Raw genomic sequence first — 120,422 nt, 5'->3', positions numbered from 1 at the left:
GTGGTCATGATTTCTTGGCATATGTTCATATAGTTTGTTTGAGAGACGTAGTTATGTGTTCCGCTTGTTTCTGTACCTGTGTTTGTTATACTTATGTATATTTTGAACTGTGATATCTGGGGCTGTTGTCACCCAAACCCACCAGAAAAACCTAAAGTGAAACCTTTACGGCACATAGCCCGTATATGTTCCCTGGCATTTAAGTTACTGCTTAAGTTATCTTCCTTTCCAACCTGGTCGAAAGGATTCTGTCATCTAATCATTTTTCCCCAGGTGCCTTGTTGGCTCTGGGTAGCATGTGGCAGCCTGGATGGACCTTGGAAAGCTGCCTGTTTATGTGTAACTGGTATGGTTGCAACATCCCTGGTATTTTACTGGCCTGGCATATTAAAATGGTGCTTGGTGCCAATCTTAATAGTGGTGAAGAAACATAAACAGTAATTTTGGTGTTTTTCTAATTCAGGTTTAAATCGAAGCCTGAGGAGGTTTTAGCCAAGATCTCTGGTTGGAAGTGCCAATTCCTTCCTAAATATGGCATATGTAGCCAAAATCATTAATTTGGCAGGGCCCCCAAAAAGCAGATCTTTTCCTTATTTGGCCAACCATGTTCTGAGCCAGTTGAGGCCAGAGACTGTATCATCATGGAGGCCAATGCAGACATTTTGGAAAAAGGTTGCATCAGCGTGCCATTATATCACTTCCGTAAATTACAACACAGAAATTACTGGGTTCTGAAACGGAAAATGCATTTCCTAAATGTGTTAAAATAACACTTAAATTTGCTCTGATAAACAAAACTGCTTTCCTGTGCATTGTCTGTCCAATCTACCAAGTTACATGTGATATGTGGCAAGGGGTCATGCAAGGTTGAGTTCCAACACTTAGGGGCCTATTTATTAAAGTACGACAGGCACGAATTACAAAAAATTTGTGCACGTTTTCTGCAACTTTTTCATATAGTTGTGCGACTTTTTTGTACTTTGCGACAAAACTTATGCGACAAAATCATATTGTCGCACCGAGTACGAAAGTTTCGGATTCATTTAAGCTTTGCTATTGTGACTTTACTTGGGCCAGGTTGGAGCTGCAGAGTGCCATTGAGTCCTATGGGAGGCTTCCAAAATTATGCACAGAAGGATCAAAGTCGGAAAGGTTTTCCTGACTTTCAGATTGCCAATACGATATTATCGTGACTATTCCAATTTTTTGTACGCATTTTCGTATTTTAGTATTCAAAGCTATAAACTGACAGGCAGGCTGGCAAAACATTCAGGTTTAGGAACTTCAAATAACAATTACTTACAAAAGTAGCACTAGTGATCAGCACAACCTATAGATAACTTTTAATGTACATTAATATTTTAAAGAGTAGCTTTTTGGTGTCAGTATCGCTTTAATACTGGCATTGTTAAAAACCAGTGCAGAAATACTGAAAGGAAACAATACAAATGCCAAAATGTATCTATGATACATTAACATTCATGATAAATTTCTAACTTACCCAATAGATTTGGCTTGAAAGCTTTTATTGCTCTTGTATGGTAAGTTTTTGAAAAAAAATTAGAACTTAGATTTAACACCAGAGTCCCACTTTTGGAGAGAAGGCAATCTGGCATTTAGCATAAAGATGTGGGGGTTCCACTCACAGAGGACGGACGGGAAGTTTCCATCTTCCAAGAGATGTCAGTAGTTTTACCTCAGATCTAACTCATTTATAGGTTACCAGTTCCACAGAAATGTGCCAAAGACTTCATTATATGTTACTTTATAACACTGTTAGAAAATCTACAGTGGTGTGAAAAATTATTTGCCCCCTTCCTGATTTCTTATTCTTTTGCATGTTTGTCACACAAAATGTTTCTGATCATCAAACACATTTAACTATTAGTCAAAGATAACACAAGTAAACACAAAATGCAGTTTTTAAATGAGGGTTTTTATTATTTAGGGAGAAAAAAAATCCAAACCTACATGGCCCTGTGTGAAAAAGTAATTGCCCCCTGAACCTAATAACTGGTTGGGCCACCCTTAGCAGAAATAACTGCAATCAAGCGTTTGCGATAACTTGCAACGAGTCTTTTACAGCGCTCTGGAGGAATTTTGGCCCACTCATCTTTGCAGAATTGTTGTAATTCAGCTTTATTTGAGGGTTTTCTAGCATGAACCGCCTTTTTAAGGTCATGCCACAACATCTCAATAGGATTCAGGTCAGGACTTTGACTAGGCCACTCCAAAGTCTTCATTTTGTTTTTCTTCAGCCATTCAGAGGTGGATTTGCTGGTGTGTTTTGGGTCATTGTCCTGCTGCAGCACCCAAGATCGCTTCAGCTTGAGTTGACGAACAGATGGCCGGACATTCTCCTTCAGGATTTTTTGGTGGACAGTAGAATTCATGGTTCCATCTATCACAGCAAGCCTTCCAGGTCCTGAAGCAGCAAAACAACCCCAGACCATCACACTACCACCACCATATTTTACTGTTGGTATGATGTTCTTTTTCTGAAATGCTGTGTTACTTTTACGCCAGATGTAACGGGACACGCACCTTCCAAAAAGTTCAACTTTTGTCTCGTCGGTCCACAAGGTATTTTCCCAAAAGTCTTGGCAATCATTGAGATGTTTTTTAGCAAAATTGAGACGAGCCTTAATGTTCTTTTTGCTTAAAAGTGGTTTGCGCCTTGGAAATCTGCCATGCAGGCCGTTTTTGCCCAGTCTCTTTCTTATGGTGGAGTCGTGAACACTGACCTTAATTGAGGCAAGTGAGGCCTGCAGTTCTTTAGATGTTGTCCTGGGGTCTTTTGTGGCCTCTCGGATGAGTTGTCTCTGCGCTCTTGGGGTAATTTTGGTCGGCCGGCCACTCCTGGGAAGGTTCACCACTGTTCCATGTTTTTGCCATTTGTGGATAATGGCTCTCACTGTGGTTCGCTGGAGTCCCAAAGCTTTAGAAATGGCTTTATAACCTTTACCAGACTGATAGATCTCAATTACTTTTGTTCTCATTTGTTCCTGAATTTCTTTGGATCTTGGCATGATGTCTAGCTTTTGAGGTGCTTTTGGTCTACTTCTCTGTGTCAGGTAGCTCCTATTTAAGTGATTTCTTGATTGAAACAGGTGTGGCAGTAATCAGGCCTGGGGGTGACTAAAGAAATTGAACTCAGGTGTGATAAACCACAGTTAAGTTATTTTTTAACAAGGGGGGCAATCACTTTTTCACACAGGGCCATGTAGATTTGGAGTTTTTTTTCTCCCTTAATAATGTAAACCTTCATTTAAAAACTGCATTTGTGTTCAATTATGTTATCTTTGACTAATAGTTAATGGTTTTTGATGAGCAGAAACATTTTGTGTGACAAACATGCAAAAGAATAAGAAATCAGGAAGGGGGCAAACAGTTTTTCACACCACTGTATGCTGCACTTCATTTAGCAGAAGTTTCTTCTTGTGTGTCTTTTGGTCAAAAAGCTTTAGTTTAGCTAATATTGGTTCTGAAACTTCTTAGTTACAGATCAGTCTCTATAAGATGGAGAAACTGTAGTCCGTAAAGATGGCATTTGAGCCAGGGGACCAAAGGGGTTTCCTCTAGATTTGCAAGGAATTATGAACATATCTTATATTTTCTTCAGTGTCCCCTTTGGTTGGTAATTTTCAAAAAGATTTGCCTTTCTCTATCAACTTATCCCCATATGTAATTAAAGGCACTAAGTTTGTCTAGGAGCAGTAACCCATAGCAACTTGCTTTTAAACAGGCAACCAATAAATGCTGTCTGCCAATTGATTGCTATGGGCTACTGCTCCTGAGTATATGTAGTACTTTTTATTACATAACAACCCCTTAAAGGAGAATGAAAGTCATTTTGGCATTTTACTGCAAATAGATTTGCCATATTAGTGCCACCTACAACACTATATTTATTCTGCAGGAAGTCTTATCATACCTGAGTAAAGAACCCTAGAAGCTCCATCGGTTTGTTTAAGATTACAGCTGCAATTTTAGCTTGGTCTTCCTAGCTTCCTGCTTAATAGCATAATATCCTGCCCTCATTTGGCACTTTTATGTCAGGACTATGGTCTTTTATTACTTAGGTTGTAAGCTCTACAGGGAAGGGACCTCTCTCCTACTGTCTCTTTCCACATGGTACAATCTCTGTATATTTATACTTTTTTATTATAATGTTTGTCCTGCCTGTGTCTACTTTTGTGCATTTTAAGTTTGTACAATGCTGATCATCCTTGTAGTGCTTAATAAATAAAGTTATACATACATACTTTTACTGGCATGATACCCTTAACTGCATTGTGAACAGTGAGCCTTGATATTATAATGATCCTGGGGTACTGCGATTGATAGATGACTCAATACATGTTTCAAACACCCCAATCTTTCTTTCCACAAATTTAGCAATTGGTTGCTTCTGGTGATGCTAACAAAGCTACCTAATAGTCTTGCTAAGCATCAAGTAGACCATAGAACAAATGTATATTAGGAGCTGCACACACCCCATGACAGTCTGTGGCTAATAATATAGGTAAATCATCCATTTTATTTTAGGGTTTGGTAGATCTGTTTAAATTTGAACCTTGAAATTTGTATAGTTGCCAATCACTGCACAAAGATAGTATTACACTGAGAGAGCACTGCTTGCTCTTCAGTACAGGTATCAGACCCCTTATCCAGAAACCCATTATCCAGAAAGCTCCGAATTACGGAAAGGCCATCTCCCATAGACTCCATTTTAATCAAATAATTCACATTTTTAAAAATGATTTCCTTTTTCTCTGTAATAATAAAACAGTACCTTGTACTTGATCCCAACTAAGATATAATTAATTTTTATTGGAGGCAAAACAATCCTATTGGGTTTAATTACTGTTTAAATAATGTTTTTAGCAGACATTAGGTAGGAGATCTGAATTACGGAAAGACCCCTTATGCGGAAAACCCCAGGTCCCAAGCATTCTGTATAATGAGTCCCATACCTTTACTTAGAAAATAAAGTACAAAAGAAAGAACAGCCTGTAAACTGGTGGTACGAGATTTCTTTTATTTAAAGCAGAAAAATGAAAGGTACAGTAGTTTTGGAGTTCCCCTTTTTTAAAGTGCTGTCTCATGCCACTGGCACACAGAAGTGCATAGTTGTTTTTTCTTTTGAATTAATGTGTTATTGCTTTGAACCTAAACGCTGAAGTACTCCACTAACTGAGTAGAGAATGGGAAAGAGTAATATCAAGGGGGTTAAATTGTGTACATTGTGTACACAATTGTGTACAAGTGTACATTGCACTGTTGGAGGATTTGTACTTTTATTGATTGGACCCATTGAGACTCTGTATTTGTACTTCTGGGACACTACAGAGTCTACATTTGTACTAATAAGACACAGATGACTAAGTATTTGTACCACTAGGAGCACAGAATGCTAACCTGCTGTCTTAAATATTATTGTAAAGCACTGCATAACTTGGATCTTTATAAATAAATGATGATGAATACAATGTTTCCTTCAAACAAAGCTTCCAAAGCTTAGAACCAAGATATCCGAAAATAGCAATAGACCACATACCACACTATGTGAAAATCATAGGGTTCATCTGATACAGAAATGCCACTGAGTGTAACTAGTAGTAACTGGTAGTACTGATAGTACTGATAGTTTTGCACTCAGACGAGGGAGACTGAACACAGGTTGTAACTGCTGGAGGTGGTTTCTCATTCTGTAATTTAAAAGGTACAGTGTCACATCCTTCTAGAATGATAGCAGGAGTCTGTTGGAAGGAAATAGAGCCATGGAAGCTCTCTGTACAGCTCTCTGTACACTGCATACTGACAGAATGGCTTACTGTACCAAGAGGAAAATAACTATCTGCATACTTGAATTTATAGATATGAATAGAAGCTGTAATATGTTTTTAAAACAAATGGCCCAGTAGTGAAATCAGTGGTCAGACTGTAGTTCCTATAGGGTGAATCAAGAATCATCAGCAATGCAAAACTAAAAATGCAACAAAATCACCATAATAAACCATTAATAGTGCAGCTTGGATAGTATTTGGCACACTAGGCAATGAAATAGTTTTTAGGCCCGAAAGAAGGAAGTTGAGTACAACAGATGGGTAATACACGTTTTTTTTAACAAAAGTGCTACAGAATCTATGACCAGAATCCCGAAAGGGAAAAATTCGAATTGGAAATGAAAATTTCTGAAGATCGCAAATATCACGAAAATATCGTATTGCCGATCCGAAAGTCACAAAATGTTCGTACCGAACAATTGTAAAGAGCTGCAAAACCGCTAAAAATAAGAAAAAAGTCGTGCTAGCATCGAAAAAGTCACAAAAGCGCCGAAAAAGTCACACAAGCGTTGAAAACGTCGCGGAAAATAAGATTGGACTGATCGTACGAACGCTCGAAGCGTTCGCGGATAAGTGAATGTGCCCCTTGATGTGACTCATTGGTACTGCACAGGACAGGCCAGCCAGCCCAACAATCACAGCCAGCCTTAGTCCAATTGCTTTTTCAATAACCTGCCAGCTACCAAGTTTGTGTTCAGTAGCTGCACTCTTGCCCCCATATGTAATAAAAGACACAAAGTCTGCCCAGGAGCAGTAACCCTTAGCAACCAATAAGATGGTGTACAGGTGACCAGTAAATGCTACCTGCTGCTGGTTTCTATAGGTGATAAGGAATGTAGCAAACTTTGCTCCTAATATTGCATAACCCCAATAGTGTGCATTCTAAGTTAGCCCAGCTCAGCTCGTCCAGTTCACCTTACTGCATCTGGCTGGCTTGGGAAGGTCGAGGAGCAACTGCAGAAAAAAAGGAAGCTGTAAACATCTGATCTCGGTCTCAGAGGGCCATACGGTTATTTTGGGTTGCTGCATGGTACATGGCCAGCAAGTCTCTCACTCCTCATCTGCACAGTTAGAAATATGGCCAGTACAGTTATCCACATAATTATCATTGCACAGTAAGTCAGTCAGTGTATGTCAGTCATCACAGTGTTTTTAGCTTATGAAGTAATTATTGTCTGTGCCTTATTCTTTGGCCTTGGTTTTAGCATCTCTGTTTCCTACCACTTTCAACATAAAACACAAGAATATTTTAGTTTTCATAAATTCATTCCGATCTTACTGGTATGTCTTATGGAGTGCTCATGAGCCATTTCTGTAGTGAACTTATTGGTATGTGTGTTTGTTTTACATTTTATAATGGTTGTGGTACTTGGGGTGTAGCTAAAAAGTGGGTGTGGTCAGAAATTTTTCATGGCCAGTTGACCATGTTCCCCTTTCTAGTTTTCAGATTTTAGTAGGTATACTTACTGTCAATCTGCCAAAAACAGTCATATTGTAATTGATAGCGATAGTTTTGGGGGACGAGTTCTCTGTACAGGATGAGGGGGCCCACCAATTGGATCTTTGCCCAGGGCCCACCAATACCTTAAAATCGCCCACAGATTACCAGTCCAGGCCTGCCTGTGGCACTTCTATTCCTTACTTTTGTTGTTAATTCAGTAACGGCTCTTTTACGGCATTGCAGCAGCTTTCACAATACATAGAATATATACAAATACATTTAAATTACACATAGAAGAAATTATTAAAAACATGAATTATGATTTCAGACTTGTCTAGGCCATGGCAAGGACAAAGACAAGCTCTGCTAAGAATCACATTAGACAGGCAGGCCCTGGTATTGAGTTTTGGAATGTCAGCTTTGGTATATATATATATATATAGTACACAGGGAGGAGCACACCCTATACAAGTCAAAATGCCTTTGGTGCAGGTCAAAAAATATAATATATACAAAAATATAATAGAAAGAGTGCCGCAAACACAGGGACTTGATACAAAAGAAAAAGTGTTTTTATTGAAAAAATTCCAACGTTTCAAGCACAACCAGTGCTCTTCCAGTTTAGAAAGATTTTTTAACAGGCCACTTAATATGATTTAAACTATTTTAACTGTTGGTTAATTATTCATTCTGGGAGTATAGTTTTCCTTAAAGAGAAAATCTACTTCAAACAGTTGGTACATACTTTTTAAGAAAAAATTTAATTTAACTGAAATGTATTTTCATAACCTTTAGGTGCCCAGACTGCCTGCCTAGCCAGACAATGCCTAGAAGGGAATGTACAATGCCTGATAAGTTCCAGAGGCACACAGCTCTGCCTGCACTGCAAAGGTTAAATTCTGCCTCATTGATGGAAGATTTCTCAAAAGATTTTGAGCACTAGTCAGTGGATCTGTAGAAAAAACTATTTTCTGGGGCACAATGACCTCCACCCAGCTACACCCATGCAGGTCTGTATAATCATTTTCTATACAAATTGTGATAAAAATAAACATACAAAATGTAACTAAGAAAGTCAATTACTCTTGTTATTGTAGACTTATGTAAATATAGAGCAAAAAAAACGATTTTCCTGCCTTTTTCCCTTTTACTGTTCTTTGAATGAGAAAAGTACAGAAAGCTATTGCACTGGCCATTCTTTGCTTTTTACAGTCTTGGTTGTACAGTTTCACTCCTTATGATCCTGTAAAGTTTGGCATGGAGCCCAGGAACTGGCACACTACTGATTGTATTTTCAGTATAGGAACATGATCTATGAGCTTGCATAGGTATAGTTGTCACGCAAACTGGGTTGATCTGATGTTATTGGTCAGATTTGACATTGTTAACTTACAAAAATTACAACTAGCATTATATGAACAGCTCATTATTCCCTTGGTTACAAATCTCTGAAATGTTGTCAGATATTGATTAGAACAATTGAACTTTTTAGTATGGCCATGAATCCAAGGCTGGACTTACATCCCTGAGCAGTGAACCTTGTGTATTAAGGCTACATTGAATTCTGCTGTTTATCTGATTTCCATCTAACCACAAGAATCTGGCCTTTTCTGGGGGCAAACACAATAGCTTTGTGCCTGGAGAGACCTAGGTCCTGGTAGTCTTTGTAGCGTTACTTAATCATTTCTGATGCATATGTAGTGAGGAACCACATTTACTGAGCATTTGGTTTACTTAACTACCAAACTTCACAACACAGACTTATTTTATGCAGTTTATATAATGTACCTTTATATAAATACACTTGACAGTATAAACAAATAATAGGGTCACCAAAGAAAAGGAAATCAGTTCTTAACAAAGCAGTATGCTGTAAATGTTCACATTTTCGATGACTCAGACTGAGTGGCCAATGTAGATTTTTCAAGGCTTTGCTTCCTTTTCCACAAAGAGTAGAGTGTAAGAGTAGATTTTGAACATGGTGCACAAATCAGGGTACTAGACAGTTATTGCAGGCATTTCTCAATGTAAACTCTCTATCAGGCTTATAAAACCTTTCCAAAAAGCTTTATGATGTAATGCATGTCTAAAAATCTCCTTAGAAGTGTGGCTTAGCCAAGGGGTTTGTGGTTTAATCTGGGTTTACATTGAAGGGTTTCAGGAAAGACTTTTAAAAACCACTGGCACTGTAGAGCTCTTGCATAGAAATAACATCCTGGATAACAAACAGTACTGATTTGGTTTTTTTTAAATAACAGCTTATCTGAGCCCAACTCAGTCAGAATCACTCTGAGATTTCTTAACTTTTCCTGCAACATCCTCTTTTTTTCTGTCTCTTGGAGCGTGGGATTTTCCGTGGTACTTTGAGTCCAAGTCCTAGAGAGAGGACAGAAAGTGAAACACAGTCTGCACAAATCATATAATTAGAAATTAGGCATTCTTGCTGAGACCTACCTCTCTAGGATACCTGCTTCTGCTTACAATATTCTCTTCTTGCACAACTTCTGCAACTCTCTGTAATGGAGTAATAGAACAAGTATATAAATATGTTATAAACATGACCGTATCCCTATTGGCGTATTGTTGCTGTGTCTGCATTGTGATGAATGTGTTCTGGTTTTTAGACTATCATATCCTGAACATTTAAAAAAAAAATCAACATTTACAGCAGTGGTTTCCAGAGTAGTGGGGGGCTCTGCCTGAAGGTCAGTAGCGTAAGATTTAGGGAGGATGTCTATTTGCTGTCCTAGACACTCCTGTAATCTATGCTTAAAGGTAATTTAGCGTGAGATTTAGGGGAAACATTTGTTCATATATATATATTTTTTCTTGGAACTATCGCTATAGACAGCGGCATTCAGGCTCCTTGGCCTTTCCAATGCTACCCCCTTGCACCCTGCACTTACTCTTTTGGGAAAGTGTGAGCCACATTGCTAGTGCAGAGAGCACAATAGTGGTAACTTGCGGGCTGCCGCCAACTCAACTCGCCTCATGGCAGCAGCACCCCTAACAGTAGAACATTGATTTAACTTTTTGCGTGTTTTCTTATATCTGTAATATAATCAAATGTTGGACCTCAAAGGGATGGCAGCTATTTGCAGGTATTATTTGCAGTTTTCTTCCCCTAACCAGTTTTTTTTTTTGCATATATATTCACACTGCTGTTGTGGAAAAAAAAAAATTACCAGAGCAGGTCTGGTTTCGCACACAGAAGATTTTTTCACACAGTTTTCCTTTCTGAATCTTACTTGACATCTAGGGGCTGATTTACTAACCCACGAATCCGACCCGAATTGGAAAAGTTCCGACTTGAAAACGAACATTTTGCGACTTTTTCGTATGTTTTGCGATTTTTTCGGATTCTGTACGAATTTTTCGTTACCAATACGATTTTTGCGTAAAAACGCGAGTTTTTCGTATCCATTACGAAAGTTGCGTAAAAAGTTGCGCATTGTTCGTAGCATTAAAACTTACGCGAAAAGTTGCGCATTTTTCGTAGCGTTAAAACTTAACGCTACGAAAAATGCGCAACTTTTCGCGTAAGTTTTAACGCTACGAAAAATGCGCAACTTTTTACGCAACTTTCGTAATGGATACGAAAACTCGCGTTTTTACGCAAAAATCGTATTGGTAACGAAAAATTCGTAAAGAATCCGAAAAAATCGCAAAACATACGAAAAAATCGCAAAATACCGATCATTACGAAAAAAACGCAATCGGACTCCATTCGACCCGTTCGTGGGTAAGTAAATCAGCCCCCTAGTGTCACCTCCCTCCCCCTTTTCTTAATTTTGTGCAAAGGCAGTCTCATAAGAGCACAATCTGTCCATTCCCTTGTCTAGCAAGGTATAGTACATTTTGGCCACATACATAATTGCATTGTTCAGTGAACTAATGGTGGCCATACGCGTTACAATTATGATCTTTCCAGCAACCATTGGTCGCAGGAAAAATCGTTCCTACACTCTACCAATGTTCAGACCTGAATCACCAAATATGCAGGCAGAAACAAAAGAATTCTACTCCATCTGATGATTCTGCACTAAACATTTGCCAGTGCTCGGATGCCTTATCAAAATTTTCCATTACATGATAATACATGTACTGATTATCATAAGAAATGATGTTTCGTACAATAATATCAGTATGGGTATGGCAACCTTTACGGGTCAGAGCAAATGGAATATAGGAAGGGAAGACCTTGCTACTTAAAGGACAATGAAAGGTTAATATAAATTAAAAGTAAGTCTAAAGGCATTCTTTTTAAGTACTTACTGCATATCTAAATTCCCAGATCCCTGCTTGCTTCTCTGAGATATGGTGCTGGCAGCCTACAGCAGTGTGAAGACTATAGTGACATCACTGAAATCTCTCTCCCCTTCCTATTCTCTGAGCATGTGTGTAACTTGATCCTGTCTCCTGTTCTGAGCTACACATGCCCACCAGCCAATCAGAAGCGGATCTGGCAGAGGGGAGGGGTGGGAGGGAATGAAACACATGTGCAGTATGAAGCAAGGAGGGAAAGGAAGGGAGAATACCTTTTTAGAGATGGCTGCCTGTTCTAGAAAATGTGAAGTAAGTGTAACTGAGTAAATATTTGATTAGGTGAGCCAAAAGTGTGGCATTTTTACTAAACAATAGGAGGACTATTGGGCAGTATGCTTTTTAAATTTTGACTTGCATTCTCCTTTAAAGGGCATGTCAACCGCAAGAATATTTTTTTGCCTAATAAAAGAAAACAAAATTCTAAGCAACTTTCCAATATCAATTTATTAAAAATTATTAGTGCCTTAATAGTTATTTGTAAACATAATTGATATAGAGAGCAGCATTTGCTGAACTCCTGGTTGTTACTTTTTAAACAATGTTGCAAGTGCCAGGCTCCTCCAGCAAGGTAGGTTTGTAAAATCTGCTGCCTTGTGTTACATTGTTTCAGCAGCTATATATACAAATAAATAAAAAACCATTACAAATATGTAATGAATGTATATTGCAAAGTTGCTAAGAATTAAGTTTTCTTTTATTAGGTAAAAACATTATTTTTGGGGTTGACGTGTCCTTTAAAGGGGTAGTTCACTTTCAAGTTAACTTTTAGTATGTTATAGAATGGTCAGTTCTTACCAACGTTTTAATTGGTATTCATTTTTAATTTTTTATAGTTACTGAATTATTTGCCGCCTTCTTCTGACTCCTTGAAGCTTCCAAATCAGGGTCACTGACCTTGGCAGACAATAAATTATTGCTCTGTAAGGCTACAATTTTATTTGTTATTACTTATTCTTCTATTCAGGACTTCTCCTACTTATATTCCAGTCTCTCATTCAAATCACTGCCTGATTGCCAAGGTAATTTAGACTCTAGCAACCACATAGCTGCTAAAATTCTGAATTGCGAATTTTTTCAAAATATAACCCTCAATGTCATACAAAAAGTTAATTCAAAGGCGAACAACCCCTTTAATATACGAGTGGAAGATATTTGCAAACAGGTTTTCAGTCAAACATAACCAACTGTGGTCCATTTGAACGCTCCGAGCATATTTTCGTGACTTTCGGATCACCAATACGATATTATCGTGACTAATACGATTTTTTTGTAAGCATTTTCATGATATTTGCGATCTTCAGAAATTTTTGTTTCCAATCCGAATTTTTCCCATTCGGGATTCGAACTCGTAATTTGATAAATCTGCCCCTATGTGTTTTAATAGTATTTAATTTGCAGCACCTCATTTCCTAGGGGTGAGAGGTGAAGCAGCCACTGCACAGGGGAGTGCACAAATGACATCTGAGGGTGTTACTCCTTCCAATTCTCAGAAAAGGAATTCCTGTTTTCACTGGCAGAATGTAGTTTCCAGTAGTCTGGCTATTAGTGCTCATAATTCACATACATTCCCCTACACACATCACTGAATCCTGTGTATGTTATATGTTATCTCTCAATAATTCCTTATTCAGGACCAGATTTAATGTATTTTAACATGAGCAAATAAGGGTAATGAATGGAATGAAAAAATAAAAGAACAAGTAAGTAGTGCAGGTAGTTGGCCATGCTATTGTGTCATTAGTTCACTGCCTGCTTCTCTTTAAGAATGTAACTCCTGACCTGTGTTACAGTACACTGTGGTACAGCATACAGCTCATAAAAGCTCATAAGTTTCTGTGCTTATATTATTGTCCCTGACATATTTTATGCAGCACATTACATATACTGCCCCATGGATTTTATAATCCACTACCACATTTGCACACATCAGGACCAGTTTAATCAGGAGGCAACTAATCTGTCTGTATGTTTTTGAGTTTGGGAGCAAATACAAGTAGATACAAGTAGGACTGGCAAACTCCTTGCAGATAGCACCTAGGTTATCATGACCCAGGGCTGCAAGGCAGCAATGCTCACCCGTTCGTATTCAAACAGAAGATATCCAAATCTGTCTTCCATTCACTATTAGATTACTTGTTTCAGTGGCTTCCTGTCAACCAAATTTGCACACATCCTTATACAGTACTTAAGGCAGTGGTCCCCAACCAGTGGCTCGTGAGCAACATGTTGCTCTCCAACCCTTTGGATGTTGCTCCCAGTAACCTCAAAGCAGGTGCTTATTTTTGAATTCTTGGCTTGGGGGCAAGTTTTGGAGGCATAAAACCAGGTGTACTGCCAAACAGAGTCTCCTATAGGCTGGCAATCCACATAGGGGCTGCCAAATAGCCAATAACAGTCCTTATTTGGCACCTCTAGGCACATGTTTCATGCTTGTGTTGCTCCCCAAGTGTTTTCACACCTAAATGTGGCTCACGGGTAAAAAAGGTTGGGGATCCCTGACTTAAGGTGTCAATACTCGCATCAATATTATTGTACGAAAAACAGTTTTGTACAATAATTGTTGCGTGTATGGTGGCAGAGGAGGCGACCGAACATCCTAAATATTAATGCTGAATTGCCAGATAGGGGTAGAATTCCTTTGTTTTTACCTGTATATCTGATGGTTCAGCTGTTAATGTTAGTGGGGTTAACAAATTATCTTTCCCACAAACATTGGTTGTGGGAAAGATTGTAATTGTAATGTGTATGGCCATTTTTATACTTTTTCTCTAAGCTCTTAATAATTTAACCAAAGCTTTTATGCCTGACACATTGCCATAAATGTTCTTTTAACTGCTTGAATTCTTTTTTTACTATTAGTTGTTTAGTATTACCTAGAAGACTGTGTAATTTATGCAGGCCATACACCTAAACATCCACTCATTTATAAAGGTCACCATACAAGCGGATCACTAGCTAAGTCTAATTTTCACCCAAATGTCTGTAGGGCAGGATTTCGGTAGGGCCCCAATGCAGCTGACTCAATCTTCAGGCAACTTATTAAAGGACATATAAAGTCTCCAGACTGGTGCTTCTGTTAGGAGAAAACTGCACCGGCTCATGAAAAAGTTACATAAGTGGAGCACCGGTATCTAAATACTGTTCTTCTCTCCTTTGCCTCTTGGCGTCCTGCACATGCACAGTAGAGCAGATCCTCCAGGTTTATTCTATTGTACATGTGCGTACAAGGATCTTCACAAGGGATGCCTGGCACGTCAGTAAGTAAAATGCTGGCACAGCGTCTAGGAAGGTTTTTCCACAGGCTAGTGCAGTTTTCTCCAGGCCAGTCACCAGACTGGGGAAAAAACATAGCGATCTATTTCACTGAGTGAAATACACTTTACATGCCCTTATATTTATACAGAGCCTAGGATGACCAGATTGTAGGATAAAAGTTATCTATTTGCTGTTGTTTGCTTGCTGCAAAGGTGTTAGCAATTTCCATCAATGCATGAATCTATTCACTGTCAAAGTTCTGTCAAAGGAAAGTAAAAATACAAACACAAACAGAAAAGGGTAATGAAACCAATATAATAATATAAAGTGCAGTCAACAGTGTACCTGATCCACTGGTAACTCCACACGGGTGTGTGCATCTTCCTTAACTTCCCTGGCTCCTTCCAACTCTTGCCGTGTCTCCTTTACCTTAAACACTCCTTCTTTACCTGCAGACATAAAAAAAAAAGACTTTAATAATGAACAAAATTATCATCTGTTACCGTTTGAGCTTCAGATCACATCACAAACCACTGGGAGAAAGAAGGGTTATGAGTGTGCCTTCATGGCTGTAGGTGCTTGTTGTGATGTGTTTTCACCTGTAGTATCCTCCAGGTTCAGTTTTGCTTTATGTTTTGGATAAACTCTGACTGGTTTGGCATAGAATATTGATTCCTCTCCTTTAGATGGATGTTTAGATAATTTAGGATTTTCTTCTGCACCAGTGGAATAGACCCTGCGGCCATCCTCCTGAAATCAGTAATATTTGATAGTATGTGTTTACATTAAAATGCACTTATCAACATGCAAATACTCAGCCACTTTTTATTCATGCAATTCTTTCTTACCCGCGTAGGAGAGTCACTATAACCATCTTGGGAAACAGAATGAACTTTCACGACCTGTAGATAAAAACTGAATGTAGCACTTTCTAGCAGGATGTTCAATATCAACACCTCAAGATAAAGATACAAATCACTAAACATCTTTTTCAGCTTATGGAGCAGATGTCACGGAGAAGCATTACCTTGGCAACAGTCACATGTAAACAGCTGGTGTAAAATTAGTGGCATAAAGGACTCACAAGGGTTAAAAAAAGAGCCATGCCATAATACTAAATAACCTATGAAATGGACAGACAGATCCAATATTGTTTTGCAGGAGGAAACGTTTCTGACAAAGGTGTTAAGTGAAGTAAGTGTATTTCAGAGGCAATGCAGTATCTGGGTACAGAGTGACCTATACTTGTTACTGACCCCGGCTTTGGCAACCTTGCGTCTGGCACCAAGATGACCCCTAGAACACAAAAAACCAAGAGAAGTGATATAAGCAAAGTGGACATTGTCATGAAAAAAATCCACGTTTGTGCCCAAAAGCTATGTATACTTAGCTTTAGGGAAAAAAAATATACTTGCATTGAAAAAAAAAAAAAATGTTCTAGTGTATAGTCATATATTTTATTCCTTTTACTCAAAAAACTGGTTCTATCATGCATTCTTGTTTAGATTCTAAGATTGTAGAGATCCTATCTGAAATTCATTATTTACAGTATATGACTGCAGGATATAAACCTCTTAGGGGCAATATCAGATGGGGTGTAAAACAAAATGCCTGAAGGGACCTTAGGGCTCTGGCACACGGGGAGATTAGTCGCCCGCGACAAAACTCCCTGTTCGCGGGCGACTAATCTCCCCGAGTTGCCTTCAATGTAAGTCGCCGGTGGGATGGCACATGCGGCGGTGCGATTTCGCGCAAATCGCCGAAAAAGCCTCACGAGGCAACTTCGGCGATTTGCGCGAAATCGCGCCGCCGCGTGTGCCATCCCACTGGCGACTTACATTTTCGCCGGTGGGATGGCAGGTGAAGGCAACTCGGGGAGATTAGTCGCCCGTGAACAGGGAGTTTTGTCGCGGGTGACTAATCTCCCCGTGTGCCAGAGCCCTTAGGATTGTAGACTACAGGATTCACCGTAGATGTATAATCACACAAAACTGTTCCTTCATCGTTTTTCACTGAAGAACAGAGCTCTTAGAGCCGTTTCACAGGGGTCGCCTAAGACCATCGGAAAACACATATTTCCAATGATCCTAGGAACCGAGACACCGCTTCTCTATGGTTGGGGGTCACGCAACATGAGGAACTGTATTAAAGGGTCACAGCATTAGGAAGGTTGAGAACCACTGTCTTAGGATAAAGGCATGCAGGGAGATTTTGAGCATTTTGTGGCTTCAAAGGGGGACAGAAAGTTCAAAGTTTCCCCCACTTAAAGTGAATGGGAATTAGCTGAAAGAACTGGGAGCTGTCAAGTTGTCAGTGCATACTGCTTAAAAACATGCAGTAATGTACTTTCAGGTGATACATAGCTGTCACTGGACAGGACCTGGCACATGCAAGCATCTACCATTCACTTCAAATTTACTTCATTTTGTCCCCCTTCCACAGAGTTACAAAATGCTCAGGTGGCAAAATGCCAGCCCCAGAGTTTTGTTGCATGCACGAAGAGTGAGCATTAAAACCCCTGAAAATTTCTCAGAATTGTAGATGGTTATTGCCATGTTCAAAATAGTTCAATAGTGTAAATGGGTCAAAATTCAGAAGCAATTATGTGCCCTTGCATCTTTGGACTGTTTTGAGCACAGTGATTTCCACAGTCTACAATACTGGGGTATTTTCTGCTCCTTGTTACCCCAACCAAGAGGTGACTTTGTGCTGGCAACAGAATGCTCCATCTAAAATTACCCTAAGAGGTTAACATCTCTGGTCACTGCCATCTGAATGCTTTATTCTAAGGATTTCTACAATCCACTGATGACAAGTTATTTCTATTGCTTAAGATAATCACAGTGATGAAAAAGAAAGTTTTGAACTTTGAGCTCTTTGAAGCTTTGAAAGAAAGCAGCGTGTTTTACTAAATGCGTAATTTGAACAAAAGCCAGGAGAGAGAAACCTCAGCAGCAAAGAGGAGTGTGGTTTTGAGAAGGTGAAATGTTGAGGATAGCCAAGTAAGAGGATCGATGTAGGACCCAGTTATTCACAGATTGCATTATTCTAGGCTACACAGCATAAGGGTCTGGTTATTTTAGCAGTAGAAAAACACATTAGAAAACATTTATTTTTTGCAATCTTTCTAAGAATGAAAGCAGCACATTTTAGTTTTCTCATTAGGTATGAAAACAGAATACCTAGTGGCCATTAATAAAAGGTGCTGTACTGCATATTTGGAGAATGGCTCAGTTACTGCACACTGTATACAAATATGGAGAGAACAGTTGTGTGCGCACAATAGTCTATGCCCTCATAATTTAGTTTCTAAAGGAAAATAAATGAGAGATTACATTTAGTTCTTCTATAAAAATTGAGACAAAAATAAATAACAGAAGGAAAGGTGGTTTAGTTTCGTACTTGTCTTCGTTTAATGTCAAAAGTTCTTGGTAAGGAAGGCACTTGTACTTCTCCGATCCCAGAGCAACATAATATTCTCCAGAGACCAGCTCAGCCCCATTAGAGAGAGACACTCCGTCAAGTGTACAGAGCCTGAGAAAAGAGTTCCGAGTGGTGTGAATAGCAATAATTAAAACAAGAGACAAGGAGAGAAAGCATAAACAGTAAGAGATACAGTGGGTTATTTACAAGTAAGGGGAAAACAGACATCAACACAGCTTCTATACACAAAACTATGTTTCATTAATCTACCTCAACCCTGCAACACCTCCTCTCCCTGCCCTATTTATAAATGAACAAATGATACAAGTTAATGCATGGTAAAGTCAAGAAAGACAAACAACATGTTTTGTTCTTTGCAACTAGGGACATTGTTTCATAAGAGATATTTAATCTTAATTTGGCAAAGTAAGTAGTATGGCAGTATCATACATAATGCAAACATATGACCATTCTTAGAAAAGATTAGTAAATGCATTATAGATGCATTAATACAGGGATCCCCAACCTTTTTTACTTGTAACTCACACTCAGATGTAAAAAGTGTTAGTGGGCCACACAAGCATGAAAACAGTTCTTTGGGGATGCCATGTGGATTTGTAGCCTGCAGGAGCCTCTGCTTGGAGTAAAACTGTCTTGATGCCTTCAAAACTTGCCTTCAAGCCAGAAATGTAAAAATGGGCACCAACTTTGAGGCCACTGTGAGCAATACAAAAGGGGGTGGTGAGCAACATGTAGCTCGCGAGCCACTGGTTGGGGATCACTGCATTAATATATATCCATCATAACAAGTCACTTTAAACTTCATGAAGGAGTAATAAAAACATAGGGAGGGTCTGAAAAGTTAACATATAGAACTGTGAGAATGAACCCCAGCTCAAAAGAAGAGCACTCTTAAGATATACTCTATTGCAAATGCCACTTACTTCCTGACTGCACCACTGTTCAGGTTAAGCTTCTGAGTCAGTAGAGAGAGAACCAGTTCCCATTCCTTCAGGATAGCCGGATACAGAAGTACTCGGAATGGAGGAGTCATAAGATCTCCATTACGAAAGACGCTAATTCATGTGCCAAGGAAGCATATAATAAAGCAAAGTAAAAAGTTATAGCAGATAATTTTCCCCCAGTGCTGTTTCAGTGTTATTATGGTCCTTCCACCGTGATAACACTTTTCACAGCCATCCCAAAAATCTTCCTTTCATTAACCATGTCATGTGCATCATGCTGACATTCACAGATGGAGGGGAAAGGGAGGGAGGTGATATCTCTCCAACTTGCAGCTCAGCAGTAAACGGAGACTGAAGTTTATCAGAGCACAGGTCACATGGCTGTGGCACCCTGGGAAATATGGGTAGAATATGGCTAGCCCCATGTGAAATTTCAAAATTAGATATAAAAAGATCTGTTTGCACTTTAAAAAAATTAGCAGCACACAGGTTGAATGTCTTTTAATAAGGTGTTGGTGTAATGCTCCTGGTGCCAGTCTCAGTTAGTTGGTGGAGAAGTGCTTATACCCGACCAAGGAGCCTGTCATTAGTTTTATACTGCTGTCACAAGTGGTGAAAAACAGATTCTGATGCAGGATTCTACTGGAGAAGTTTTATTTACTGATGCATTTTGAAAAAAAAACATGTTGTCCCATTACAGTATTCCTTTTAAGGTAATTTGGAGAAATTGGCTTTAAAAAAATTTAAGTACGGAAGTGCTGCTCTTGTCACTTGTTAATAGCTGGAGCGGAGTACAACAATGATGTATATATAGAATAGTTGCTGTCAAACCTCTAAAATTAACTTTTAGTATGATGTAAAGAATGCTGTTCTGAGAAGATTTGCAATTGATCTTCATTTCTTATTACTGTATCAGCAGTTTGAATTATTTAGCTTCTTGTATAGCAGCCCTCTGATTTGGAATTTCAGCAGCTATCTGGTTGCTAGGGTCCAGTTTAACCTAGCAACTAGGCAGTGGTTTGAAAGAGAAACAGGAATATGAATAGTGAAGGGTCTAAAAGATAAGTAATAAAAAAGTAACAATAACAATAAAATTTTAAGCTCACAGAGCAATAGTTTTATTTGGTTTCTGGGGTGAGCGATCCCCAGATCCCCATTTGAAAGCTGGAAAGAGTCAGAAGAGGAAGGCAAATAAATTAAAAACTATACAAAATTAAAAAGTTGCCATTGTATAAAACACTAAAATGTAACCTGAACCACCACTTTAACATTTGTCTCTTTGTACATGTATTAAACTTGTTCTGTTCCACTGATAATAAGGGCAAAACTGCAGAGGAAATACTCACTGGATGACACAGGGTAGCTGGGTGTCCTTTCTCCATCGTTCTATGAAGTTCAGCTTGGGGTACACCTTGAAAACAAGACTGATGGTTCATGCAGCAGCATACGTTTCTAACTGTAATTCCATTGCTGTGTAAGTCATACTTAATGCAATATTATGTGTTTAACATTATTAGAAATATGTAATATTTACTATATAAGGTACATCTACAGTATAGTGTAATCAAAGGTAAACTAAAGCCTAAACATTATTATAGCTTATTATAACTTCGTCGCAGAGTGAACACAATTGCAGTGGAGTTCAGTTGACGTTATTTCCAGTTGTCAGTGTGCCCATTAACACAGGGTGGTGAGGGAACACTAAAGCTACCACCTTGTCCAGAGGTGGTGGTAGCTTAAGGGTTCCCCCTGCGTCAATACATTTAACTGTGCTTGATTTGGAATGGTAGGCAGGAAGGATTAAGTAGTGCAGAGAGCAACTACAGGTCCTTTTCAAAAAATTAGCATATTGTGATAAAGTTCATTATTTTCTGTAATGTACTGATAAACATTAGACTTTCATATATTTTAGATTCATTACACACAACTGAAGTAGTTCAAGCCTTTTCTTGTTTTAATATTGATGATTGTGGCATACAGCTCATGAAAACCCAAAATTCCTATCTCAAAAAATTAGCATATTTCATCCGCCCAATAAAAGAAAAGTGTTTTTAATACAAAAAAAGTCAACCTTCAAATAATTATGTTCAGTTATGCACTCAATACTTGGTCGGGAATCCTTTTGCAGAAATGACTGCTTCAATGTGGCATGGCATGGAGGCAATCAGCCTGTGGCACTGCTCAGGTGTTATGGAGGCCCAGGATGCTTCAATAGCGGCCTTAAGCTCATCCAGAGTGTTGGGTCTTGTGTCTCTCAACTTTCTCTTCACAATATCCCACAGATTCTCTATGGGGTTCAGGTCAGGAGAGTTGGCAGGCCAATTGAGCACAGTAATACCATGGTCAGTAAACCATTTACCAGTGGTTTTGGCACTGTGAGCAGGTGCCAGGTCATGCTGAAAAATGAAATCTTCATCTCCATAAAGCTTTTCAGCAGATGGAAGCATGAAGTGCTCCAAAATCTCCTGATAGCTAGCTGCATTGACCCTGCCCTTGATAAAACACAGTGGACCAACACCAGCAGCTGACATGGCACCCCAGACCATCACTGACTGTGGGTACTTGAGACTGGACTTCAGGCATTTTGGCATTTCCCTCTCCCCAGTCTTCCTCCAGACTCTGGCACCTTGATTTCCGAATGACATACTTTGGACCACTGAGCAACAGTCCAGTGCTGCTTCTCTGTAGCCCAGGTCAGGCGCTTCTGCCGCTGTTTCTGGTTCAAAAGTGGCTTGACCTGGGGAATGCAGCACCTGTAGCCCATTTCCTGCACACGCCTGTACACGGTGGCTCTGGATGTTTCTACTCCAGACTCAGTCCACTGCTTCTGCAGGTCCCCCAAGGTCAGGAATCGGTCCTTCTCCACAATCTTCCTCAGGGCCCAGTCACCTCTTCTCGTTGTGCAGCGTTTTCTGCCACACTTTTTCCTTCCCACAGACTTCCCACTGAGGTGCCTTGATACAGCACTCTGGGAACAGCCTAATTGTTCAGAAATTTCTTTTTGTGTCTTACCCTCTTGCTTGAGGGTGTCAATGATGGCCTTCTGGACAGCAGTCAGGTCGGCAGTCTTACCCATGATTGCGGTTTTGAGTAATGAACCAGGCTGGGAGTTTTTAAAAGCCTCAGGAATCTTTTGCAGGTTTTTAGAGTTAATTTGTTGATTCAGATGATTAGGTTAATAGCTCGTTTAGAGAACCTTTTCATGATATGCTAATTTTTTGAGATAGGAATTTTGGGTTTTCATGAGCTGTATGCCACAATCATCAATATTAAAACAAGAAAAGGCTTGAACTACTTCAGTTGTGTGTAATGAATCTAAAATATATGAAAGTCTAATGTTTATCAGTACATTACAGAAAATAATGAACTTTATCACAATATGCTAATTTTTTGAAAAGGACCTGTATATGGACGTTCAAGGAGCACATTCGGATACAGGTATGTAATAGAATTTTTATGCTAAACAGATTGCAGGGAAATTGCAGGGAAATTTGTGGGACAGGAACTGAGTAAATTCCCTCTAATGATTAGCATTGCTAGCCTTCTTGGTTAGTTCTCCTTCAACTGTTTTCTGTTTAGCAGTTATCAAAATATGTGTTTTTAGACTATGGGGTTAATTTACTAACTCAGGCACCCAACTGCCCCACAACTAATCTTAATAATTAATGTATGCAAGTGACAAGTCTGCAATGTGGGAAAAAGTTTTGTTGTCGGATGCGACCAAGTATTGATCACTTTTTCCCTAACATAAAGCAATTATGATACTATCTTCCCAGGGCATTTTCCAGAGCAAGTCTATAGTTTGCAGGATGATAGGGAAAGTTTTAGTAAGAGTAAAGCAAATCAATAAAATATGCCTGCACTTACCTGTTGCACTTCTCTGGGTTTCTGGAAAGCAGGTTGCTTAATCTCAGTATGTAGGTAACTAAAAACACAGGGAAATTGCAATGGCTAATGATCTCTGGGACAGTTACTATCAATGCAATTTATTTTTAAGCATTATAAACGGAAGCTCCTGTTCTAAAGTGTAAATGTAAACAAAAAACTATATATCAAACTGTATATATTAATACTATACAGATACTAAACACTACCTTTTAACAGGTAACAGTCACCTATTGCTGTACTGTGCGTATTGCAGGTACTGCAAATACATTCATGTCAAGAGTGGTAATATATGGCAATGTGATATCTCATTACCATTACCATGATTTCAAATATAAAAGTGACCAGACATAAGTTATACTCACTCGAGCTTTCTGAATTTCTCTGTACCACCTGCGACATAGTGGCCCTTGTTTAGCAGCTCTCCAAGTTGAGTGATACGGTGGCCGTTACGAGGAGTGTAAATGCAGCGTACAGCAACTGGAGCCTGGATGCAGCTGGTAACTTCATTCAAAAAGGCCTCAAATGTCAAAAATTGCTTCTCATTCACTACCATCTTTCGCCCCATATGAAATGGATCCCCATTTCTGTACACTACAACATTTTTGGCTAGTGGAGCCAACTGTACCCCTGAGGGGGAGCTCATATTTAGCAAAGGAATGGGTTTGGTGTGCACTTGCTCTAGCACCGCACACACATAGAGCACTACAATATTTATAAACACATACAACTCATCACATCAGATACAGCTCCTTTTCATAAAAAACACAGCCTTGAACACCACACACACACATGCAGCTTTGCTCCCTCCTCTCTATCACTTAGTTGCTGAGACTCTTTGCTGTTGCCAAGAGACAGTCACCAGTGACTAGAGAGTATTGTCTGGGGGTGGTATGTGTTAATGCTCAGTTACCAAACCACTCCTGCTATGTTTGTAGCTCACATTACACCGACACAGAGTGACACCTTATCAAGAATGTTTAGGACTTTGTTTTTTTTGTTTTGTTTTGTTTTTTTGGGGGGGATTATAGATTACCATAATTTAAATCTACTAAAAAATAATTTAAACATTAAAATAACCCAAATAAGGGTTAATTATATCTTAGTTGAGATTAAGGTACTGTCTTAAGCTGGCCATACACGCGTGTATGGCATGTCGGCGAGTCGACAGATATCGCAGGAAGCTGCTGATATCGGACGACTCGCCGATTGGCCAGGTTATAAAATTTTGATCGGGCGCCATAGAAGGCGCCTGACCAAAATCTGCCGTCAGGGCTGAATCGGCAGAAGGAGGTAGAAATCCTATTGTTTCTACCTCCTTATCTGCTGTTTCAGCCCTGACTGTGTGTGGCGGATCTGACGATGTTTCGTGCGACCATCGTCAGATCGCCACGTGTATGGCCAGCTTTATTTGATTAAAATTGAATCTCTGGAAAATTACTTTCCCATAATTCAGAGCTTTTTGGATAACATGTTTCTGGATAATGGATTCCATAACTGGGCAATACAGAATTTTACTGTAACCAGGGCTGGCCCAGGATTAAAGAAAGAAAATGCAAGAATATTGCCCCACCCACCAAGTGAATTGTATTTTCTCTGTTCTTTAGAGCAAAGGCAGCTTTAATCAATGAGAGTGAAAGCCTGGTACCACTCACTTTATTGTCTTTACCCCTTATTCTGTTGCTAAAATGGTGTACCTTTATACCCCACAAACATGCTGGCCCTGCTGTGTGGGAAAAACATAGGCAAGAACAGGAATGTATAAATGGTCACTCACATTCACTACATAATGGCAGCTGTTATGACAATAAATGTTCAAATTTAAATGGTAGCTAAACCAACACGTTGGGTACGGGTTCTGGTAAAAGTCTTCATGGGGAGGAAGGAGAAACTTTCACTACTCAAGGGCAAGGGGTACATAATGGGACAAGTGCACACAAATTTAGTAGATTTTGTTTCCTGCTTGAGGAGAGCACAACACAGTTTCAATATTGCTGCACAATGATTCTGTAGTTTCTGCAATGAAAGGGTGCCCAACGGCATTAAATATTCATTACATTTTTATGTTATATATACTGAACTAAGGATAATATAGATTGTGTTTCTACATTCTTGGTTTTCACAAGTTTACATTGTGTAGATTTGTTTGCATACCTCTATGTTACACTGTTCTTTATAAACAGAAAGAGGAAAAAGTATCAATAGCTGAAAAAAAGACTCCTTTATTTAACATCTATTACTAGTGGAAAAAAAGTTGTTTATTTATTGTATTTAGTAATTCTTCCTGAGTGGAAAGATGAGAAAAATGCCCCAAGTTAAACACTTTCCCATAGACTTGCATGATGCAAATTTTTCCATAACGTAAAAAAAAAAAATGTTCCTGACTTTGTGCCTCGGTCATTCTTGGAAGGTACTGGCCACAACATAGAAAGGTTTTGACTGCTCGAAGCTGGAGCATATTTTCTGGATTAAAACCAGTTGGGTAAATGTTTTAGCCAGATTGTTACATTTTTCAGTTCCAGTGAAAAGTAGTAAAATGTTTCAGAATGTCTGGACGATTTCGAAATGGTGGGAAAAGCTTTCCTAAACATGCAAATAATTTGAACTGAGAAAAATGAATGTATAATTAACCATGCAAGGGATAAGGGTATAGATGTTTGGATATCCACACTTATTACCTATGATCTTCATTAGTGCAGCTGCAAAGACACATCCATCCTTGCACCAGGGGGGGCACATGGTTAGTGCAGAAAATGGAATTGCATTCTCTATGTGGGCAGAACTGAATTTCCAGTTTAAAAAATGGAAATTCAGCTCTTATAGTTGCCAGAGGCAGTTTTTTGCCACCCTGGGTCTAAATCACCATAGCAACCAGGCAGTGGTTTGAATGTGAGACTGGGATATAAATAGGAGAGGGCCTGACTAGAAAGTTAAGTACTAATAGTAAAAATACAAATATTTTTTCAACTGCTGGGTCAGTGCTGGAAAGAGTCAGAAGAAGGCAAATAATTCAAAAACTATACAAAATAAAAAATGAACACCAATTACAGGGATCATCAAGTTGTAATGATTCAAAAAAGGTTATACTTCTCCCTGCATTATTGTTTTCTTTTTGAACAATAATGGACAGCAATGAAATAAGACCACATGATTTCATGCAAACAATACATAAATATGTATATTACGTTTGCATTAAAAAAACCTTTTATATGAAATGAAAATGAAGAACTAAATGTGGCTGTTAATGTACTTGGTTACTTATACTAAAAAGAAAAACACATAGCTTTAAAATGTTATACTAATTTCAATATAAATCTTAGGGATCATGTGATCCTTTAAAGAGAAATTATACTGGACTATAATTGGTTTAAACAAGTAAAACAAGGTGATCACGTGTGTAAGTTTAATGGGACACAGAGCTAGTTTGGGTGCTTTAACCCTTTACCTGCCAAGCATGCATCCAATACATTTGGTAGTTTGGAGAAGAAAGCACATTCACCCGATTTGGATTTGTCAGAATGGGTTCTTTACAAACATGTATGGTTTCCTGGAGTAACCCTACTGTTAGTAGAATTTTTGGCCAGATTTCTGGAAAGGTACTTTGGAAATTTGGTCAGTTACCAAACCACTCCCACTGTTTTCATCTCACATTACATCAACACAGAGTGACACGCAGATATGCCACAATACAAGCACAGACTTGAAGGAAGGTTAATCCCATTTTTATTAAAGGTTTAAAATATACAAATAAATAAACATCACAATATATTAACAAAACGTATAGCTTTTTTTTTTACTTTTGCAAAAATTTTTAATGCTTAAAATGTAATGAACCATTAGGTGTCCATAATATTCCCAGTAATGTCTGTCAGGCGAATAAATATTCACATATTAAGGCTGTGTCTGGAGCAGGGTTGTAGATCCATCCAGCAGGCAAATCCATCACTTTCAGCTGGGGCCAGAATAATGTTTTTCCTATCTGTCCACGATGCCCAGCCTTTGTCTAACCATTAGATACTGTAAGGAAGATGCACCACACAGTTATATGATGTGCTGCTAATTTGGCCAAATGAATCTATACAATAACAGTAAATTAGTGTATGTTTCTCACATTATCGATTCTTATAGCTGCGAAAAAGCTTAAACATTTATTTTCTAAAAATATATATAATGATATGGTCAGTGTACTGAGCATACTGTCATGGTCAAAAAGCAAACAAACAAAGGCATTGCAGCTCTAGTTAAAGGACAAGAAAAGTGCAATAATGTGTGTGCGTGTGGGGGGGGTTATCTGTTGTATTTTCATGTATTATGTTTTTTTTTAAAGCATGAAATACAATATATAGAGTTCCTAGCCATAGCTTGTGCTTGTCAGGTAATAGTAGCCTGGAGGCATATAAGTCATATTGTATAAGTATATTGTTGGGGAGATACAATTTCACACTGGCAGAACAAGTAAAATGTGTGCATATGGTAACCAAATATGTATTTGATAACGGGGCTGGCAATTATGTAGGGCATGAACTTGGCTAAAACATCTCATTATGTCTGTACTGGCTCTTTTGGGCTCAATTTTGGCTGCTGCAAATAAAGGTACTTATTCCCAACCTAATACCTTAACACTGCTGATCAGGGAAAACAACTTAATCAAGCTGTTGTCTGTGACTAGGTATTACCCTGCAGGTACTGTAGATAACATTAGCGCTGATACATAAAGCAATCATGAATGTGTTTACAACAGCTGCAGGAAATTCCCAAAAGTAGAAACTGGTGTTGAGGGATCTCAGAGGAGGTAAAGTACAGAGAGATACAAAAATAGGAGGACTCACATTCTTACGGCTAGCAATTGCTTGCTGTACCCACAGTATCTCCATGGCCAGGTGGCTCCGATGCCTTTGCAGCTCACTCAGATTTTCAAAGGGGATTCCTGGTGGGAGGTGAACAGGTTAGTAAAGAACTGTATGCAAAAAAAAATAACTGCAGATGTCTCCACAAGCAAAGCAACTCAAGTATTATTTGGATAATGCCAACATAATGGTATTGCAATGAATGCATAATATATAGAAGAAACAGCCAGAAGTCAAAGGGCACCTGTCCTCCTAACAAATAATTCCAAATCCTTTTCTCTTATGTCAGTTATGTAAAATAAACTTTACTTACACCTTATAAATTAATTAAATCCCGTTTCCTTCAATCTGGGAATTTACAGTCACAGAATTTTGTAGACACTCTAAAGGCAAGTTTTGTATCACCCTAAAATCTTGTGTATATGCCAGAATGGGGGCCTAATGCCCATGCACAGGCTGCACAATAATAGACCATGAGGTGGAGTAATGTGAGGGTGCAGTGACATCTAGGAGGTGCTGAATGTAAATTGAAAGTAACTAGTGTCTCACCTCTATGCCTGAGGCAGGCAATACATTATTAACAGCTCAGATATTTAAATATTTTTATAAAACTGATGGATGTTTTAATAAAAAAAAATTGGGGTATTATATTTAATTTGGAAAGGACTTTTATTATACAGCATTTTATAAGTAGGTGGCTGGTCCCCTTTAAAAGTAGTACTTTTTATTTTGCAAATTAGGTTAAGATGCAAATGTTTTGTTGGGAGGCATTTCGGGTCTCATATTTTCCCTGCTCACCTTCATCTAACACTTTGCCCTTCCATATCCAGCTGTCGGTGCTCCATTCTAGGCTCTGTTGGCTCTGACCGTTATGTGCTGCAAATTCACTTCCTCTCTGTTTAACAGTTGGCTCTCTTTCTCTGACAGGATAGATTTTTAAACAACCTTTCTCAGAATCTCCCTGTTCAGCATCTTCCTCTTGTTTTGTGTGTTCTAGGCACTTTTTCTCTGAATCAAAACCAGCCACAGGACTCTTGGGGTTTGTAAATAACAGACTTTTACTCTTTGCTGGGATGATTTCAAGCATACTGTTCGCTTCCATGTCTTTTATTGTTAGGCTCTCCCCCGGATCGGTGTGCTGGAGGTATTCATGATCTTTGCGCCATGCATCAGGAAGTGGGTTAACTTTTTGTTCAGATATCAGTGGAACTTGAACTGGTGATGTATCCTTTGAATCAGGATTCACATGTTGTTGAACCAACTTTTGCTGGACTTTTTTCTGAAAACAAATAGGCACTCAATTTACTAATTTACAGACCTTTTTCAAATATATTTAATTCTTAGTAGACAACTGTGTAGCTCTAAAGTAGATATCCCATACAACACAAAGTGGTTTAAGAATATGTTTCACTTAGATATGCAAGATAGGAATAAATCACCATTCTGTTGTTCTGATATACCATGGCTATCAAGGAGTTAAAGAATGGATGTGTAGATCTAACCATTGTCTATAAAGGTCATGATGAATGAGCTTTTAGCTATACCTTCTGGTTAAAACAAATGTACAATATTTTATATCTGAGAGATGATTTATTGCTTCTTATCGCATTGAGTAAAGTAATACTAACCTCTCTGATAAAACGAGGTATAGAGAATACATTTGTCTCCCAGTGCAAATGTGATTCTTCTCCTTCAATTTCTCGTACCAAGGCCAAATAGTCTTCCCGTACATTTCTTAATCTGCGGCGGGTAAGAAACCCACGCACATGGGCCTACAGAAAGAAAAAAAAACTAGAAGAATTATAAAGAAAATTATAAGGTAAAGACTAATGGCTCATACAATCAGCAGAGGCAAAATATGATGTGAGCCTAGAAAAAAAAGTACTTCCTAGATAATGTTCTTTTCTGCCCTGTTTCTTCCTAGATAATCTTTGCTCTGTCTAATAATACCCACCTCCTGTAGTTCATGTTATTTCCCTTTAATTAGCATTATAAGGTGTCTAGAACTCTAAGGGGCAGAGTTATCAAAATGTGAGTTTAGAGCCACTCACCCACGTTCTATTCATTCCTATGGAATTTTCAGAAGCATATTTATCAATGGGTGAAAGTTCACCCACTAAACTCACATTTTGATAAATCGGCCCCTATGACATTACCTCCGCCCCTATAATTGACTTGTATTGGACAACATCTCTTAAGACATGGCTACTGCGGGAGTGATGAGCTTCAGTCAAAGACCTGATAGACTCAGACCTCATCAGTGCTGCAGTCTAAATGCTGCCATACATGGGCTGATTCTAGCTGCCAATATCGGTCAAAGGGATCGATATCAGCAGCCTACCAGCCCATGTATGGGCACTAATGACGGGCCTGCCTGACCGACATCTGGCTTGAAACCGGGCAGGTTTAAAAATCAGTCGGATCGGGGACCGCATCAGCTCGACACCTATACCCATCCCGTTCAAAACCCGTTCTAATTCGAATTAGCCTGATATCGCCCATGCGTAGGTGGGGATATCGGGAGAAGATCTGCTAGCTTGGTGACATCGCCAAGCGAGTGGATTTTAGCGTGTATGGCCACCTTAAGGTATTTGCATTTCCTCCAGCCTTATTGTCAGCGCTGCATCACGCATTAGCTCACATTTACATTTTCTATTCTAATTTTGGTCTCTTAATTTCACTCTCTATGAACCTGCTCAGGGGGTGTTACAGATATGATGTATAGTTTTTCTTACTAATTATAACAATGGTTATGCGAAATATTCTAAGGTTTAACTGTGTTTAAAAAAAACAATGTCGACAGTTTGCAAGTACAGCAGCACTTCTCATGTCTTTCTTTGTCCATAAAGCTACAACAGAGTATCACATAAATTCTAATCTGTGATGCAGATATGAAATAGAATATTTGAATTATACATCTCTAAAAAAACATTCAGAATGGTTGTTTTTATATGGGCATCATAAGGCCTTAATCCTTATTTGTGTGGCGCATTATAAATTATCATCAAACCATGAGCTAGATGTTCAGTGAGAGGTCAGAATATGCAAAATGTAATATGCCAGGGGTAAGCCATCCAGCCTTATTTAGGAACAAATATTGCAAGGGATATGTCTTGTATCCAGGGGAAACAAAGCAATTTACTTTACACTTCCCTAATGTACCTGCATCAGGGAAGCTTTCCCAGGTGCTCATGGGAAGTGTCTTACTTCCCATGACAAGTGACAAGACAGAAAGCAGCACAGTCACACAGGTTCAAATTATAGGAAGGTTCTTTAGTTGTTGACAGATAAGTTACTGGTACCTGGAAATGTTTAGAGCACACAATGCCAATATATATCTTAGCATTTAAATATTGCATGGCATATCTTTAACCCCCCCAATCTGTAAAGCCCCCTGACGTGTAAACAGACATAAATCAAAGAATCCTTATACGCTATACTCTTTTAATTAAAGTTTCAGTTCTGGTTGCTGCCATTTGGGAAGGCGGCGTCACTAACTTCTCTTCTATTTAGAGTACACACAGTTCCAAATGAGAATTCCTCTAGCATTTCGTTAGTATCAGCTGCCAGTTATCCCAACTAAGCCTGTAGGTACCCACCAGCACCACCTATTCTAGTACTTCTGCATCGTAAGCCTTGTTTTTCCCACTGCGACAGTGTAACAGTCTAACCTGCAACACTCGCACGCTTTCATTCAGCGCTCCTTCCGCCTCCATCAGCCAACCGCCGTCTCTTGGCAACTCACTTTGTCGCTTCCTTGTGACGTCACCTCAAGAACCAATGAAACAATCAAGCCGCTAAACTTTAGTGCCATTGGTCATCCCAAGCGCCGGCAGTGGTAGCTTTATATCGCCCCCTACTGACAACTGCAAGGGGAATTTTTATAATGGAAGTCGGAGAGAAAGATGTTGAGAGAGATTAGATCATATAGACAGGTTATACGGACAGATATATAGATAATAGATTGATTTAGGACTGCTGGTATTTTTTCCAGCAGCTCTATTTAGAACTGCTGTTGACACCACTAACATGGCAGCATGTCAGTGGTAAATGGTGACGGGCAGCAACTGTAACCCACTGTCATAGCATGAGAAGCAGTGACACAGTTCTACATGCAGCTGCATGTCAGCATTGCCATGTGTGCAGGTCTGAGTGTGTACCCATATTAGTATATATAGCACTGATAGGCAAGATGAACAAATTTTGAAAGCAATGTGGACAAGCCCCAACATGGGGGTGTTGTAGCACCCTTAATAAGGCTAAAAGTGGCCATACATCAGCAGATTTAAGTTGCTGATTCAAGTCCTTCTGACCGATTTTGCAGATTCTCTGCTCATGTATTGGGACACCCGATGGGTCTACCTGGTCAATATCTGGCCAAAAATTGGACAGGCGTTGATCAAGCAGTTTTATATACTGACTTCTAATCATTTTTTTATTTTAGTACTTTATCCATTATATTCTACAATCTAGAGTGTAAAGTTTGATGACATTTGCAGCTATATTGTGAGCACTATCAGTCCCTTTAAAATGTCCAGCAGTTCCTAAAAATGAAATATTTAAATAAGGGAGTTATTCGTAGGGTACTGGCACATGGGAAGATTTGTCGCCAACAGTAAATCTGCGCAACCACAAATGACTGTGCACAGCTGCTATCACATGTTCTGAAGAAAAAAAATGCACTTTATATAGGGCATAATGTATCTCTTATTGTAAAATATATAGTAAATAATGTACCCCCTACAGTAAAATATAAGCTATCATAAAATAAACTCATTGACTTCAATTACGTTTCAACCCTGTTTAATTCCAAATCAGCTTTAAAAAGCATAAGACTATACATGTTAAGATCCACTTGTTTGGCAAGGTTGCCAAATTAGCAGATCTTTGCCCCGATATGCCCACCTAAGGTGGCCGATATCAGGCAAATTTGATCACTTGGCCCTAGGGCCAAATGATCAAATTACAATAATGAGTAGCGAGGAGCACATCAATGAACCGATGCAGTTCCTGATCCAATGGGAAAATCAAACCTGCCCGATCGACACCTGGCCAAGTTTTGGCCACATATTATTCGGGGAAGGCCAACAGGGACCCATATACATGGGCAGATAAGCTGCTGAATTGGTCTGAAAGACTCGAACCAGCTTATTAAATCTGCCCATGTATGGCCACCTTAAAGGAACAGTAACACCAAAAAATCAAAGTGTATAAAAGGAACTACAGTATAATGTACTGTTGCCCTGCACTGGTGCAACTGGTGTATTTGCTTTAGAAACATTACTATAGTTTAGTAAATGAAGCTGCTGTGTAGCCATGGGGGCAGCCATTTAAAAGAGAAAAGGCACAGGTTACATAGCAGATAACAGATAAGTTCTGTACAATACAATGGTGTTTTATCTGTTATCTGCTACGTGCCTGTGCCTTTTCTCCTTTTTCCAGCTTGAATGGCTGCCCCCATGGCTACACAGTGGCTTATTATATAAACTATAGAAGTGTTTCTGAAGCAAATGTGCAAATTTTACCAGTGCAGGGCAACAGTGCATTGTATTATGATTACTTAAAAACATTTTTATTTTTTGGTGTTACTGTTCCTTTAAAGGAACAGTAACACCAAAAAATGAAAGTGTATAAAAGTAACTAAAATATAATGTGCTGCTGCCCTGCACTGGTAAAAGTTGTGTGTTTACTTCAGAAAGTCTACTATAATTTATATAAATAAGCTGCTGTGTAGTATGGGGGCAGCCATTCAAAGGAGAAAAGGCACAGGCACATAGCAGATAACAGATAAAACACTATTGTATTCTACAGAACTTATCTGTTATCTGCTATGTAACCTGTGCCTTTTCTCCTTTTTTCCAGCTTGAATGGCTGCCCCCGTGGCTACACAGCAGCTTATTTATATAAATGATAGTAGTGTTACTGTAGCAAACACACCAGTTTTACCAGTGCATTATATTTTTATTACTTTTATTTTTTGGTGTTACTGTTCCTTTAACCCATCTGCACAGTGGTGTAACTATCTGTACATTAGACCCCGGCCCCTCTCCTACCTTTAAAATAGCGACGCGGTAGGGGCTTGGAGGTGTGGAGCGAGAGGACCAGTAAGGGTGGCGGAGGGATTGGTCGCACTGGGCCCAAGTTACACCACTGCAGGAATGACTAATCCAACAAATAAATGGGGTATGGCTAGAGCCCATTTCATATACTGAAACTGCTGAAAAAAATCTGGCACCGTTCTTCTGATTTTTCGACTCTGCCCGACATGCAACACACATAGCAAGTAATATCAGTTTTATGATGAAAAAAGACACTGAAATGCACCTTAGATTCTAAAAAGTTTATTAAAAATTGTAACACCTTACAGGAAGGCTGCATACTTAAAAGGCATGACCACATACAGAAGCCAAGTTACTCTTCTGTCTACTTTCCCTATGGCCTGTATTTTTCCTGATGCATTATTGCTATTAAATTATAAATCTAAAGAAAAATCTTTATCTCATTTCACTATAACCAGCTTGTCATCTTGAGTTAAGATAATCATACTTGCTGTTTGCTAGCACACAAGAAAGAAAAAAAGAGAAAGCTCTTTTGGGGCCTTGAGTTATTTGGCCAATTCTAAAAACTAGATGTTTTAGTTTTATAGTCTGTTTAGTGAAGTGCTGGTACATGTCCTCCTTCTCACTCCATGCTGTACTTTACTGCAGGCTCTCTGTCACTTCATCACTGGGGGTGGATGTTGCCTCCTGATTTTCTGCCAGGTGCAATTTTTGTCTGAATCAGATGCTAAGAAAAACACACCCAAGATTTTGCAAAAAAAAAAAACGACTGTCATTCATACATTTAAATATTGTGTTGAACTGTATATCTTGATTTCCCATATGACAAATTCCTTTCCACTGGTGATTTACTTCCTCCAATATTAGCAGGGCCAAGTGTTTTCCCTCTATATGACCCCATATAGAGGGGGAACACTTGGTGGCCCTACTAACTAAAAGTGGTAACTAAAAGAAGATGAGATCTAAAACAAAAAACAGACTCTTATAAAAACGAATTATCCTAAACGTATATTGGGCTACAATCTTCTCTGTAAAGTAAACAATGAGGCAGATGTACCATCACTTCATATTTACTGTCGCTCAGTAAAGAAAATACAGATCCAGTCACATTTAACAAGCTCATAAATTTTAATTGCATTAGATTCCTTTTAAGGCAATTGTAATTTTTTTAAGGAGTAATGATTTGGTGGCGTGGCACTGGCACAGAGCCGTTTGGGGTGTTATGCTCACTGCATTTTCCTTACTAAAATCGTGACATTAAAACATCCAAAATCAATGACCATTAACCTCTCATACAGCGTGTTTGGTCCAACTGGGTGTGTACCATTAATACAATCTGAGATCTAATATTATTTAAGTCAACTCCTTCTGACATCACAATTTCACCAAAAACAAATACTGTATGTGAATACATTCTAAAACTGGCAACAACTCTTGTTATGTATTTGTTTGGCCCCTTGAGTTATAACATGGCTACATACATGGAGCACCAATTGCATATATGAATGCAGGAATCCCAAGCTGACTCGCAGCAAATGACTGTTGTGATGTGATTTGTGATTTTATGCCTTGCAGACCCACAGCCAAAAATGTAGCCCTTCCATTGTCAGGCTTTTCTCACCAGAAAGGTTCAGCCTGTTAGATTCAGTAAGGTTGCTAAAGCTGTGTTTTATTACAGGTCACATATAGTAAGCAGAATTTAATTACTGAGTCATGGAAATGCTTACTATTCAATTTAAATATGAGTGCTGTGACACTGCTTTTGTATAAAGGTTTAGGCTTTGTTTTTATTGTGGTATTATTTATTTTAAAATATATTAAACTATAATAATACTTTTATCTACCTAACAGATATAACCATTGGCACAACACTGCACAAATCTGGGTAAAATATAATGGATGACCTATAGATAAGAGGATCACTTATGAAGGATACATAGAGTTACTCAGTTCTTCCAGCTGAAATGAAAGAAGAAAAACAAAATAAATGACATGACTACTTTTTAACCTAGAATACTAAAGGTAACACAAACTGTCTATTACACAGGAGCACTAATAACCGATTTTGTCCATATACTTACATTACTCAACAACTGTTCCAAGTTCTGCTCAGCGTGGGTCTCCTCCCTCAAATCCTCCGCACAAACATCCAAACTGAAGTGGAGCCGAGCCAGCTGCTCTTGCATCTCACGTACCCGTTCCAACTGCTCAAAGGAGCATACCTGGCCTTAAAGAGACATGGTTCTTCATTTGTAGGAAAACTCACAGCTCAGATAAAACAGTGCCATCAATAACACAGGGGAGCATTATATCTCAGTCACAGAATATGTCACACTTGCATGGCAATGTAAAACAGGTATAGTATATTTTAAGGCAATGACAGAGAAAATCTAAAGAATCTTGGAGAAAGTGCACTATAGCATACCTCGCCCCCCTGTTCATAACTAAGACCCAATTTTCTAAATATATAGTTCACCAAAACACCGAGGAGAGGAGACTGATTATTGGGCCACAGACTATGACAGCTGCAGTTGGTATAAAAGCAATCCCACAGAGAGTTGAATATTAACATCTGACAGAATGTACTTCGGTATCTGCATATTTTCATTCTCTGTGTTAATTTAATGCCCTCTGGTTTTAATATATCCAGATACTGTAAGGATGAAGGTTTTACAGTGTTCTGCAGCATTAAATAAAGCTGAGCACTCACTGTAAGATCTGCCTGTTTGTTGACACTACCAAGCAAGTGGGGTTTCACCTGAATTGGCCACCAACTTGCTGGGCTAAATCAGGTTGATCCAGGTAAAACTATCAGACCATACTGCAGGCCATGCAGACCTTTTGGGAGAAGAATGCATGAGCACACCAATGCAATCAACTTCCAACAGGATAGGCCAATAAGGTCTAAGGGCAATATATAGTGAACAACATTTGTCTTTGAAATAAAGGCTTAGGAAGGAAATATATCCCAGTTCCATTGCATTTGTTTATTGGTTTGCATGTTCTGATCACAATTTCTCTGTAATATATATATATTTGTCTCTCAGTGCCATCAAATTTGTGTTTCCTTATTTTCAGTGTTTAATGGGACATACACTAAAACTAACTATGTGATTTCAAAAAATTCTATTCCTATTCATCTTTCTGACAAGAATATCAAAACCTCAAACAAAACAGTAGCACGGCAGTACAATAAAAGTAATGCCATACATGAATGCACCTTAATTTACCAAATGCCTGGAGTTTTCCAGAATGGAAATCATTAAGAAGACTGAGTAGGCCTCCCTCCATCTCACACACATGAGATACGTCTGTAAGAAAGGAATGCTGCAGACTGGGCCCTGGGCTTCCTGCCTCACATGATGCAGTGGGCCTAGTACGCTCTTTAACACCCCTAAGGCAACATAAAGGGAGACAAAAAGGCATTACATATGAATAGATCAAAATGTGAATATGCAACGGACAAACATAGCATCCAATTAGAATCCTGTCTGCTCTGAATACATCCAACTCTCTATTCTTTGCTTTTGGGTGGCACCCAATCTGTCTGACTCTTATATTCACGACCCCTGATTAAATTCCCTTAATTACTATAATATTTTTCAAAAAATATTTGAATGAGTGCGACTTTTCTTAAAATCACAGAGATTTGTTTATTGTTTTTTTAGGGTTTATTTTTTTCTAACTGTGATTTTTAACCTGTATGGTTACGTTGTTATCCATTCAGAAATTATTTAGTTTCTTAAACTAGGTGAACCCAAGCACATAATATCAGGCAGTGTGCCAGTTTTAAATAATATGCCTATGTGTTCTGGTCAACCAGGACCATCATCAGGGGGGGAGAGGGGGTACTCTTGTGCCTGGCCGGCCGGATCACCGAAGGTTACGCCGTAAGTTACATATAATGTTACATTAAAACTTACGCAATTTATGTAGCTTATGCAAGAAACTGACATAAATTGCCTAGAATCTTAGGAAACTTGCATACAAGTAAAAGAAAACGCAGAGAAGGGACAGACAGGGACAAACTCCACTGACCACCAATGAATTAAACAACTTAAAGGACAAGGAAAGGCAAAGTCACTTGGGGGTGCCAAAATGTTAGGCACCCCCAAGTGACTTTAATCGCCTACCTTTTACCCCGGGCTGGTGCCCCTGTTCGGATATAACAGCACCAGCCCGGGGTAGCTGCAGCGCTTCCTCCTTCCTGGTTCCGTGCGTGCATGCGCAGTAGAGTGAAAAAGCCAAACTTTAACAGAGTTAAAGTCGGCTTTTCACTCTAATGCGCATGCGCTGGTCCTGGGGTCCCGGGAAAACGAAGCAGAAAGGAGGAAGCGCTCACAACAGCTACCCCCGGCTGGTGCTGTTTTCTCCTAAAAGGGGCACCAGCCCGGGGTAAAAGGTAGGCGATTAAAGTCACTTGGGGGCAGGGCCGGAACTAGGGGTAGGCAGAAGAGGCAGCTGCCTAGGGCGCAAGATTGAGGGGCGCCAGGCAGGAGCCTCTCCTGCTTCCCCTAGTTCTACTTTGTCATTGCCTTCACCGCTTGTCATTAGCGGCGGAGGCAATGACCGATCTAATCGGGGAGGTGGGCGGAGTTGGCCGACCGGGTTGCCTAGGGCGCCAATGAACTGACTGACTAACTTACCTAAACTGCTTATTATAGTGAATCGTCAGCTGTTTATATTGGGAGCTATTTTGAATTATATCAGCATCTCCTATATGAAGTTTTAGCAGGGGAATGACTGGTTAATGGGCCCCACAGCAACATCATTGGGCCCCTACGTTTACACAGTTTATGTAACTTGTGCAAGAACTTTACTTTACTTTCAAAGAAACTAACGTAGCTTAAGTATAAACTCCACTGACCCCAATTAAAAGACTTATTAGCTCATTATTTTTACTATATTTTTACTGTTTTTATTAACGACTACTGACTAAATCTGCCCTAAATCTATGCAGTTTACGTAACTTATACAAAAATATACGTAACTTCCATCAAGCAATGACAGGGCAGAGCAGGGGTAGGTAGTTGGGAAGAGGTTAAACTAAGGGCAAACACCCCTGACTGTTAATGAACTGACCTTTAATCATCATATTAATTAATGAAACTCTTATTATAGAGTAACATCAGCTGTTATTGTTGTTCATGGGGGCCCATATAAATAGCTTGTATGGGGCCCTAAAGTTTCTAATGATGGCCCTGTGATCAACACAAATAAACTGCATATATGGACATGGTGAATACAATTAAGAGTAACCCTCTCCCAGACATCAGTTGCTTTGCATTTACAGTCTATATAACCTGCACTACTGGGATACAGCAACCATGCAATGTAGGAAAAGAAAAACCACACTCTTCCTATTCACAGTACACTACTGTAAATCTGATGGCTACTAAAAGGAGACGAATAGTGCAAGGTGAGTTTCTGGTGCATGGTAGGTAAAAGGGTTTCTACCTACAGGTCAGGGAAAAACACTTTGTTTTCCCTATTAATAATGGGCTACCTCCAACAATGTGTTCCATGTGCTCACATCCATGTTTTTTTAGTGGAAACTGAGGTTAAGCTGTGGGTATGAGAGCTGTACAAATATGGGAGCTTGGGTGTGGCTGATTACAAAACTCAATACACAGTTTTTATAATAGGATATATAAATTATAAAATAAGTGGAACATTCACTATTGCTAAATATGTAAGAAAAACTTCTGTTCAGCTCATTAACAAGCACTGGTCAAATCTGTACTAGTTTAGAAACTCACAGCAACCAATCAGCTTTCAATATTTTATCGTTAGCAGAGTGCTTAGCTTACTCCTGATAGGCTGCTATGAGTGCACAGGTTCAAAATGTGTCATAAATAAGCCCCAATATATCATTTAAATATTGCAACCTGACAAAAATGTGAATTTGATGACTCAAAAAATGATTAAAATAGCCTTTTTAATGATTCATCACAAAACATATAAACCCTACATTTTCCTACCATATATAAAAGTTGGGCAACATCTACCCCACCCAAACCACACCATTTGTACTGGATATATTCGCAGGCACCATCACATTTTCTTAAAACAAATAGCAGCTTTTACCCAACAACCATTTTCACTCTTGCACATCTTCAGTGACATTTACATCTGCAAACAGCACACATGCATTGTACGTGTAATAAAGAATACAGACTACACAGGCAGAACTTACTTCGCTAAAAAGTTCTTCTTGGATTGTGCCCTGTATTAGTTAAACTGAGCTCAGGACAGGAGATTTTTTTCTATGTATTTTCTATGCAACAGTACTTTATTGGTTTTTAGACTGGAGGGTGTGTTTGGTAAGAAGAACTGAGCATGCTCAATTAACCAATGGCCAAAGCAAATTCTTAAGGGAGGGGGCCAAGTGAGTTAGAGGAGTAGAAAGAATCCTAAGCCAATATGGGGATGCTGCAGCCTTACTATAAAACTTTTAATAACAGAAGTGACAGGTAATTAAAGATTTCAAAGAGGCTGTTCACTACATTTTGTGTGTGTGTGTGTGGGGGGGGGGGGGTTACATGTCCTTTAATACCTACATCGTTTACAATATATCAAAATATTGATGTTTATCTATACCCCAAAACTGGTTTCTGTTTTCTGCTAATATAAGTCATCATCCTGCCTTACTTGTCACCCTGTTTTTATTTCTTGTCATTCAGAAACACTTTCTCAAAGCATGTAAGAGGCTTACACCAAATCTTCTTAAGGAAAGCTATAACTTCATAAAGAAGTGGTGTAATATTAGCATTTGCTGAAAGAAGAATATCTCATACAGCAGACTGTATGCCTACAATTTTTACTAGATAAGATGGTTTTAAAAACAAAACAACTAAGTTACTTGCAATAATGGGGCAGATTTATCAAAATGTGAGTTTAGAGCTTAATACATAAAAACTTACCCATGTTCTATTCATTTCTATGGGATATTGAGATGCTTCAGCAGGTAGTATTGACCAGTAAATACTACCTGTTGATAGGTGATAAGAAGTGTAGCAAACTTTGCTTCTGATATTACATAACCCCATAGTGTGCTTGTCTTTTTGTATATATGTTAAGGAGAGCAGACTCAAACGACAGACCTCTATTTGGTATGCACCTTTACAACTTATTGTGAAAACTGGTCCATTTATTTTGAAGAAGAATGAAAGACTGCTGTTGAGCTTATGTGCCACTACCCAAATACAGCAGCCCATAAGACTTATATGGTCATGCCTTACCTTCTAGATTTCTCTTTGCTGCCCTAGAAGGTTTCTCCTTGCTGTACTTTTCCTGTAAGTCCAGAGCTTACCAGAACTGCTTGGGTACAGTGTACCTAATGTATATGTGCACTGGTAACTTGCAGCATGATGGGTTATCTGTACATATACTTGGTAGAACTGGAGATGGCAGAGTGCACTTGTGGGATTTAGAAGGTAAAATATGGCTGTACACTTGTATCTTAGCTAGCCTTTCAGCTGCCTCTTGTGTTGCTCAAGGGACACCCAGAAAAAATACACCAAAGGGGACTTGGCATAGATTTAGAAAGCACCATATTACATAGAAATGTGAAAATGGTAGAAATCTTAAAAAAAGCAGTCTCATTCTTACATAGCCATTTAAAACTACCAAAGCCTAATATGGGCCTGCATGTAAGTACCTCTTTACTTTGCCCCTCTGTTTAGGGGAAGGGGGGTGTGGAAGCCCAAGACTGAAGGTGGCACTTTTACAGGGAGGTGCAGGCACTTTATGCAGGGGTGCAGGTGGCAGCGTCTGGGTCACACACACCTTGGGGCTTCTCTTTTTCCTCTTATCCTCCATCCTGACTGTGCTTTTGTACCTAAAACATAACAATTAATAATAATAATAATTATATACTTGTTGCAAGTGAATAAAAAGGCAAAACACTAAAGAAATATATATATATATATCCTTTAAAATATGCTTCTAGGCATGGTTCTGCAGACAAATCTATTTAGCTGACACGTGTACCCATTTTTAGAAGGTTCTATGTCACTAAATATTTCAGGGACACCTGATCCTCAGCTAGAGTGGAGCATTTGTAGCATGTGATATTATTTACTTTGTATCTATCTGTACTTTCACTGACAGGGAGGGGGAAAAACAAAATTAGAAGAAGAGTCGTGTGGACAAAGGCGCAGACGTTTCTTGTTAGTGAAAGGACTTTTCTGTTTGCCATCCTTTGTGCCCTTGCCATGGTGATCTGAATAGTTGAATATGTTGATACTAGATTCCCAGAATCCCGTGACAGCCTTCCCTTTCCAGCTGAAAGCAGTCTCTGTACCCTGACTATGTTGCAAAGCCTTTATTATGTAAATGTGATAAACTTATTCTTCACTACTAATGAATAGTGCACATCTCTCAATGCTTTGGATATAAAAATAATATAAGGGTGTAGGCAGATCATATAAATGTAAAGCTGTTGTGTTCTAGAGAAATAACAAACTAACATTTTACAGACTTATTTAATAAAGATAAAAGACACAGCAGTAACAACTTCTCCTACCTTTTGGCATCATGTTAAACACTTTTTTCTCAATAAGGGCAGCAAATTCTAAAGATGGCCATATAAGATACGCTTGTTTGGCCTGGTCACCAAACCAGCAGATCTGTGCCCGATATGGCCACCTATTTGTTGGGCCAAATTGGGCTTATCTTATTTGGAACCTGGGTCAATGATCAGATCAAAATAGAGGACAAAGCAGGCCCAGTGGAAGAGGACAGCATTGCTGTGCTTTGGCCCTATTCAAAGGTGTTCGTCTGTTTCAATGAATCGCATTTAATACAGTTATAACATTTTTTATACAGAATGCTGAGGACCTCGTTTTCTAAAAACAATGTTTGAGGAAGTGCTGTTTGAGGGAAACATCATCTCCTCAATTCCAAGGGATGCGTTGCGTACAGGGCCGCCATCAGAAATCACGGGGCCCCTCACAACAAACTTTTCTGGGCCCCTCCCATCAATACAAGGGACACACAGGCATTGGTAGTGAAGGCCCCCTAAAACATTGGTAGCCAGGGCCTCCCTAAAGCATTTGTGGCCAAGGGTTACGTTTTGCATTGGTGCCAGGGCAGGGACCCACTAAAACATTGCTAGCCAGCCCAGGGCCCCCTAAAACATTGGTGGTCCTCCCCCAGTGTCCCCATACAATGGCCCGCTCTCCGCTGCTTCCTTACTGCTTCTTCCCGCTCCCCCCCCCCAGCATCCTCCTGCTTCTTCCAGGGCCCCCCAAGCATCTTCCAGCTCCTCCCCCCCCCCAGCATCCTGCTGCTTCCTTCAGGCCCCCCCCCCCAGGCATCCTCCTCCTTCCCCCAGGGCCCCCCCAAGCATCCTCCTCCTTCCCCCAGGGCCCCCCCAAGCATCCTCCTCCTTCTCCCAGGGCCCCCCAAGTATCCTCCACCTTCCCCCAGGGCCCCCCCAAGCATCCTCCAGTCCTCTCCCCCCGCCGCCAGCATCCTTCTGCTTCCTCCGGCTCCTCCTGCATCTCCTCCCCTGCGTCAACTCTGGCTTTCACTACGTCCCGAGCTCTCCGCTACATGTGCGCTTTTATAGGGTTGCGCCCCGTGCGTGTAATGTCAGTACACACAGGGCGCAACCTTATAAAATCGCACATGTAGCGGGGAGTTCGGGACATAACAGTGGACGCCAACGATGATAGTAACAGAGCCCGGAGTTGATTGAAGGGGGCCCGAGCTAAAAAAAACTCTAGCACGGCCGGGCCCCCTTTAAACGCCCGGGCCCGGGACAACTGTCCCCCCTGTGCCCCCCTGATGGCGGCCCTGGTTGCGTAGGCTTGGGCTATACTAAAATTGCAGGATTACTTTACTGCACATCTGAAAGCCCAAGCCTACACAAGGTATCCCTGGCAGCGTGACACTTACTGGGCCAGTAGGAAAAAATACATTTTACATTTTTTTAAATAAAATAGAATTGTTCTGCCACCAAAATAGATTTATGTAGCTAGTATTAAGTGCATGGTAGTGTTTTATTATTATTATAGAGAAATAGGAAATCAATCCAAAGATAAGAATTGTTACAGGAATTGTACAGGTATCTGTTACCCAGAATGCTCAGGACCTGGGGTTTTCCAGGGATCTTTCTGTAATCTGGATAACCAGCTGCTGCAAATCAATTAAACATAAAATAAACCCAGTAGGATTGTGTTGCCTCAATATGGATTCATGCAGCTTAGTTACCATCAAGTACAAGCTACTGTTTTATTATTACAGAGAAAAAGGAAATCATTATTTCAAATTAGAATAATTGGTTAAAATGGAGTCTATGAGAGACGGCCCATAGACTCCATTTGGATAACAGGTTTTCCGATAACGGATCCTATACCTGTACTAAAGACTACATTCCTGTATTTCATAGCTTTATGGATAATAGGTTTTCAGATAATAGATCCCATGGCTGTACTTTGTATTAATATATAAAAATAACTGGTCACATAAAGTAGATTTAAAATGTCTTCACTTAGTTTCTGTGACACATGAGAAACATGAAAAACCTCAGCAGCCTATACACAAGCCCACATATATCTGTCCAATACATACATTGTAAAGCAATGATAGACAGGGGGATAGGTAGAAGGATTTGGGATGATGAGAAGGAGGCAAAAATTATAAACAGAGAAAGGTGTGTAAAATCAGAGGAAAGAGGAGAAATAAAATATGAGAACAAAGGAAAACTTGAAAGGAAGAGAAATGCATTTGGCAGAACAAGATAAAAGAAAATCTGAGTGGGGAAGTGTTTACAGAATGCAGAAAATACAAAAGGCACCTATAGCAGATGATCATTAGCAATTGCTAAACTAATGGCACACAGGGATGTGCATCATCTTTTGTCTGCCTGTGTAGTCACTGGGAAGGGCCTAACAACTTGGCACCCCCCAATATTCCCTCTAAATTCTTCTTGGCTGTGTGCGCCAAAAATATCTTGTGTGCGCTTTTAAAAACTATGGTGTACTTTAAAAAACTGGTGTGTGCAGTACAAAATTATGTGTTTCCACGCAAAATTCTTTGTGTGCACTGTTCTCAAAATTTGTGTGTGTGCACAAGTGCATAGCTTAAAGGGAACATTGATTTTTGCTTTGCTTTCCTTCAGCCAAGATTAATGTCAGACCTCTATGCCTCATCTGCGTTATTGTTAATTATTGCTTCTTTCCACCAGCAGGCAAAGCCATCAGCTACTTCCTGTATTCGGAATGTGCAAACACACATATTGGACATCTGTTCAAATATGCATACTTTTGCGTTTTTTGTGTCAATATCCGCTCTGCTTGTCTGCGCATAGGCCAATGCCATCTCTGTCAGTTCAGATAAAAGAAGGAGCAGATGGAAATGCATTGGCTTGTCTCTGTCTGAGAAGAAAACGCAGGCAGAGAAAAGTCAATGCACAGCTCTGTGCAGCATTAGCCTAGAGAGGGATTGTACCATTTGATATTTACTGCTAAAAGGCACCTGTAGTCTAGTGTGTTGTGATGTTGTATTCCCATTTTAACAGATCATGTACAAAACAATAGTTTTTATTATGTTGAGTGACCTATTAAAGAATTTGCCAAAGTGGAATATATACCACCATTTAGTGATAGGCTGTGGGCTCCCTCAGAAATCACAAGGCCAGAAATAATGCAGCTCTAACTGTAACAGGAAGTAGTGTGGAAGCAAAAGGATTGCCCAATAGCACAAACCACTAAAAAGTATATTTTTATGAAAATGGTTTATTTAGATGAAGCAGAGTTTTACATATGAGTTTGTTTATTCAATATATTTTTATAGAGCTCTGCATTGTTTGGGGGTATAGATTTCCTTTAAGTAAAAATGTATCCAGCCTGTGGCCCAACTTATATTGATGAACTACAACTGCCAGCGTAGGGATGATGGGGTTTATATGGAGAAACGGGTGGGTCTTAGAGAGAGTATGCATAACATACTATTTATGTCCATTGTCCATTTAACCCTTACATGCTAGCAGCATATAAAGTAGGAGCTGTCTGCTGCTGAAGAGATGCCATGGATTCCCAGCAATAAAATATGACATTTCACATCTTGTGTGGTTTCAGAGCTTGTTCTTGGCTTGTTCTAAATCTTAAAGTAGCCATGCAAGCATTTTTATGGATATGGGTCAGTGAGGGATCGGCCAGGTTTAAAAAAATGTCATCAGCCGATGCATCATGTCAGCCAGTGCATAGTGTATTGGCAGCTGAGAAAGCAAGCTGTGGCTCCTCTTCACTTGCTGCTGCTCCACTCTGATCCTTTGTCATTTTTCTGGGAATGATTGGAACAATACAAACGTGGCCATGCTGTGTGGCCCCTGTATGGCAGCCTTTAAGAAGCCCAAACATAATAAGATATTGGAAACCAATGCAGACCTTGTGACCAGTGATCTAAATGACTGTGTGTGAGAGTTAAACAAGCAAACCTGTCCAATTTAGTGGGAATGAAGCCCCAAATAGGGCTGAAATGAGTTTAGGCAAGGCCCCTTCCCCCTTAGCAATGTGTTTGGCTTGTCCTGGGGGCAATACAGGGGATAGGCGGTTCCTTGACCAAGTCCATCCTGTGTTTCCCACTAGGCTATGGGCCCCTGAGTGTATGGATATTATGAATTTGGCTAAATATAATTGAATGGAATGGACAGATGTGTTTGGCAGCACTGATGGAGGTAGTTAAGGAGAAGCAGGCACCATTTCAAGAGAAGGGAGCACAGACTTAAATCTCCAGAAAAGGGACAACGGGTTGTAAAGATGCCAAATGTACCCCTCATACACACACATGTAGGATAATGGTCCAATAGCAAGAGATATAGATGCAGAAACAAGGCACAAGTAAAGGAACAGAGAAGCACACAGCGGAAGAGGAATATCAGATGCAGATACCGTGCAACCGGAGCCAAATGCCGGACAGATGAGAGAATCTCCAGAGATGCTTGGTGCTTCTCGGCACTTAGATGTTCGTGACTAACCTGGTCCGGCAGAAGGACGAAATAGGGAAATAAACAAGCAGCTAGTATTTCCCAGGGGTCACTGACCTGAGGTTGAATGGGGACAGCGGAGCGGCAAGACTATTTATTCCTCCTCCCCAGTCGCACCGCTCACTCCTCCTTTCACTTTGTCCCGGGTTACCTCTCGGTGAAGCGTCACATCGCCATTTTCTCCTGCTGCCGGTTACCGGACTCACCCAAGCACACCCGCTCCCTCCGGCTTTCCCATTGCTGTGATGCCTGTGTCCCCTCCCTCCCAGCTCATACACCCATCCTTCTGCCCCACCCTTCTTCATTCCCGTTCATTCCGTATCTCGCAGCTTCTCAAATGCACTAGCATTATGTGTTAAGAACGCTATACTAATATGTTAATAAAAATAAAAGACAAACTTTAGTCTTGCAACAACCTACAAGTTTTTGTGTATTACTAGTCCTACCTTTATAAAACAATTATAATCCTATAATGCATCACTGCCCTCAAATGCTAAGGGCTAAACTCTACAGGAGATTTTGTCAGGTAGTGTCCAAATAACAAAAGCATACAAGTCCCATGTAGTCACATAGGTCAAAATATAATGGGACTGATGGAAAAATCTGATGTGTAAACTACATTAAAGACTTGCTACATGACATGCCTGTCTGAAGGAAGTGCTGGGTGCTGAGTGTTCAGCTGATGACATAATCTCTGATTCTGTCTGACAGAGTTTTTTTTCTCATTGAAATACATTGATTGTCAGATGTGGGTGCAGGAAGAAAACACACCATCCAACTTTATCCTATCTGATGTTACATTACAGCCTATAGAGGTCAGATTTTGTAGAATCTGGTGGTGTTGCATGGTGCTGCGTGCTGTTACATAACAAAATAAGATAAAATCCGACCCACAAAATCTGATCAAAATCTCCTGTGGAAAAAAACAAAGCAGGTTCACTAATACCCTTATATTTTACAATAGGGAGTACACTATTCACTATTTAATCGCATACTTTGTAGATTGCAAGCTCTTTTGGGCAGGGCTCTCTTCACCTCTTGTATCGCTTATTGATTGCTTTATATGTTACTCTGTATGTCCAGTGTATGAAACCCACTTATTGTACAGCGCTGCAGAATATGTTGGCTCTTTATAAATAAATGTTAATAATAATAATATCCCGTCATGATTTTCAGCTGGCTGCCTGCAGCGTCAGATCAGCTGTCAAATGTTTCCCAGTTTCCAGCAGAAAGCTCACAAGAGGTAAGACTGTAAGTTACCTAGGCCTGGACTGGCAGTATCTGGATTATGGCAAAAGCCAGAGGGGCTGCTATAAGATACCATAGACAGTCACTAGTTGGCTGGTGGTGGGGCTGTTTGGGCCTGTCTGCACTTCAAATGCCACAGCCTATTTTGAAACCCAGTCCAGTCTTGAAGTCACCCACTAGATCTCAGACCCATGGCCACCGTGAGAATTTGGGAAGTGGAAACCTGTAAACATTATCAAATGTGATTTAAAAGGGGTGTGTTTCACAGGCAATGTAATCAAGGAGGTGTAGCTACAAAGTGAATGTGGTTTTCAACCCCACCCAGATGTCCCATATTTCATTATTTTAATTATTGCATCCATCTGACACAAGTTGTCCTGCCAGGTTTAGTAAAGCAAAAGAAATAAAAACAACAGAGATGTAAATTACATTTTTAACTTGAGCAAAGAAAGTTAGTAAGTGTACTGGGGAAGAATGATACTTCTAGTTAGTGAATGAAAGGAATAGTTTGAATAGGAATGTGTCGCTATGTCTACATTAACTCTAGTGCTGCTATTCTATTGCTTAACTTCAAGCCCTGTTGACTGTTGAAGACTGACACAGGTTAGTAAGGGGTGGGCAGGGGGGAGTCAGACAGGAAGGCACATACATTAAAAAGAACAGCAGCACTAGGGTGTATATAGGTATAAGTACATAGTATTTATTAGAAGCAAAAAAAGCTCAACAATTTTGGGAGAAAAGCCACTCTTCCTCAGAAGAGTTTGGTTGCCTTCAGGAAGTGTGATACAATCCCTTCTTTTTATACCTGCTGTCTGTGTTGTGCTAGTTCCAGTGGGTATATGTTATCCAGCACTTACTTTGTATCTGTCTGGGTAAAAAAATATATAGATTTCTTTTAAGAAGCTAACAAACTATAACTGGAAACTCATTGGTTAGTTATTCTGTGTGATTTGACCTGTGGGCCAAAGTATGGTACCATGTGTGGATGGAAAAGTGCACTAAGCCAATCAAACAAATTGAAACCTCCTTTAAGAAAAGTTATTCAGGTTAACCGATGACCCCTTACACCTGGATGGGTTTATCAGCCATCAGGATGCCATATTTTGAGTCTTTGGTGACATTATTCAGAATCTATTTTGTTAAAAATGACCAAGCAACAGCCCCCCTCCCCCCACCACACACACACACACACACACAAGTTCATTCAAGCTCAGTACATTTGCTGTTTTACTATCATTACCATGCTAATACCTACAGCCCTCCTAAATTAAGATTTGTGTTAGGACCACATTCAAAGCAAGGCATACTACTACTTAGTTGGAAGGGCCCACCCCTTAGCTAGCCCAGGCTATTATCCCACTGCACATTTGGGCCCCCTAAGGGTTTGTGCCCCTGCCAACTAAATAGAATGTGCCCCAAATATTTTATTTAAAGGAAAAGTAACACTAAAATGTTTTAAGTAAAAAAATCTATTCTACCCTGCTCCAATAATTTCCCTATCCCGCACACCATTTATTATTTTGAATGCTTTATTAGAAAATACCTGCTAAAACTTGGCTTCTGGTCATTTGAAATAGGGCAATACAGTGATGCAGGGAAGAATCCACTATGCGAGGATCGACTTCTCCTCCTAGCCTTCCTTCTGTATAGGAAGGAGTCAGGCTAGGATCGATCAATCAATCATCGCATAGTGCAGTGCTGTCCAACTTCTGTTGTACCGAGGGCCGGAATTTTTCCGACCTACGTGGTGGAGGGCCGATAATGGAAGCCAGTTTTGACCACTCCCCTTTTTGAAACCGCACCCACTTGAAACCACACCCATGTTATCACATGACCATACCCATATTAATGGTTGTAGTACAGCAAAAACCTGCCATACTCTGCCTGCCCTACCCTGCCTGCGTGTGCCAGACTCTGCCTTCCCTACCCTGCCTGTGTGTGCCAGACTCTGCCTTCCCTACCCTGCCTGTGTGCCATACTTGGCTAGTTTGTGCTATACTTGGCCTGTGTGTGCCATACTCTGCCTGCCCTACCCTACCCTGCCTGTGTGTGCCATACTCTGCCTGTGTGTGCCCTGCCTGTGTGTGCCATACTCTGCCTTCCCTACCCTGCCTGCGTGTGCCATACTTTCACTGTGTTTGCCATTCTTGGCCTGTGTGTGCCATACTCTGCCTGTGTGTGCCATACTCTGCCTGTGTGTGCCATACTCTGCCTTCTCTACCCTGCCTGTGTGTGCCATACTCTGCTTGCCCTATGATGCCTGTGTGTATGGCACACACAGGCAGCCTACAGTGACACAATGCTGGCACTGCTCCTACAGTCTGCACAATAACTATACAATAAAAAAACTTTTTAATTGCAGTACCACCTCAGTATATGTTCTTTTTGTAGTGTGCAGGGATTATTTGTGGGTTTCTACTGCTCCTGAGGTGTGAACAGTGGAACAATGGGGGTGATTACAGCCTGAGCCTGAGCTGTGAACACTGCAGGGGGTGAACAATGCAGAGATTAAAAGGTGTGAACAACACAGGGGATTACATATTTAAACAATACAGCCTGATTACAGCCTGAATCTGAGGTGAGAACCATGCAGGGGGCCAGTTAATCAGTACTGATACCATTTAAAGCTTACACAAGAGTAAGCCATCAAAGCAGCCAGACAGGTGGGGGGCCACACAGAGGGGGGTCGCCAGTTGGACAGCACTGGCATAGTGGATTCTGCTTCTTCTGTATCGCCCTATTTCAAATGACTGGAAGCCAAGTTTTATCAGGTATTTTCTAATAAAGCATTCAAAATAATAAATGGTGTGCAGGATAGGGCAATTATTGGAGCAGGGTAGAATAGATTTTTTTAGAATAGAATAAATTGTTAGTATTTCTTTTCCTTTAAATTGTACATTGCACCAAAGCATAAATCTTGATCCACCCAAACTCTGCCCTTATGTGGTACCCAAATCTGTACCATGTCAGCCCAGGTCCAGGACATCCTGGTGTTATTTCGTTGGACAAGAATTTAATATGAGGACAAAATCATTAAGCTTGTACTTTAAATTACAGCCCACTCATGGGCTACACGGGAATCATAATTTTGATTCAGCCTGCAAACATGTCAGCTAACCGGGCCACTTTATGGAAAGAGATCAACAGTGCTGTTATACAACTACTGGGTACTAATTTCATGTTTTTTAATTCTTTAAAACTTTTATATATTCCTCAAAAATCACATACCTCTCTACCTGGATTCAGTCAAAGCCATTTCCAAATGCAGAAGCACAAATCTGCATCTGCAGAAGTCTCTGCTGCTGATACTTAAATTGTAACCTGTCAGGGCAGTGCAAGTGATTTGAGGGTCAGGAAAACAACCTGTATCTGACCATAACCCTCAAAACCTTAACCCACACCAGATTCTAACCCACAAATATCTGTAGTAATAAGTCAAATCAACTGGACAGCAACAAACATACAGATATACAGGATATACTATGACTTAGATCAGGGATCCCCTACCTTTTTTACCCGTGAGTAACATTTCAATGAAAAAAATGCTGGGGAGCAACACAAGCACAAAAACTTTCCTAGTAGATGACCAATAATTAGTAGCCTAATGTAGATGGAAAACTACTAGAAGCTCTGTTTAGCAGTACACATGGTCTTTATGCCTCCAAAACTTGCCTTCAAGTCAGAGATTCAAAAATGGGCACCAACTTTGAGGCCACTGGGAGCAACATCCAAGGGGCTGGTGAGCAAGCCACTGGTTGGGGATAACTGCCCAAGCCAGATTTTTTACTATTGAGGATGTCTTGTACCAGGAGATGAAATCTTTGGGAGCAGAGAAGTTCAGTGACATTAGTGGTCTGAGATACTGAATGCACTTTCATAACCATCAAAAAAAAAAAAAGCACAGGGCAGGAAAATATTTGTGTGCACCTGTACCCAAGGAAAGCCTCCAAGGAGCCCAAAATATTGGTTCAAATAAAATTTATTTTCATTGACATATAAGCCTGGGTATGTTTTGTTAGATAGCTATATCTTAAAACTCGGATTTGTGAAGAAGCTTCTGGCCTGTGGCTCAGTTGTGTTGGTTGGGGAGAATTGCCTGTGATTACTGTCCAGTAATCTTCTGTACATCATTTGACTTGATATACACTAATCTTATAAAGAATGTATTTTGTGTGCAAAAAGACAAAGCTTTTTCCTTCATGTAAATTAACTAAACTGAGAACAAAATGGAGTACTTGCACATTTTTTCTCTACATACAGATCTAAGGTTTAATCTGAGTACCTTTGCATCTAAACAAAGATCACTAAACAAATGGAAAAAAGCTTTAAGGATTTATTGGTGTTGGTACATATAATTATTAATAAACAAGTCCTTATTTTCTCATTGAGTATACTGACATAAACCAGTCTCCCTGTATCACACACAGAGCAGGACAGTCTCTTTGGTACTTAAGTTTCAGGGAATGTCAGCGTCTAAACTCTAAATACCCCAATACAGTACATCCATTGTGCAGAGGTGTTAAAGGAACAGTAACACTATAAAATGAAAGAGCTTTAAAGTAATAAAAATATAATGCACTGTTGCCCTGCACTGGTAAAACTGGTGTGTTTGCTACAGTAACACTACTATAATTTATATAATAAGCTGCTGTGTAGCCACGGGGGCAGCCATTCAAGCTGGAAAAAAGGAGAAAAGGCACAGGTTACATAGCAGATAACAGTTAAGTTCTGTAGAATACAATAGTGTTTTATCTGTTATCTGCTATGTGCCTGTGCCTTTTCTCCTTTGAATGGCTGCCTCCATGGCTACATAGCAGCTTATTTATATAAATTATAGACGACTTTCTGAAGTAAACACACAACTTTTACCAGTGCAGAGCAGCAGTACATTATATTTTAGCTACTTTTATACACTTTCATTTTTTGGTGTTACTGTTCCTTTAACTGTGTTATCATTCACAAATGATAAGGTCAGCTGCAGGCTATTGTCAAAGTGTGCAGATCCCTGTAATACATTTGTATCAATGGTTAAAGCAACATCAAGTGAAGGGATAATTGTAGTAGTGATTCCTATGAAAAATGCGGCTTCCTTATACCAGTCTTTGTAACAAATGGTTAAACACACAGAAAAGCAGCAAGTGTGCAAATGTGTTATAATATATGTTTGGAAGGCACATCCAGCAAACAATAATGCATTATACAACAATGCTAAGTATATGGTTGTCATATATGAGAAGAATAAGTTTGCAGAGGAAGCAAGAAGTATAAAGGGCTCATGGGAAAGTGCTCACAGGGAAGTATGCGTTTTGTGAGCTTTATCTCTGCCTTTCCTTAGCAGAGGTTCAAATCATGCAGCAGTATAATAATGCATTGCAGCAGGAATTGGCAAGTTTGGGAGTTCACTGGTGTATGTCAGGTTAATGGCTATTGCTAAGGCTAAAGCAGATCAAGGGCACAGTAAAGCCTGCACTATAGGTTAATTTTTTTTTCTTTACCGGAGGCCAACAGTTAAGAAGGGCGTCCTTCTACAGATCACATTCTAAGTAGTATGGTGCCCCATTATTATTTCTAATGGTGGCCCTGACTATGTGTATGTGAATATGAATTTTTAAAGTTATTTACAGCCAAATTAAATAAAAAAGGAAACATACTAATCTCCTCGGTGCAACAAAAACATTTGCTAAGGGAAGGCTGAATAATGAACAAAGAAGATGTGGGATGTATGAAAATAATTAATTGAAGGTATATAATAGGTAGGGGCATCTAGAATGGTTTACAGTGGCAAAAAAAAAAAAAAATTTGATACACTGAACAGCAAAATGGCAATTGTGATGGATCAGCAAATGATTCTATCAGTTAACAATTGGGCAGACATCAAACCAAATTAAGCAACTACCACAGAGATACAAATTCTATTTTACACTGATGTAAAGAAAAGAAAATGATAATCAGAAAGAAATTTAATGCATAGTAGACTTACAGTATTGTACGAGGCTTACATTTATAAAACAGAAGAAAAAACTGGGAATGAGTATCAGTTGATAAAGAAGCAGAATGAATATTATCTATTAAAAAGCAGCATCATTCAGTTTGTTGGGGAGAACAAGGTCATGATGTCGGCGTGCTTACTTAGAATAAATATGTGCTGCACTATTACATCACGTCCCCTTACACATGCTCCCACTTAACATTTGCTGGCCAAATTAGTAAGGCAACAACAGTGCAAACTAATGGAGAGAAACAAGCTGTTGAAATAATATGTATGTATGCAAAACTAGGTTCCTTGTGTTAAAAGGTAAATATACCATACAGGACTTAACATGGTAATTTTCCTTTAATAGTGTAGTAACAATTCAGATCTCTTTACTTCTGCTCATCCTATCTTAGCAGTATGTTTCTCTGTAAAACATAGTAAGATACAAAAGTAAATAACAGACCTTTAAGAAGCTGTAAAACAAAAAAAAAAATATATATATATATGTCCTTTTACTTCTTCATTCTCTGCAGGAACTGCACACACAACACCCCTAACACTGCAAGAGAAGGGTGATGGTCTGAGTGTGCACAGGAGGTATAAAAGTGGAAGCAATTTTATAAAAGGAGAGTGGATTTTCACCCAATTTCATTTTGCCACATCTGAATCATTCAGCTGCAGTGCTGGGAAGAACGGGCGATGAAGGGGCATTTTGCTGCCCGCAGGCTCCACTGTTACTTAGTTCTGCATTCTCCCCAAGTGGAAGGCCTATGCAGCTGCTGGATTCCTCTTGTGTGACATGTTGACCTGGAGTGGCCTCTAAGGATTTACACAGGTCCTGAACCTTCTTGTTCAAGTCATTGCGCTCTGTCTGTAAAGCTCGACAAAGCTTCTCAAGTTTCTGGATCTTGGCTTGCAAAGCCTCTTGCTCTTTGTCACGCAAGGTTTTCTGAAAAACAAAGTACAAGCCAACTTACACACATATGCATTATTATAGTTAATAAAATAGATGTTTTAATCCAGCCCTGATCTCAGCTCATTAGCGGTTCTGTTGAGTTGCACAAGCATCACCTGACTAGAACAACCTCAAGTAAATTTGGAAGAAAGAAAAAAAAACACGTTATACCAAAAAGCAAAAGTCTTTGAACAAGGAGACAAAAATGGGAAACTGTTAGCACTCCTGTCCAAAGACAACTCTACTACCATGCTTATTCCGGCGATTAAGCTGTCCAACGGGGTAATAACCTCTTCCCCAGAGGAAATAAATAGTAGATTTACAGAATTTTACTCAGATCTATATACCTCTAAATTGCAAGTCTCACCTACCGAGATACAAGACTTCTTAAGAGACATAGATATCCCTAAACTAGATATACAAACCTCTCAATACCTAGCTACAGAAATAACAATAGCTGAAGTAGAAGCGGCCATTGGAGCTTCCCAGAATTGCAAAACTCCAGGTACAGACGGTATACCAATGGAATGGTACAAACAGCACACCAAACTACTTGAACCACTACTAGTGAAGTTATATAACGGAGTAAAGGAAGGGAAACCTCTACCCAACTCAATGATGGAGACCCTTATTGTCTTAATTTTAAAACCAGGCAAGGACCCCCTTGATTGCTCATCCTACAGGCCAATCTCGCTTATCAATGCAGATGCTAAAATCTTAGCCACTAGAATTGCTCAAAATCTCTCTAAGATAATTTCCCCTGATCAAACAGGCTTCTAATATTAGAAGGCTGTTTACAAAAATATGAATAAAATATGACAACCCAGCTAGCAGACTGGTAGCCTCCTTAGACAACATGAAGGCCTTTGATTCAGTGGAATGGGAATACTTATGGGCTACAATAAAAAGGGGCAGAATACACCCAATATATATCAGCTGGGTAAAAGCGCTTTATCAACTCCCAGTAGCCAAAGTAAGAACTAACACCAAGTTATCCACACCCCTCACTATAAGCAGGGGCACTAGGCAGGGATGTCCCCTCTCCCCACTTCTATTTGCACTTGCTATGGAACCCATGGCCTGTCGCATAAAAGCCCAAAACGGCATAGAGGGTCTGAACCGGGTCCCAATAAAGAAATCATCTCAATGTACGCAGATGACACCCTCATTTACTTACCCAACTCAGTGTGGGAATTGATTACCTGTAGTACCAGTTCTATTGCACGATCTAACTACTCTGGCCTTAAAATCAACTGGGAAAAATCAGTGCTTTTCCCAATAGACCCTCGACCACCAGACGCTCCCACTCAGACTAAAGGTCTACAATGGGTCGAGTCCTTTAAATATCTAGGAATTTGGATACACGCTAACCTAAATAAATTTGAGGAACTCAATATACACCCAGTCCATAAGCTAATAGGGAAAAAAACTGAACTATGGGCAAATCTACCCTTGTCACTAATAGGACGTATAAATCTATTCAAGATGGTAATTCTTCCCAAACTGACCTACATTTTTAGACAAGCCCCAACTGTGCTACATAAATCCATCTTTGCCAAACTCAAAAGTCTAATGATTACATTATACTGGAACCACTCACCCCCAAGAATAGCCCTTACAACTTTACAACTCCCTACAAAACAAGGTGGGCTAGTGGCTCCAAATCTATTTTTATATTATCTGGCAGCACAACTTACAGTAGCAGGAAACTGCACAGTACCCACCTTAACTAATGCAGCAACTATCCTGGAAGCCCAAAAAATAGGCTCACTGGAGGAACTTAAAAACCTCTTATACAGGGGCACCAAGTATACAAAAAAGGTGAGAGCATGGCAAACAGCAAACAGTTTTTATCCCAGGCCCCAACAATATCAAATACTTGGCAGATGTCATGGTAAATGGTACTCTACTTACCTATCAAGAACTTAAACAAAAATTCTCTGAGGCATGCTGCGGAAGCCCACTTTGGGCATATGCCAACTGATACAACCCCAAAACAAACAGAAATAAGGACTCACAAGGAAACCTTTAAAAAACCCCTCTCAAACTTCTATGCACAATTATTACAAGTTATTAGCACATCCCTGAATAGACTGTATATGAAATGGCAGAGTGACATCCCCCAGAACAATGGGAGGATATTTTAGACACTGCTTTTGACAGGGTCATTAGCAATAAGGATAAGATGACTTAACTAAACTACTTACAAAGAAAAAATCATACTGCTTAACCAAGTAGAGGAGATATTACCAAGAGGGGCACAAAGAACATTATTGTCAATACTATGTATGTATGCAAAGAAAACAATTGCAATCGACTGGAAATCCAGTGGCGGGCCATCAATACATTCATGGGAACAATTGATAAAAAAGGCCATTCCACTTTACAAGCTTACTTATATGAGAAGATGTTGCCCAGACAAATTTTATAAATATATATATATATATATATATATATATATATATATATATATATATATATATATATATATATATATATATATATATATATATATATATATATATATATATATATATATATATATATAAAACAAAATGGAGTCTGCCGGCACTCACGAAACCGATAGTTAACGTTGCCTGGGTGCAAAGTTCAGAAAGAAATGTGCAAGGAAAAAATCACGGAAGTCGCACACACAGGACTTATACAAAACAAAAAATCTTTTTTTTATTGCCAGAGGAGTGAACTAACGTTTCGGCTGTTACACCAGCCTTTGTCAAAGTTGTAGCAGCGAAGGAGAAACACACATAAATACTGTGTATGGCGGGAAAAATCAAACAAAGAAGTGAAAAAAACTTACGTGACGTGTATAGTACACAAGTTTTGTGTACTATACACGTCACGTAAAACCCCCATATGGTTGCCCTTTTATTGGCTCCACTGGGATCACCTGACTGCAGCTGGGAAGGGTGGGAGCTACAACAAGGAGCTGGCCACTGCTCCTGTATAAGCTATAGCAAAAAAAGGGAAAGTTGTGCTCAACCACTAAATTTTAAACCATTAGGGGGTTTTAACCTTGAAAGCAAGAAAGTTGCAGGTAAAACTTAGCCCCTTGGCTAAATGTATATTGAAGCAGTAGAATTCTTAATGAATCGCATAAGTCAGTGTAGGAACTGGTCAAAAGGGATGACTGACGCAGTTGGCCAGCTTGAAGTATATTGCAATATATGGACAAACAATCCCTGTTTTGCTTAAAGGGAAGGGCATTTCTTAGTAGCTTAAATGCACCGAATGTCTTAATGTCCTATATATTGATAATGGGTGAGTGCAGAGGATCTCTTGTTGTTGTTTCTATGTATTTCGTGGTCACAACCTCATTGCACCCCCGCCTAATGGTTTAAAATTTAGTGGTTGAGCCAATATCACTCCCTAACAACACACAAAGCAATACATACTGATCCTGAAAGATTAATTGCTGTGAAAGGTGCTGCAGTTTCACAGGGGCTAAAGTAAACTGTCCCAGTGTAGAACATTTCAGCGAAGGATTTGTTATTCAGTCAAGACAGAATTGGTCAGGGATCTGAACTCTTTTGCAAGGAATCTACAACTACATACTTATATGCCAAGTACAGTTGACCATGTTCTATGGGATTACTTTAGAAAGGTAAGAGGGGGTTATAGGATGTAGAGCTGTGAGCAAAAGTTTGCATGTTTTAAGTGAATTTAAGTATTAAAAACGGTTGGCTGGTTGATTTGGGTTACTGGACAAAGGCAACATTGTTTATGGAATCACTTATAATACCAGAAACTCATACTTCGACACACCACTTACATAATTCCATAGGGTGCATTCAATTCCAAGGCTGCTTCAAGCCAAACCCCATAGACCTTCATCCAGGGAAAAAGCACATCAAAATACCGGCAATTGCCTTTAACACATTTATTGCATAGAGATTTTTGTGCCACAAAAATGTGCCAGATTTTTGGTGTGCTTCTTCCCTGGATGGAGATTGCACTGTGACTTGTAACACTTGGAAGCAATTCCAAACAAATGCATCATCTCTGAGACACCCTGTTAGACATAAAGCTAATTGTTTCACACATGTATATTTCTGTTTATCTGTTTATGCCATGATTAATAATAATGCAGGCAGTCTCATAATAAAAAAAACGTATTTATTCCACCCCCCCCCCCTTACCTTTCTAAAAGTACAAGTACAAATTTGGAAAAAATAAATAAATAAAAGAATCATTAAATGTGGGCTGCATGAGATAGCAATAAGTTTTATATTTAAATTTCAATTTCGTTTACACTCCAGTTCTCTGCCAAGCTTCCATGATTTTGCCACATTGTTTTGGTTAAAAAGGTTTACACCAGTAGTGTATCATTGCCCAGACTGGTTTCTATCTTACAATCTGCCTAAGCCCTCATATATACTTTATTTCGTTTTTTTGCATATTTGACTGAGGTTTGCCACCCATCCTGGCCTTTGCCGATCGCTGGTTAATTGAGTTGTGTTAGGTTTTTGATACCAGTTATTTTGTCTTTCCTTTTACAGTGTTCCAAGTTCTGTGCTGATTTCCAGAAAGTTTTAGGTCCCCAAAAGGGCCTCGGTGAATATATATTGCTTCCTATAAAATGTGGAGTCCTGTGTTATTTCCATTCCTTCCATCCATCCATGCATGCATTCTCTTACCTCTTCTGCCATGACAAGCAATGCTTTGTTACTGCTCTCCCATCGGGACCTATACATGGTTGTCTCTTTTTCCAGCTTCTTAATCTTCTTTGTCATCTGGATACATTATGAGAATAAAGGAAGACTACATTAATTCAATGTTACTTTTAAATTTGTTTTAAGGAACTTCTCTTAGGATAATGGCACTAGGTGCCTAGAGTAGTCCAAAACCACCACCACCACACCACAGACAAGCTATGAAATTGCTTGTTGAAGAACTGCAGTAGTTTCCCATAAAATTATCAGTCAGACAATTTCAATGTAAGTCTGTATGTAGTTTTGAATACTTTGGCTTTGTGTTTTTGGACTACTTAAAAACTGCAGCACTCAACGTGTTCCATGTGCCAGTATCCTTAAGCTGCAAGAAATAAAAATTAAAATAAATGCTTTAATGATCCAACAGCTATTTACTACATTTTCTGCAATGAGCAGTAAAATTATTCATTATTTAATCCTTACCTTTTCCATTTCTTGTTTAAAAGTGGTGAAAACCTCATTGCTTTTAGACAAGGTGTTTTGAAACTCCTCAAACTTCTCTGTATACAGTGCTAACTAAAGGACAAGAGAATTTTTATCAGGTTTAATGGCCTATAAAAGGTTAACATTTTTTACTTGAGTGAGGAAGTCTAATATGGGAAGATTTTGTTCACAAATAAATACAGGTATGGGATCCGTCATTCAATCAAATAATTCAGATTTTTAAAATTGATTTCTTTTCTCTGTAATAATAAAACAGTACCTTTTGATCTCAACTAGGATATAATTAATCCTTATTGGATGCAAAGCAATCCTATTGGGGTTTAATTAATGTTTTATTGAGTTTTTAGTCGACTTGAAGTATGGAGATCCAAATTATGGAAAGACCCCTTATCCAGAATACCCCAGGTCCCCAGCATTCTGAATTCTGCCATGGCGCTGCTTTTATGGTTGTGGGGGGGGAGTGTAGTGTACAACCTGTTGTTTGAGGTGGGTCTCTTGCTGTTTCATTAGTTCACACATGCGCTGGGATTCGACTGCCTCTTTCAACAGCTGTAGGAGATAAAAATCAGACCGTATTCTAATCTCTGACTGCAATGAGACCAACACAAAACATGCCATGGTACCTGAAAATATTAAGTAAATATTACTAATGTAGCTTTGTAAAAGTTTAACTGACCATCGGCAATAACAGGACAAACTGGAGACTATATACTTTAAAAGCATGGAAGCAGCATCAAGAAATAGCTAACCCACGAATATTTTATCATCATAAAAGAAGAGGGTACTAGGAGGAAAAAGAATGGGGTATGATAACATGTTGCTTTAAAAGTAAATGTATTTTATAATTACTGTTTTTGATTTAAACATTTCAATACCTTCTGTTATTGCTGTTGTGACACAAGGTTCTTTAGAGAGTTGTTCAGTGGGCAGATAACTGACCTTTTGTCTGTCAGTTTCCCTTTTTGCTTTGCATTCTTACCTCTTACCTTAATACGGTGGCTAACCTTAAAGGAATACTGTCATGGGAAAACATGTTTTATTTCAAAACGCATCAGTTATTAACACTTCTCCAGCAGAATCCTGCATTGAAATCTGTTTTTTTTTTTTTTGTTTTTTTTTAAAGTACAGATTTTTTTTATATTTAATTTTGAAATTTTACATGGGGATAGCCATATTCTTCATTTCCCAGGGTGTCCAATAAACTTCAGTCACACTTTTACTGCTGAGCTGCAAGTTGGAGTGGTATCACTCCAGAACAATGGGAAGGTAGTAAGATAGCAGCTCCAGGTAGATTTCACTCATTAGTAAGAAATCCAAGTCTGGCTTGGGACTCCTCCAGTTAAATGGAGTAGGTGAAACAATAGGTTATGCAATTCTAATGTGTGGCGCTGGCTCTCTTTCTAAAAGCTCAGATTAAAGGTGGCCATACACGCACCGATATTATCGTACGAAACCTCGTTTCGTACGATAATCGGTGCGTGTATGGCATGTCGGCGAGTCGACCGATATCGCAGGAAGCTGCCGATATCGGACGACTCGCCGATCGGACAAGTTTGAAAATTTTGATCGGGCGCCATAGAAGGCGCCTGACCAAAATTCTCCCTTCAGAGCTGAATCGGCAGAAGGAGGTAGAAATCCTATTGTTTCTACCTCCTTACCTGCCGATTCAGCCCTGAATGGTGTGTGGCGGATCTTACGATGTTTCGTGCGACCGATGGTCGTACGAAACATCGTCGGATCGCCACGTGTATGGCCACCTTTAGGCACAATGCACCGAGATGGCTACCTACACAACAATATTATAACAAACAAAATCCATATGTTGGTTTAAGAATAACATTTTAAATGTTAGAGTGAATTATTTGCTATGTAAAGAGCGTAATTTGGAAATAAAAAGTACACCATAAAAATCTTGACAGAATCTCTTTAAATTAAACATATAGTATGATGTAATTTGTAAGTGTGACACAGCTTAAGTCTACATTTTGTATTGCCTGTGGTTCCCGATCTGCTTAAACGGTTTGACTTTCAGTTCTGCTTCCTACAGACGGAAATATAAAATACATTACGGACACCAGCAACCAAATGTGTATTAAACCTAAATCTATATTTTAATTTTATTTTCATTACATTTTTGTAATTTAGCTTTCTGTTCATCTATCAGTTAGTCATTTAACTGTACCAGTAATTAAGACATTAGTAACAGATTTTGAATTTCAAACTGGGGTGCTGCAGAACAAAAAGCTTAATTATCTTATCTATACCCCTGTATACATCATGCTTAAAATCCTATTGTCCTGATTCCACTGCCAGCGTATGATGAGGTCATTGTGTGGCTTTCTAGGTGAATTTTTTTCCCTTTTTGTTTAGGCTGAAATCTCTTCTGGTGCTATATTATAGCTCAACATGTTGAATACCAAAGTACAGGACAGGATAAGGTAGTTGGGCAGGGTTATTTCCATTTCCTGCTCCCTACTTCAGGGTGGAATGAACATTAGGGCTCGTTTATGAAGTGAGCACAAAGTGCAAGGTATGGATGCAGATCATCATGTTCACTGCCAAAGTGGATGCAACTCTCTTTGTAAACAGGGTATCAGTTAATGCAGCTTTTTACTTATTGAATTTGTGTGCAAAGGGCAAATGAATCATTGCAATGGATATTGCCACAAAGTGTTTATAGGTGCAGGACTAACAGGACTTCCTACCCCTAACTGGAAGTTCTGTCTCCTATGGACAGTACAAAGTGAAGAAAAGGATTTCAGAGTAAGACATAACTCCCCTTTTATCCTAAGCCTAAGGTGGACACAAAATAAACCGAGAACCAACGTCTCCTAAGAAAGGTGAGAGAAACTGTCAGGGAGGACTGCATCAGTAAACCGCAGTCCCCGATCTGATGGAAAAATCAAACCTGCCTGATTGACACCTTGCCAGATTTCAGTTGGGTAGCCCCGTTGGGGGTCCCCATAAACAGGACAAGCTGCCTAATACTTCTAAAAGGACTCTACTTAGCAGCTTAAATCTGCCTCAGTATGGCCACCTTAAGTCATGAAAGGTCAGCCTGCCACAAAAAATATAGCTAATAAAGGGGTGGGGGGGGGGGGGGATACTGTAGGCAGGATGTGATAAGAAAGAATTACTTGTGCAGCAGCAAGACAAGAATTGTAGGATGATGTTTTTGTCAAATTAACACTGACCTATATAAATATTTCAGGGGGTATTATAATGTTTAAATGTTTGCTCAGGGAGCAGTTACTGGTCTGCTGGTAAATATCTGGATTGGTTCCAATTAGTTACTAGACCAGAAGCACACATTTCAGCTATTATAACATTACCCTTTAAACTCACTCATCATTTAATGATGAGATGGTCAAAAATTTGGGCAACATATCATAAAATATAAAAATCGATTCAACTGTAGTAACTTACAAACTCCTTTTCCCGCTGGTGACGCTCTTCCACTTCTTTCAGCATTTCTTGTGCTTGCTGAAGCTTCGCATCCACCAGTTGCTGTTGAAGATCCTTATGTTTGAAAACTTTGTCAATGTGCTGGAGGGAACAAAAATAAATATACGGAAAATGGAAGATGGTTACATTAGAGACTGCTAGTAAAGACATAGTGCAGTCTTTCCTTAAAATACGCTTGGCTCATTCTTCTTATTACAAGTACATAGTTATTTTACACTACATACACATTTTAGGTATGCCAAATAGTTATGAATTAAAATTTATTTTGAAAACTTGATTTTCCCTCTGCTTTGAATTCTACCACTTTTTATGTTACAAGGGGTGAGCTATTGGGGTAAAAAGGGAACATGAGCTTCACGAATTCTGTCTTGCCTTGCCATGCCTCCTGAAAGGAGGGAATTTACCCAATGGGTTATGTGATCTCCTGGTAGTGAGAGAAGTGAGTGCTCAAAGCATAACAAATCATCAATAGATGTGTCACTAACCCTGGTGGCTAATTCCACATTATTCCATTGCTTTGTTTTATCAAATAAAAACAATCCTCTCTCCCCTCACCTCTTCTCTTAGCTCATATTGCTCGATAAGCTTCTTAAGTCGATCAGCAAGCTCAACATTCTCTTGACGCAGTTTAGCATTACGTTCATTGTGCTGCTCCATCTGTGACTGGATGTCATTGAGCGTCACTTGGAAATGGGAGGTTACTTCTTTGCGTTTCTCTTCCTCCTCACGAGCCCTCTGTACTCCTTCCTCCTGTGCAGGTGCAAATACATGCGATACAAAGGCTGAGCAGAAATGCTAGGTTTGAGCTTCAAAACAACAAAGTCAAAACAACCAACTGACAGCAATGATATAGGGAGTATCTCAGCATACTATGTAGATGAAGTAGAGTTGGGCATGGGCCAATAACACAATCAACTTACAGCATGCTCCTGTGTAAGTGGGAACTTAGTAGTCAGAGTACTTGCCTTTAGTGTACGGTTGTGTCTCTGTAGCTCTCTGCACAAACTTTCGAGCTTGCTTCTTGCCAGGATTGCCTTGCTGTGCTCATTACGAAGTAGATCCTTTTCTTGAATAAGCTGGGTCTGTTTTTTTTGCAGTATCCTCATTTGCTTCTGAGATGTCCTGTGCTCCTCCAACTTGGGTAGAGGGAAACAAAAGAAAATTACATTTACAATATGATCAGCCACTCACAATATAAATAAGCTTAAAGATTAACACGTCATCAATAACCATTGCACTTATGGTCCCTCACCAGTTCTGCATACTTCTTACACAGGGCAGTCAGCTTTTCCTCTGGGGTGCTGAGTGTGTTCAGAGTCTGCATTAATAATGTGATCTCCTTTCCTAAAACATGAGGGATCTGTCAGATTTAAACATAACAGCAATCTGGAAACATTGCTACAAGCAAAATAACTAGAACACACACACACACACTACCATTTTATGGTAAAGGGTTTAAAAAAAAAAAAACTAATCTCAAATGCATATACACATTACAACACTCTACATTGCCACTTATAGGTAGAAAAAGGGTAACAGTCAAGAAATACAACTAAGTTAATACAAGCTGGTTAGTAAAATTATTATCCTATGATGAAATGTGTAAAAATATTAACATCAATAATTTAAGGACACATTTGGAAATAATACTGCCAAGTATATGCAGTAAATGTGAGACAATTAAAATACTACAAATACAAATTTTGGGTGAAACAGCTGACAGCCTGACATAACCTGGGCCCACTGAGAAATGGATTGGAAACACCTAGTCTATAGAAATCTTTAGCTACTAGACATGATTAACAATTCTCCACATTGTTTGAGGCAGACGCATTGTGGTGGTCCTGAAACGGTCTCATTATGTAACAATGGAAAACAATATTGAACAATACCTCAGGTCAGGGATTGTAATGGCAAGTATGGCATACTTGACTTTAAAGGTTTCAACTTACCCAGACCCTTTGCCTTTTTTTTGTCTTGCATTCGTTTCTGATCTTTTTCAGTCTCGTTGATGGTTCTACTGTCTTCTAAAACCCGCATTTCCTCCTTCTCACCATTAACCTCTTGGACTACTAGTTCAGTATCACCATTTTTTGGTGTCTCCTGGGCTCCCTTATCTGTCTCCTCCGAGTCTCCTGCTCCTTCTTGCTTGTCATCAACACAATATGTACTAAGAATATCTTCCAGCTGCCTACTTAACTCTTCAGACACATCACATACAGTAACAGAATTACCAGCTGCTCCTTCCACTGTAAGACAACCAGGCAACACATCAGCTGATTTTAAATCGGTAAAATTGATAGTATAACCAAGTAAAGTAATAACCAAAAAGTAATAACCAAAAGTAAAGCAGAATTCACACCAATTTTGAATTAATTAAGAGGAATTCACAATACAGGTGAAGTTTTACACTGAAGCAGTAAGCTATATTAATAAAGCACTATATACCTCTGAAAGGTTAACTGCAATGAAACAAATGAAAACAAGTCCTACCTGATAGGACTTGTTGCTACATCGGAGTTAATTCTACACCTGTGTTGTAAATTCACCTAGCAAGTTTCCAAGTTATTAAAGTTAAAGTCGCTAACCTGGCCATAAATATGTACACACTAAAGAGATCAGGCCACAAATTCAGAATTGCTTATTGAACCCACTGTGTGGTGGGTCAGATCTGACTATCTTGCCCTTTTAGACCCATATCAGCTCAGGCTGATTGACCACTGGGACCGCGCCAAGTACCTGACTGTCTGACATGGAAATATATGGGCCTTTGTAATATTCCATATCAGAGTTGTTCCTGAACTTATGAATCATGTAAGGTTTGTGACATAAGGGGAGATTAGTTGCTCCGTAACAAATCTCCATTATTGTGGTGCGACTAATCTCCCCGCAGTGCCATCCCACCGGCGATTTACATTCTAGCCGGTGGCATGGCATTGCGGGGAGATAAGTCGCGCATGACTAATCTTCCAGTGTGTCACAACCCTAAGGCGTTAACAGTGACTCTGATCTCAGGGTAGTGTATAATATAAACACAGATGGAACAGTGCAACAGCTGACCAAGGGCTATCACATCATAAAATGCAGTTACTTTTTAAGTCTATCTCCTAACGCTGTTGTGTGAATTAGATACACCTGTGATGGACAAGGAGGAGACCCACAGACCAGTATGAAGTGAAGGCAACAACTGTAAACAAAGGAACAACAACAAAAGGATGCCCAGCAGGGCGAAAAGGCAATGAATAGCAATTTGCTCATACCCTCAAGGTGGTAGAACAGGTTTTTAGACCATGGGAATAAAGTTCAAGAATGAGAATCACAGTCTGTACAACACTGTAACCTACATGACACCTTTAAAGGAACAGTAACACCAAAAAATGAAAGAGCTTTAAAGTAATAAAAATATAATGCACTGTTGCCCTGCACTGGTAAAACTGGTGTGTTTGCTACAGTAACACTACTATAATTTATATAATAAGCTGCTGTGTAGCCACGGGGGCAGCCATTCAAGCTGGAAAAAAGGCGAAAAGGCAGAGGTTTCATAGCAGATAACAGATAAGTTCTGTAGAATACAATAGTGTTTTATCTGTTAACTGCTATGTGCCTGTGCCTTTTCTCCTTTGAATGGCTGCCTCCATGGCTACACAGCAGCTTATTTATATAAATTATAGTAGACTTTCTGAAGTAAACACACAACTTTTACCAGTGCAGGGCAGCAGCACATTATATTTTAGTTACTTTTATACCCTTTCATTTTTTGGCGTTACTGTTCCTTTAATACCATTATTTGGGAAACTAATCATCTAAAGGACACTACTAACTTGGAGAATTCTATGGGTCATCATACAACATCAACCTAGCTGTGACTGTTCTTTGGGTGTGGCTATCCTGGGAAAGGGCTAGTAAGAGTTATGCTTAGTTGAATGGTATCCCTCATGTATATAAACAGCATTTGTTAGTGAAGTACTTTTCTCTCCCTTCTATTGCACCTTTTCGTTTCCCCTTTTACCTCCCTCCATTTTAGTTTCCCCTTTTCCTTTTCTTTTACTTTATTATTTTGTAAACACATATACCACTTATTTAAAAATCAGGCTACAGGGTGGAGCTTGAGAGAATAGTCTAAATGACTGATAACTTTAATGAACTAAAGAAGGTCTTGACCAAAGGTTGAATCTTCAATGCTGGAAGGCAGAACTGAAAAAATCCGACACCCACTATAAAAAAAATGCTACTACTAACCTTCAGTAGCAGGGTGACAAACTCCAGGTGTAGTCACGTTCTCATCTGTGGCTGGAGGAAGTGAGGGGCTTGATGAGGTAGGGGAAGGCCCTTTGGCTGTGCCATTCTCCAGTTCTTGGTCCTTCATGACTCACTTCTAACAAAAGGTAACAGAAGCAAAGTATGGCATGTAAACAAGAAACTTCACGTTTTTTTCTTAAGAATCTAGTTAACCCTGTATGTTTGTAGGTATAAAACAATTCAATCAATGAACCTTGTTAGCATTAACCACTAACTTATCAAGTAGTTAACCACCTAGAAATAGATAACTCATAAGCTGGCACATTGGATATGCATAGCTCAATGTGCAGAGTAACTCCAGGTCCGGCCCATGCCATGACAACCCTTACTAATGTAGGTTTTGGGGCAACTACTAGTCTGCATAATGGGCACTCCACACCTAAACTGAAGATTTGCATCCCCCCACATTTTATACTTCTTAATTGTTTTATTTATGCAGGGCCACTACATGCTACCTGTTGTCAGCAAACTTGTATGTTGTCCTTGTCGCTCTACACACGGAAGCTGCACCTCAAGCGATGCAGCAGTATGACAAATGATGTAGTTCTGGTCTGTTCCTTGTGTAAGCGCTGAACTGTACACTTGTTTCACACAAAGTTGTTGTCCCTGCCAGTGAGGTTGCGCTGACTCCTTTTCCCGGAGGACACGATTAATAACCGGATTTACCTCACTCTTGCATCCGCTCCGGTAACGCTCACTCTCTGCCGGAAGCCACAGGCACAGGCACAAATCCAGGCCGCAAGCCGGACACTTCTTAGCCAATGACACGCAGCTCCAACAAGCCTAAAGGCCAATGCGCTCTCAGAGGCGGGTCTAACGGAAACCTCTGCGTTCGGAAGCAAGATTTATCGGCGCTGCTGTTGATTATAAGGAAACAGAAACTGTATAGGGCGGTAGCAAAGGCGCGAAAGTAAAAACTACAATTCCCTATAAGCCTTGTTTGTGCGCAGTCGTACGCATGAGTACCACCTTTTTGTGCGCTCGTTTGTTATATATAACTAAGATTCATTAAACTGTGACCCTTGATTTGACCCTGTTCATATAGTTTTCTCGTTTTAAACAGGTTATATTTATAAAAATAAAGCAAAGGCTTATTGAAAGTTTTTTAACATTTCTAAATTGAAATAATATGCCCTTGATACCGTTTCTTTTTATTAACATTGTTAGTTTGTCAGTCACAAGAATAATGATACCTCAAACATTGTTTCCATAACTAATAACATATTGACCCCCAGTATTTCATAAAATCCTAGTGGCCCTAGCAACAAAGACATTAGCAAGATGGGGCTGCTAGTGGGGGTCACCCACTCAAAAACGTGTGGCCCATTTTGTTTTCAATGCGGCCTTGCTAACTGCGATTTTACTGTGGAACTCACTGTTTTTCCAAAATGCAGCTTTTTTCCCTCAGAATTCCAGCATTGTTGTTCTCACATAGGGACGTTGCGCCTGACACAATTGCAGGCACAAGCAAAACCACGCCAAGCCCAACTATAATGAAAATGTAATAGTTTTATCTCATGGAAATGAAAAAAACTTTAAAAATATAATCAATTAAAAATTCTGCTAATATGCTAAGGGGCATATTTCTTTTATTTGGGCACAAAATAAAATAAATATGCTGGTAGGTGGCAGGGGCCTACCACGCAGGGTCCCTGTGTGACCAGTGGGCAAATAATTGGAGGGGAGGGTCCTGCTTAGTAGTATGGGCCTCATGACTACTGCTGGCGCACTCCTTTCCCATATCACAGTATACTTTCATGGTATCACATTTACAATTATTACAGCATTATTTATACTACTTTTAAGGTACCTTAGTATTAACTGAAGGCAAAGCTCTAAATAAATTTTTGGATGTTATGGGACATCAGACGGTAAAGGTGGGGGTCTATGCAGAAGAAAAGAATTGGGCTGCAATGATTAAAGGAAGAATGGTATACAGTGGATGTTGGGTTGAGATAGAGTAGCATAATATAAAAGGCAAATGTGTGGGGGGAAAAAACAAAAAGTGGAGTAGGGTTTTTACAATATACCCCCTGAATAGCAATGAAAGTATGATTATTGCTGGCCAAGCTGGCGAAATATTGCCTAAAAAGTCAAAAGCAGAAGAGAAAGTGGAATAGGTGAGGTCAAGTGAGGTTAAAGTAGGTAAGGGCATAACAAATTGGAGATTATAAAATATATTGACCAAAATGAGACAGAGGAAGTAAAGAAATATCAGAAGAGAAAAAGAAGGGAGCATGAGGAAAGAGAAGTAGGAAATACTGAAAAGAAATGGTGGTTGGAATGAGGTAAAGGGAGAATATAGATGCAGCCAGTTCCCGCTGCCAACACCCACTGTATAAAGCACTTAGGGCTGTGGCACACAGGGAAATTAGTTGCAACTAATCTCCCAGAAATTCCATCCCACCACCGAGAATGTAAAGGCCCCCTTTTTCCATTTTTAAAACCTCCTCCCAGCTCCATTCCCCATCTGCCCTTGGATTTCCTCCCCACTTCGTCTCCCACCTGCTGTCACACATCCTGCCTGCACTGCCCTTATTTGCTTTGAGACCTACTAAGAGGGCATAAAAGGCAAATGGTAACTCTACAGAAATTGGAAAGATCCACAGCCGAGATGGAAAAAAAAATGGTGCAACCAATACCAGGGCATTTCAAAAAGCTGTGTGAAGGAAGTCACTGCTAAAAAAATACCCATATCAAAGCCCATTTGTCAAAAGGCATGTATGTGAAGCAATAGATGTAGAAAATAATTTTATGGTTTGATGCACAAAACAGTTAGGTGAGGCAAGTTTAATAAAAATGTTGCAGTTGTGATAGAAAGATCACACATAATGCCTAATGTAACCATTGCAATTTTTAAAGAAGGAAAAAAAAGAAAAATGTAAAAAGGGGGACTTAAAGAACAAAGTGTAGAAACACCAAATAAGAAAAGCAGTCCAGGTGCACCATCAGCCCCTCTGCTCAGGGAGCAGTTATCTGTAAACAGCAGCAACATGAGCTTAGTGTCCTAAGGACACTTAGTCGTGGGCTTAATCTGTGCAACAGGAAAGCATCATCACGTGGAAGGGTACAAATATGTATACAACAGGCAAACAGCAGGATAGATACAAATACATTAACAGCATGTTATATAATATGTGCGCATCGCTACCAAAATTATTTTATTATAGCACAAAACTTGACAGATCACACATCTTTTTTTTCTCAACCTTTATGTAACAATCTAGTGAACCTTATCATTTGTTGACTCTGAATCATAATAGGGGGAAGTATGTTGAGTAACATCCTGGTGACACACCTACAACCTGAGCCCAAATTAACATTGAGCTTCTCATCTGTCTGTAAAACATGAAGGTAAGGAACCCCAGTTTCTAGATCGTGACCTCCAGTGGTTCGTTCCCAAAGAAAAGATGCTCAAGCACTAAACAGCACTTTCTTAAAAGCTTAAAAGTGAAAGCATTTTATTTCCCATTGTTAGCAATCTATCTCTCATTTGACAGGCCTGGTGAAAAAATGTTGAAAATTAGAGCAAACGTGCAGAAGGTGCAAAAATGTACCTACAGGAATATTCCATATCAAATATTTGGGGTGTGCTTTGCAGTTTTATGCTTAAATAAAATAATTTTGGTAGAGATTACATGTGCACATTGTACAACATGCTGTTTATCAGTTGTATACTGTAAGTATTTGTACTTATCCTGCTGTATACATATTTTTACCCTTTCACGTAATACGGTCATTTGGGAACCCCCCTTAATTCTTTGAAATTTGGTTTATCATTGGCTGAGCTTTCAAAGTAGCAACTTCATTCTAATATATAACATGCGTTATGGAAACAGTAGTATTTCAGCAATGACAAAGTTTATTGGATTAACAGAAAATATGCAATATGCATCATAACAATATTAGACAGGTGCATAAATTTGGGCACCCCAACAGAGATTACATCAATACTTAGTTGAGCCTCCTTTTGCAAATGTAACAGCCTCTAGACGCCTCCATCCGACCATTTGTCCATACAAAATCTCTCCAGTTCAGTTACATTTGATGGCTGTCGAGCATGGACAGCCTGCTTCAAATCATCCCAGCCATTCTCACAATCCTCCGCATATGTCACTATTTTTCTTGGCCTGCCAGACCTGTTTTTTACAGCAACTGTGCCTGTGGCCTTCCATTTCCTGATTACATTCCTTACAGATGAAACGGACTGTTTGAACCTCTGAGATAGCTTTTAGTAACCTTCCCCTAAACCATGATACTGAACAATCTTTGTTTTCAGAACTTTTGAGAGTTGCTTTGAGGATCCCATGCTGTCACTCTTCAGAGGAGTGTCAAACAGAAGCACAACTTGCAATTGGCCACCTTAAACACCTTTTCTCATGATTGGACACACCCGCCTATGAAGTTCAATGGTTAACGAGCTAATCCAACCAATTTGGCGTTGCCAGTTATCAGTATTGAGCAGTTACACTCATATTAGCAAAATTATAAGGGTACCCAAATTTTTGCTCAGCCAGTTTTTCTGATTTGATTTGAATTGCATACAACTAAATACTGCTTCACTAAAAATCTTTGTTCAGAAAACACCCTAGTATTCAGATGTTCCTGGAAATGAAAGACATACCACTGTTATCTTTTTTTGTTGTTGTTGAAAGTGGATTCAATTATTATGCAGGCTGAGAGGGGGTTTCCAAACTTTTTCATATGACTGTATGTCTTTCTAGTATGACTATTTAAAAATCTTTCCCTTATTTTAAATGGTGGAAAGTATTCTATTAAAATGTGGGTTGTTTTTTTTTTTTTTTTTTGCATTTTTTTGCATTTTTCAAAGAGGTTTTCTATTGTTTGTGCACCCTGCAAATATCCATTTCCTGTTGCACTATATGCCTGTGTTGCTGCTGTTTATGAATAAAAATACATTCTATATCTACATGCCAAATTTAAGAATATCCTCTTCCCATTGGCATCATGGTAGACCACTTTGTTTTTATATCATTATAAATCTCAAAACAAATTAAGAATTTGCTATCACAAAAACAAAATGTTTAAAGAAAAAAAAAAAAACTATGGTCACAAATACAATGTGCAGTTATGCATAGGTGAGCAGGTATAAACCTGACACTGCTCATCATCCTGAGAAAACATTCCCCATCAGGGCCACCATCAGGGGGGGACTGTTGTCCCAGGCCCGGATGATCCTCCGCTTCAAAGGGGGTTGGGACCGTGAAACAGTTTTTAAGCTCAGGCCCCCTTTAAAGAATTTGGGCCCTGTCATTGGTGGCCAGTGGGGATTTCGATTGATTACACCCTGTGTGTACGTGTGAAGTCAGTAAGCACGGGGCAGACGTTTAAAAAAAAAAAAATGAATGCAGCAGGGAGCCGGGGGACATTGCAAGTGGATGCAGCCGGAAGAAGCAGGCAAATGCTGGTGGGAGCAGGGTGAGCCACTGGAGGATGCTAGGGATGGAGCTGGAGGACGCTAGGGACAGCAGTATGCAGCGGAGAGTGGGCCATAGTATGAGGACACTGGGGGAGGACTAGCAATGGTTTAGGGGGCCCTGGGCTGGCTACCAATGTCTGTGTGTCCTTTGTACTGATGGGAGGGGTCACTGGGGGGGCAAGGCAGGGCAGGGCGTTGGAGGAGGAATGGGGGTAGAACATTTTGTTGTGAGGGGCCCCGTGATTTCTGAAAGCAGCTTCATTCCCTATGGTGAAGGATGGTGGTACTAAGTAGTGGGTTTGTGTTTTGTCAGCAGAGACTGAGAAGCCAGTCAGGAATGAAGGCAAGTTAAATCAAACCAAATAGATAGCAATGCAAGATACTGGAGCCTGGATTGGAGGTACACCTTCCTGCAGGACAATCACCCTAAAACATACAGAACAAACTAAACTGCAGTGGTTTAAACCCTTTAAGTCTTAGAATGTCCCAGTCAAACACCCGGCATCAATCAGATTGGGAATCCAACCAGGCAGAGTTTGAAGAATTTTGCCAAAAGAAATAGCTGTGAACTGCAGCTGTGCAAATCTCATTCAGACTTACCTCAAAAGACCCACAGCTTATTTAAAAAAGACAAGGAAAGCCTGCATCTCCAGTGATTATAACTGCTAAGTTCAGACTCTGACCAGCCCAGGGCAGTCTCAAGGGATCCCTGGGTCACTGTGATAAAACATCTATATCACTAAAAGGTGTTAAGTAAATGGACAGTTTAACTTCAGACAGGAAATAGGGTATTTAAGTATCAAGTCAAGAGCTAAACCATTAAGTACAAGGTGATAACTCTGACAAACCGGCAAATTGGCAAAATCACATGGGAAAAAAAACAAAAAACAACTTCCAGTCTAGTCATGTGATAACTAGGGTGCAATTATGTTTAAATTTGGCCTAAAGTGTCAGATTAAGCAAAATCCCTATAGTGTGGTGGTTAATGTAATGACTTAAGGTGGCCATACACGTTAAGATCCGCTCGCTTGGCGAGGTCGCCAAGCGAGTGCATCTTCTCCCAATATCCCCACCTATGCGTGGGTGATATTGGGCGAATTAGGGCTAAATGATCGAATTATAACGAGGGTAATGGGTGCATCAACGAGCCGATGCGGTCCCCGATCCGACTAAATTTTTTTTATCCTGCCCGATTTCAGGCCAGATGTCGGTCGGGCAAGCCCATCGTTGCTACCCCTACATGGGCCGATAAGCTGCCGAATCGGTCTAAAGGACCGATATCTGCAGCTACAATTGGCCCGTGTTTGGCCACCTTTAGCATTTACTAGCCTGCTGTTTGAACATTTAATTGCATTTACCCAGTTCGAATATGGAACAATTAGACTTTTGTGTTGTATGAATTTGTATAAAAATCAGCATGTTATCTATAAGTGCAGCACATTTGGCAACCAAAGGCTCTTCAATCACTCTGAAGCAGGCCATACACGTACCAATTACGATCTTCATTTTTTCCCTCCATTGACGTTCAGGGCTGAATCGTCAGATATGGAGGCAGAAACAATAAGGATTCTACCCCATCTAACAATTCAGCCCCAAACGCAGATTTTGCTTGGGCACCTTCAACGGCTAGCTTTAACCAGAGGGAAAGTTTGTGTGTACATTCCTGAAAAAAATGTAAAGATTAAATAGTCTTCTTTTATCCAAGTGATTTAATTTGTACATTCAAAAGATACAAGACTGTTGCAGGAAGTCTGGATCACAGTCTCAGTAAAGAGAGAAGTGTCTCCATAATACACATCAGGTCTTACCACCCAATTTTTATCATGGCCTCAGCCTGGGCTCTGGCTACCCTATGCAGGCATATGTTCATAAGCAGGCACTTTGACTACATCACCCCCTTTCTTCTATTGAAGATGCTATTAGTTTCAATATGCCCAATGGGCATTTGGGTGGGTGGTTAGGGAAGAATCTAAATTAAAAAAAAATTATGTTTACCAAATAGTGCAGGGCAGAATGAATGTGTCAAGTAGACTGCAAATCAACAGAATAATACCTACATCTTATGCAAGGAAGCAATATTGTATTTATGACTATGAAGATATTCATTCATCCAGTATTAATAAATCTAAAGCAATTGGACTTGTTAAGTAATTATTTAACAAGTCCAGCTTTAGATTTATTTATACTAGATATAAATATTGTATTTAATGCCACCACTGCAATTAAACCCTATAGTAACATAAGGCAGTGGGTAAGCTCACATATAGGAATAATGTTAAAAAATAGGTACAAAGTGAAGAGAATGATTTCCACCCAGGGCTAGTTATGTATAAAAAAGTGCAGTTTGAAGCAAGAGAAAAAAATATTTATGAAATAAATAATTCTCATATCTTTGTACCTTTTAAAGTGAAATTAAGATAAAATCACTCAGGGTGCTAAGTTGTTGTGCTCCCCCCCAATTATTCTATTTGCACTTCCCCAAAAAACGCTGAGCGCTCTACCAACATTTTCTCACTGCCTCCCAGGCATCCATGCTGGCCTTGGGTAATGTGTTGGACAGAACATTTGTTAGATTTTTGTATGAAAATGTGCTTGGATAAAATTGGCACAGGGGACTCCAGGGAGTCCTAAAAAAACTGTGGTGTGGTGCTCAGCAAACAGTAGGGGTAGGGCGTAAGTGACTAGAATCACTAGGGGGTGCCTAACTTGGCACCCCACCCCCAAGAGATTTTAGCTTTCCTTTAAGTCAGCGCAACAGTAAGGCAAGTTTTCTCTGCTGGTGGAGAGAAGCCAATGCTCTCCCTTTCACTCCACTGCATCTCTGCATTGACAGGCATGGTGTCAGCCTCAACTTGTTTTCACACTGGATATAAGCTCAGTTGTCCGTGATGGTGGAGCGAAGGGGAACACAATGGCTTCTCTCCAGCTACAGAAGAAAACGCAGAGGAAGGGAAGCCAAGGATGTGCCTCGTCAATATTAGCCTGAGCAATTCATCAAGAGTAGTGAAAATAAATATATAAAAAAAAAATCAACAATTTTAAAACAGCCAAGTGTGAGACTACACACAGGAGGTAATAATGTATTTCAGTTAAATACTGATTTAATTCAAGTAGACATATGGCCATCTGTACATCAGATCAGCAGTAAATATATTTGAGGAGTGAATTTGTAAATTTTGGATGCAAGCAACACTACTTGCAAGGAGTATATTGTCTTGCATTGAAAAACAGTACATGTCTAGGCATTATCAGTGATGTGCCCAAAGCAATTCCTATAAAGTGCATGGAGTCACACACTCTTTCTTGATGAAAATAATTTAATGTTATTGTTCTGCTCTGAATGCAATTAACAGGCAGTTCCGAAAACTGGTTACCTTCAATAAAGCTAAGCACAGGAAGGAAATTTAAGGCAAATAGGAACTTGCACTGCAACCTCTCTCTCTCACATCAAGCCTTTATAGCAGTGATCAATTTGCTCCTGATAGTCCATGTTCTGTAGTGACACTTGCCACCATCAATTGATAGCAGCAAGTATTCTCTTATAAATGAAGCTATACTCTAAAGATAAGAAACATTACCTCTTACCATGTTGTGCTCCCTTTCATTCACTTTACTTATTTATTTTTAAATAGATCTATATTCTTTTTTTTCCCATCAACAAAAGAATAACAAGAGAACAATTCCTTCTGCATCTCACCCCAAATTAAGGGCAACATGCTAAACGCATTCATTTCTGGTGCGTTTGATTCCAATCAGTTTCTTTTTCAAACAGAAACAAAAAGAAAAGAAACTCAAAAAAATAAAGACTTTCAAAGCATAAAAGTTTCAGCATTGGGTCAGTGTGAATTTTATACACAGACCTTGCAAAAAAAGAGTTGGTTGACTCTGAAGTTCATATGCAGATGCTCAAATGCCCAACAGAATCACAGCTTTCTCCGCATGAATGAAGCAAGAGTGTAAGAGGTGAAGGAAAGAATTTGTCCTGATGAATTTTCCTGACCTCCCTCTCCTGTTTGCAGGAAGAATATAGAGGCAAGGGCTTAACTTGTCCAACAGATCCTTGTTCACAGCTGGAATCCTTCCATAGGTGCTTCTGTCTGCTGAAAGATATATTGCTGCTGAGATTCATCAACAGAAGGGACCAGTTGAGGGTCATCTTCCTCCACTCCAAAGTAATGTTCTATCAACTCAAATGCTTTTTGGTAGATTTCCTGGTTCTCGTGGCTCTGCAGGAACTCTATCTTATCAAGACCTAAAAGCCATTGGAAAAAATAAAGTATCACTCAAGAACAGGATATATTTATTTTCTTATAATACCACATGGCTAGCATGTTAAAGTGATACTGACACGAAAAAACTACTTTTCAAAATATGAATATACATAAAAAGTTACCTATAGGTTGTGTTGACGGTTTTTTGCTGACAGGTTTGGTTTTGTAAGTAATTGTTACTTGAAGTTCCTAAACCTTACTGTTTTGCCAACCTGACTGTCCTTTCCCAACCTGTCAGTTATAGCTTCTAATGCTAACAGACAAATATGGATGCCCCCTCATAGAGGAACACAGGGCATCAGACAGGTTATGTAAATGCCTCAGGCAAATATTTTTATGGCAAAATTATAAAGTTCTTGCAAAGACAATGTTATGATAGATGTAAAAAAAGATTTACCTTCTGGTGTCAGTATCACTTTAACGATCATCTATATAATTTAAAAATGAAAAAAGTTTGTTTGATTTCCTCTAGTTCCCCTCTGCCCTAAATAATGTGGTACTTCCACAGTAGAGGCCTTCCTCACTTACACATAAGCCCAGCACCCTGTCTTACCGTATGCCTCTTCAATTAGTCCACAATATGGGTTGATACCATTGCCTCCTTGCTTAGCTTCTTGCTCACCAAGCCGCAGTATATTTTCCAGTCCATTTAGTGCAACCTGAACAATCTTTGAGTCCATGACTGTGAGAAGGTCACACAAAGGTTTAATGCAGCCAAGGTTCACCAGGTACCTAATAAAAGATTGCACCAGTAAAATATCCTCTCTCATCTACTTGCATTTCCTTACAGATACAGATATGTATCCAGCTTCAAAACATACCTAATTTGCTCTGGTGTGCCTCCTGATGTTGCATTAGTGATTGCCCAAGCAGCCTCTTTTCGAGTTCGAAATTCAGCTTTTTGCAAAATCTCAATCAAAACTGGAAAAATGTTTGCATCAGCAACAGCCTTCAAGAAAGGTAGAGACATTGACAGAAACCAAGAGACATGAGAGACATTCTGCACATAAGAGGCAATCATAATAAAACACAAATACAGAATACAAAATTACTTGAAAAAAGTGTTAAGAAAAATATAATTAATAAAATAATTTTGTTTTAAAACAAAAGTAAACACTTATTTGGATTTGTGGTATCGGTTAGTACCATTTAAACTTAAAAGATACGGCAGTCATTTAATTACAAAGTAAGCCATGCTTGCTACCTGTATTTGGCCTCTGTTGCCAGCAGTAATATTTGAAATCGTCCAGCAGGCCTCCTTCCGAATGGACTCTTTTGGGCTACTCAAAAGATGAAGGAGGCAGGGAAGAGCTGAACAATTTAAGATGACCTGCAAAAAGTACAATTACTTTTAAAAGTTTTAATGAAGGAAATAAAAGGATATATACTAGTGATACAAATATAAAACAGGAATGCGACTTTGAAGTTACTTAATGGATAACTTCTGGGCAGCCCCAATAATGGCAGCACCAGTTTCACTTTAGCCGGTGGTATGAAAAACTTAATACTCCTTCCTGGCAATAGAAAGGTCAAAGTTTTTTTGTTTTTTAGAATATGCTGCTTCTTTACCTGTGTCTGGATATCATCTCCAGTGACAATATTTCCTACGGCCCTGAGTGCTGGAGAAGCTACCTTGTAATCATTGTGCCTAAGGAAGAGAAAAACTTTATTGAACCTCCAAGTAGTTGACTATTTAAATAAATTAGTGCCATATATCCAGCCACTGTGTCATAACAGACAAATAATATAATACTGGGTTGGTTTTAAGTTTTCAGAGGCAGCAATATAAAATACTAGACTAAATCATAAAAAGTGATGGCAAAAAATAAATGTATTTTTACCCTTGTGTGCTATGGCAGAGGAATATACAAGGTCTTCACCAAATACTTATGTTTAATCATTTTACAGCTATTTAAGTGGTTCCTTGACTTTTAATTACCACTATTTTCATACTAACATTAGGAGCTCCACCAGCCTGCGGCAGACTCCTGAGTCTATGACTGCCTGGATCTTCTCATTAGGACCATCGGAGAGATAAGAAAGAGCCCAGCAGGCGTCGGCTAACAGGTCTGAATCACTGCTGAATAGAAGGCGTGACAGCACAGGAAGACACTGAGACACCTACAGATAGAGCACACAGTGAGATAACATGCAAAATGAGGACATGTTTGTTACAAAACAGGCTACAAGATTTAGGGGAAGTAAAAGAAACAATAAAACCGATTCCAAATAAAGATTGCATGCTAATACAGAACTATTACAGGACAGAAATTAGGAAGAGGTAAAGAAAAAGTAAACAGGAGGAACCTTATCAAAGTCTGGAGGTGGGTTCTTTCCTCGACAAAGGTTAGACAAGGCCCAGACTGCATTTCGGGTCATGGTGAGGCGGGTTGATTTGGTAAGGAGGCTGTGAGAAAAAGTGAAGTGACAAATACTATACTTACAAGCTAGCTTTAAGAAAACCTTGGTACATTTAAATTCATAATGAAACAGACGTAATTAACACACTTTGTAAGAATCCAATAACATAATCATCTATTATCCTATCTGCTACATTTAGAGCCAGGTGTACCCATATAACACTGATCTGATTTAAGCATAATCCTGCCCTACCACATCTTGCGCATTACACATCTACTTTCAACTCTTTACCCTTTGTGGTCACAGCCTCATTGCACGCCCACATAAGGGTTAAAAATTTAGTGGCAAGCACAACTTTCCCTTGTTTGCTATAGTTTATACAGGAGCACTTGCCAGCTTCATGTTGTAGCTCTACCCCTTCCCAGCTACAGTCACGTGATCCAACCATTTGAGGGTTTTAACCTTCAAAGCAAGTAAGTTGCAGGTAACTCAGTCCCTTTGTTAAATGTATATTAAATCAGTAGAATTCTTAATAAATCAGATAAAAGTAAGTGTAGGACTGGCAAGGGGGGGGGGGGTGACTGTCATAGTTGTCCAACTTGAAGTATATTGTAATATACGGACTAACAATTCCTGTTTTGTTTAAAGGGGAGGGTATTTTTTAGTAGCTTAAAGCACAGAATGTCTTAATGTCCTATATATTGATAATGAGCGAGTGCAGAGGACCTCTTGTTGCTGTCTGTATGAATTTTTGTAGTCACAGTCTCATTGCATTCCACCTAATGGGCAAAAATTTAGTGGGGAGTGCATCACATTGGTTAGGTATTACACCCTCCATCACCCCACCGCTTCCTCAGGTGCACTGCCTTACCGCTTGCTTGCCCTACCTTCTGCCTGTTGCATCTGCTCCCCCTCCCACCCTGCTCTGCAATTTCTAATTTTTCTTAAGAACAACCATATGAAACTGGGGAGTATAATGACTCTTTGGATTCACTAGCCCAAGCAAAGGGCCACAAAACTTGGGCTTTGTCTTACACCATTTATTTACCGTATATACTCGAGCATAAGCCGAGGTACCTAATTTTACCTAAGAAAACTGGAAAAACTTATTGACTCGAGTATAAGCCTAGGGTGGGAAATGCAGCAGCTACTGCTAAGTTTCATCAAAATAAATACCAATAAAATTACATTATATGAGGCATCAGTGGGGTATATGTTTTTAAATATTTATTTCAAATAAAAACTGTAAACTAGCTCTGTAAGTGGAGGGTCAACAAAAACAATTGTTTTATCAACAATGATACCTTAAGAGTACTCAGCAACCAAGCTAAAACACAAAGAGTTAAAGTCATTCAAAACTATATATAGTTTATATAGCATATAAAGTGAAATGTCTAGTGCAGAATGGGACAGGTGAGGATGGTAGATGAAGATAAATTTGGGAGTGGGCCAGGGCACTGGAGGGTCTGGTTGCAGGTGGCCTAATTTGCACACAAAGGACAGAGGGTGCTAGTTTGGAGGGACCCAAGCACCCGACTCGAGTATAAGCCAAGGGTGACTTTTTGAGCACATTTTGGGTGCTGAAAAACTAGGCTTATAATCGAGTATATACAGTAATACATCTAGGAATTGGCATTTATCCTCTTAATATTTATTACTACCTCCTAAATTGTTGCATAACACAAAATCGAATACTTGACTGAAAGAACTTTAATATTAAACCTTTTTGCACTAGGGAATAAAGTCTAAACATTTCTATTGTGCTTAATTTCCTAACATTTCTATACTCCAGACTACTGGGGGATGAATATCCACATATTTTTTCTTAGTGTACCAAAGAGTTAGTTCCAGTTCTCGCCCTTCTTGTATGGTCCATAAAATAGTGTACACTCTAAGTACCATCAGAACTCACTTGAGTAGAGGAGGAAGGATGTCACAGCTTAAAACATAGTCTCTGCACACTGAACTGTCACCTGCAATGTTGCCCAAAGCCCAAACAGCCTGGCAGACAAGAAAAAAAAAGGACATGTCACCAATTCAAAAGGTTTAAATGAAAAGAACATGTATAAAATTCAACAGTAAATACAAGGATAATGCAATACTAACTATATATGATGTTGTATAACACCCAAGATAAACTGTGTAAATGTAAATTCAAGAACTTGTTGTCAGCTTAAGAACATAACCAGAATGTATAACATACTTTTCGCCTCCCACCCCCCCTTCATCTTTCTGTACCCCTCCCCCCCAGTGAAGGATGATATTACACAAAGGACAGATTATGTGTTGGGAGAATTCATACCTGTTCTTGCACATCTTCATAGTCAGAGTTCAACAACTGAATGAAGATTGGAACGGCTCCTGCTTCTATTACGATCTTGGTTTGTTGTGAGGTTCCAGAAGCTATATTTGTAAGGGCCCAGGCAGCTTCAAACTGCAAATGTCACCATTAAAGGAGAAAGAAAGGTAAAAACTAAGTAAACTTTATCAGAAAGGTCTATGTAAATACAGCCATAAGCACTCACAGAAACGCTGCACTGACTTCTCTGGAAAAAAGATTTGTTGAGTCTGTTTTCCTGTGCCAGAGACACGCAGCTCTCTCCTCTCCTGCTCCCCCCCTCCTTCAAGAATGCTAAGAACTCACTCCCCCCTCTTAGGAATATGGATCTGAGCCAATCAGCAGGAAGCTTCCTCAGTCTTACAAACTGAGCATGTACACCGGTCTTGGTGCAGGAGCGTGGCATTATAGGAACTTTCTTTACACAGCTCAGCATTTTTTTCTTCCTGTTTGGCTTCTGATCATCTGAACAGGTGAAATATGGGGAGACTTAAGGGCACTATTGAGACAACTGAAGGTATGCCTGCAGCTTGAGATTAACTCTATTAGCTTTCCTTTTCCATTAAACTAAGACTTTTTAAAAATGCATTTTTTTACAATTTCCTTTAAATAAATTCTTCAAGTAAAAATAATTAACACACCTGTAGTGTATAGTTGTCACTCTTCTTCAGAAATTCTACAAATCGCTCAACTACCCCTGGGGCATTTATGACCTCATCTATCGGTGGATTAGGCTCTGAAACACAAAAAAATAGCTTTAAAGCAGTGTTGTGTGTTTCAAAAATAGCACAGTATTTTATCTTACCAATCACTGTTTAAAATGTATCAAGAGCAAAATAAACAAAGTATATTTACATTCTGAACAAACACAACCAACCATTGTGCTTACAATATAAAAGCTAGCTGGATGCCTAAAGCTATATTAAAAGTAAACAATGCAATAAAACTGCTGTAAAGATTCCAGGCTCAAAAGAGTTGAGGGATTCCCTAAAATTATCCTGCATACCAATTTCCTGTGGGTCAAACGTTGACATACACTTTGCTAGCGTTTACTGGCTTTTAGTTTCTTAACTTGTACCAAATGCTTAGGGTAGCCTTTCACTACCTTCTTACAATATGTTAATGGCATTAGAAATATGAAAAACCCTAGATATTTCACAACACAATGAAAAGAACAGGCAAAAACTATCTTTAGTACAAACCCTATTCATCAAATGTTGAAGGAGGGGATATACAGGCTTTTAAAAGCCTCGAATCACCATTTCAGTGTTTTGACAAAAAGACAAACTTAAGAGATACAGCAAATAAAAAAAATTACACTAAAAAACACAAACTGTATTACCATAAAGTTAACCAATAAACATTAATGCATGCAAAATAAAACTCTCACTCCCTTCAGGAAAAAGTACTGGGGCCAATTTTTGTTTCTGAAGATTCATTTATTTGAGGTTTTGCTGTGTAACAGCAATGAGCCTTGCCAAAATCAACACTATTTTCCCCACGTCACTGAAATATTTTCACTTTCACTACTGACCTTTTGATAAAAGCTTTCTGAATTTCTGTGTGGTAGCTAACTGTAGGTCAGGGTCATCAGAGAGAAGTAATGCTACCATCTCACGGGTAATAACTCCATCCTGAGGAAGCAAGTCACACAAAACAGAAGTGAAAAAATCAAAACAACAGAGAAAATATGCTACAGAAATATATTATTTACCCCAGGTGTGGTGGAGCTGACATAAGAATCCATCAGTGGTCCATCAAACATGGAGGAATCTTCTGGTGCCAACTCCACATTCCGGCGTTTAAAGAGCTACATTTGGGAAGAAGGAAAGCTCAGTAATACAACTGGGCACAAAGTACTTGTGCAATCAATTCAGAATACTAAAGTGTAAAAAACACCCACATATACAATGATCTATAAGATCATATTCATATAGCAGGGTTGCTTGTTTAGCAAAAGAAAACCTATCAATACCTAACCAACATTACACCTACATGTGTGGAAATATAACAATCCTAAAAAAACAATGAAATACACAAAGAAAAAGTTTTATGATTCATATTACAGACATACAGCAGTCTCCAACTGCAACACATTTGGGTAGTATTTTTTGTGCCACAGATTACAAGTATTACTCTCTGGATATCTTGTAGGCATCATTGCAGCCTCCATCTAGGAGACAAATTATCATTATGATATATAAAAAGGAGATCCTATCAGCCTATTAGGGCAAGGCCAGAAAGCGTGATTCTGTTTTCATGTTTAAGAATTTTGCAGCTGGACCAATTGCCCTTCCATTAGAATGGCAATCACATGGACCCCTGCGATGCACTGGAAAGTAAAAGTAATTGCCTGCCTGTGGCATGGACAGTTGAGATTTTTAAATACCTTTATAACAGGTATGGATGTTTAATTAAAATATATAATTTGGGGTTTTATACTTAATTTGAAAATAATTGTTGTGTGGGTGTCAGGTACCAGATAGATAGAAAGACAGACATATAGATATAATGGATTATACAAAGTGGGTCAATGCTTCATTAGAAATATATTCTATAGCCTTGACTGGAAAAGTAAATATAAATACCTAGTTATTATTTGTTGAATTTAACAATTTTCAAAAATAAAGCACACATTTCAGCATGTCAAAAATATTGGGTGCCCTATCAGTGCACCCTTTGGCAGAACTTTTGACCTGTAATAAGATGCAAAGTGTACCTGTTGCTCCCTCTTCTGTTTGCGAAGTTGGATGCCTTCTTCCTCACGACGCCGGCGCATCTCTTCTGGGTTCAGAGCCTTGTTCTTAAAGCTCTTCATCCGACTGTTTTCCTTACCAGGGCTTGCCATAGTGTCTAGAGTGTTAGAAGCATAGGGAAGTGAACATTTCTCTCCCCCTTTATTTATATAGCTAAGCCAGACTGTTATATTTATTTGAAAAATTGTAACTAAATATACAGCTTCATAAATTAAACATATACATAACTACAGGGCCACTATAAGTAGTTACAGGGACCCATACCATCAAGAAAGCAGGTGCACCCAATTTCTAATCCACAAGCCCAAAAGAAAAAAAAAATGCAACAAAGTTATGAGTGATCTATACACTCAAGAGACTAAAAGGATAACTGGAAACCAACAAATGGTTTATGCATTTCATGGCAGTGCTATATTGGGGAGTTGAGGTAAATCAGATGGCTGAATGATTAGCCATTAAAGGAGAAGGAAAGGTTAAAACTAAGTACGGTAAGCTTTATCAGAAAGATATATGTAAATACAGCCATGAACACTCACAACCCTCAACACAGGATTAATTATCTTCTTTTGTGTACACATGTTCTTCGGTATCAGACTTTCTTTCTCAGAAAAATCCTTCAGGACACAGCACAAATCTGCGCAGTTTGCTCCTCTCTCCCTCCCTTCTCTGTCCTGCCCTGCCCACTCTGCTACCAGCAGCCAAAGCTAAGACCAAGTATGGCAGCTGACAAACAGAGGGAGCTTCTAGGGCTGTTAACTCAGGTATGGTAAAGTCTTCTACAGAATAAATATAGCATTCTAGTTTGTGGCTAATCTATTGGCAATAAAATACCAAATTGGCTCTCCTTCTCCTTTATGTCTAAGTCACACCAGGGTCCCCAGACTTTAGCAAATCTATTGGCTCAGCCATATTATTTCATATGTCATATGGTTTCAAATATTAGTTTACATAATGACACCACGTTGCTTACTAACTGCTTCCGCGCTTAAAGAGAAGGTGGTGTTCTGCCCATCCACTGCACAGCTGTAAGTCGCCGGTGGGATGGCACACGCTGCACAGGCGATTTCGACAAATCGCCGAAGTTGCCTCGCGAGACATTTTCGGCGATTTGCCGAAATCACGCCTCCGCGTGTGCCATCCCACCAGCAACTTACATTTTCGCCAGTGGGATGGCAACTCAGGGAGATTAGTCGCCCGCGAACAGGGAGATTTGTCGCGGGCAACTAATCTCCCCTTGTGCCAGAGCCCTTAAGCAGCTAAGCAGACAAATGGCAGGAACCAAAACAAAAGGGCCGGTTATTTGCCATAGAAAAATCTGATGTGTAAACTGTACCGTGAAAAATTTGCCATCGAACATCACATGCCTGTTGGAAGAGAATCCAGCATGCTGCATTTTCATCCAACAAGATAAAATCTGATGGTGCCTAACCACCCTTTTTTCTTACTGTCGGATGGCGATGCAGGAACAAAACATACCATCAGACTTTATCTAATGTGAGTTTACCTTACAGCCTATGGAGATTAGATTTTGTATAATCCTACAAAATTTTGTGCTGTTGCATGAAGTATCAGATTAAATCTGACCCACAAAATCTGATTAAAATCTCCCGTATAGTTTAGCCCTAAGGATAGGGAACTGTATAAACCAGAGTTTTAACAAGCTAGTGGGGAAAAAAAAATCTGTGCAGACACCAGAGATGCCTTGTGCTTGTATAGTGTCATGCACTAAATATAGGATACCTAGTGCCACCAGTTTTAAAATTGTACATTACTTTATACATTTAATGACCACTTCAACACCTTATCAAAATCCCATTGCAATTATTTCTCTAAAATACACAAGTCTTAATAAACCTGTAAAATGTATCTTCTTAAAAAATCTTAGTAATTTCATCAGTTACAACTGTTAATAATGCTTAATGTGTCATCATTAAGTATGAAAAATGAAAAGCAAACTAATTTATGAAGCTCGAGGCTGCCCAGGGAAATCTGAAAAGATTGGGGCCTCCTGGCTGGAAGCTAATCCCAAAGTTCAACCTGACTAAACCACCGGGCACCTGTGTTGCTTGAGTCTACTATGCAATGTATCTTTCACATATATGTCCTCCTATACCACCTATTGGCCATTATCTGCCTTATGTATACATGTATTCTACCTCCAGTGAAAACTGACTCTACAGGCAAGACTATTATATGACTTCTCAGTCAGTGTTCTTAGAAATATCAATGTCTGATATCCCACACTCGGAACAGAAACTCCTGAACTAATATATATATATATATATATATATATATATATATATATATATTATATATATATATTTTATTACACAGCAGCCAGACTTTCGATCACCTCCAAGTGGAAATCCTCAGAACCCTCCAGCACAGGAGAGCTTATTTCTCGCTTACGAGATATGAAAGTGTTGGAAGAAATGACAGCTAGACTCAGGGGAACAACCCCATAACACGATAAAATATGGTCAAAGTGGGACTATTTCATCTCCCAAAATTATACACCCAATAGGAACAGACTTATGCAATACGGGATATTACCCCATCCGTACTAACTTAAGAGTGAGCATAGAGGCAATAGATAGAATTTGACTCACTCTGCTGAGAAACATATTGGAACTGTTATTGTTTTGACTCTGTTTTGCCTGTCAACCCCTTTATCACTTTATTTACATGTATAAAATCTGATTCGACTTTATGCCATATGATCTTTGTCACTGATTATAATATCCACAGTACTACATCTTGAAGAAACAAACACTATATGTCAAATAATGCTGTTAAAACCAAATAAAATTTAAGTTACAAAAAAAAGAAATATCAGTGTCTAAAACTGTAAGTGGCATTCAAGTGCATTAAAAGTGGCCATGTAGCACCATAAACAATATTTGCTAAACCAGTAAAATCACATAGCAATACAAAGCCAAAGAAACAAAATTCTTCGTAAGAAATGTGTGTCTGACAGTCATACTGTTTTCCTTTCATTCACAATTCAACACTCAATATATGATCTAGGGAAGAAGCACTTACAACCTAATAGTACAACATTGTAGCTACAAAAAAAAACAAAACAAAAACTACAGTTTAACGGGTTTGTAGAACAAGTACTTTCAACCACCATCACACGCCTCCAGAAAAGTAATGAAGTGATGGAGTTAAAGGAACAGTAACACTAAAAAATGAAAGAGCTTTAAAGTAATAAAAATATAATGCACTGTTGCCCTGCACTGGTAAAACTGGTGTGTTTGCTACAGTAACACTACTATAATTTATATAATAAGCTGCTGTGTAGCCACGGGGGCAGCCATTCAAGCTGGGAAAAAAGGAGAAAAGGCACAGGTTACATAGCAGATAACAGATAAGCTTTGTAGAATACAATAGTGTTTTATCTGTTATCTGCTATGTGCCTGTGCCTTTTCTCCTTTGAATGGCTGCCTCCATGGCTACATAGCAGCTTATTTATATAAATTATAGTAGACTTTCTGAAGTAAACACACAACTTTTACCAGTGCAGGGCAGCAGCACATTATATTTTAGTTACTTTTATACACTTTCATTTTTTGGTGTTACTGTTCCTTTAAGGATAATAGCAGCTCCCTGTAGAATTCAATACTAACAATACTGTGGAGTTGACAAAAAAATAAATGTTGGGACACTTTCCTCTTTTCTTTTGTTAATCATGGTACTAATGTAGTTTGGGGAGTGTTTAGGGTCTTTCAAAGAAAATGCAGAAGTGCGAGGACAAGCTAAATCATGGCCATCCATTACAGGTATCAGACCCCTTATCCGGAAACCCATTATCCAGAAAGTTCGAATTACGGAAAGGCCATCTCCCATAGACTCCATTTTAATCAAATAATTTACATTTTTATAAATGATTTCCTTTATCTCTGTAATAATAAAACAGTACCTTGTACTTGATCCCAACTAAGATATAATTATTCCTTATTGGAGGCAAAACAATCCTATTGGGTTTAATCACTGTTTAAATATTTTTTTAAGTAGACTTAGGTTAGGAGATCTGAATTACAGAAAGATCCCTTATCCAGAAAACCCCAGGTCCCGAGCATAATGGATAATGGGTCCCATACCTGTACTGGCTTTGGGCACACAAAATTTCTGGTAGCAGAAACAGTACCAACAATCAGAGGATATTGAATGGCTCTAGTAGCTCCACAGTGTAAGTATTTAATCCTAAATTGCCCCGCAATGTCGCCCGAAGTTGTCTTGAGAGGAAACTTTGGGGGACTTCAGAACATTGCAGCGACGCAAATGCCATCCCACCGGCGATTTACATTCTACCCAGGGTGATATTAGCCGCCGCGACAACGAAGATTTGTCGTGGAGTGACAAATCTCCCCGTGTGCCACTGCCCTAAGATGGATTGTAATTATACTTACCCACATCATTTCATTGCACTTTTCTGAAGGTGTGATTGTAGTTAGTTATACTAGTTACACAAGTCCAAGTTCTCCACACCTATGTGAGATTGAAGTGTTATATGTTTGGTGCTACAGTGTTGCACTATTAGGTTGAATGCGCTTTTTCCACAGATCATAGGTTCTAAGGATCACACATCAAGTACACAATCATTTTGTTCTGTTATTATAAATATTATATATATTATAAAACAACTGGTATATGGTAGATCTGTCCAAACTGCAGCTATCCACATACTAAAACAAAGTAGTTGTAGTTTTGGAGGGTCTCGGGAATGAATCCTTTCACGATTAAAACCCTTTCGAATGATGAAAGAAAATATAATTCTTATTAAAATTTCAATACATATTCAATAGAGCTGGGCGGTATGACCAAAAATTTATATCACGGTATTTTTCAAAATTATATCGGTATCACGGTATTTGACGGTATTTTTTTTTCCAATTAACATTGGTGGCCAGGGCCCCTAAATTTTGCTATTGAGACAATTAGTATTTAATCCACAGAGAACAAAGTTGAAAATATATTGAAAGGCTCGTGTTGGTACAATTCCTCAGAGGTTCTAAATCGGTATATGAAGCACTGCTTCATGCAGTTCTGTTCTTGGAATGTGCAATTTTGGGAGGTTTGTACCAGTGAGGCGCCAGTAGAGGGAGCATGTGACCAGCTAAGCAGGAAGCTTTCCCCCCACTTTCCCCTTATAATTACGATTATTATTTATAAGCACCCCCCCATACAGCAAGTTGGCCAGCGCTGCGGCCAGCGATGCATCCTGTGCCGCTTCTGTTGCCGCTTTGGGTTGCGCCCCGTGCGTACGTGACGTCACGTACGCACGGGGCGCCCGTGTGTACTGACGTCATGTACGCACGGGGCGCAACCCGATCATCACCGGTAAGGGGGTATTTCAAAAATGAATATCGGTTTTTAAAAAAAAAACCGGTATTCGGTATTTTACGGTATACCGCCCAGCACTAATATTCAATAAAACGCTTCACTGGCTTGATTCCAGACACAATGTACTAGAAGTCAGTTCTGCTACAGGTCAGTAAATTAGCTGGCTTGTTACAGTGTTTCGGAGTACCAGGAGGTAGGGCTGGGCGATATACCGTTTAATACCGAATACCGGTGTTTTTTTTTTTTTTTAAAAAACTATATTCATTTTTCAGATACCGCAATACCGGGGTGTCAGGGTACTCACTCGTGTGGCCCGGTCTCGCGCGCCTCCCGTTGTCCGCGGGACGTTGCGCACGCGTGTCCAGGTGCGCGTGCGTCAAAGCGCACGTACATGTCAAAGCGTGCACATCCGCGACGTGCTGATGGCGCCGGTTCTGCGCATGCGTGGGGGGTATTTAAAGCTATCAAACACCTCCTCCTGTGCTATGTTGTCTGCGGCCTTGCCTGGGAAACTAACCTGCCTGATTTACCTTACGACTTTCTGTTGCCGATCCTTCGCTTGCCTGACTCTGATTTTCAATACTGCAGTAATTATTCTCTAATTTATTAGGAAATGGGGTTAACACCTAATCATGCATGGGAAAAAAAAATACCGTCAAATACCGTGACACCGATATAATTTTGAAAAATACCGTGATATAAATTTTTGGTCATACCGCCCAGCTCTACCAGGAGGGCATAAAATATAAAAAGACAGGCACCTCAATACATAGCAATTACTAAATAACTTCTACTAACCAGTAGAAACATTTAACAAATTTATATTGGACATTATTAGATATTAGTTTCTCAGAAATACATTTCACCTTATGAAAAAAAAACACATTTTAAAAAAAGATCCCCTTAAAAGTAACAAAAAGTACCTTTCCAAGAAATCACACTCCCTATTACTGGAAGCGTTCAGAAATAAAAAAAACTCCTCCTACCAAATTCTAATAGTTACCATGCAGGTACATAACATAGAAAGGGCAAGCTTTAGCAAGCGACTCATGCACTAGGAAAAGCAGAAAATTGCCTCAGGATTCCAACACCAAAAGTGGGGACTATCATCTGCGCCGCCATCAAGGGTGGACAGGGCGGGCCCGGTGGGTTTCGGGGCTTAAGGGGGGCCTGCTAGCTCACTCACTTGGATTAACGGGTCACTTGATGTCAGTAAGATGCAGACATTGAAAGGGAGGGCGGGAGCTAGGGTCCAGGCACTTTCATTCCCCCACACAAACTTCTGTGACAAAACGAAGAGCACTGAAAGCTGTGTAGGAGAAAGAATATGCCGGCACCCTAGCTCCCGCCCTCCCTTTAGAAGACCTTAGCACACTGACATCAGGGGGGGCCGGTAATCCAAGTAACCGCATACTGCCCAACAGTCCCGCTTTTCCTAACACAGCCCTCAGTTCCCAATTACTACTTACACCTCCCGCAAGGATGTTAACTGCAGGTTCCCAGCCTCCTGTCTTACAGAAAATCTCGACGCCACAAGTCTCATCACGCGAGACTGGAATCACGACTACACGCAAGCGTAAGGACGCATCACGTAGCGACTAGTTCCTATCCTCTGAAAGGACCTTGAGTACATCGTTATCATGTGATCCCACCATGTGACTGCCCTGTGGAGGTTTAGCTGATATTAAGCGCTAGATTCAAAAGAGGGAGAAGCAGTAAGGGATTCGTACTATAGGCTGGGTACATTGGGCTACTTTCTAGCTTGAGGGTGGAATACACTGTGCTCTGGATGTTTGTAAGGTGGGTAGGTTCAATATGCCTGGATGTTTGTGTGATGTGATTTCACAGCAAATGGCACAGTGAAGCCCCCCCACAAGCACTCCGAGGAACACTGAATCCTCTGCTCACCAGAATGCAGAGGCACAGTGAACACCCCTTCCCCCTTTTGTCTAGTTCCAAGTTGCTAATGGAACAGAGCAGTTTTACAGACTAGGAAATAGATCTTTCAGCTAAAATCTAGTGGGAAAAGGAACAGTAATAGAAACTAGACAATTTGGTCTGACATATCTAGATCCTAGTTGGTAAAAGAACAGAGCAGCTTTACAGATTAGGAAATAGATCTGTCAGTATAGTTTTGCTAACATCTAGTGGGAAAAAAAACTAATAGAAACTAGATAATATGGTCAGATATATCTAGTTTCTAGTTGGTAATGGAACAGTGTACCTTTACATATAAGGAAATAGATTTTTTTTTATATAGTTGGACTATATTCTTGTTGGAAAATGAATAATCATAGGAATTATAAAATATAATGCATGTAGGATAGATCCTACTTGTTTTCGGTGCTTCTAATGACTGGATGGTATAATTTAGCTAACTTTAAATTAGTAATTTCAATCATAATTCTAAAAGAGGCTGTAATTTTATCCTGGTTAAAAATGCTGTCACCTAGTAAAATAAAGTATTGCAACTAGCCTGTTTATAGCTAGTTAGAGTATTTAAAATCATATAATAAAGTAATAAATATAGATAAATAATAAATTAACATTTTATTTCCACTCATAAATTCAACAGTTTTAATATATTGTAAATATCAAATTGTCAATGTTTCCTCTCAAACAATATAATTTGTTTCTTATTTCATACTGTTAGCCAATATGATCTAGTATATTTTATAAAGAGAATTATAATTTTTTTCTAGTGGGTTATGCATTATGACATGCTATAAATTGGCTACATAGAATCTAGTGATTTTTAAACAAGGAGTCTATTTCCTAGTTGCTTATTTACAGCTTTGCTTTACAAGGATGCAATTATCCACTAGGATCTAGTGTTTTTTAAACAAGCAGTCTATTTCCTAGTTGCCTAAATACATCTTTATGGACTGGGAGGTGGGGGTTGTTGTGGGTGCAACAGGAGCTGAGGAAGCTGTATGTGTAGCTCCTGGCTTGGGGCATCTTCTTCAGACACTGGGGAGCACCCTGGCTGCAGCAGGGCATCTCCCTGGAATCTAACCTAGCTGCGGCAGGAAGACTCCCTCCAACAGTTTGGAGGCTTATTGGTGGGACTCAGCAGCTAAAGGGATTGTTATACAGGTATGGGATCCCTTATCCGGAAACCCGATATCCAGAAAGCTCCGAATTACGGAAAGCCTGTCTCCCATAGACTCCATTATAAGCAAATAATTCCGATTTTAAAAATTGATTTCCTTTTTCTCTGTAAAAATAAAACAGTGCTTTGTATTTGATCCAAACTAAGATATAATTAATCCTTACTGGATGCAAAATAATCTTATTAAGTTTTATTCATGTTTTATTGATTTTTTAATAGACTTAAAGTATGAAGATCCAAATTATGGAAAGACCCCTTATCCGGAATACCCTTGGTCCTGGGCATTCTGGATAACGGGTCCTATACCTGTACCATAGAGGAATCCTGTGCCTTTATTTGTGGAGTTGCCTAAAGGAACCATGTGTTCTTGACTCAATAAGGGGCTTCATTTGGAAACCTCAGGCTGTCCCTGTGGGAGTTCTATCCAATTCAACTGTGGACTGTTTTATGAGACTTCAAATGATGTTATCTTGTTTATGTTTCTCCCATTTTTATAATCTGGTGTAATAAAGCCCTGTGTAACCCCTGTTCCCAGAGTGTGTTGTGTCCCTGTTTTGTGCCAGTCTCGTGACAGGGTACACAGCAGGATAGTGTAAACAGACGCCCTGTACTACTCTACAGGGACAATAGAATCCACAAGGATAGTGCTGTCCAACTTCTGTGGTACCGAGGGCAGGATTTTTTCCAGCCTACATGGTGGAGGGCCAATAATGGAAGCCAATGTAGACCACTCCCCTTTTTAAACCACACCCACTTGAAACCACACCCATGTTATCATATGACCATACCAATATTAATGGTGGTAGTACAGTAAAAACCTGCCATACTCTGCCTGTCCTGCCTGTGTGTGCCATACTCTGCCTACCCTACCTGTGTGTGCCATCTGCCTGCTCTACCCTGCATGTGTGTGACCTACTCTGCCTGCCTTATGCTGCCTGTGTGTATGGCAAACACAGGCAGCATAGGGCAGGCAGAGTATCGCACACACAGGCAGCATACAGTGACACAATGCTGGCACTGCTCCTACAGTCTCCACAATAGCTATATATTTTTAATTGCAATACCACCTCAGTATATGTTCTTTTTATAGTGTGCAGGGTTTATTTGTGAGTTTCTACTGCTCCTACAGTAGTCTTGTCTGAGGTGTGAACAGGTGAACAATGTGGGTGATTACAGCCTGAGCCTGAGGTCTGAACAATGCAGGGGGTGAACAATGTAGGGATTGAAAGGTGTGAACAACACAGGGGATTACATGTTTAAACAATACAAGGGGATTACAGCCTGAATCTGAAATGTGAACCATGCAGGGGGCCAGTTAATCTCAGTACTAATAGCACATAAAGCTTACAAAAAGGTAAGCCATCAAAGCAGCCAGACAGGTGAGGGCACACAGAGGGGGGTCACAGGCTGCCAGTTGGACAGCACTGCACTAGGATATAGTGTATTTCATGGTAAGAGTCTATTTCCCAGTGGGTTAAACACTATGGGATGCTGTGAATGGATTCCTTGTTCTGCTTTGCTGGGAAACTAGAATTCTCTAGGATCTAGTGTATTTTATAGAAAGAGTCAACTTCCTAGTGGGCTACACATTATGATTTGCTGTGAACCGGCTATGTTTTGCTCTACTATAATCAATTAGTCTATTTTATGGAATAAAATGGGTATTTCCCAGTGGAATATCCTCTCTATTGGTATACTATCAGTGCTTGATTTGTGGCGGGATGGCATCCCGTTACCTATTAAAAATGGCTATTTTCCATCCCGGTGGGCAGGATGCCATGATTAATAATACCAGAGCTATATTGGAACATTGCAACCGCCGCCCCCCCTGGCTGTTACATGGATGTGAGTCGTCATCCAACTCGCCCCCCCGAGCTACTTGGATGTGCCCATACTGAGCAGGAAGTGTTTACCAGATAGGCGCTATTGCAGTCAGCTCAGAGGGAGCTGCAGACCAACGACGCTGCCCTGGTCACCTGCGCCCATCTCGCCTTACTGACTTACTGTCCGTCTGGTCAGTCACCACCACCCCATGACATAAACCCTTTCTACTTCTCTCTCCGACTTGTCTTTCTACCTCCCTCTCTCTCTCCCCGCCTTGCCTTTCTCCCTCTCTCTCCCTGCCTTTCTCCCTCCCTCTCTATATGAAATAATCTGTCATCCTGCTATGAGTTCAGGGGTATTTATAGAAGGGCTTGCCACTGTACCACCTTGCTAGGAGTTCTGAAGTAATACTTGAAATTGCCATTCACTGATAGTGTATCTGTAACATAGGTGGTTTGAAAGCAGGGTGGCCTCCCAAATTGGTCCTACTGGCATGATTGCAGTTCTTATTTGGTTAATAAACACAGTATCAATTTGCTGCAGTTATACTGGCATGCCTAGGGTTAATATGCTGTTATCCATTATACTTAAGGATTTAAATCTGGGTTGTGTTTAGGTAAAATGGGTGTGTTTGGGGTGTGGCCAAAAGTGGGCATACTTTAGGCATAAAACAGAATAGTGTATTCTATACATTTCTTGCAATATTTAGCTCTTAAAGAAACCATTTTTTAATATACATGGAAATAGCAAAATAACTGGTGGGCGAGGATTATTAAACAGTGGGTGTGGCTAATAATTATGGGCGTGGTTATTTTTTTGCACTACAGGTGGCACATATCCCATCCCTCCACTTTTCTTAACCCAATTCAAGCACGGTATACTATAAAACAGTGCTGTCAAACTTCTGTGGCGCTTCGGTCTGTTTAATAAACATATCATAGATTTGTTGATCTAATAATTAAAGGGTTAAACAGAAAAATTTTTTGCTATTTTGCTAGTTTCTTAATGAATGTATATTTGCATTTTAAGTGAATATAATGTTCATATCTTTATTTAAAGGGGAAGTTAAGGTTCCCTGGCACATTTTTAATTTTTGTAAAAGTAAACAGCCCCCAGCCCCCTCCTAAACATGTTACTGACACTGTCAGAAAAATCAGTTCAGTCAGTCAGTTGCAAGACTCAAGGACATTTTTACAATATACAGTATAACACGAGAACTTGTTTCTGACCATGTACAATTTGCCAGTAATGAAGCAGGATTTACTCAGGCTATCCCCAGTCAAATGACATGGCTGAATGGGTCGTCCAAAGTGTTAGAAAGACTTTTGTTGAACTGGGCTTGACCCACACTCAGAACTGCTGAGTGTGAGGAACACACCAGTGATGGGCATAAAATAGAGCCCAGCACAGTTATTAATGTGTTGGGTGTTGTGATCAAATTTGCCAGCATCAGCATCTATGTTAAAAACAAAAGTTCCATAGAATGTTTACTCTTGTTTACAAAGACACCAAGCCAACCAAAAGAGATACTATAACTGAAGAGCCAGGATTATTACTCCTGTTCAGAGAGGAGACAGAGTGGAAACCACACTGGGCTGGTGGGCAGCAATTGAACAAAGTGTAAGAGATAGACCCATATCTTATGATGTAGTCACACCCCAAGGAAAGCACTACAGGACGAACAGAAGACACCTCAAGCCAGACAAAGTACCAATGCAGTAAGACACTGGTCCAGTGATATATGGAAACACTGAGACCATACAACACAAGGAGACCAGGTCCAAGAAGCTACATGTCCGCAGCAAGAACAAATAGAGGACCTTCCGAAACCAGTACCGTAGATTCTGCTTTGCCCCCACGTAAAGTGGTCTGATAGTTGCTATAAAGGCTTTAAGATTAATGTTTGTATTTGTACCTTTGCTCTAGCTTTCTTTCAAAAGAAGGTAGATGTAGTATATTCATCTGTATCTTTACCACTGGTAGTAACGTAAAGGGTGCAATCCAACCAATCAGCAAATACCTTTGAATAGCTTACTGAAATTTAGAAAACAAAAGCAAAGACAAAATACATTGAAGCATTTTATAATTTATTGTGTGAAATCAATTTCAATACAGGAGAGAGGGCAGGTTTATGCAATAGCTGCCTTTGTATAAAATCATTAAAGTGTTTCGTGAGATAAGTCCCTGTTATACTGTTCATTGCCAGGTATCCAGCAGCCTTGTTTCAGTTTGAGGCAGAAGGGAAGGTTTATTTGCAGGATTCCTCATGCTGGCTGTGAGATCTGAAGAAAAATAGAGGATATGTTTCACGCTAGTGCCAACAAGTAACGTTTCTGGCTGGAGCCTGAAACGTTGCCTGTTCTGTTGGCACAATAAACACCTTTATCTCTTGATTCGGAGTGCTACAGCGTGTTGTAGTACAAAGTTACATCTGGTCCTTGGCAGTGGGCTCAGCTGACAACACCCGATGCTACAAGTGGTTGTTATAGGTGAGCATTACCAATTTGCATTTGAATTTGCTAAATTACGTGCCCCAAACTCACATGATTTTTAGGGTCAGAGATGTGCTTGTCCTAAACATTATCCTTGCATGTCCCTTGGGTTATGTAATCAAATCATAAACCAGCCTATTTCACAAAGGAACCGATATTCAAATGAGCTGTACCACTTCTAAAGCAGCCATATGAGAGGTTTCCATAGCCGAGTACTGGGAAATCACATCGTTTGCCAAGGACCTGACATGGGTATACATCTGGATGTATGTCCACATGTACATGGCTTCCACAAATACTTCTAGATACGTATGCAAGTGTTAAACTATATATTGAATTCATGTACTGTACTTAAGAATATGCAAGTGATATGACTACTGTATATGCATCTAAACAAATGGATACAGAGTATGAGCTACATATGCATTTAGACATAGGGCATACCAATGCATATAGTTGTATCCATTTGTTTAGATGCACGAGTATAAGCTACATATGCATTTAGACATAGGGCATATCAATGCATATAGTGTGTATGGTATGTATGCGTCTGGACGCTTGTGCAAATGTATATGGATTGTTTGTGTCGTTTTGTAAACATTCTGTGCTCTCTCATTTTAGGGGCATTTATGGGGGGGGGGTTACGTTTAGGTAGGAAAACTATATATCGTTTTTTCCAGAGAACATGACCTTTCCAAATCCAGAATACAGCATACTTTAGATTCTAAAGCCAAAAATCCTGGAACATTACGTTTACCCCAGGAAACCATATATTTTTGAAAAGTCAGAAAAGCAGAAAAAGCAAGCCAGAAAAGCAAAAATAAAAAACAACTGTGTGTAAGTGCATGTATATGTGTGTAAAGAAATGGCACTTACTGTTTCTGCATGCAGGAGGGTCCCAGGATGGCAGAGCCTATTCAGCAGGAAGCGAGTGGGTGGGCAGTGGCTGTCAGGTCCTTTGACAATCAGGTAAAAAGTAGGTGCACCCTTGGCTCATTGCCTAGGGGGTTGGGGGCCATACGACTTGTTGCATGGTGGAAAAAGCCGCTGGTGCAGTAAGTAAGCCCTTTAATGCAAAGCATGTAGGCACTATGTGCTTGGCACTTGCAACATTTTTCTGCCAGCATGTGTACCCACAATGAAACACATACCTTGAAGGCACACACAGACTGACCCAACCTATCCCCCCATTCCTGACAAATAGAAGGTCTACCCCCTCATTGCCCTAACCTGACCCCCAAAGACACACACATAACTAGGGGTGACACATGCTGCCTCACTTTCCAACATTCAGGTATACAACATATACAACTAGGGACACAAACACTGCAAGGCATACACATACCTAAGATACATAAATAATGCCTTACTTACACACCTCCAAACCCCCCCCCCCCCATCAATAACTATAGACCTCACCTGCTGCCACAACCTATAGGTCTAGTTTCCCTACATACTGCTCTGGAGCCAAATACCCCCCACAAATATAAACCTAGCCCAGCTCATCTAATCTCACCAAACACTGTACCCCCCACATTAGGACATTTAAATACTGATGCCCCCATAGGACTAACCCAATCTACTCTCAAAATGCTGGTAAAAAAAAAAAATTCTAAGCACACAAAATCCTCCCCCACCACAAAAAAACCATCCCCCAAAATTATCTAACACACCAAAAACATCAGCACACAGCAAAACTCTTCCCCATAGTTCAAAATTTTGCAGCATGTCAACCCAACAAAAACAAAACAACCACCCTTCAAAAAAATATGCACACCCCAAAACTCATCAGCACATTTACCCCAACAAATCCAAGCACTCCACATATAAGCAGGCTCCAATAACCCCCTAATATTAAGGGCACACACCTTACAGAGACCAAAAAAAAACAGAGACCTAAAAGATCCACAGCCTCCACTGAACAGCAAGTGTCCCAGTATTCGGGCAAGAACTAAATATTGTTCTGCATTTAATCCTGTTCCAAGAAAAAAATAATGCTACCCAGCGCACCCCAATACTCACTCAGGAGCACTGTGGCACTGCCTTCACCGAGCCGTTCTCTCTACAGTATCCCCGAGTAACCACCGAGGAGCGCGTTCTCCCTATAATCTGGTTTATACAGCCATTTGAAGAAGGCACCGAATGATACATATTGCAGCCATTCATAACTAGGAACTAGCAGCTACCACCCCCCCACTGTATGTATGTATGTTTGTATAACTTTATTTATAAAGCGCCACAAGGGTTGGCAGTGCTGTACAATCTTACAATATACAGAATTACACACAGGGAGGACAAGAGTTATAATAAATACAATAAATAAGTATAAATACACAGGGAATAAGTGCCATGTGGTATGAGACACAGTAGGAAGGAGGTCCCTGCCCTGTAGAGCTTACAATCTAAGTGGTTGGGTAACATACAGGCACAAACTGGAAGGTAAGAGTGCACCAGGTATGGGCATTTGCCCTTAAGCGCAGGACTGGGCAAAATAATGTTTTGGTGCTCGAGAAGGTAGCATCTGATTTTGATCTTAAAGAGAGTGGGTGAGTTTTCCCTACAGAGAGATTCAGGGATAGAGTTCCAGAGGTAAGGAGCAGCGAGATGGTTTAAGACGAGAGAAACGGTGTAAACGGACGGAGGCTCTGAGAGGAGCGGAGGAGACAACCAGGAACATGCAGGGAGACCAGTGAAGAAATGTAGTGAGGAGCAGAGGAGTGAAGGGCTTTGAATGTTAGCAGAAGGATCCTTTGCTTAACTGTGCCTCTTGATGCTTTTTTGAGGGGGGGGTCACTGTTGCTCTGGATGCTTGTTGGTGGGGGGGGGGTTCACTGTGCCTCTGGATGCTTGTTGGTGGGTGGGGGGGGGTCACTGTGCCTCTGGATGCTTGTGGGTGGGGGGGTTCATTGTGCCTCTGGATGCTTGTTGGTGGGGGGGGTTCAATGTGCCTCTGGATGCTTGTGGGTGGGGGGGTTCACTGTGCCTCTTGATGCTTGTGGGTGAGGAGTTCACTGTGCCTCTGGATGCTTGCGGGGGGGCGTCACTGTGCCTCTGGATGCTTGCGGGGGGGGGGCGTCACTGTGCCTCTGGATGCTTGTGGGTGGGGGGTTGACTGTGCCTCTGGATGCTTGCGGGGGGTTCACTGGATGCTTGTGGGTGGGGTTCACTGTGCCTCTTGATGCTTGTGGGTGGGGGGGTTCACTGTGCCTCTGGATGTTTGAGGGTGGGGGTGTTCACTGTGCCTCTGGATGCTTGTGGGTGTGGGGGTTCACGGGGCCTCTGGATGCTTGTGGGTGGGGGGGTTCACTGTGCCTCTTGATGCTTGTGGGTGGGGGGGGGTTCACTGTGCCTCTTGATGCTTGTGGGTGGGGGTGTTCACTGTGCTCTGGATGCTTGTGGGTGTGGGGGTTCACGGGGCCTCTGGATGCTTGTGGGTGGGGGGGTTCACTGTGCCTCTTGATGCTTGTGCTTGTGGGGGTGGTTCACTGTGCTCTGGATGCTTGTGGGCGGGGGGGTTCACTGTGCCTCTTGATGCTTGTGCTTGTGGGGGTGGTTCACTGTGCTCTGGATGCTTGTGGGCGGGGGGGTTCACTGTGCCTCTGGGTGCTTGTGGGGGTGGTTCACTGTGCCTCTGGATGCTTGTGGGTGGGGGGGTTCACTGTGCCTCTTGATGCTTGTGCTTGTGGGGGTGGTTCACTGTGCCTCTGGATGCTTGTGGGTGGGGGGGTTCACTGTGCCTCTTGATGCTTGTGCTTGTGGGGGTGGTTCACTGTGCCTCTGGATGCTTGTGGGCGGGGGGGTTCACTGTGCCTCTGGGTGCTTGTGGGGGTGGTTCACTGTGCCTCTGGATGCTTGTGGGGGGGTTCACTGTGCCTCTTGATGCATGTGGGTGGGGTTCACTGTGCCTCTGGATGCTTGCGGGGGGGGCGTCACTGTGCCTCTGGATGCTTGCGGGGGGGGGGGGCGTCACTGTGCCTCTGGATGCTTGTGGGTGGGGGGTTGACTGTGCCTCTGGATGATTGCGGGGGGGTTGACTGTGCCTCTGGATGCTTGCGGGGGGTTCACTGGATGCTTGTGGGTGGGGTTCACTGTGCCTCTTGATGCTTGTGGGTGGGGGGGTTCACTGTGCCTCTGGATGTTTGTGGGTGGGGGTGTTCACTGTGCCTCTGGATGCTTGTGGGTGTGGGGGTTCACGGGGCCTCTGGATGCTTGTGGGTGGGGGGGTTCACTGTGCCTCTTGATGCTTGTGGGTGGGGGGGTTCACTGTGCCTCTTGATGCTTGTGGGTGGGGGTGTTCACTGTGCCTCTGGATGCTTGTGGGTGTGGGGGTTCACGGGGCCTCTGGATGCTTGTGGGTGGGGGGGTTCACTGTGCCTCTTGATGCTTGTGCTTGTGGGGGTGGTTCACTGTGCCTCTGGATGCTTGTGGGCGGGGGGGTTCACTGTGCCTCTGGGTGCTTGTGGGGGTGGTTCACTGTGCCTCTGGATGCTTGTGGGTGGGGGGGGTTCAGTGTGCCACTTGTTGCTGGTGGGGTGGGAACAATACACTGTGCTTCTTATCTCTGTTTAGTTTATCACTTTATTTACAGAACTAGTTATTTAGTAAATCTTCTCTGTTATCTGTTTGTTTAGATATGAACATGTTAATAATTTGCAGCTGCATCCAGACTCTCCTTTCGTCTCCATCTTTTGGTGACTTTTTTTGTGCAGTTAATAGTTTGTTTTGTGTTTTTCATGGTATTGCCCAGAATGGAAGTGGTGTTCATTATTAAGCAAAGCGATGATTGCTTCCTGTGTCATAGATTTGTTATCTGATCCTGCCTTATTTTTTCATTTTTTAAAAAATAACATTTATAATTAAAATTACCTTTTCTGTGTGAATTACAGTATTTTGGTCAGTTCATTTTTTTTAAGTGAAAAGGTAGCTTTAAAGGGGACCTGTCACCCTAAGAAATAATTCCAAATTGATTTCTATTTTTTTTACACTATATAAATTATTTAAATTTTGTTTCCTTCAGTCCTTGAATTCACAATCACAGGAAGCAGACAGGCGCCATTTTGTGGACACATAAATACAAGCTTTGCATCATGCCATAATCTTGTTTATGTGCCAAAATGGGGGACTTGATGCTCAAATTGTGTAGCCAGTGTATGGGCAAGAGGGAGGGGAAAACTAAGGAGTATAGTGACATAGGAAGTGCAGAATGGAAATGCAGGCAATGTGTGATTGACAGCTGGGATTTTTAAATGCCTTTACAATAGGTATGAATGTGTAAATAAAAAAATAATAATTTGGGTTTCATGTTTAATTAATTGGTTAAAATAAAACAGAACTCTTGTTTGAACTCATGTCTCAATCATGTATATACAATGTTTTGTTTTCAGTTTTCCCTCCAGTGCCTCTGGTTGTCTCTTTGTATTATAACTACTCAGCCCTGCGTCTGCAGGTTGCTTTCATTCTGAAGATGATAATGTAAATTTAATAATTTTAGGCCATACACTGCTTTTACCAGTAGTGACAGGAGGGTGCCTTAGAATCACTGACAGACTTGGTTATTTCTCTACTTGTGCCATACTGCCAGGACTGATATTATAGGCACTGTTTCTCCACAGCTCCCTAAATTTGTTGTTAATGAGGTGCCTATATTCCAGCAGATAACTGCTTTTTTTTTTTTTTTAAAAAAAAAAAAAAAAAAAGCTCCATCCACCAGAATTATCTCAAAGTTAGTAAATTGAAATCACTTGTTTTTTAGACACTCTGTGCATCAACCATGCCATTTTATATTAAATAACTGAAGTGTTGCAAGACAAATGTCCTTTGACCGATGTTTTTTCAACAAGAGGCTAATGGCACATAGAGCCGTGCATGGGGTTTTTCCACAGGTAAAGAGAAACTAATGCTCTTTTATCTCCTACTGCCTGTATCTACAAAGACAGGAACGAAATTGGCCACAATATCCGGTCCATGTGTCTGCACACAGGCAAACTCCTATGTGCCTGGTAAATCTGAAGCCATAAGCACTTAAAGTCAAGTAAAAGTCCTTTCTATATGACACTGGTGTATATCATGGCTGTGTTTCATTACTAGTAACTTCCCTTTAACTGCTTAGTCGCTTTTCTTTGGTCTGTATCTAATTCAATAAAATACGGTTTGAGCACTGCACAGCATGCCCATGGTGGCCCTGCATCATAGACATCTGATCCTTTAGTTCAGGGATCCCCAACCTTTTATACCCGTGAGCCACATTCAAATAGAAAAAGTTTTGGAGAGCAACACAAGCATGAAAAAATTTCCTGGAGGTGCTATTGAGAGCTATAATTGGCTATTTGATAGCCACTATGTTGACTGGAAGCCTACAGAAGGCTGTTTGGCAATTTCACTGAGTTTTTATGCAATCAAAGCTTGCCTCCTAACCAGAAATTCAAAAATAAGCACCTGCTTTGAGGCCACTGGGAGCAACATCCAAAGGGTTGGGGAGCAACATGTTGCTCATGAGCCATTGGTTGGGGATCACTGCTTTAGTTGCTACCTGTTCCCAGCCCAGCCGATTCAAGTAACTTTATTTTCTTTTTTGATAGAAGTCTGTTACACTTCCCAGTCTGCCGTTGGCCAGATGAGGCGTAGGGCAGAATTTTCAGCAAGCGATTTTACGCTTGCCAAGAATATCCGCCCTACGCCTCGTGTGGCATTAGCCTAATGTTCAGGCACCTCACTGGTTGATTATGTTATGAATGCTCGACTGGTGATTCACCCCAAGGAATAACCTGATTTACTGGTGGGGTTGTGATGGACCCAGCGATCACCAGCTTTTTGAGGTGGGAGCAAATGAATATTACAGAAGCACATTCACAGAAATTCCTAAATGTAGCCTTTTTGCATGCGTTATCAGGAAAAAACAGTAGCCAGCAGCAGCTGAGGATGAGTGCAAGATAGCTATGGAGAGGCAAGGAAAAAATAGCAGATAAAAGGGGAGGGAATGATTGTAAAAGAAAAGATGGAACAGAAAGATGGATATTAAAAAGTACAGCTGAGTAACTTAAAGGGAAAGAAAGTAAAAGTTAAAAAAGCAAAATAAAAAGAGGGCAGAGAAAAGAGCTTTTAGAGAGAATAGTTTGGAGAATGGGAAAGCAGGAGAGACTGTGAGATCCAGAATGGAAGAGAAAAGGAAAGAAGTATGATTTAATGACAAGAGTGGGGTGAAATATAACCAAAGGAAAGTTTAAGTAAAACATATCTTGTATATGGGGGACAAGTAAGCACATTAAGCTACAATTCTGGAAAAAGAATAACAGTAATAGTGGAGAAAAGCAGGAGAGAAAAATATCAGAAGGAAAAACCAGAACATCAAAGATGATGGAATAAGAACAAAGGAGAAAATGAGTAACATTTTGCACTTGCGCGTTTTATTTATTTTTATCTATAAAGTATATGATTGAGGGGCTATTTTTTTATAATCTGACAGCATTGTCCTTTCCCAGAAGCTACTGCTGTGTCATGTATTTGGTTTTCTTTTACACACTGAATGGAAATGGCACCAGAGCCCTGTGGCATGCCAGCCAGCAACACAATTTAGGGGCCCCACCAAACTGGTCCAAATGGGGCTCTCCACTTGATAAGGCCAGCCCTGCCTCTTTTAATACAGCTCAATACCTTGCAGCTGCAGACAATGCATGCTGCTACCACATTTATATTTTCCCTACTGGACCTACCAGGTTATTGCAGTAAAATGGGAATTAACTTGCTCCTAGCAACTAGTTAATACCATGTACTGAACCTAAAATGTAATTGTAGTATAATGGCCAAAATGGGATACTGAATCCTAATACAGATGCTTCATATACTAATGTAGAAACGGGACTTGAAACCTTCTCTATATTAGATGGGAATTAGCTTGCTCTTTTACAAACATACCAGTTTTCATCCCTATACTGAGTATAGTGATATGGTTCTTAGACAGTATGATAATTAACTTGCTTTTAAATGAACTGACTATGTACTGACAGTATGATAATTAACTTGCTTTTAAATGAACTGACTATGTACTGACCCTAATGGGTAGTAAAAGTAAAACACCCATCACGATGCCATTGCATCCTTATTCCTATACTACGGTAGCGAAGTACCTTTCATGACTATAAGCTTGCGTGGAATGACTAGTTAGGGTGTGCCCCTCTCTGTGTACTATCTATCTATCTATAATCTGCACATACATATATCACAACATTACCTTTCCCATTGGAACTTACAGTCTTAGATCCCTATCACAAAGTTGCAGGTCAGTTTCATCAGGAGACTGTTAACCATTCTGTATGTTTATGTGATGTGGGATTAACCGAAATACAAGGAGGAAACTCACATAAACTCCTTGTTAATAGTGCTCTCACTAAACTCCGATTTAGGAACCCACCTAGGGGTGCAGTGACGGTAGGGTAGCAGGCAGATGACATAGAGGGCTGCCAAAGGATGTCAGTGACAGTTAAGCACAGTTAAAGATATCACTCTGATAGCAAGAGATTCCGGTATTTTAAAAACTTTCTTGCATTGTTTACTATGCCCATGTATAAGCAATCTAACCAGTCCTTGGATCAATATTACATTAAGAGTACGGACATCTGGAGCCTTTTTTCATGCCTTCTAAAAGGAATTTAACCGTTTAGAACAGCGGTTCTCAACCTGTGGGTCGGGACCCCTTTGGGGGTCGTCTAAGACCATCAGAAAACACATATTTCCAATGGTCTTAGGGACCGAGACACCGCTCCTCTATGGTTGGGGGTCACGACAACATGAGGAACTTTATTAAAGGGTCGCGGCATTAGGGAGTTTGAGAACCACTGGTTTAGAATAACTCCTTAAAAGGGCATGTAAAGTGTATTTCATGGGGGGGGTGCCAAAATATTAGGCATCCCCCAGTGAAATAAATTGGCAAGTTTTTTTCCTCAGGCTGGTGCTTCTGTTAGGATAGGAGAAAACTGCACCAGCCTGTAAAAAAAAAACCTCTCAAAATGCTGCACCTGCATTTTACTTACCATCCAACCTGCGTCCCAGGAATCCCTTGTGAAAATCCCTGTTTTCGCATATGCAGTAGATCAAACCTGGCAGATCTACTCTACTGCATATGGGCAGAACACCAAGTGCCAAAGGATTGAAAAACGGAGGTATAGAGATGCCGGTGCAGCCCTTAGGTAACTTTTCAATGGGCCAGTGCAGTTTTCTCTTTTTTTTGCAACCTCCAGCAAAGCAGACTTTACATGTCCTTTAAGGTAAAGAATGCCACAGCTTTACAGCATTTACTTACCTTAAGATAAAACTGCCTTTTTTTCTAATCCCTCAAAATATCCTTGTGCTCGGCGAAGACTGACTGCTGAAGAATACACCACCAAGTTTATGGTATCCTACATCAAGACTCATTTTTAATTGCTGCATATATTTATGCATCTTTAGCTGCTTGACCTACTGACCTATTAGTAGCCGCTTCATTTTCATGGCTACTAAACCTCAGAAATTATCTTGCCATAGACAATTCTGAAAATTGCCTTTGCTAAAACACACGTACAGACTTTTAGCAATAAACACATTATCTATTTTAGTAACCACGACAAGTAGCTGCTACTAGTAGCTTTGTGTGTCTTCACCCTAAGACAGGGGTCCCCAACCTTTCTTTCTTGTGAGCCACTTGGAGAGTGTTAAAAGACTTTGAGAGCACAAGCCACTAGTTGGGGATCACTGCCCTAAGACATAGTATCTTGCATGGATACCAATCAGCATTAAAAAGCATACAAATATGGAAGCGCATATTTGGATGAGAAAATTACCCCCTTGTTGCAGGGTAAGGGTGGTATGCATGTATATAACTTTGTTAAATATTGTTATTATGCTCCCTGTTAATAGTAATGTATTGTTGTTCATGCACAAAACCTTGGATAAAGATTTTTTTAAACTGCAGTACCACCATTTGCTTGTTTTTTAGTATGCAAGATTTTTTTTTAAATTTATTTATGTAGAGTATTTGTAATCCTGTGTTGGGAGGATTATTTGATTTTAGTGCCTAAATTGCTAACTGGTAAATGTATATGGGCAAAGTTTTTCTTAGCCTGGAGTGCCCTCCATTACTTTTGATTCATATATTGTAATTAATACAGTAGTATGGTCACTATACCAAGTGTCCTATAACTTACATTGTTTTGTGGATAACCACACAGTGGGATCTGTTTATTATCCATTCAAATATCTAATTAAAGGGGAAGGAGAGGCTAATAAAGAGTTAATCTCAAGCTGCAGACATTCCTTCATTTGTCTCAATAGTGCCCTTAAGTCTCCCCATATTTCTCCAGTTCAGATGATCAGAAGCCAAACTGTGTAAAGAAAGTTTCCATAATGCCTCACTCCTGCACCAAAAGCAAGACTGGTGTACATGCTCAGTTAATTAGACTATGAGGAAGCTTCCTGCTGATTGGCTCAGATCCACATTCCTAAGGGGGGGGGGAGTGAGTTCTTAGCATTCTTGAGGGAGGGGGAGCAGGAAAGATCAGAGAGCTGCTTGTGTCTGGCAGAGGAAAACAGACACAACTAATCTTTTGACAGAGAAGTCAGTGCAGCGTTTCTGTGAGTGCTTATGGCTGTATTTACATAGACCTTTCTGATAAAGCTTACTTAGTTTTTACCTTTCCTTCTCCTGATATGTGTTTATTCAGAAAAATGTTGTGGTGCTTACAGAGGACAAATTGTGTGAAAATCAAGAATGTAGCAGTGCATTTTACTCATCTAGATATAGAAGGAACATGCTAAGAAAAGTTTTGTTTCAGGATGATTTATTAAAAATGGCTGCAAAAACCCTAGTAGTCCTGTCCATCTGTTCCACTTCCTGCTACTTCCTTTCCCAGGCAATGAGGGGGTGCTGTGGCACTCGCAGCACACTACACTACAGATTAGGAATCAGCAGCTAGACTAACTTGATAGGCAACTGAAGCCTGTCTTTGCTTGTGTTTATGCAGGGCTGTGATTGGCTATCTTCCTTGTTGCCTGTGCTTCTGGCAGGTACCATTATGATATGCCCACCCTCAGAGACAGGGATCATAGCAGATCTAAAGGGAGCTCGAATAAAAGGGCCATTTTTACAGATAATGATAATTTTTAGCCCAAAGTGAAACAATACTATTTTATAATTCATTATTGCCTACAAGATTAAAAGATTTTATACTTATGCACACTCATTCCTTGCCTATTGTTTTTATTACGAGAAATAACATTTAAGTTCAACTATGGACTTCACCAATATTCATGCAGGACCCTTGCAGTTTGGGAACCCTCATGTTACATGTAACCGATATTAAGTAAAAGAATCAGCGATACAACACAAAAATGATCTTGGGAACATTTATACACCTGTGGTTGACCCTCCCTAAATCAACAGGGACCCATTTTTTGGGTACTGACCCAGAAACATCCCTGCTTTGGGGAAATTGAAATCATTTTCTATCCAAATATATTGAAAAGGAATAACTTGCATGCTCAGTAAGATGCCTCGCCTGAATCACCCTAAAACACTATATTATACAACTGGTAAACATTCTGTTGCTATAATAAGCAACAACTTTATATTATATAAAATCATTTTCTTCTTTAGTATGGTGTAAGAATATAATATTATTTTGTTTAAACAAATCAAATTGTCATACTGTACTGGGACACCTACAGAAAATTTCACTGCGATGTGAAAGCTGTATAACACTAGGAAATAATGGGCCTTTTCAACATCTACAACTTACAGAGCAACAGTGCAGGTTTCGGAAATAATGACTACTAAAACAACATGTCACAGTAAAAAAATATGCTCTTCCTTTTAATTCGACAAAAAAAATTGTAACAAAAATACAGAGCTCTGGCATGGGAACAAGGAAAAAGGACTGGGGCATCAGTTTAACTTCCGTTCACAGTCAGGGACTGCTGTGTAAGAATATGCTTTTCCCAACACAATTCGGTCTCTGAGCAGCTTGAAGAAAGCATAGTAATTACTGAAAAGGATAAGAGCTAGGGAGATTGTGTGGTGCCACTTCTCTGAAGAAAGAAGTGAATACAGCTGGTAGAAGATTAGAACTCCTTCCAATGTAGTCAATATGTTCAGGACCCGCAATGGGTTACTGAAAAAGAACTAAGGTGAGAGAAAGAACTTTTAGCCACTGAACATAAACCTTCTAAAGAAAACTGCTCTCACTACATATTTGTACCACCCACACTCTAGGGCTCAATTCTCAATAGGAGGCTATGTGCAAGATATAAATATGCTGGTAGATTAAAAGGACAATGAATGCTAAATACTAATTAAAATCTAATTTTACAGCTATTAAATGCACTCTGTATGCACATACTTCTATGGTTCTTTGATACTGCTGTCCTCTGTAAGCTTGTGGCAAATCATACATATCTCTCTGCAGCAGGGGATAATGTTAGACCTGCTTCTGGTGCCCCCTTACCCCCAGTGTGAAACAAACATTGTGCTATACACCTAAGGCTCACACAGACCTCCTATCTAATTAGTGGTTCTGGCTTCGAGAATAGTGCAAAGATCACATGGATTGCCTTCCCACCACTGCTGAAGTTTTTTCCCTGAAATGGTTTTCATAATCGGGAGGAAATGGGTAAGAAAGGACAAAACTTTCATAGGGATTTTTAAAATATAGCAGCTGAGGTGGTAAAAAGATGGCCCTGTATAGACAAGCATGGGACCTGTTATACAGAATGTTTGAGGCCTGGGGTTCTCTGAATAAGGTTTTTTTTTTTGGATCTCCATACCTTAAGTCTACGAATTAATTATTAAACATTAATTAAACGCAATAGAATTGCTTAGCCTCCAATAAAGATTAATAATATCTTAGTTGAGATCAAATAAAATGTACTGTTTTCTTATTACAGGAAAAAAAAGGAAATGGTTTTTAAAATCTGAATTATTTAGTTAAAATGGAGTCTATGTAAGATGGCCTTCCTGTAAGTAGGAGCTTTCTGGATAACGAATTTCCGTTACCTGTACTACAATATGTCACAATAGCTTTCATTGTCCTTTACCCACATTCTGATGAAATTCACTCTAGTGTGTAAGAGTGGATAAAAAAAAATACATTTAAATTATAAGCTCACTGGAACAGGGAGTCAAGGAGTTAATGACCAAATATTTCTGAAATGCTGAGAACTGTTGTAACTAGAGCCACAGTTAAGGAGCCCAAAATAAAATTGTGTACCTTCTGCCATTCATATCTAATTTTGCAGACAACTAAATGAGTACTAATAGTAAAGAATACTTACATGAAAGCGGAAGTGAGACACATCCGAGGGGATGGCTACATTGTAGTGACCAACTGCTTTGTAGACATTTTTGTTATGTTTAACCAGAACCCCCTGTGGCCACATGCACTCCTCCATCCACCTGCAAAACCATTAGCATGAAATCATTAACAGAAAAGCTTGCTTCTAACCTTTAAATGTGTGTTAGATCAATTTATTCTGTGTTAAACATGTATTTCTCCCTCAGACATGGGAGGGTACAGGCAGGCCAGAAACTCTGGGGCCCCACACAGGTTATTTATATGGGGCCCCCCTATGAACACAAGTGTGCAGTGCCAAAATTTTGGCCACGCCCTTTGTGTGTGCAATATAAACAGCTGATATTACTCTATAATAAGCAGTTCATATAAAGAGTTCAACTGATTAATGTGCTAATAAGTCATTCAGTTTATCGGGGGTCAGTGGAGTTTGCCTTAAGTTTAACCCCTTCCCATCTACCTGCCCCTGCTCTACGCTGTCATTGCTTGATATGAAAATTATGTAAGTTTTTGCATAAGTTACATAAATTACATCTGTTTAGGGTCCCCAATGATCTTGCAATGGGGCCCAATAACTAGTCAGTAGTAGTTCATAAAAATAATTAATGTGCTAATAACTCAGTATTTTAATTGGGGGGGGGGGTCAGTGGAGTTTACATGTAGTGTAAGTTTTTGCACAAGTTATGTAAATTGCATAAGTGTAGGGCCCCAATGGTGTTGCTGTGGGGCCCAATAACCAGTCATTTCACTGCTGGAAAGTTTGTGTAGGTGACACTAATAAAAATCAGTAAATAGCTTCCAAAATTAACAGTTGATGTTTCACTATAATAAGCATTTCATATAAATAGTTAAAATAAAAAATAAATGTGCTTGTAATTATTTTATTATGCCAAAAAAGCGACACTGGAAGGCTACAGGGTCACCTGAGCTGAATTTTCAGAAAAAGTTTAGAAATGATTCTTTAACCAAACAGAAACTTGTATACCTAGCATGTGGATGCCCTGAGAAGTTTGAGGCAAATGAATCATATTAACTGTGTTCCAGTCACTGTAAATAAACTTCTAGGCAGTGATGTAATTGTTTCAATGCAATGCTGCTAACCCTCTAAACCTCTACCTAAAGGGGATGTTCCCCCTTCATCTTGTTTATTTTCTTTTTTTTTTTTTCTTTTGTTATTGTTAAATATTAAATGCAAAATAAAAACTTGAAAAAAAAAAAGTGCTAATAAGTCAGTCAGTTCATTGGGGGGAAGTAGAATTCATTCATTGGTCGCGAGTGGTGTTTGCCCCTGTCTTCCCCTTCTCTGCATTGGTCTTTGCTTGTACGCAAGTTACCCAAGTTTCTAGGCAAGTTATGTCAGTTTCTTACGTTTCTAAGCAACTTTTACGAAAGTTACGTAAATTGCATAAGTTTTAATGTAACCTTATCTGTAATATACGTAACTTTCCCGACGAGCCTGGGCCCCGTTTCGAAGAAGGTTTTCACAGAGCCCGGCACAACTGTACCCAGTCTGCCCCCCTGATGGCGGCCCTGGGTACAGGAATCACCAATGCATCAATGGGATATAAAAACATCCACTTATATAAGGATATCATGGGCCTGATTCACTAAAGGGCGATAAAAATTATCGCACGCTTTTTTGCGTTAAAAAACGCAAAATAATTTGCGCGCGATTCACCATAGTATTATCACGTGCGAAAAATCGGCATTTTCGCATGCGGTATTTCTCGCACTAGTTTTACCGCATGCGTTAATTTCTGCGCTGAAAAGAATACGATCGCATGATTCACTATAACTTTTGCGCGCTAAATATCAAATTCGGCTATGCGAAAATTAACACCTACTACAGGCAGGCGAAAAATTATACAAAACTACAGTAAATGATTTTTTGCAATAAAATAAGGACTTACAGTGTTATTTATTCAAGTATGTGTTTCCCCTAGAGTGACGCAGCCGCCAGTTTGCAGCGAAATGTTCATTTTTAATACAGTCATTTTCTGCAAGTATTGGCGTGTATGGCTAACATGGCGTGCGTTCATTTGCGCGACTATTTATATTTGGCTACAAGTGATGAAATGCTTCGCCAGGCATGGATTCGCAGCAAATTTTTGGACGTGCGTTGAATTTTTTCGCGGCAGATTTTTTCATGCGTTTCGCAAAACAATCCGCCAATGGCAAAACGCATGGCAAAATTCGCCACGCAAAAATTCACTGCACATACAAAAATTGATACAAGCGTCAAAAAATAATAGTCACAGCAACAATTTTTTTGCCCGCACAACATTTTTGCCGTTTCGTGGATCTTTCGAAAGATTTGCTAATTTTTCACTAAAGATAACCAGAACACATTTGCTCATCACTAGTGGCTACTATTTATAAGCATCTACTATTTATATGCTACCATTTATATGTGGCTAATATTTATATACACCATTTATATGCGGCGACAATTTTTATACACTATTTCTAAGCTACCATTCATATGCGGCGACTATTCGCGGGCGTAATTTAGCACATGTACCAGCAAATACCGCATTGAAATAGTCTTCGCGAGTTAAATAACGCATGCAATATCGCGCGTAAAAAAGCGCGAGTATGCTTAAAGTGAATCGTGCGAAAAATCGCCAAAATTAAGACGCGGTAAAAATTTTAGCGCACGTTTTATCGCCCTTTAGTGAATCAGGCCCCTAGTCTCTTGCCTCTGAATTTGTAGTGGCCAATACACAGAGGTGTGCAGAAATTAAACATACAGTTCATTATAGAACCGCGTGTAAAAACTTTCTTACGAGTGCTGTAGCATATTGGAGCAGAGTGCAGGGTCCACCTTCTGCCAGCATCCAAGATGAGCTGCTGCCTTGTGCAGAAGATCACAGTATCGGGCAGGCAGGAGGTGTTGCGTAAGGATAACTGATGTACTGAGAGAAACTTGAAGAAAGAGTTCACAAGACCAACGCTTGTCATAATACTGTGTGCTCTGTTGGGAGAAAGAAAGCACTATAAGTAAACAGGTTATCTGCATACACATCTTCTTTGACCCTCCATTCTTACCCTAAAATCTACAATAGCTGATGATATCTTTAATAAAATCACAGGTTTTAATATGGTTAATAAAATGATAATTTCTAATATGCAAACAATCACTTTAATATGGGTTTCATAGTGTCAGTAGTTCATACCTTTACAAACCAGACCGGTACAAATGCCACATAATATGCAGACAGCATGGAGCTGAGCAGCACTTCTCGTACACGCCAGTTGAAGTCCAGCTTCAAGTAGTGCACCTCACTGCGAATAAGGTCAGGTGACAGGCAGCAAGCATGTGTAGGAAGTGGCTCTGCACTGGGCATATGGTGCCTCAAAATGTGCTGCAGAACATGTAAGTAATCTTTGCTTCCCCGATCCATAGAGGCAAGATCTCGAGTGTTAGGCATGTGAGAGAGGCCTGGGCGGCGGAAGTCCCATCCTAGCTGCAGGAAAGGGATGTACATCCCAAATCTGATGACAAAATGAATTAGTTATAATCCTAAAATAAAATGATAACCTCTGCCTTTGATCAGATTGTGGTATAAAAAGGTTTTCTATACAACCTAAGACAATGTAAAGTTATATGATTATGCTAACATTAACCAGTTATAAAAAAAAAAAAATGGTGATAGAACATGATTTCATTACATATACAGCAAAGCCATTCCAAAGCATATGCCCTCTGTAATAAATGGGATACACACAAATACATATAAATGTATACTGTCGCAAATTGTTTGACATGCTACAGCTTGAGAGGATTAAAGTATGTGTTATTGCTATATTATGTTACACTGGCCTTTTAGGAAAAAAATACAATTGTTAAATCCTATATAGGCATGGGACCTGTTATCCAGAATGCTCGGGACCTGGGGTTTTCCGGATAAGGGGTCTTTCAGTTATTTGGATCTCCTACCTTAAGTCTGCTAAAAAAAAAAAAAAAGGTATTGTTTTATTATTACAGAGAAAAAGGAAACCATTTTTAAAAATGTGATTTTATTAAAATGGAGTCTATGGGAGATGGCCTTTCCATAGTTCAGAACTTTCTGGATAATGGGTTTCCGGATAAGGGGTCCGATACCTGTATAATACGTTTTCAACTATATGTACATATGGAAATATTACAGTTCTTAACAAATCAGATAAAAGTGAGAGTAGGACTGGCCATTACTGAAATAGGTGGCCAGCTTAAATTTTTTGCAATCCCAGTTTTGTTTAAAGGGGTTGGCGTTTTCTTAGATATTTGCGCAAAATGTTTAAATGCCCTTAATAGAATAATATAGGAAAATGCATAGAGTCTCTATTTCTGTAAAAATAAATTGGTCACGCTCTCATTACGCACCCATACCTAAATATGAAAAAGGGGATTAAGATAAATTATTTTTAATTACAGTTTACATGGTACACTACAACAACTGTAAGGAATATACTCTTATGGTAGCATGTATAAACATAATTGCAAAAATGCAGTAAAATCAGACAGACTAGCAATGGGCAAAATTAAAAAGGGGAGGCAAAGTGGAAGTCAATATGAAGATCTATCTATATAGACTCCGACAGTAAGTGCCACCCCCCAGGATAACCAACTGGCAAACAGGCAGTGAATACTACAAATACACACTGCATTTCAACTACAGAAGTGACTGCCCATCTGTGCATGGCAAAACATTAAATTAAATTAGATATGACATGCATCTGGGCTGCTAAAACATTCAAGCCATTATTCTCACTCACGGGTAGCAGAGAAAAAGCAAGTTGAAGAACGAATGCGTTCTAAACAAGAGGATAATGGATCGGCACAAACTCCAGCCGGTTCCAGTCAGGACGGCAAATCTTGTTGCCACCAGGAGCAGTGAATGTGGCACAGAGGACTTCCCTCCCTGAGAAGCCTGAACAAAGAGAAATGTTTTTGAAAGTGGAAGTCAATCAACACACATCTTAAAAATTACATATCATTTACTCACCTCCCTTACAATGGCACCAATCAATCTTCTTGCAAGCACAATGGTTGTAAGAGTCAACACATTAAAATCAATCAGGTGAAAGTTCTGTAGAATTCATAACAAAATAAAGCTTTGAGTGTTTTCAGTAGAAGAAATAAGTGATTTGAATTGTACTTATGAGATGTAAAATGACTGAATCAACAGACACCTGCAATTACACTTAAAGGGGAAGGTAACCATTAAATTAACTTTAACATAGATGGAGTAATTCTAAGTAAGTGGCCTTCAGTTTATTTTGTGCATTCTTTAATTGGTTATGCTATGGGCAACATCACCACTAATGTTGGCTTACACAGTATAAAAAATATGCCCCTTAGATCAGACCAATGTGAACATCGACACTGTGGCTGAATCAAGCAGAAAGCCGCTTGCTTGCTATGATTTTTGGTAGGCATATGATACCAACAAGTGTAATAAAGAAAAGTAGAAACATAAAGATACCCAGCCCACACACAGCCTTAAACAATGCAAAATTAAGCAGAAATGTTTAATATAACATTTGCCTATTACACACCAGAGAGGTATGTGATGGGGGGTGGGATGGAGGATACCACCAGACCGTCTTGTAAATGTTGATGTAGTGCACAAACAGGGCGATGAGGTGACAGAAAAACAGCTGCAACTCAAACAGGAGGTGGCGGTCAGCAGGCAAATCAGGGATCTTGCAGTGTCGCAGTGGAACCACAGTCTGGGTTGCCAATGGGGGACTGGAGAGACCAGTGCTAGAGCTACTCCTGTGAAAGGCAGAAGGCATTAGGAGGAAGTGGTATGAAGACAAATGAAATTAAACTGTGGATGTGTCAGAAGAAGATGCAAAAAATTAAAAAGTATCAAATATAAACAACAGAAATAAAGGGATTCTGTTGTTCACCTGTTGTTTCCTATATATTTATCCAATTATCTGATATTAAATGTTATTTTATACAAAAAAATGTCTAGAGTCCCCAGGTACACAAAGGGTTATACCAAAAGGGAAATAACACCCCCCACCTGCAAATCTTTTGTTTTAGCCCCAAATTCCTGGGTCCCTCTCTAAACGTCACTTTCTGCATGCAGTCTTCCTGAACTACAAAGTTGCACAGTGGAGTTGGAGGCCACAGTATCTGGATACCTTACTTCTGTTTCCAGTATAGATGTCAGCAACTGGTAAGAAGACACCTTTACATTGGAAGCCAGCCTATGGTGCTGGACAGACAAAATGCTCCTGGGCCACATATCAACAGTGGCTGGAAACAATGGTGGGTGCTAAGACTGCTGCATTTTAGGAGGCACTATGTGGCACAGTTTAGTTGGGGAGAGTTGAGGTTAGTACAGTTTTGCAAATTTCCATTTATTGTACTGAATGCATATAAATACAAAAAAATAACAAATGTTGACCTACTACTATAAAAATCATTCACATGGCTAGATCTTCAGATGGCTAGACCTTGTATAATGTAAAGTAGATTAAAAGGTAAGGCCAAAAAAAAAAAATATATAAAATAAAAAAAAAGATATATAGAGTAAAAGAAAATAGAAAGTCATAAAACAGACTGAGCACATACATAAGGATACAGATTCTGTTTGACACCAATGATCCACAAAGCCTCTAACCAAAAACTGACAAGAAATTTGCAGCAGTGATTTAAATGTTCATGTTGTGTGTGCTTATGTTGCAAATATAATATCAGTATAAAAAAAAATAGAAAAATAAATTAACTAAGGATTCCTGGGAAGTGGCAACTGTGCAGAAATGAGTGAATAACAAAGGGCATCTGCTTCAACCAAAGTATTCTTCCTAGGAACCAGAAAAAAATGCACTGTCAAAAGAGCTCTGCTTGCATGTTTGGTGAAAGGAAAAGATACCAAGATAATGGATACATGTCTCCTGGAAGGTTATGCATTAAAAGGTGCAACATTTGCTACAGACCTAATCATCTAATGCAACCAATCAGCAGGTAGCATATACCGTTCACCTATTCAAATATCTTATTGAGGGCTACAATAGTTGCACAGCATACATTTCGTCTTGATATGCACACAAATCAAATATATGACATACCTGGCTCGGGATCTCACTCCACTGACTGATGGAATGCCTCCATGCACCGCACCCCCCGCTGACCCTGGTTCGCATAAGGGGGTCCGGCAGTAAGAAGTCCGGTTTGGGCCTCGACGGCCCCCTGCCATATCTTGGCTTGGGTAAGGCTCAGTCACACTTTACTTTACCATGTGTAAGAAAGCTGTGCTGAAAAGTGCAATAGGTTAGAAAACATAACATAATGAGGGTCAAAGGCACAATACCAACTAGAGTTACATTCAAGTTTAACATTGGCCAGAGAACTAATTTAAGCCTGGAATGCTTACAACAAGGAAAAGGGACTGCAGCACTTTCCATGGCTAAATAGTTCCTACACAGCAATGCTTATTTATAGACAGTATAGCTTCTACAGTACATCTTCCAAAATGTATTTTGTAATCTAGTGATTTTTCCCAGAGCTATATCAATAGAATAAGTAGGGACATAGACTTAGATAAAGTGTACAGGACAAAACAGCACCACAGACGCTGGCATTTTGCAGAACTGTTTGTGTAATAGTGATTTTACATTGCAAGCTTCAGTGGGTTAGGCTGAAGAATATGTTGGTGGCATATATACAAATAAATGAAAATAAGAACAATACATGTGCAGTGATTCAGGGGAAAGAAGGAGCCTATAACAAGCTGTCTGGCGGCTCTTAGGCTTAAGGTTGCCACATATCGCTATATATTAATTCCCACGGCACAACTGATACAGAGTTTTGCTGGCATTACAGATTTATTTGTATACAGTAAAAGATACACAAAAGATCGCAACAAAACCTAAGGAAGCAACAACCGGAAGGGAATATCTCCCACGGAGCACACTGAACTGGAACGCTATGTGCATCACTGCAGGAATGCTAAGTCTGGGCCGGGACTCGGCATTATAAACATGCCCCTGACACATATAAGCGAGTGAGTTTAAAGTCACATCACACACCCACGGAATAAGAACGGCAGCTTCCTGACCACCAAAATCAAAAATTCTTGTATTAAAACAGGCGCATAGTCCAACCCTCCCCCATAGACGTAAAGACCGTGATTGCACTCACCAGCACTGTCCAACGGGAGCGCGCACTCACAGACACTAAGGGAACGCGCAGTTCTATTACCTGGGCGGGGCGCACCAGGAGCGTAATGATGCCATAAGGGTGTGTGTGCGCGCTGCGTCTCTGACCCAGAGCAAACAACCAGGGCGCCTTCAGAAAGAAAGGGGCGTGGCCTTACGTGCTGGTAGGAAGGAGCAATATGTACGGCTGTGAGCTGAAGACTTTGGTACCAGGGCCAGGGCTACAGAATATATAGGTGCCATTGTGTGAAGCGGCAGTCTGTATTTTTGCTGCTAGTCCAATGTATACAAAGTGTTTTAGCTTTTTTATCTAATAATACTGAGCTCTTTCCTAACATTTGTGTCTAAGGGGCCCACCAGAAAACAGACTATAGGCCCACTCTCAAATCTATTTTTCCTCCTTTCCTAGCCCAACCTCTTTATTCTACTAGTCTCTTTTATTTATATGCTAGCATCTATTCTTCCATCTATTTCTTTTTTTTTCACTCAGAATTAGGGAATGATAATGATGGTCAGGAGGGCCCACTGACACCTGGGCCCACCAGGAGTTTTCCTGGTATCTTGGTGGGCCAGTCCGACACTGATTTAGGGAACAGAGATCATAACATGGTCTCCTTTGAGCTAATGCTGCAGAGACAGCTCTATAAGGGAGTAACTAAGTTTTAGATGTGCAGACTTTGCCAGTATAAGGGCATCTCTGCAATGCATTAAATGGGAAAGGCTTTTCATAAGGTTAAACACAGAAGGAAAATAGGTATAGGCAATAGGGTCGTTGATGCGGTCCCCGATCCACCTAAATTTTAAACCTGCCCGATCGAGATCTGGCAGGCCCGTCTCGGCAGCTAGAATCGGA

The 120,422-nt window shown here is 39.8% G+C and overlaps 6 protein-coding genes across 16 annotated transcripts; all 6 read right to left on the bottom strand.

Moving 5' to 3' along the window:
• Window positions 1-9,051: 9,051 nt before the first annotated feature.
• On the bottom strand, window positions 9,052-23,980 carry dcdc2b (doublecortin domain containing 2B). Its single transcript, XM_002939290.5, has 11 exons — window positions 23,510-23,980; window positions 23,127-23,184; window positions 20,606-20,670; window positions 19,239-19,370; window positions 18,274-18,405; window positions 16,128-16,167; window positions 15,720-15,773; window positions 15,471-15,621; window positions 15,217-15,320; window positions 9,745-9,804; window positions 9,052-9,666 (listed from the first exon to the last, which is right to left on the bottom strand). The coding sequence occupies exons 1-11, from the start codon at window positions 23,788-23,790 to the stop codon at window positions 9,565-9,567; spliced, it is 1,179 nt and encodes a 392-aa protein (XP_002939336.2). The 5' UTR covers window positions 23,791-23,980; the 3' UTR covers window positions 9,052-9,564.
• Window positions 23,981-26,849: 2,869 nt separating this feature from the next.
• Window positions 26,850-31,796, bottom strand: iqcc (IQ motif containing C). 2 transcript variants are annotated; one of them, XM_002939291.5, is made up of 5 exons: window positions 31,663-31,795; window positions 29,620-29,763; window positions 28,790-29,270; window positions 27,974-28,071; window positions 26,850-27,161 (listed from the first exon to the last, which is right to left on the bottom strand). In XM_002939291.5, the coding sequence occupies exons 1-5, from the start codon at window positions 31,705-31,707 to the stop codon at window positions 27,120-27,122; spliced, it is 810 nt and encodes a 269-aa protein (XP_002939337.1). In that variant the 5' UTR covers window positions 31,708-31,795; the 3' UTR covers window positions 26,850-27,119. The 2 variants fall into 2 exon arrangements, with proteins under 2 accessions (XP_002939337.1, XP_012812852.1); XM_012957398.3 differs by lacking the exon at window positions 29,620-29,763 and having other exon boundaries at window positions 31,663-31,796.
• A 2,520-nt stretch (window positions 31,797-34,316) lies between these two features.
• Window positions 34,317-47,233, bottom strand: ccdc28b (coiled-coil domain containing 28B). 3 transcript variants are annotated; one of them, NM_001016093.3, is made up of 6 exons: window positions 47,102-47,233; window positions 41,711-41,890; window positions 37,281-37,444; window positions 36,132-36,277; window positions 35,987-36,009; window positions 34,317-34,765 (listed from the first exon to the last, which is right to left on the bottom strand). In NM_001016093.3, exons 2-6 carry the CDS (start codon window positions 41,869-41,871, stop codon window positions 34,690-34,692), a joined length of 570 nt encoding a protein of 189 aa, NP_001016093.1. In that variant the 5' UTR covers window positions 41,872-41,890; window positions 47,102-47,233; the 3' UTR covers window positions 34,317-34,689. The 3 variants fall into 3 exon arrangements, with proteins under 3 accessions (NP_001016093.1, XP_012812380.1, XP_012812379.1); XM_012956926.3 differs by having other exon boundaries at window positions 47,036-47,176; XM_012956925.2 differs by lacking the exon at window positions 47,102-47,233 and adding an exon at window positions 46,950-47,030.
• A 6,862-nt stretch (window positions 47,234-54,095) lies between these two features.
• On the bottom strand, window positions 54,096-69,048 carry txlna (taxilin alpha). Of its 3 annotated transcripts, none has more exons than XM_012956572.3 (11): window positions 68,615-69,048; window positions 68,100-68,235; window positions 65,813-66,109; window positions 65,113-65,204; window positions 64,826-64,996; window positions 64,416-64,610; window positions 63,822-63,941; window positions 60,870-60,944; window positions 60,375-60,467; window positions 59,877-59,972; window positions 54,096-55,215 (listed from the first exon to the last, which is right to left on the bottom strand). In XM_012956572.3, exons 2-11 carry the CDS (start codon window positions 68,224-68,226, stop codon window positions 54,934-54,936), a joined length of 1,548 nt encoding a protein of 515 aa, XP_012812026.2. In that variant the 5' UTR covers window positions 68,227-68,235; window positions 68,615-69,048; the 3' UTR covers window positions 54,096-54,933.
• A 6,245-nt stretch (window positions 69,049-75,293) lies between these two features.
• Window positions 75,294-92,253, bottom strand: kpna6 (karyopherin alpha 6 (importin alpha 7)). Of its 3 annotated transcripts, none has more exons than XM_018091194.2 (14): window positions 92,188-92,253; window positions 85,289-85,422; window positions 84,284-84,379; window positions 84,104-84,203; window positions 83,211-83,305; window positions 82,534-82,665; window positions 82,144-82,232; window positions 80,178-80,277; window positions 79,828-79,991; window positions 79,440-79,518; window positions 79,075-79,200; window positions 78,692-78,819; window positions 78,424-78,602; window positions 75,294-77,851 (listed from the first exon to the last, which is right to left on the bottom strand). In XM_018091194.2, exons 2-14 carry the CDS (start codon window positions 85,415-85,417, stop codon window positions 77,664-77,666), a joined length of 1,605 nt encoding a protein of 534 aa, XP_017946683.1. In that variant the 5' UTR covers window positions 85,418-85,422; window positions 92,188-92,253; the 3' UTR covers window positions 75,294-77,663.
• Window positions 92,254-109,911: 17,658 nt separating this feature from the next.
• Window positions 109,912-119,671, bottom strand: tmem39b (transmembrane protein 39B). Of its 4 annotated transcripts, none has more exons than XM_012956760.2 (9): window positions 119,553-119,671; window positions 118,481-118,666; window positions 116,954-117,173; window positions 116,401-116,484; window positions 116,171-116,325; window positions 114,589-114,907; window positions 114,199-114,386; window positions 111,396-111,516; window positions 109,912-110,247 (listed from the first exon to the last, which is right to left on the bottom strand). In XM_012956760.2, the coding sequence occupies exons 2-9, from the start codon at window positions 118,606-118,608 to the stop codon at window positions 110,011-110,013; spliced, it is 1,452 nt and encodes a 483-aa protein (XP_012812214.1). In that variant the 5' UTR covers window positions 118,609-118,666; window positions 119,553-119,671; the 3' UTR covers window positions 109,912-110,010.
• Window positions 119,672-120,422: the final 751 nt, after the last annotated feature.

Source organism: Xenopus tropicalis, chromosome 2 (genome assembly GCF_000004195.4).
Source record: "Xenopus tropicalis strain Nigerian chromosome 2, UCB_Xtro_10.0, whole genome shotgun sequence".
NCBI classification, from domain to species: domain Eukaryota; kingdom Metazoa; phylum Chordata; class Amphibia; order Anura; family Pipidae; genus Xenopus; species Xenopus tropicalis.
Note: the sequence above shows the minus strand (reverse complement) of the source record. Positions and strands in the feature narration are given on the sequence as shown.

What these genes read in the sequence shown, in the direction of transcription:
- ccdc28b (NM_001016093.3), bottom strand. Translation starts at nt 41,871, where the DNA reads ATGGAGGATAAGAGGAAAAAGAGAAGCCCCAAGGTGTGTGTGACCCAG. An exon ending in TGGAAAACTCCAGGCATTTG is followed by an intron (nt 36,278 to 37,280) that starts GTAAATTAAGGT and finishes TGTCTCTTTAAG; the next exon opens with GCCAGGTATGCTCCTTTGAG. An exon ending in TGGAACAGTTGTTGAGTAAT is followed by an intron (nt 36,010 to 36,131) that starts GTAAGTATATGG and finishes CTTTCATTTCAG; the next exon opens with CTGGAAGAACTGAGTAACTC.
- iqcc (XM_002939291.5), bottom strand. Translation starts at nt 31,707, where the DNA reads ATGGAGGCGGAAGGAGCGCTGAATGAAAGCGTGCGAGTGTTGCAG. An exon ending in AAAGCGTGCGAGTGTTGCAG is followed by an intron (nt 29,764 to 31,662) that starts GTTAGACTGTTA and finishes TTCTTTCTGTAG; the next exon opens with GCCCATGTGCGTGGGTTTCT. An exon ending in TACCTCGTTTTATCAGAGAG is followed by an intron (nt 29,271 to 29,619) that starts GTTAGTATTACT and finishes ATTTGTTTTCAG; the next exon opens with AAAAAAGTCCAGCAAAAGTT.
- tmem39b (XM_012956760.2), bottom strand. Translation starts at nt 118,608, where the DNA reads ATGGCAGGGGGCCGTCGAGGCCCAAACCGGACTTCTTACTGCCGGACC. An exon ending in TTGCTTTTTCTCTGCTACCC is followed by an intron (nt 114,908 to 116,170) that starts GTGAGTGAGAAT and finishes TTTTGTCATCAG; the next exon opens with ATTTGGGATGTACATCCCTT. An exon ending in TCCAATATGCTACAGCACTC is followed by an intron (nt 111,517 to 114,198) that starts GTAAGAAAGTTT and finishes ATGGTTTTGCAG; the next exon opens with GTGGATGGAGGAGTGCATGT.
- kpna6 (XM_018091194.2), bottom strand. Translation starts at nt 85,417, where the DNA reads ATGGCAAGCCCTGGTAAGGAAAACAGTCGGATGAAGAGCTTTAAGAAC. An exon ending in AGGCTGGTGGAGCTCCTAAT is followed by an intron (nt 79,519 to 79,827) that starts GTTAGTATGAAA and finishes TCTCTTCCTTAG; the next exon opens with GCACAATGATTACAAGGTAG. An exon ending in ACTAATTGAAGAGGCATACG is followed by an intron (nt 77,852 to 78,423) that starts GTAAGACAGGGT and finishes AATGGCTTTTAG; the next exon opens with GTCTTGATAAGATAGAGTTC.
- txlna (XM_012956572.3), bottom strand. Translation starts at nt 68,226, where the DNA reads ATGAAGGACCAAGAACTGGAGAATGGCACAGCCAAAGGGCCTTCCCCT. An exon ending in GTAAGAAGTATGCAGAACTG is followed by an intron (nt 64,997 to 65,112) that starts GTGAGGGACCAT and finishes CCTCTACCCAAG; the next exon opens with TTGGAGGAGCACAGGACATC. An exon ending in TTAAACAAGAAATGGAAAAG is followed by an intron (nt 59,973 to 60,374) that starts GTAAGGATTAAA and finishes TAATGTATCCAG; the next exon opens with ATGACAAAGAAGATTAAGAA.
- dcdc2b (XM_002939290.5), bottom strand. Translation starts at nt 23,790, where the DNA reads ATGAGCTCCCCCTCAGGGGTACAGTTGGCTCCACTAGCCAAAAATGTT. An exon ending in CAGCTACCCTGTGTCATCCA is followed by an intron (nt 19,371 to 20,605) that starts GTGAGTATTTCC and finishes CACATGAATTAG; the next exon opens with CGTCTTTCGTAATGGAGATC. An exon ending in AACAGTGGTGCAGTCAGGAA is followed by an intron (nt 18,406 to 19,238) that starts GTAAGTGGCATT and finishes CTCTTTTCTCAG; the next exon opens with GCTCTGTACACTTGACGGAG.